Source organism: Neolamprologus multifasciatus, chromosome 5 (assembly GCF_963576455.1).
Source record: "Neolamprologus multifasciatus chromosome 5, fNeoMul1.2, whole genome shotgun sequence".
In the NCBI taxonomy this organism is placed as follows: Eukaryota; Metazoa; Chordata; class Actinopteri; order Cichliformes; family Cichlidae; genus Neolamprologus; species Neolamprologus multifasciatus.
In genome coordinates, this window is record NC_140443.1 from 17286343 (window position 1) to 17420161 (window position 133819).

Below are 133819 nucleotides of genomic sequence, written 5' to 3' on the forward strand. Positions count from 1 at the left end.
CACCTTCAAATCACAAATGAATGGAAAGACACAATGGCTAGAAGGGGTTTTATTATTGTGGGACAGTGGTTCAATCAAATCAAGTGGTGATGATCTTTAGTCATTAACCTGTAACTCACCGATGGTAATCCTAAACGGTCAGAAGGGTCAAAGCTGCATCGCCGATGAGCTTTGTATATGTAAGGTGGCAGAAGCCTGGTGCGAGGGATGCTGACCCTTAGAAATACAAGAGAAAGAAGATGAGTAAGAAATCTGAAGAAATCTATTGTGAGGTGATAATTTTCTCAAACTAATCCTGACAACTTTTTAGTCAATGTCACACAGCAACACTACTGATTATAGCACATTTGAACAAAATGTAAAATGAGAATACAGGCGCCGTTGCTTTTAGTTATTAGGACTTGATCCAGTGGAGGTTTCGGACGCCAAGGTTTCCCTTGCCTTGTTGCAGTGTATCATACTACAGATCAAAGCTACCATAGCTTGCTTTTTGTGTCGCTGCTGTTTTACTGAATTCAGAAACAGCTTTAGCTTTTAACATGTAAAATATGGGAAGGCAGAAAAAAATAACACAAGGTCTAAGTCCCTGCTGCACACAGTAGAGCTGCTGCCTCCTGTATTCAATTGAAAGTGACAGACTAATATCTTTTAGATAAAACTGATGAAGTGCTTTAATGTTCATAAGTGGTTTAACAATGCAGTTCAAGTGCAGGCCATCAGTACCTGATTAGAGCAGGTTCAGCAACAGTGTGAGGGTGGGAGGATTTGGGCTTTTTGCACAAAGGACAGCACTCCTGAGAGTGGAGGGGGACTGGGAACAGTCTGCTGTTAATCCTGTAAGAGAATGTACCTGCACAAAAGGTGAGCAAGCAGAGACAAGTGTTAGATCAGCCTTAATGAGAGGAAATAGAAAGTGGCCTGTTCAGATAAATGCTCCCTCTTACACTGATGAGTGTCCATGTTAGCTTGTGGGCCATCCTTGTCTGTTAGCAGTTGTGTCACTGGATGGTTCTCCTCAGAGAATCTGTGAGGGAAATCTTAATGAACCACAGGAAAACACAGTATGGATATATAATAAAGATATTTAAAGAGCACCACTCACTCAGTTTGTCCACTGTGGACACACTCGTCCTTATTGAGCGATCGAAATACACAGAGATAATTGAAGAACTCGTCTGAGCGCTCTATCAAGGAGTCCTCAGTATCCAGCACTCCTAACAGGGTAAAAACAAACATCAGCTGTTATCGGTACTTCTGCTTCAGAGATAAAAAGTGGAGTCAAGGGGTGGAGATGTCAGAAAGCAGCTAAACAGGACAGTTATAAGCACCTGGGTATCCCATCGGCCAACAGGAACCACAATAACAATACATGAAGGTCAGCTAAAGCCAAATACCTCCACAAGGTAAGACAGGTGCTGAGAAGCCAGCTCAATGGTAGGAAAAAGATCCAAGGCATCAATACAAACACTCTACCAATGACCAGATACCCAGCTGGAATAATAAGCTGGCCACAGAATGAGATAGACACTAATGATGTAAAGACACAAAAACACCTTACAGTGCACGGAGGTGTCTACCTGAAGTCCAGCACCCTGACGCTCTATGAGCAATGGAACGAGAGGCCAGAGCGACAGGATGAAACACAGAGCATATGTGAATATACCATGAGGATCACCCCTTGAGATGAGCTGCTCCAAGAATACCTCAGGCAGCTGAAGACAGACGGTGATGACAAAGAGGAAGAGGAACTATCATTGGACGACCAACCTCCTGCATAGGATGTACGACAGATACAGAGCAAGTGGTTGACGTCAAGAAATCCTACCAGTCGCTAGAAAAGGCCGGCTTAAAGAACAGCACAAAGGTTCAGTCCGAACCTGGGTGGCTGGCTAGGATAATGTTCAGGAATATGTGTGCCCCACATGGACAAGTCTCCAACTCCCGATGGGAAATCTTACCACAGGTAGCTGAGAACAACGGGGCTAAGAAGTTTCTGTCCAGAAGTACAGTCAGTACCTTAAACTCTGGCAGAGGATCAGAGCCTGAGGAACACACATACCACACTCCCAGGGGGCAATGGGGAGAATTTTGATATGATAACAATTTATCATTCATCATTATTAAACAATTTAAATATCAGAAAACAGGTCTATGTAAAGAAAACTTAACATGCAACATTATACTAGAACTATACTCCACCTTAATTCAAAAGAAAAAGCTGTAATAAATGTATTGAGATGTCTGTGGATGTCTCCACAATCAGACTTTTTAAATTGTTTGTTAATCTAGGGCACCACAATAGAAAATGCAAAGGTTATATCTAGGTTATATCTATTTCACTACTGCAAGTTCTATGAGTCAGTACTTTCAAAAGCATATTGTGAAAATGTATTACATGCGGGATAAAAAAAAAAAAAAAAAAGAAATCATGTAACTTGACTTTTCAGCATTATAGATTTCCTATTACTAGGACGATTAAATCAAAGGTCAGAGGAGAGGTCAAAAGGTTAAATAGATCTAATAATAAGATTTGAAATGTATGCAAACTAATATAACCTAAATTAGCAAAGTGTGGCTCCCTATATTCCAGGAGCATTTTGGCTGCAGATCAGTGCGATATGTGACAGACCGATAAAGCTTACCTGCTATCCAGTCATATCCGAGTAAGGGTGGTAGGTGATGCCTCTCTGGGTCAAGGACGTCTTTGAAATCGTCCGACTGAAACGTGACCCTGCTCTGCACACCCCTCTACAAAAAGAAAGCAGGCAGTGCATTAGCAATCAGCATATTCTACTTCCACCTTTTCAGTGGACATAAAGCACACAGCTTGTTGCAGACTTGTAGTTTATAAACTAGTTGTAACGATATAAATACAAAGCTCCCAAATCAATGTAGAAGTGAATTAGCTTTTTTAAAGGGGGATTGTCAGTGAAATACTAGTGAGCGCCTTTTCAGTTTGAGATGAATTATTTATTCCTACTAACTTTATAAGAGTAACACAGGCAGGGTAATGCTGATGCTCCTTTGCTTACCTGTCCTTTGCTCGGATTTACTACACAGGGCTTGGTGCTGAATGGCTCTGGGTCCTGTTTCTTGCTGCCTCTAATGAGATCTGATTTAACTGTTTGTTCAGCAGTTCCTTCTCTGTGTTTGGTGAAAGATGGTGTGAAAACAGTCTTTTTGATGACTGTTCTTTTCTCACAAGTGTCTGATGAAGACAGGAAGAAAAGGATTTCTAAATGATTATTTCACACATTACATGCAGACCACAGGCTCACAGTCAAATGGAAAGTACCAGCAGGATAAAAAGGTTCCGCAACAAAAAAACAAAACAAACAGAAAAAAAAACTGTCAATAGTGTCAATAGTGAAAAGGTGATAAAGACACAATTTTTTATTTTTTTTTTTAGTTACATTTGAACACATATCAGTTAACTGTCATCTCTGATGAATGGTAATAAAGGTGCACTTTGTAGTTTTTCTTCCAGATACTTTCAAATTTTACACATCATTTCATCATGTATATACTAAATCCACTATTAAAAAATAAAACCAAGCATCATCCACTCTCTATAATAAAGCTCACATCTCCAGGGAAAAAATACTTGTAAAATATTTAAAGTACTTTATTAATAATTACTTCAGGCCTCAGTCACACTACACCACAAAAAACCATTTGTCTTGCATTTGATTGCGAGTGTCTGAAGTGGAATATTGAGCATATTAATTTAATCAAACCTATCATACTATCGAGGGGCGTGAAAGAAATGTGAATATGTTGCACTGTGTGAGCGAACTGCTGTTTCACTGTGTCGCAATCTCTATGCAGAAATGTGCCTAAAAAACTGAAACGCCCACTCTGCTTGCTGTAAAAACAAAAAATAAAGTTTCTATCCATTTATCTGTTCAGTTCAGTTCTGCTTTATTTCTGAAGTGTTAGGGAACAGAAATATGCGGGCCTTTGCTCTAAACACTCACAGTTACGGGGCAAAGCCAAAGTTTTGGCACTGCGCTCAGCTTTGAGCAATCCATCCGTAAAAGTTACGCACTCATTCTGATAAACTTGCTCCCCTCTCATTCCAAATAAATGAACACTCCTAAAGACAACTAATGCACATATATCGGGCGCAAAATAAGACATGCTTTTTTGTGCTATTTGCAGCCATTTGCTAAAAACCTTAGCAACTCAGTTGTATGTGATTTATTACATTATATCCTCACTTGGAGAAGTAAATGATGGAGCAGACTAACTCTGACCGATCTTGGCAATTAATTTTCCATTTACAAATAAGACAGCGATTAACTGCAGACGTGATACAGGTTTACTCCCACAGTGTGGCCTATGCAGTCGCTTTGCAACCAAAACTGGTCACTGAGAAGTTGAGGGTGCTGCACACTTAACCTCTAGATGACCATTTGGTTGGTGCAACTATTTGCAATCAGTCCCAGACAGCAAAAAAATTCATTACAATCACTCACCAACCACCACCTCTCGCGATCGCACAGAAGTTACCAGTCTATTTTTCCTCTAGTGTGACTGAGGCCTTAGTGAAATCCTAAACAGACTATCAGAGTTTGAGAGTAAATATGTGAAGTTTGGCTCTGTAATGTCTGTTACAGCATCAGGCACTGCAAGTTCTAACTGGGAATAAAGCAGTAAAGTGACGGTGAGGTTAAGGTCTTTTCACTCAGGAGTGAGGCAGCAATTGCACCTTCTGTTGCAAAACCAACAAACATTGCACATTACATTTCTTCAGAGACGCCCACATAACAAGGCTTTCTGACTGTGAGATGTGAAACAGCAGCCGCGGTGCACAGACCCAGTTCAGTTTCACAGACTGTAGAACAACCCACATGGCACAGTAGCAGTATCTGTATTAACACACAGACTGCTCTGGATATGATAGCAAATTACCTTTTTTGTCTTGTACACAAATATTTTGTTCTTGGTAGAATACTGAAATGAACGAGCTCCGTTTGTGTTTATACATTTATAAATTTGCCCTGTTTCAATCTGGCTGTCTGTGGTCGAGAGAATCAAACCTGATGTGTGGCTTCTTCGTGGTCTGCCAATAGCGAGTCCACCTCTAGATGTTACAGCACCACAGCTCTGATGCAGATAGCAACAGATTAGAGATTTATCACAGCTAATTGGGGGATTATTGCAAATAGATTGCATGTAAGTGGCTCCTTTTCCATCAAAAACTTATTAAACAGGATCAAGACTGAGTCCATCTTATTTTTATTTTATTGCAGTCTTGACACACCAACGTCATTTTGCAGATGGCAACTGTCAATGGAAAATTGTACTTAGTAGTCAGTATAATCTTTAATGATATAAGTTTGAATATGGTAGAATACTGCATGTAATCATTTGTGTTTAAAAGCATATGGTTGGTGGCATATTTGAAAGAATGTCTCATCCTAGGAGGTCTGTAACATTCCAGGGTGTTCTGGCGTTCACCCCCACATCCTAGGAGCATGAGAGAAGTCGTACCTTGTCTTATTGTTTTATGGTAGGATTAACGTAGTTATATCTGTCTTAGTCTAAGTGCTTTTTGGTTTGATGAACTGCTGGACTTCGAGACCAGCAGGTTTAGGGAAGTCATTTATGGGGTCACACTCTGACACCCCCCCCCCCACACACACACACACACACACACACACACACCTCCACATTTCAATGTATGGAACAAACGCTCACTGAAGTGTATAAATAAAAGACCAGGGCAGTCCTCAGGGCTAGTCTCTGAGACTCACTCTTGGGGTGTGAGTTCTGGAGGCTGCCCTTGCTAGCAAGAAATTCTGTGTGTTTCTCTTCTCTGATTCTCTACTGAAGAAGTGTTTTAGAATATATCTCTTAACAGCAACTGACTGGGAGTGGTCTCAGACCTGGTCACCGACTTCAAAATAACATGTTACTATTTCATGAAAAATATAAGTTGACTTTCATTTTGATGGCAGCAAAACATGGGCCAGGGGCAACAAAAGGCCAGAAAAGTAAATGGTACTAAAAGAAACAGCTAGAGGAGCAGGTCAAGATGATTGGATTTTTTAAAAAAAATTTTTTTAAAGCGTTTTAAACAGGTTTCCCAGAATCAAAAATGGGCAGAGGTTCAGAAATCTGTACAGCTTGTGGAACATGTTCAGAATAATGTCTTCAATGTGAAATTAAAAAGATTTTGAATATCTAATCTACAGTACATAATATTATCAAAAGATTCCAAGACTCTTAAGAAATCTCTCTACACAAAACACAACGCTGAGAATCAATATTGGATGTCCATAGTCTTCTGACTATCAGGCAGCAGTACATTTAATGATGATTCTCTCATGGAAATCACTACATGGACTTAGGTAAAGTGAAAAACAGTTTCTTTTTGGAAAACATGGCTGCTATGTCCTCTGGACTAAAGAGGAAAAGGGGCATAGAGCTTGTTAATAATGCTCATGGCATGGGGATACATCAGCATCTATGAAACTGGCATCTGGAAAGGTCTCATGAGTGCTCAAACATATCCTCCCTTCCAGACTTCTTTTTCAGGGAAAGTCTTGGATATTTCAGTTCCTCCATGCTGCATCTATTTCAACAGCATGGCTTCACAGTCTGGGCATTGAACTGGCAAGCGTACAGTTACTTCTAACCAAGTAAAAGCATTAGACACATCATGAAATGAAAAATTTGACGAAGAAGACCATCTGAGCAGCTAGAATCCCCCAAAAGACAAGAATGGGACAACATTCCTGTCCCAAAAATCCACCATGTGGTCTCCTCAGTGTCCAGACGTGTACACAGTGGTAAATATGACCCTGTCCCAAGTTTTTTGAGACGTGTTGCTGCTATCAAATTCAAAATGACATTATCTTCGCCCCTAAAACCGTACATTTTCTAGTTTAAACATTTGTTCTAATGTGAATATGCGCCTACGAGATCTGCAGATCATCGCAGTCTGTCTTTATTTACGTTTTACACGTTCTTGGAGTTGGGGCTGTATATATGAAGGAGTTTAATCTGGCTATCTCGTAAACAAAACGTCGACAGCTTTGGTTTGTTGTGATGTGAGGTCTGGATTGATCAAGAGCAACTCTGCTGCGACCTTAGCTCATTGCTAATTACTTCTCTCGTGCTGCTGGCAGCAAGTAAACAAACAGTTTAATTACCGGCAAACTTCACGGAAGACTTGGCTAGGGCTGCCCTTGCAGGGCCGCGGTCTCCACCGGTCGTCCCGACCGTTTCTTCAAGTGGTCTTCTCTCCTCAGCTCCATCCTCTCTCTCCCTCTTGCGGCTTTCACGGCAGCCGCACAGCCGCTCCAGTTTCTCTCCATGCTTCCTCAACTGGTCCAGTAACTGTTTATTGCGCTCTCGCAACACCTCCAGCCGATCCATGGACATTTAGTTTTAATATAGAGAAAGCAAATAAAATGTAACTTTAATTAAAAGTACATCAAACACACAAAAAAACTTTCGGGGTCTTCTATACTTTCAATTAGGCCGACTCCATAACAACGCATTGACAACAGTGATTTGATTGGCTGTTAACATTTTACCCACAATTCTGAGCATTCTTAAAGTGACAGGCACACGTGTAACTACAAATTTTCACTACAAGGCCAGATGTTGAACAACAGAGGGCGCCACACTTCCATGATGGAAACACTGATGAGACTGATGGGTGACTTTCCCAGAAACAACAGGACCCACGTTTTCTAGGATATTATCGGGCTTTTTCTCCCCCTTTTCACCCCCCCTTTTAAAAAAGAAACACTTATAAGTACATTTTTATGTTTCTGTTTTCAGTAAGTTTCGGCTACTACTTAATCCCCCCCCCTAAGATGCATGAAGGAGTGACCAAAGTCTAAATTTAGCTCAAATTCTACAGTAGCATAATTTTATATTGAACCCGATGACGGTCACAAGTTTATCTCACAATAAAAGTATCCTGTTACCTGTTCTATTTTAATGAATGTATATGTATAATATATGTACTTCGGTAGTTACTTGTTATTTTTTGTTATATTTTTACTTTTGCCTTCCTCTCCACTCAAAGCACTTTGGTCAGTTTCCTCTAACATCTGGCATCAACAAGGCATTTTCTTTCAGAGAACCGCCACTCACTGCATATTTTCTCTTTTATCAGACCATTCTCTGTAAACCCTAGAAATGGTTTTCTGGGCAAATCCCAGCAGATCAGGAGCATCTGAAATACTCAGTTCAAGTCCAAAGTCCCTTAAATTACCCTTATTCCTTCAACAGAACTTCTGTACTGTAAAATGGTTTCAGTTAGTGATTTGCTATTAAATATGATATTTTTTGGATTAACACCACCTTCTGGATACCCATTGCCAAGATAATAGAGGAGTTTTGAAATTATGTATTTATTTTTAAAGTAGGAGATTTTTTTTAAATGCCATAAAGGAGAACATAATCCAAAGTTCATTATAAATATTAAAATTAGCAAGATCATGAACAATGTACCTTAAAAGCAGTTTGTTCCTATGATGTACTAGTTACATTCCAATACATTTTTAATGTTGATATACATAACCATATAATATTTAATCATGCCTCCATAACTGTGCAGCCTTTTGTTTTTTGTAAAAAAAAATTTTTTAGTGTTTCTGTAAAAGTACTTGGTTGCTCTCTACTTATTAATAAGGTCAGTGATGTAAAAAATATGAACGCACAAGGTCAAACATAGTCTTAAAGCCATTCACAAAGCATGTTTTAAAGATTTTACAAAACACGAGCCCAACAACATCCAACTAATAAATGAAAAGAAAAAAATGTTATTTATAGCACAAGAAAAACAAAACAAGATACGATAGACTACAGAGAACACAACAAGCCTTCAGAGGCTGAGTTGAGCCTAAACAGTACCATCGGGGTTTCAAAGAAAACAAGGACAAAATGCTCCCAAGAAACCCATATTAGGTGCAAGCAAGACCAGGCAGCTCAGAGGAAAATCCTCCACAGGCCCCTACAAGAGGTGCCAGAAAATAATAGAACCTTTGGTGAATTTGTAGTTAAAACTACTTGTATTTACAGCCTTTATGTCATACACAGTTTAGGATATTTGGCATGTAGTAATGAACTTGTTTGTAAATTTCCTAAATGAAGACACAGGCTCCCTAATAACTGCAAAACCCACCCATCACTTGTCAGCAAACTATAATTATTCTACTTCAGGGTCTGACATACTTCTTGTTTTCAGTACTCGGACATCTCCATTTTTCATTGATACTGCCAGAGAGGCATTCATTTTTAAGACCACAATTTTTAATGTTACTGTGTTATACTGACTTGTCTTTGTACTATTTGCATGTGCATTTTACTAAAACGAATTGAGATGAACAGCAGAAACAAGTGCATTAACGTCTCTCTGAGCCCTAACTGTAAATTGCAGTAATAAATTATATGAAGACAGTTTAAGTGACTGACCTGTTGCATTTGGACTGGATTTAAGTCTGTGGGTGTATCTAATATTTTTATCGAACATACAAGCAGTTATCGTCATGACTGTATTTGAACATGACCCAGCTGATGTTTTTGCCCAGCTGCTGCTATTTACTCGTAAGATTAAAAATATAGAAGAGCACTGGTTAACATTTGCTTACAGTTGTACTTTATATATTCTGTTTATCTGTCTCAGTGGCAGCCATGTAACTATACTTTGCCCATGAAGTTCAGGATGTGTCTTTATCCTATGATTCTCTTATACATACAAACTTTAGTCTCTATGAATATAAACTGAGAGAAACTACAGCAATGAACATGCACGCTTCAGTTTCCTGTTTTTCTCAGTTTTAAATGTGATGTCGTCATCAGAACTTTTTTTATACCTTAGAGTTCTCGTAATACACCAAGTACTACCGAATCAGCACATTCTTTTCCTGTTGCCACGCTGCCGTTAGCCGATGATATTCTTATCAGATAAGAGCATGCAAAGATCAAACAATAATCAGAATTTCTTGCAAACTTCCTGTAGATCAGCACCCTCATTTTCTTCTCATTGTATGACCTTTCAAGGGCAATCTGTGCTTGTAAAAGTGTAGACAGCAGCATGTGGTCAGTCTTTTTACTGGGTGGCTTGATGACATTGGTTTATTTACATTAAACTGTCCATGCGTGGTAGCACTAATGACATTGTTGCAGGTGTTGCAGGGTCACACCTATAATCATATGCCTGATCCCCTGTGGAGTGAATGGTGTGGAACTGTGTGGGCGAGCACCTGCTCAGTATTCCAGTCACGGCTCGTTTGCACTGAGAGCTGTCCAGGCCGGCCCAGTATGATTAGCTGACCACAGTAGTGTGGCGTTGCACCCCATTATCATTAAACAGTACCAGTCATGAAGTCATATACTCCTCCCTGTCTCTCTAATTACACCCCCACTGTTGGGCTCTGAGCAATTACTGCCCGCCGCCAGAACGTTTCATTGTTCATTAGGCACAGATAACGGACACATCAACAACAAAAACAAAAGAAAATGTGAAAATATTCATATTTCTGATAACAAAATCACCTAAGAAAGACATTTTCTTTTCAAAGAAACCACTGATGTGTTCAGAAGAATGGCTGTGCAATTATTAGAAAATGAGTCCCATGACCCAGAGAAACTGTTATATTTGTCGTGATGTGTTCAGAAGGGCCGTTTCGAGTCTTTGTATCCTTTCCTGTTTGGCTCTGTGTAATGAAGCTCTTACTAAATACTAAATCAGCATAGTGCAATTGGCTCACATATAGAGGGAAAGAACTGTTTACCATTACAGTTGCTTAAAGCTGTTCATGTATAACTTAGCTTATAATAATAAAGAAACAAATAGCATTAGTGACAATTAGTATTAACAAGAATTAACATATAGACTGTATACAAAAGCCTGGAGAGCTGCTGCTATTTTAGTTTTTGGGTTTTTGGAGTGAGAATTGACAATATTTAGATGAAAGGACTGAGTGTTGCCAACTAACAGGCAAGTTTATTTAGAAAATTATTTCTATGTGTAATTTGTGATGAGATACAAGTGAAATAAAACTGGAGCATAGCCTTCTTTGACTTGCTGGGAGTACATTAAATGCACCTTAAGCTGTAGTATTTAGCAGATAATTCAGTAAAAATGCTCCATAAGGCACCAATGCCACAAATATGAGCTGGCGTTATAGCTGCCCAGTCGGACTCACCCTCTCAGTTGGGCATTTTGGATCATTTGGAAGATTTGAACATGAGTTGAAATAGACAAATTTGTTTTTATTGTCTTAACTAATTATTGTAGAAATGAAAAATCACAGCGATTTCTGCAAATTGATGATGATTCATCTCACAAATTATGACACACTGCTCTCCCCTACATAAACCTTCATAGGTTCAAAGTGTCAGTATCGATACTGGTATCATCAATACTGTCCCTGTATTAACTTGGTATTAGATCAATATCATGGCAGAAAGCACTGAGATTTAAACCACACAGAGTGGAGGCTGATTGGCTCAAAGAAAGTGGGGAAGAAGATATTAGACTCGTGTAATGATATCACTAGTAATAATGTCGCTTTGCCGCACTGAGTTTGATAGCATGGGAAAGTGGTAGTGAGGAAAAGAACAGACTAGCAGCCAAACACCCAGGAAAGCAGACAAATGGATGAATACAGATCTTACTTATTTGAAATTATGCATAAGTTCAATAAGGAAGATCTGCATAATAGTAATAGAAATTTGACACTAACTTCAAATGGCCAGTGGAGCACCTAGGGGAGTGCCCACAAGGGGTTGGTAAGCAAGACAATTTTAAATCGCATATGTGATTGTTACCTCTTTCACCAAGAGTAGTCATTGTGACAATTTGGTTGTGTGCACACTGGACGCTTGTCACATATTGCTTTGAAACTGACGGCATTCAAGCCTCTTGTTGCATAGATGCCTAGATGTATTTACTACCGGGTCATATGTCAATCAAAAGTATTCTTCATTGTTATTAGTGGTCACTTCATTACTTGCCTGGAAGTTGAGGAGTCTATCTGATGGTCAAAATTAATTTTTATTTTCACATTCAGCACATTTTGGTGTCAGACCGATCTCCTGAAATGACAAATGCATCATTTTGTATAAACAGTTTTAGTCTTAAATGCAAGAAAAATGTGGTGAAAGAAGACAATTTTGCTTCCTTGTGCTACAGTGCATGAAACAGAAGAAGTAAAACACAGAACTAACAAAAAAATGATCCAACTGATGCTGATAGCTATCAGCTCCTGAGCAGCAATTATTTTTCAGAGCCGATTATCATCCATGGTAAATGGTTTCTACACAGTGTTTTGGACAGTGAAAGTCTTTCACATACAGCTCAGCTCCCTTCACGTTCGCGATGAACAGAAAGATAACGACACAATAAGACAAAGTAGAAGATTTAGGCTGAGCTCAGATTTATTAATATGAATGCTGTTTGAATATTTCAAATATTTTTAAGCATTTCAAGCAAAATCTTTGCATTCACATTGCATATTCGCTAGGACATGCTTTTTCTGAGTTTTAGTGTTTATACAGCACATACAGTTTTGCCTGGGAAACCAGGTATATCTACATTTGTTTTCAGTCGACCTAGGGAAGCTGAACTTTCTTGTTATAAAAGCCAAACTGTGATAAGGCTTTGCAAAGAAAATCTTTTTTTAAAAATCTGAGCTACAAAGCCTCTCTTGACTCCCCTGTTGCAAAGTCCCTATTGCCACAGTGGGAATATGGGGAGGCAAAGAAAATAACCCAGAGCCAAGGTACACATCCAGCCTGTGTGTTCTTTGTATTTGCACATAAATGTGAGTGTTTTGTTTTTTCAGATACGTCAGCCATATGCCTATTTCAACAGCAGCGACGTTTCCTGAGAAGATTTTTTATGTTTTCCTGGAAACATGCATCTGGACATCAACCGAGGCTGGGATTATCAAATTGCACAAGAAGATTTGGTAAGTTCAGAGTGACACAGGCCTACTGATGGCGAGAGAGCAGGGTGACCAACAGGATTGGTGAGGGAAGTGGTTTTTGCTGATAAAGAAAGGCAAAGGGTCGATCTTCCCTACAGCTCCAGCGATAGGGCCAGATGCCATTAAGATAAGGAGGATTAGACCTGCCACGGTGCTGTCCTAGCTGCTAAAACCCGAGGGACAGGTGGATAGTGGGGGGTATTTTGTCACTTCACCTTTCTGTGACCAAAGAAACTCATCCATTCACGTTAACATGTTTTATTTTGTTTAATATTATTGCAACTGACAGCAATCCAGTTATTTTTCACCATCAACAGTTCTACCTGAAGCTTAAAAATCTCTCACCGTCAATATTTCCATAATAATGAAATAATGAAGAGCTGAATGATTCTCACTGTTCTCTTGTGATTAACAGCTGCAGTGAAAGAGCACTAAATGTCCAACAAAAATGAACGGGTTGAAGGTGGTGACAATATGTAAACAAGAAAGGTCTTGCAAGACGCTACTATTTGCAGTAGTACATTAGTTAAATCTGTAATATATTGATTACAGTTTATTAATAAGTAAACTGTGCAGATTAGACGATTGTGCCCCTTCCAGCATGAATTACGACCAGGCTGTTGAGTAGTTCAGCCTATGATAATGAATCATCTCCCTACAGTTCAGCATAAATTATACCTTTACAAATATAACAATGTTCAGTAGTGATTGACACTGTCAAAGAGCTACTGTTATGGTGAACTGGGTTGCGTCATATTCAATGATTTTATACTGATTTTAGTTCAGTACCATATGCAGCACACTGGGTATCTTGTTGTCAGGGGTCACTGGTGATTGTACCTGTTGTAAATGTGTCAGTAAAATAAAAAGTAGGAAACATTTAAGAAATTATTAAGCAATATCATGAATCTTTTAGTGTTGCATTTTATTTACATTTTTACTTATAGAAGTCTTTTGTTTTTATTGGGTCATTTTGTTTTATTTTATTGAGCCACTTTATTTGGGGTGTTTTGTTGTGTTTAATGTGTAGGCTGCGGGTATTCACAACTTTGTGCTAAAAAGTCTTATTTTAAATGCCGTATTGGAAGTATTTGTGGTCCAACTGCAGACAGACTTCAATGAAGCTTTCATAAATGCACCATACAAAGTGTATCGTAGTGTTTCCATATGAAAGCCTAACCTAATTCAAGCTCTTCATGCTGCTGTGACTGTTTCCCCTTTCTTGTAATTACTTTCTAATTAGTTCAGTGCAGGTTTACATCTGCTTGACAAAATAATTCAGGGAAAAACTATTTGTTCTTATTAGTGTCTTTGGCAAGCTAGACAATATTCACAAACTGAGAAGAAACCATGAAAAGCAGAAATTACCCTATGTTCCATCTATAATAGACTTTTTCAGCAGAACACAAACATAAAAAAAGACAATGCTAGTAAAAAATATGTTTTTAAAATCTTTTTGTATGGCAAAATCGTCTAAAGAAGTATACTTTTATACTTTCTTTTCCAAAGAAGTTATCCCCAAAGCAATTATGCTCAGCCATGCTTATGCTGCATTTGAGGAATGAATATACCAGCGGCCACTCGTATTTCAACACATTACACCTGCAAATTGTGATCTAATGAATGCTGATTTGTGAGATGAGGACAGAGAACATGAGGTTTGCTTCCCATTTGGTTCCTCAGAGTTAGTCTGCAGCGGGACCTCATTTTGAAGCTTTTATGTTAGCTCTGTGCTTAATGGCCTGTGTGCCTTCTCCGAGGCCTATTAAACACATGCAGTAAATCAACAGAGGAGGGACATACCAGTTAATCACAGCCTTTCTTTCAGGCTGAGGGAAGACAATGACTCTAACTGAATGCCACCAAGCTGACAAAGAGTGTCAGCACAACATACACTGTCAGACAGACAGCCTCAACATCCACCTGCTTCTAACAAGATTCAATGCCACTGTTTCATGCAATCTCTGCCTCTTTCAGCAAACCACTCTTACATAACCAAGAGACTATAGTGGTTTTTGAAAGAAGAGACAAATATAAGTTCATATCACCTCATCAGAAAGTCCCAGTAAATGAGCTTTTTGTAAAATGGCATGGTTTTAATTGTTGGAGTTGAAATATTCTGAGCTTTTTAAGCTTACGCTGACTGCAGGCCTAATCCAACAACCCACAGGATGTAATTAATAGGGAGATGAGAATGTAAAGCCATGATTGCTGCTATTGTCGTGCACCGAGCTCTAAAATAGGCAAAACCGCAATGAGCAGAAATGAAAAAACTGTTTTTTAAATGTTTATTAATTAAGGCGTCTACAGTTAGAACATGCTGTTTTCTTGTCTACTTAGTCTAATGAAAAAAATTTAATAAAATTTCTATTTTTTCCAAATTGCATAACACATAATCTATTATCATTCTTAGTTATCGGGTTTAAATATACAAACTGTCTTCCCACAACAACAACATCCTTCTAGCCTCACTCTGAGAGTTTCTGAGCACACATTCCATTTTCTGGCAAAAGCTTTTTAGCAAAGTAGATCAGCCTTCTCCATCAAATACGTACAGTAGCATTCATCAACAATAGCCTAATTAAAAAGCTTTCAAGCTTGTTTTTCAGATCCACTAATCACCAAGACAGTCCAGTATTTGTTTATGGCCTGCGCGAGAACAAACGGTCTTACAGCAAATAAATCTCCGATAATCTAATTTCAGGTTGCCTACTTAAACGCTATAAGACTCTTGCAAAACCGCAGGTAAACTCTGCACTTCAGTATATGACATGCAATACGTGGAATTGTAAAAAGTAAGTTGAACAAAGTAAAGACTTGATGCGAGCAGAGCAGCTTGTTTGAATCGTGACAAAATAGAAAAAAGGAAAAAAGAAAAAAGGTCAACCAAATTAACCAAAGCTTTTTGTATGCCTACTCCGAATTAAAGCCTGTATATGTTGAAACACATAAAAACAAAATAGAAGTCCTTTCTTTTAAAGCAGCAATATTTTTATTGTCTAAAAAGTAATTTCACAGCTCTTTGTAACACTTAAATGAGCATCTGTGCAAGTCCTCTGCTTTTGTGTGTATTTAGCTCGGTCCTTGTGGGATGACTTCATAGTTCAGAAGCAGAGAGCGATGACCTAACACTTTTATGCCTCATTGCATGTTCCTGTTTCTGTGAGTAAGAAATACATCTCAGCACTCCCCTGCAGGAATTATACTTGGACCATGCAATAAGACACATCTCTCTGTAGAGCCGACATTAAAGTATTAATAAATAATAATGATGATGTATTGGGAATATGTTTCAAACTGTGTTTAAAATCCACGTGTACAGTTTTTTTTATTGTAACAAGTTATTCTACTTTTTAGTAGTTATTAAAGTTAGTCTGATCATTTCCTATCACTGTAAGCTTTAATTACATGAAATCAGTGAAATCAGTGGACTGATGACCAAATTCAGGATCAACACTGAAATAAACTGATTGCAGTCTTGCAGAAACATTATAGGAGAGGAAACATTCTCCTGCTAAATAAAATCTATGAATAAATTATTAACTCAGTTTCAAATCTTCTCTCCCTGCTGCGTTTCACTCCATCAGTCATGCTAAATGACTGCAGCTTTGCACTTGTAAACATCTCTGCACAATTCCTTTTTCTAAATATAGAAAATATATATATGCTGCATGTGAGTAATAAACACACGAGTGCATCTTCAACAACACGTGCCCTTTATTTTTATATTTTTTAGTTTTGATCAAGAATTTGTTGCTTAAATTTGTTGTCAATTTCTTCGGTAGCAACAACAACTGACTGGGAGTCTATGATCATCAGCCAAACACATTACTTTCTCTTTATTATCAGCTAATTAGTGTGGTTAATCAGGCTGATAATGAGCCCAGGCGCCATGCCATTTAGATTTGATACCAGGCCAGGTATCCCCATCAGGCTCTCCATAGGCATCTAAGAGCTCCCTGGAGTTAAATTTTCCTGGACACTAGGGGAGAGAGGGGTGACAGGAGGATCAGCGGTGAGTGGTGCTTGTACTGATGATGACTGGAGTAGTATAGATCCATATGTTTGTGGCTGCTGGGATGAGAACAAAACAGCTAAAATAAGTTTAAACACACGGTGTGTGCCGGATTATTTGTTAGCAGAGGGCTTTGAAGACGTGTTTGTCTTATCTCTCTGAGAGCTTTCCAGATTTTTCTGGTCTTTCCGCTCAGCAGCTGGGCACACTCCACAGTGAGAAAAAGAAATTGATGCTCACTGTAACACAACCAATATCGTTTTGACCCCTCAGCTACACACCTCAGCTCTTCATAACACACACACTTGTTCCTGATGTGCGTTTTTTTTCTTATCACAGTCATGCAATCAAAAACAATCTAGTACTATCACCTCCCATCTGCCTCCTCTTTCTCCCTCCCTCTATCCTCTCCTTCTTTTATTCTCCCTCCCTCTCGGCTGCCTCACTCATTCCCTGAGCAGCACACTGAACTGGATAACGTCTCCTTCAACCCGCAGCACAGACTCATTTCTCTACACACCAGCTCTGAGTGGATGCTCAGCAGGGGTGTTTGAGATATTAGCACGCTGTGGGGGAACGGCTCAGGGACTTCTGCCATCCACATACAAAGGTAAGCCTCCGGATCCTCTAGATTGCATTCCTGTTTGCTGTCAAGTGCCAAAGTGAAAGTGGTTAAAGTTACCCTGTGAAGCTGCAGCCTTCAGGCATCAGGTCAGCAGCAGAGTGGTCCCAGGACAGATTCAAAACACTAAGCTGTTAAGACATTGCTGTGAGGAAAACGTAGGCAAAGGCACCGTCACAAAGTTTAGGGCAAAATAAGGGAATGAGAATGAACGCCTATGAAAGTGTGCAGATCGCTGGCTGACCTGATAATCCTTGTTTTGTTTGTACAAAACAGTACCAGTCACTGAACAAAGCCGCATATAATCTTAACGTGCCTAAAACAAAGACTCCATAAGACCTTTAGTACAGAGAAAGGCTCTTATTTTGGACTCTCTGACTGTTAGATTGTATTTGATACTTTTGGGTTTTATTGTTTTCTAGCTTTTAATGTCAAAGCTGCCGTGAATACCTTTGGAAATTATTTAAAATCAATCTGAAAGTGTTTAGCAGAATTTTAACTTTTGATCTGCAATGTCACTCAACAAATGAATTGGTTTTCGCTTGAATGCTCATCTCACTGTTGACAGAGTGTACCACTAACTTAAACACATTAATCTCTGTTGGTTCTCCCATATCTTTTTATATGCATGTGTAGAATTAACAAAATAGCCTGTAGAAGTTGTTTGCACTTGTAATTTGTCATTTTAAATATATTTTAAATAAGCTATACCATTTATTCTCTTCGCTCTTGTCTATTCTCCTACCCTCTTTGGCCAAATATCTTCAAATATGATATCGTGATTTCAGCATGGCTTTTAACAAGCCTGCTGCAGTTAGGGAGTTTCAGAGCTGTGAGTCCTTTAAATGGTGCTTATAAAGGCTTAGCGTTATGCTACATTGAGCACAGTAATCTCACAGTGTTATGAGCAGCAATATGATTACCTGCCAGGTAGCCATGTGAGCCTTTGAACTCAGCTAAACAAAGTAATTTGAACCAACAACGAGAGAAGGAAACGATCTCGATCAGTGATCCTGATGATAGAGTTGGAAATATTTACTCTCTTGGCTGATTAAAATTTTTGTCTTTGCTCACTTATGTCTATTTGAGCCCTACTTCAGTAAAAGTTATCAAGGTTATCAACTCAGCAGCCACCTAAATTTCAGCACCCATATTACTTCTGTGTTTTTTTGCCTTTCTTTTAAAAAGCATGTAAAACTCGGTGGATCTCAGCTACAGCTGACACAAATTGTCCTCCACTGCTAAAAGCTCGTGATTGAGTCAGTGACAATGCTGATTCATCTCACTTTGAAAGCATGTGTTTAACATGTTTTTTTTCAATCTGCTGAACATCTGAAAACCTCAAGCATGGTGCCCATGCCGTCTTTTAAAAGTGTTGCCAGCTTTATAGTTGGTAAAATGTAGATAAATCAATATGCTGGACTGACAATGATGAGTGTTTTCAGTCCTCTTTTATCCCGAGTTGTGTCTCTCAGGCTACAAAGAGCCTGTCCTAACCATCTGCTTGGTCATGTTGAGGAATAAAGATGGAAGCCGGGGGTAGGCAATATGTTTTTGGCTTCACTGGACATAAAAATAAACGACAACTTTTTCCCACATGATAAAGAAAGTGGTCTGAGAAGGAATTGGACTCCTGAACCTCCTCTAGGATCTGGTTATAGGATTTAGAAAATCTAATTTATGATAGGAAACGCTTGCCAATTACAGGTGTCTTCAGAAGGCTACATCTTGGCAGAGCACGGTTCAGATGCTCTGTGAATCAACACTGATTTAATTTTAGTGCATGTGAAGCACATGCGTTTGCACACACTCATCTGCTTGTTGTTCATTTCCATCTATAAGATAAAATTTAAAATCTCAAATGCACTAATTCAAACAAATAAGCAGTGAGAAATATCTCAGTTTACGTAATGGCGTGAAATACAAATTAAAAGTGACATCCATGTGTTCAACTTTTAACCAGCTTTTCCTAAAATGACCAGTCAAAAATAATACATGATGGTTTTAAAGGTTTCTTGTCTTATTAGAAAAGGGAGTTCTGTAAAGAATAATGAATTTTGCTTCTTTATTGTCCATTTCTTTATGCCAACTCAGTTTTGCATTAGTTGGAAATGAACATTGGATTTAATATTCAGCGAGACTGTCTGAGAACATTTGAAATATGTAAATAAGTCCCTGTAGTGAGCAGTAAATCTTGTGTCGTCACAACAGACTGAACATTATTCCTGGACAGTTTTCTATAATATGAGTTCGGTCTTTAACGCTTTGCCAGGATTGAGCCTCAGAGGGTGTTTCTATGCGGTCTGATGCTGATACAGTCTGCGGCTGGTAGTGAAGCTTTAACAAGCCCCTGCCTGCTCTTCATCACTATAGAGCCAGATATGTGCCCATGAGTATTCATCAGGAAGGGCTAATGGGCCACAGCAGTGTGAACCTCTGATTTACAGCCCGTCCCTGTCAGGCCTAATGATAGGGCAATGGGAATGGTTATGGAAGAAACAGGTGCTGCAGAGTGAATAGATGCAAAGCAATGCTGCTGAAAGCCACGGGTGATTGTTGTTTTGTCCCTTGCACAAATGCTCATTTGCAATATTGTGCTCACAAATGCATAATTATTGTGCATAGAAATTAGCTCCCTTGAAGTAAAGCATGGCTCAGTGTGCATGTGCATGTGTGTGGGGCTGTAAGGTGGGGCCAAATACTTGTATTAAAAAAAAAAACAATGAACAGAGTAGGAAAGTTTAATGTTCAACTGTTTGTTAAATTGTTTTCAGCTTGAGCGTCGCATTTGATGCACAGTGACTCTTTTCTTGCCAGATTAATAACATATGGACCTTAGCGATAAAGGTGCGCCAGTGAAATGACCTTCTACACAGTACAAAATATACTGAATATAGTAAAAGTATTAAACCATGTAAACCAACCTCTGTAGAATCATCAGGATTATAGAAAAATATTTAACAACCAAACATTCCCGCTGACATATTAAAGCTACAGAAATCCATTTTACAGACAACAACAACACATCCGCACGGTCTTTGACCCTCACACTTGGCCTTAAAATGTGTCGAGGGTGATGGGCCCACAAGTGGACAGCTGAGACACATAATCATTTACACCTGTGTATCTAAGGTGTCCAGGTAAACATTTGGCTCTACTGGAAGGCCAAGATGCCTCGAGCACAGTTATCGTATCTGTCTGTTCATTTTTTGTAGCAACAATGTTTGACCTATGCTTGTGGTTCCTCTCCATTTTGGGACACGGTTGCTTAAACTGAAGCGCCTACTGTTTTGGACTGTGCTGCCGACTTTTTTTTTAAACCACACCAAAACTTTTCATCTCCCCCCATCCGTCTGCATGATGAAAACTCATTACCCACATGGTGACCTTTTCAGTTTAAATATTAACAGCAGAGTAATTTCTCCATATTTATATTTTTCCATATTTATAATTCAGCATTCCTCCTCCTCTAATAAAATAAAAAGATTGAAGGCACTTTAACCTCTCCAGCTACTTGGATTTTATTAAGTTTATAATATATTGTTAAGCTGTGTAAAGAAAATCTCAAAACCTTATTTGTGGATTGAACAGGTTCAGAAGTCTTAATGAAAGACTACAGAATAAAACCTGAGCTAAAACATTTTATGTCACTTTAGAAAAGAAAAATAAATTGCATCGTGCATCAAGACCAACAGTTTCACTGTCAGTGAAACTCATGTCAGTGAAGTTGTTGTAGGTGTTCGGCAGTTGAAGCTCACTCACTGCAGGTCAGCTGGCACAGTTTACCGATGGATCACTGCACAGCCCACACACACATACACACGCAAAAACACACGGCGGTAGCTCTGTGCCTGGACCATCCCACACTCCAACAGTGTCTTTCCTACAGAGCCGGCAGTTAGGAGGAATATGGGAAAATCCGAAAGCCAAATGGATATCATGGAGAAATCAAGTAAACCCGGAAAGCGTCGCTGGACTGTTGCGGAAATCAGTCTGTCTGTGCTGCTCCTGTTAGTCAGCTGTGCCTTGGCCGGACTTGTAGTCCTCTACACGTCAGCTATGAAAGGTAAATGCTCTGCTACGATCACCGTGGAAAAATCCAGATATTACAGCAGTAATGGCATGTGTCTCCCTACTCTGTTTGTTTGTAACATTAAGGCAAAACTGACACATTAAATAATCCTGGAAGTATTTTTCAAAATGGTCATCTTTATGCAATAATGATGTGTGTACGTTTTTAGATATCCTTGGTAGAAAGTTTAATGTTTAATGTCACTCACAAAAATTTAAACATTAAGTTGGAAAATGCAACTGGCTTCTTTCTGATGGCCTTGTGTGTCATATTTTCTTTTGTTTAAAAATATCATTCAACCCACTCAACCCAGTTATTAAAGTCATGATAAATGATTGCAGAGTTTGTCTGATGTTTCAATCGTTTTTCTTGCATCCGACTCAGAACAATCAAACAGGCCGAGCGTGTCCAGGAGCTCAACAGGTGAGGGTAAGTGTAATATTCTAAGCTCAACACAGAATACACTGCGGGATGAGCGGGATGGCATGTGTCATATTTGAGCCTGCACCTCTGAAAGACACTGTAATACTGGAAGTCCCTTTACTGCCTGATCAGCAGAGCCACACAAAAGTGAAAGAAAACAGTCACTGCTGACACAGGCATTTCCTCTCTCGCACAGACTACAGATCTAGGCTACTTAAAATTGGGTCTGAACTTCACACAACAACATCCTCCCTCTCAGCTAGGGCACAGTTTGTCAAAGAGTTCTCTCGTAATTGTTCGCACTGATTTTTCCAGGCCAGCTGTTACTCTCCAACCCCAGCAATGTGTGTACAACTGCAGACTGTGTTACCGCAGGTGAGAAATCTGCTTTTTCTTTTTTCTCTTGCTGTTACAATGTTTAAACTATCATCCTCCCTCAGTTGCCTCGTGAGATTTTCACCGCACTGTTCTTATGTCTCTCTTTTCTCGCCGACATCTTAAAGCTGCCCGGCTCTTGCAAAACATGGATGAGTCCGTGAAGCCTTGTGATAACTTTTACCAGTATGCCTGTGGGGGTTGGCTGGAGCGACATGTTATTCCGGAGACCAGTTCCCGTCACAGCGTCTTTGACATTCTGCGAGACAAGCTGGAGATTGTCCTCAAAGGTCAGCTGGGTGAAATCTTCAGTGTGGGTCAGTGTGGGCTGCAGTATTTTGGTGAGACATTTTCAGACAGGAAATGTTTGTGTGTGTTTGGTTTTTGCAGGTGTTCTCGAGACAGTCAGTGAAGAGGACAGAGATGCCATCAAGAAGGCCAAAATCCTTTACAGCTCCTGCATGAATGAAAGTAAGGCTGTCTACAAAGGGCCAAGAGAGCACAAGATATACTGACAAAAAACTGTTTGCTGTTTATTATATCAGTCAGCCTTCCACAGCCGGGGTATCAGCAGGGTTCCCCAGCTTGAACTGAAGACTTTTTAAGACCTTAATATTTAATACTTACCAGCTGTGCATACCAGTAATTTCTGCTATGCAACCTGGGTCTGGCTAAATTAAATAAAATCGTTTGCTAGAGTAACCTGTTAGAGTCACTGGGCAATTTATTTAAGAAAACTTGCCTTTTGAGTCAGTGAATAAATAGCTTTGTATCGCAGAGCAGTGTAGGTGCCTGCTACTGGTCTAAACTTAACATGGCGTGATTTATTTTAGTAGTGAGACCATAATGTTCCTGTTATGTTCTACAACCTGAGATTGTTCTTTTTTCCCTGCAGGCCTCATAGAGCAGCGTGACTCGCAGCCCCTCCTGAAGCTCATTGAGAGTATCGGTGACTGGCCTGTGGCGTCAGAGGACTGGAGCACCACCACAGGTACAAATCACACTCTGATTAATGCCTCCTGCCTGTTCTATACAAACAAGCACGTGTGCACATGTAACACCGGCACGCAAACAAGTGCTGTTCTTTCTCGAAAACATCACGCAGAGCCTGTGCAGCTATATTTGCTCTCAGTGAATAGCTGCGTATAAGCTTTGTTGGTGGGATCAAGAGGCCGGTCGAGGCGTTTCAGTCGAGCAGTCAGGTGTGGGGTTTGGGAGAGTGATGCGTGGGCAGAAGAGCAAGTCCTCAATCAGGACTGTGAAGGATGCTTTAAATAGTCCTCTCTTCCACGTGCTCTTGGCTCTTGCCACTTTAATTAAATGTAATCATGGATGGTGGCTCAAACAGAATTAGCCACGCATAGCTGCATCCGTGCACACCGATTTACAAAGCGAGCCCAGAAAATGTGCAGCAGAGGCATAGAGATTTCTGCAGCCAGGTATGCTGAATAGCTCCTTACAGCTAGATAAATGTTCTTAAACTGAGTACAATTTTCTCTTTTTTATTTTGCAGAGGAAGCCTGGAGCTTTGAGGACACACTGGCAACACTAACTGCTCATTTCCACAAGAAGGTTGTGCTGGACATGTATGTGTGGACGGACGACCGGGACTCTCAGCGCCATATTATCTATGTGAGAAAACATTTTGTCTGGGCACAATTAGTACATGATAGCTGCTATACAAATACTACATATAAACCTGATATTTGCTGCTGTCAACAAGGTCCGTAAACTAATGAAACGAACAATCTGTCCAACTTCCTTCATTGACTCAATCCTAATCACACGTACTCAGACATTTGTCTGGTTTCTTTTCTTAAGAAGGATGAATAACATTCTGAATTCATTGGCCACTTTTTGGCAAACGGTACTCCAACAGGGGTAGGTTTTCAGCAGGATTTAATGCTCTGCACCGAAGGACAGTGTATCACTCACTCATCGTGATGAAAACACATCTCCCAGTCCAGAAGTGTGTCCCATTAATGTGTTTCAGTGTTGTTTGTTCAGAAGAATGGCAGCACTGTTCCGTCAGTCAGTCCATCCTTTCACTTAAATTAAAACATCTCAACAGCTCATTGCTCATGGATTGCTATGAAATTAATGGTACCCAATAAATTAGACAGACCTCTCTCTTCTTCGTTCAGCTGGTCTTTCTAGGCGTCACCACAGCAGATCACCCTCTCGCTAACATCTTCCTCTGTTACATCAATCCTCTGCATCTCCTACTACATCCACAAATCTTCTTTGTGGTCATTCTCTTATCCTTCTGCCTGGCAGCTTCATATTTGACATCTTTTGTCCAGCATACTTTTGTTTCCAAACCACTCAGCCTGAGCCATCACTTTGATGTACTCATTTCTAATTCTGTGTGCTCTGGTCACTCCCAGTGAGAGACTTAATATCTTGAGCTCTGAAACGTCTTCAGATCTGACAATCAGACAAATAATTGAGTTTAGCATGTGGATTTTTGATTATCATTCTGTTAAAAACACATCTCTGCAAGTATTTTCTGGATTATTGGTATGAAAAAGTGTTTAATTGCTGTCCTTATTCTTGTATTTTGTTTAGATTGACCAGCCCGGGCTTGGGATGCCATCTAGAGACTATTACTTCAATGATGGAAACTACAAAAAGGTGATACGCAACATTTCACTCAAACCCTGATAAAAACCATACTGTTATCTTCATCATGTGGATGTCTTCTCTTGTATTTGATTTTGAAAAATGAATGCATGAGATATCTGCCTCCACCACAGTTCAGTGGAGGTGAAAAGGATTAATATTAAAAGCTAGTATCTGACTAAAGATCTATTAGAACCTGCAGTCCAATGAAAACTGCTCATAGTGAGATCTCATCTTGAATAAGAGCCAGTTTGGTTTGGGAAAAAATGTGCTGTTGAGTTTCACTTTTGCAGTTTTTTACTCATATAATACTTAGAATATTAGTTCTAAGCTTTTGTTAAAATAAAATGAATATATTCAAAATTTTATTTAATCTATACCACAGGTTCGAGAGGCCTACCTACACTTCATGGTTTCCATTGCAAAGATAACCCGAGAGGACAGGAATTTGACTCAAGATGACGACCGAGTGTGGGAGGAAATGATGCAAGTGCTGGAGCTGGAGACAGACATCGCCAATGTGAGTGCCAGCTGCAGCAGGAAATGGAACTGTGAAACGAGGTTCAGGAAAATTAACAATGACAAGATGAAAAATGAGCACCTCCTCTCTGCTTCCAGTAAATGAGAGAATCAGACAAATACATATTGGAACCAGGAGATCAGCCAAGCTCTTAACCATCCTTTCTTTCAAATTCATGCCTCCTAGGAGCATAACAAATGAGACTGATGAAAGGATAGCAAAATGTGACTATATAACAGAAAAAAACAAATCAGTTTAGATTTTTTGTTTTTCCTTCCTGTTGCTTGACAGGCTACATCACCAGCAGAGGAACGCCAAGATGTCACCATTCTTTACAACAAGATGGCACTTGGTGAACTGCAGAGCACATACACCTTTAATGTAAGAATTATTTCACTTCATTATTGTTATTGAGGTGCAGGCAGGTCACTCTGATTGGTTACAAAAAGTCAGATTGCACTGAAGTCTATAAGAAAATGATCATACTGCTCGCATGATGTATAAACTCACTAAAGCCTTTCCTGATGACTCTTTGGTCTCATTCACAATTTTAATGCCTTACTTTATAAAGCCTGACTTTTTGAATATTTTGGGCCTCATTGTAGTTAAAAATGGGATAAAGCAGGGTGTGCTTTAGGGTGAGATTCCACTCAGATTCCCTTCCTCTCTTCGTCTCTCCAATTTACCAAGATGTCGACACCCAAAATGCTCGGTTTAAGGCTTCAGAATAGGACTTCACTAAAAATGGATGACCTCATAATAACTACTAGGACTCAGTTAGCATGTAAAATGTTAAAAATCCGCGATAGCAAGATCAGCAAAACGACTTTGGAAGGGTTGCCAAGAGAAAACCTTTTTCTCTCTAAAAAGAGCATGACAGCACAGCTTAGGTTTGCAAAGCAGCATCTGAACGAACCACAAGACTTCTCGGACAATGTCCAGAATGGACAAAGCCCAATTTCAAGAATGCAACAATGGACAGATGGGATCAAACCACCACATTTGGTAAAAGCCAAACACCTCATACGAACTGTCAGCACAGAGGAGGGGTGATGATTTGGGCTTGTTCTGCAGCCACAGGTCCTGGACACCATGCGGTCACTGAGCTGACTGAACACCAAAGTATTGTAGTGTCAAGTTTTTGAAAGCTAAAGCTTTGTGCCATGAAACAGAACAGTGATCCCAAACACAGCAGCAAATCCCCAGCAAAATAACTGAACATGGAAAAAAAAATCACAGTGTTGCAATGACTCAAAGTACTGTTTATGAGAAAACATCAGTTTCTGAAATGTAAATGCAATTTATATGCCTTGTTTTAAATTTTGCAAAATCACCTCATTCCTTTTATTATTGAGAGTTAGGAAGAAGATCGATGACCCTTTTCCTGTACAGGAAATATGAAGATATAACCGGCAACTAGTTAGGTCAGCTTTGCATAAAAAGTTCCCAAAATGCAAAATATTTCTCCAAAAATCTGCAACAAGAAGCCCATATGACAGTTAACAAGCGCGAGACTGCTGGTTAATAAGGCAGCATTGCTTCAGAGTTATTCAAGTTAATGCTTTTGACTCTTACATGTGATACTTATGTAGCTGCAAAGAAAGTATTTACAGAAAAAGAGACCTTTGGAAACATCTCTTGGTTCCTGTGCACAACAAGCGGCCAGTGTTCGAAATCTGCCGTGTTATTTTTGTGAGTAATGACGCCTTGTACAATGTTTACACCTTGCACATTGTAATTGATGGTACCACTTTAACTTGTTGTGCATGGTGGCTATTTTGGACACAGCGACCGACACGGGGGCCATATTTGATCGCTGAAATTAGAAACGTTACAAAAAAATGGCTGAAAAAAATAATGTTATTCAATTAAAAAGGAACATTTCATAAGCATCCTCCAAATACTCACATAAGAAAAGAGCACACTGACTTATTGGAAAGTCAGTGGTTTGATTCATGGCTGCTCTAATCTGCCTGTCTCTTTAGGCGAGATACTGAATCCCAGGAAAGTTCCTGTTCTTTCCTTCACATTGTGTGTGTGAGTGTGTGTGTGATAGGAAAGAAAAGCTTTGTGTGTATACTTACATGTGGCTCTTTCAGTAAAAAGCGCAATATAAATGCAGTTAATTCACAGTGTTTGTATGGCTTTGGTCAAAAAGCAAAAATCAATAAGTAATTAACACGTTTCTTTAAGAAATACTGTTTATCAGCCATTGTTCAACCTTATTTTAAACAAAGGAGGTGTTGAAAACCATCTTAGTTGAATCCAATGAGATGTAAAATCTTTAAAGATTTAAAGTTTGTACCTGTGAGTGACCCCTCACCCTCTAAACTAACTGAGAGCTGGAAGGCCTACAACATATTAAATTATAACTATACACAAATAAAACAAAATATGTTAAAAATATAATATATTTGTCTTGCAGGGTTTCAACTGGACACGATTTATTCAAGGTGTGCTGTCGAGTGTGTCCATTGATGTCCAGTTGGACGAGGAGGTGGTCGTGTATAGCTCTCCCTATCTTGAGAAGATGAACGATGTTCTCTCCAGACACAGTATCAGGTCAATCCTGGACCATCATCCAAGAAGGAGTCTGTAAAGATTACATTATAACTGAAAATATGCACTGCAACACAGCTTAACAAAAACTATTAATCTTTGCAGAACTATGCAGAACTACCTCACCTGGCAACTCATCATTGACAGAGTTAACAGCTTGAGCCGCCGCTTTAAAGATGCCAGAGCGCGATACAGAAAGGTTTGACATAACAGAACAACATATGCTAATGCGAGCTTATTTGAAGACAAAATAACTGTATTTGTGTGTGTGGTTAGACTCTCTATGGGACCACTGTCGAGGATGCTTGGTGGCGAGAATGTGTCCGTTATGTCCAAAGCAGCATGGAGAATGCAGTGGGAGCTCTGTACGTGCGTGAGACTTTTGCAGGAGAGAGTAAACAAATGGTGAGTGCTTTTGGCCCCGAAACCGCTTTGAACATAGCAGAAAGAAGTTTGAAAATGAATTTAAATTCAAGTGAAACACAAATTCTGCTTTGTTGTTACGTATTTGTAGCATTTTTATCCAAATGCCAAATTGGGAAAAAAAAAGTACATATCATTTATTAGCACTGATGCTTTGGAAGAATTAGACAGTATGGGGATAACTTACCTTCTTTATTTAGAATTTATCGCAGGTTATAATATAAAATATAAAACATAAATATAAAACAGAAAAATAAAAAGGGGGTGCAGGTTACAATTATTAATGCAGGAAAAGATAAAGACATGGATAATTTGCTCTACGGTCTAGGCCTGAACTTTTTTAGCAATATTTTTGAGCTGCATTGCCACAAAATTAGGAAACCAAATAGGATGAGACTTTCCATTATGCCATGCTCAACATTTTTATCACACTAGACAACCTATTTGTAAACTCAAAACATATTTTTTGGCATATTTTTTTCTGAGTTTCTCCTTTAGTACGGGACTCAGATTCTCAGTCTTTGTCATTTGTTCATAGGTGAGTGACCTCATCAGCAAGATCCAAGCAGCATACGTAGAAACACTGGAGGAGTTAAGCTGGATGGACACTCCCTCAAAGGAGAAGGCGAGAGAAAAGGTATAATATAAATAAAAGTTTTTGTTGCTTTTCTCAGAGGGTGATTGGCATTATCATACTGATTGCTCTGCATCACTTCAAGGCCATGGCAATCAAGGAACATATCGGCTATCCAGATCATATCCTGCAGGAGAGCAACCAAAAGCTTGACCAAGAGTATGCCCATGTAAGTAATAGCCTAGTTTCTAGTTTTTCTAAAGATTCTCTCATCATTGATGTGTCACATTTCTCTTTTTTAGCTAAATTTCAGTGAAGAACACTACTTTGAGAACATCCTGGAGAACCTCAAGTCAGAAGCCCACAAGAGTCTGAAGAAGCTCAGAGAGCCCGTGGATCCTGACTTGTAAGTGACTGATACAATTTGTCCTGTTTCAGATGTAGTAAACACAGATGTAGTTCTGTCTATCTAAAAATGTACTGGGTGCACTGAATGTACTGCTGCTGCTCCACGTCCTTATAAAATAACTCAAAGGATACTGAAAGTGAAGGTTAAAATTCATTTTTCATGGTGCAAAATGAGCTCTGCGCATGAGCTGTACAGCTGCTGTATTAAGTATAAATGTGCCTTAATAAAGCCTGTCACTCCTCAGGTGGATCATTGGTGCTGCTGTGGTTAATGCATTCTACTCACCCAACAGAAATCAGATTGGTAAGAGCTTTACAAGAATCACACAAGGCCAACGGCAGCCTCTCTGACACATTAAAGATGATTTTTATAGTAACTCTCGCTCCTAATCACATGCCTGTTCAGCACTGCTAGTACTTGTGATTTCACTCCCTCTTTGCCTGTATCTATCCAGTGTTCCCTGCAGGAATCCTGCAGCCGCCGTTCTTTAGCAAGCATCAGCACCAAGCTCTTAATTTCGGCGGAATAGGGATGGTTATCGGACATGAGATCACGCATGGATTTGATGACAACGGTGAGACGCTGGTGACTGATAAGTCATATTTTTAGGAACCTGAAATGATGAAGGCAGTTTGTTTTTAAGTAACCTTTTATTTTAAATTTGTTATTGCTAGCTAATGACAATGATGAGTTAGAGCAAACAGTACTTGATGCAGTGTCTCCGTGCAGGGCGTAATTTTGACCAAGATGGTAATATGCTGAACTGGTGGAGTAATTACTCTGCCGAGCACTTCAAAGAGCAGTCGCAGTGCATGGTGCAACAATATGGCAACTTCAACTGGAAGCTAGCAGGCGGACAAAATGTAAGCAGTTGCAGCACGCACGAAATAGTATGTTTTATCTTGGCTGTAATACCGTTTATTAAGCGAGCACCACAATGAGTGTTTTCACACTGCTGTGTGTGAATGGTTTTGTCCGTGTGATTGCAGATCAGTGGAATCAGCACTTTGGGGGAGAATATTGCAGACAATGGAGGGGTTCGTCAAGCGTACCAGGTTGGATGTTAGATGCACAAAACCCACATGTTACTATTTCAGCAGCAGTGACAAACTCCAGAAGGCTTATAATAAACTTTCTGTGTGCGGATGTGTGTTTACAGGCTTATCTTAAGTGGGTGGAGATGGAGGGTGAAGAGCCTCGTCTACCTGGTCTAGACATGGATCACAAGCAGCTTTTCTTTCTTAACTTTGCCCAAGTAAGTAATGAGGGAACAGGAGCTAAAACCCGAAGCTCACAAGCAGCATTTCTTTCAGTGGATACTTTGCACTGTGAAGTAAACAGAGCAGCAGAAGGAGAGGTTCAGGGGTTCAGAGGGTGAAGCAATCCCAAAGCAAATCACTGTTGAGCAACACATGCAGGGGATGAGAGCAGCTGCCAAAGTAAAGAGCATCTTGGTGCCACAGAACATAAAGCAAAGGCAGAAAGCTGTCACTGACAATAAAACAGTACAAATAATTTAAAAAAAAAATCTGCTCCTCACTGAGATAAGGAGATAAAAAAATTGGACATATAAAAACTGAGAGTTGATTTATTAGGTGGGATATTAATACTTTAAATACACAAAGTATTCAGAAGTATATTTGGTTGGTTTAATACAAAGAGAAGCCTGTGCAGTAATCAAAGTCTGCAAAAAATCGAGCAAAGCACTAATGCATTATGTTTTTTTTCCAGGTATGGTGTGGTGCTTATCGGCCTGAGTATGCCAGCCAGTCCATTAAGACTGACTCACACAGTCCTTTAGAATACAGGTAAGAAGCTTTAGTGGGGAATAATTTCAGAGGTACACTAATAACATTTTATTTTTGTCAGAACCTCAGACATACCCTTAAGTCCTTCCTCTCCACTCAAATGTGAGATCTGTGCAGTGTCATTTCTCTGCACTGAGAAAAAGGACTTTAGGATCAAATCTTTATAGAAAGCACTGAAGTAAATGTGTATATATGAAAAAAATACACACACACATGTATATATACATAGTGCATGATAATGTAGCTCTGAAAAGCAGAAAGAGGAAAAATGAAACTGAATAAAACAGAATTAATATTACGTGTTTTGTTTTATATAATGACCCAATGAAGAAACCTTCATCAAACAAATCTAATATGTTAATACTTATATAAAGTGTTTTGAGTTTCATCTATTTTTAAAATTCACAATAACTTTAGTATATTCACTTAAGGCATGTACAATTTTACCTTACCATAATAGTATGAATGTGTATGTATGTTCTCAAACGTCCAGATGCTCTCAGTACATAGGGGTGGATCAAAGCTTTTTTTTATTGCACGTCATTCATTCCAATATTTATGAGCCCTCATGACTTCTTAAGTACAGCACATACCCACGTGAAGTTTTCAGACACATTTAAGCTGTTAAAAACCACAACCAAATCATACACCCACTCCAAGTGTCAGCATGATGTTTTTCCATAATCAGCTTTGAGCATGGGCTCCCCCTGATGACGTAGAAGTCTCAAAAATGTATTAAACATGATACACTCGGTGTTAAATGGTTAAAGCTTGCGGGTAAGTGTGGAAGTGGCTCAAAAAATGAGGTACTGTGAGTATAATTATCCCTTATTTACACTTTGTAATTCATAGTTGTGCTTTTATGACTGACCTTTTATGACCTTTCCTCTTGTCTGAGTGCAGCTGCACTCCTCAGCTGAACAGCTCTGCTTTGCCTTATTCAATTTAAAGATTCTCCATACTGAAAATATAAGCCTGATACTCCCACTTGTCATGACAAAGGATATATCCGTGAAGTACTGGTGCAGTGTAGCTACGTTTGTTGATCCAAATGAGTACTTGGAGACTGAACTAACACTCAGCGGTGCTCCTCTAACACCGTCAACATACTTTAGCTTTTATTATCCTTGATGTTCTGCTTTTCTTTTGTCCTCAGGGTCCTTGGATCGCTCCAGAATTTTGAAGCTTTCTCAGAAGCCTTTCAGTGCCAAAAAGGCAGTCCAATGAACCCTGAGCTGAAGTGTCGGGTCTGGTAGAACTCCTGAGATTTGTTGGTTTTCTTAGCATGGGCAAGTCAAATCAAAAGAATAAGTTGTACTTTAAAACCCACAGAGATATCCTGCTCATGACTTATTCCAGTATGTTAGGGGCCGAGTGATGATGCAGACACGTGCATATATGGTACCGTAGGTGTTTTTTAAATGGCTGGCATCCTCAGTACTCCATAGGTTCTTAAATTTAAAGCACGCAGATTGTAAAAGAGAAACTTGCTTGAGTATCTTATCAAGTTTGAATTATTGTCAGTGGATGAGGAGGTCAGTTGTTCCCTTTTGTTTTGTTTTTATTTGTATTTTTTTAATGTCCCACATCGGGGCACATGAATGGAAAGGCTACATGGAAAAGATGAGACTTTTTGAAAGGCTTAATAAGGTTGACTTTAAATGCCCAGCGAGCATTTGTTGAACAAATTCTTCTTATAAATCTTAAGTGGATTTTTGTAATTTAATGTGTAGCCTTTCATCTGATGTACTGTTTTTAAGACATCGTGCCACTTCAGAAGGAATAATGGTGAGCAAATCTGACTCTGGCTGAGGAGCATGAAATAAATGAGAACTTACAGCTTTGCTGATGCAAAGCTACAAAAGAATTAGTCACACTCTGAGAGTTTGGTCATTCACTGTTACATGAAAACAAATTGCTTAAAGACTTTAAGACTGTTAAATCTTTGCAGCTTTAACCTTAAATTAACACTCTGAGGGAGCTGCTGCGTTTAGCATTTTTACACTTACGGCATGGATACATATTTAACATTTTCAAAGCTGGCTAAGCAGTTTTCTAAGTTTCTTTGCCACATTTTGCAAATGATTGTTACTCAATACTCTACCACGGAAATGTACTATATACATGTACTGTATGTCATGACACTTTGCTGTGGCCTGCTCCTTTTTAGATCGTGAGAAAAAAAACAGGATTTGTTGGAGGTCAAGTGATGTGACATTGGTATTAGTTGCATTATTGGTTACTCCCACTTTTGACTGTAATCTGTTTTAGACCCCAGTTGTTATGTGTTTCTGAAGCTGAGAGGTTAAAGAGCTGAGCTCAAAATTCTTAACATGACGTGAACCTACATTCATTTTATAAAATAATGTTACTCATGTGAGATCTGTAAGTTCACATTTAACCCAAAATAGTGCTTGGGTTTTTAGTTTTGTAGTCATGAGTAAAAACTCACACAGACATTTAGCCTCTGGGGCGTAGCCAATTACATGCTGTGCTGAAATGAGGAGAAAACCCCCTCAGATACACTTGGACAGGCAGCAGATGAAGTGGTTTTCTTCTGATCTTGCATTGATCAGTGTCATATGAGATGAAAGGATGGAGCGCGGTGACTGCTGTAGCTGATCCACAAGCTCGCACTGAAGAATGGGGCTTGTCATTAACAAGATGGCCAGGGCCAGGACTGTTATTTTCTACCTTTATTAACAAGTAATGACAAGAGAATCAAAGAGGATGGAGACACTGGCTGCAGTAAGCCGACATTTTTGTGCTGGAGAGAGCTTTCAAACACAAACAACACACACACACAGACGGTTTTGAATGTTTGCTGTCACTGGTCACATTTAGGGTGGCCTTGGTTAACTGAACACGACTGTTAGGGCTCAACAGAGGCTGCTAAATTGAATGTGCATATTGAAGCTTTATACTCTCAGTCTCAGTCTTCACGTACTGGCAAGAACTGTTGTTTCACGCAGGGGGGGAGGAAATATTACTGAGATTTGAGATTTTCCCCCAGAATCTAAGTGATGACAGTGTGCTGCCATCTCAAAGACAAATGTTTGACATTTTGGGAAATGCATTTAAAAAATATATACATGTAGGTATTCATTTTCACATTTTCACATTTAATAACAAAGAGGAAACAGTTACATCTGACTAATGGTAACAAAATTCACCTTTCAGCACCTTTGTTGTTTATTAATCACAAGGATGTCTACTAGAAATTACAGCTACTGTATATGTTTAAAGATTTTCCCAGAGAACAACAATCACTTGGCTACAGTTAATAACCCTGGCTGTATCTAAAATTATTATGTATTATATTTTAATTAAGCCAGACCCAACTTTATCACAGCTGGGTAAAAAAAAGCAAAGGACAAAATAGTTAAAATCTCTTAACCCCATAAACAACAGCTATACCCCATAAACACGAAATAGTTACCAGTATTTTTTTTTTTAAATCTTCTGACAAAAATTTCTAAACAACATAAAATTAGGATGCAAACCTCTAAGTCAAGTTTAGCAAAAGTTAATTAAAAACCAAAACCTGCCATAGAATCAAAAAAAGGCACAACTGGGGGTAAAACAAAATGTTTGAAAATCAGCTAGCAATGTGGCTCAAAATCAACTATAATCGCAATAGTTGCTACTATATATATGCGCTGAGAAAGATGCAAATAACTTTGTTGAGTGAACTGGTAACTGCAAGGGCGGGAAAGGCAGGGGTTATCCTAGGGCAGGTGGTAATAGCATGATCTGAAATGACAGAAGGGTTAGAGTTTGAATAAGCTGTGACAGAATCTTCTCCCAACGGAGGCCAGAAACTAACACAGCCAACCCATAGTGGACCACCAGGAGCAGTCATGTAGAAGATAAAGGGTGCAGGCGGACAGGCAGGAGGGACGAATGGTCCTGCTGGAGAAGTTGAAAGCAGAGCTGGGACAAAGAGACAGGACAGTTGCTCAGAGCAGGATACCTACTCGCCACTGTGCAGCTATTTTAGCTTGAACCTGATGTCACCTGATGTGAGGATAATGTCTTTATCATTCCTCAGTTCTCAGTGTTTTTTTGAACCAGAGAGATAAAATACTGATAGTTCAATTCAATTAAGTTTTATTTATACAGCACCAAATCACAACAACAGTTGCCTGAAGGCGCTTTATATTGTAAGGTAGACCCTACAATAACCAGTGTTGGGCAAGTTACTTTGAAAAAGTAATTAATTATAGTTACTAGTTACTTCTTCAAAAAAGTAACTGAGTTAGTAACTGAGTTACAAGAGTCTAAAAGTAATTAATTACTTGAAAAGTAACTATTGCGTTGCTTTAAAAATAATGTTTAACCCTCTGGGGTCCAGGGTATAATTGGCCATTTTTAACCACTTTTGATTTTCCCTCCACATTTCACCTTTCAAAAACTATTTACTTTGCCTTGTTTGGCATCATTGTTTTCAGCACAACCTCATGTGTTTGAATTTACAGTTATGTTTTCATTTTGATATACTGTATTAACAGTATTGATCTAAAATCAGAGGAAAAAACATAAAGTCTGAGTAGAAAAAGTTATATTTTTTACTGTAACAACCACAAACATATTTAATGAATCATATTTCAGAACTTTAAATGCAAATATAAATTGTCAATTTTAAAATCCTATGTACAAGTTTTGCAAACAACAAAGTTATTAGCAGCCATTTACCTTTTACCCCCTTTTTTAATAACCATTCAAACTATTTACAGAACAATCAGCTGTTCTGCATTCAATAAGATGCCACACAAATTATTTGTGCCACTCCAAATATTTCTGTCCACTATAAAGAAGAACATCACAGCCTGATACCTGCAGGTCTGACAGCAGCAGGTGTAACACTCCTGTTTTATACTTGGAGACACCTCATTGTTCTGACACACAACACAAAACTATCCACAACACTACACACTCACTACACAAGACAACACATTAACTACACACCCCAAACACGCTAAACCTCACAAATCTCTCACATCTCAAACCTCGCTCTTTCTCTTTTTCTGCTGTCTCTCTTTCTCGCCATCACTCCTAAAACTTCCCCCTCTTCCTAAACAACCAAATGATGTTGCCATATCATTTTTGTTTGGTCGACATGGTGCATTTTTCCACCAACACGAACGGGCTGTTTTTTGTTTTGTTTTTTTATTTTTTGGTCATAAGCAGAGAGTGCTTGCCACCTTAGACAGTAAACGTGAGGAAACTATTCAGGAAAAACACAAGTATATATTGTTTATCATGACTCTGGTTTTACGTGGCCTATCAACACAATTTAAAAACTGGTATATATCACCTTGTTGCTTTGTCTTTATGTGGTCATGTGATTGGCTTACCACAACTACTTTATTCTTTCTCAGTCAGACAGCAGCACTCATGGGATTGTTTCCCCCTTAGCTCCAGGTGTTGTGCTAGAAAGTGATCACTTACTAGACAGCTACTTCCGTGCAACTGATATAAGATGCAGTAAGCTGAACACAGCTTCAGCCATCTGTTGAAAAATAGTAATGCGACCGCATTTTCTTGTTAGTAATGGTAACGGCGTTGTAACAATAGAAACAGTAATTAGTTAGATAACCTGTTACTGAAAAAAGTAACGCCGTTACTCCCATCACTGACAATAACACATACAGAGAAAAACCCAACAATCTCTCGCATGGCAGGCGAGACCCCCTATGAGCGAGCACTTTGGCGACATTAGGAAGAAACCTCCGGCAGAACCAGGCTCAGGGAGGGGCGGCCATCTGCCGACCGGTTGGGGTGAGAGAAGGAAGACAGGACAAAAGATAGAGGAGAACGTCAACTATACTGGCAGGAGTTCAGGTATTTGGTGAAGACCATGCACTCCAGGTTCCCGTGGCCAGTCAAAAATCAAAAAACTCTACTCTCAACCAATCTCTGTGCTCCTCCAGAGCAAGCTCGACAGCTGTCAGTTCACAGTTGTTAGCATCTTCTGTTCTTTCTTTACCAGAAAGATTCCAGCAGAAAATCAAAGGTACATGGATGGACATACGGTGAACGGTCACTCCCAAAGTTTGTTAAAGTCCTGGAAGTGCGAGCTGATGAGCTTCTGTATGTCACCAACAAATATGAGTACAAATGAAACTGTGAATCAACATGGATTGCGAAGTAGGAAAGAATCATGACAGATTCTGGTCAATTTTAATTTTAATTACGTTTTATTTATATAGCATCAAAGGTAAAGAGCCTACAATAATACAGAGTAGCAGAGTGATACTGTGTGATAGCATTTGAACATGTCAAACTGTAAGCATAATTTAAACCAAGAGCAGTAGAGGGTCACAAAACCAGAGTGACCGACAGCTGCATTTTTAACTACGAGAGAGGGCGTTTTCTTTCTATAGCTTTAGGCAATTTTAGTTCCCTTTGGACTGATTAGTGATTTCCTTCTGTTTCAAGTTTTTTTTTATGCCGAGCCCAGTGAGGTATCAGCCCTCTGCTAACTTTCTCAAAATGTCAGATGTTTTCTTTGAACAACATCGCACATTTTAAAGCAATGCTGGAAGATGGTTAGAAGACAAACAGTTTAAACTTCATGTTTTGTGCAACAAGTTGTTAACTGAACAAGGGTACATCAAATAAAACGTGTTATTGCAGATGCTTGACGTTCTCCACGGAGGAAAATCAGGTACAGAAGAAAGTGTGTCTTCACTCAGTTTTAGCACCACATTTACCTAAATTGTGAAATTGTGTCGTTTTGAAATTACCAACTAGAAACGCATTTTTTGCTATATATGAACATGTTTCAACCTGTATACCCATTTAGAGTTTATTTAGCTAAATGAATATTTATGAAATATTATTGCTTTGCAAGATTCCAGATGTTTAAGATGTTTTATGAATGTTCCTGCTGCTATGTAATTATCTAGACTGCTATTTTTGTGACTCAGATATGTTATTATTGCCATTAAAGTGACTGTCTCAACTGGCGCAATCTCAAGTCTCTCCTTTAAAAGTGCAATTTATTTATTTTTAACATAAAACATGACTAAATCTTTTAGAAACCATTCTTGAACTGCAAAAGACTGTAAAAGATGGACACAGCCACAACTGCATCACCCATCGGTTTGTGCACTGCCTTTATAAACCTCATGGCTAGCTTAAGGCCGTCCCTATCTCTCTTTCTGAAGCCGGGAAAGGCCATTTGTTCACAGGAAGGTAGAGCGCTAAATTATCAGTGAGCAGACTTGGTTAGGAAGGTCCACAATTTCTGTCAGACAGCTGCAATAAAAATGCTCCAAATGGCACCAAGACTACAAAATCTGGACAAGAAGTGCAGTTCAGTTTGTAACTATTTTTTAAAGCCAGTAATTATAATCACTCACCACCAAGTTACTCTTGAACAGTAAGACCCTGCATAAATAAAACACATAAACAGACTTGGCCTGCAGACCATCACCTGAGTCCTGGTGATCCACTCGTTCCTCTAAACGTTTCAACTTTAAATAAACTCTTAATAAAATAGATTTGTTTACTGTTTACTCTTACTTGTGTCACAGCCCGGCTCAAGGAACAGACAGAGGAGAGGAAGACTTGAACTTTTAACTAAATATTATTTTCATAAAATGCAAGATAACCATAATATGAGGAGAGTAACTCAGTAACATCAGTGGAGTGCACGCATGAGGAAATAGACCAGTGTTAGGTATCATGACAGAGTGCCTTTAAAGGCAAAGGACTGGGCCAGGACAGCACATACAGGGTAAGGGAACAGGGAACAGTAAATAAATATCTCTGAAAGTATGAAAAAGGGAAGTCAGAGTCTGGAATAAAATATCATCTGAATCCAAGTTTATGTTACAGGTTTGTGAACTTGTCCAAAAATTATATATAGTAAATGTAATATATGAGCATAAAATGACTCAGAAGTGAAATTTTTCTATAAAGTGAAGCTACAAAATGAGCCAATTTCAGCTTTAAATTATAAACAAAAAGAGCTGTAGGTGTTAATATTTGAGCCCTGTGAGTGTAGAGTTTGTTTTTAAAGTAAATTTTTGTGGATTTTTATCTTTTCTCCTGAGACGACAGTGAAGAAAAGGCAGAAGAGAGGAGACAGACATGCAGTGAACAGTGTCAGAGCAGAGTCAAACCCAGACCTCTGCATTAGCTTTATGACATATGGGTCACCTGCTGTACCCAGTGAGCTAAAACAGCCTGTAGAGTGTTGAATTATTAATGAAAACAATTCTTCTCTCATTTCAAGAAGTCAAATACCTCCTGACCCATTTTGAAAGTCTTTAAATGAAGTCAAAGGATTTTTAATGAGCAGATATTGTTAGACACATACAAAGGATAGCATGTTCTTTATAAACTGGATATTAAAAAAAAAGACAATCACAGTGATGTAAACACAATTTAAATTTAAAATACCAGCTGTTGTAAAAACAAAGATTAGAGCACTCTATTTGCACCATAAACCATTACAGTTTATTAAAAAAACCAAACAAACAATAGATTAAAAACTGTGGCACTGGAATAGTAGTAGTGATTTAATACTTCATTGTAAATCATTTTAAATGGTATCCCACTTCATGAATCTTCCAAAGAGGCGAGACGTGCAGTTCAGGTACGAAGAGCAGCTCCGTCATCATCGTGTACAAACATCATCGTTGCACTGCAACAGATGACAAAGTTGCATTAAACAATGAGAACAATAAATAATGAGCCTCAGCCATGTATTTAGGAGAAGCAGCAGCTCATAGATAAAGATGCCGCTCACTGATCACCTTTTGTGGATAAAGCTCCATCAATAGGAAGCCTTGTTTGTCTAAACACCGCGTCTTGTTTGCGGTCCCTCAGAGTGATTGCTCAAGTTAGAACACGAGTCATTCTTGTGGGAAATCTAGTTTGAGAGTTCCCAAACCTGGGCACAGATAGAAAAACCTCCAAAGTAAACAGAAAGGTTTGAGGAGAGACATTACTTCTAAACCCATGAGTGGTCTTAGTGGTTTTATCGGGACCGGCCTGTGACCTCTCTCTGTTAACAAAACATTGCCCGGGCCTTTCCAAACCAGACATTCAGCTTGTGACTTTTACTCGTTCCTGACACATTTTGACCCCTCAGAGATAACAAGGTCTATTCTGTTGTGGGTTGCAGAGATGACATCGGCTGGTCGTCAGAGATCATGGGGACATGTTGCAATAGTTTTGACATGGTGGATTCTGTGGGAAGCGAGCAATAGCGCTCAGAGGCAAAGGGGTTGAAGAGCATGTGCTGGATGTGATGGGCATGTCGAAAGCCCTGATGATCACAGGACAAACCCTGCAGAACTTAAAGTGTTAGGCCCATGATCTGTGAGCAGTTTGTTTTGTGAATACACTAACATAAACCTAGGCCACTTTTTTTGTTTGAAATCTTATAAATCAAACTGATTTATAAGATTTCTGTGTTGGTAAATCTTATACCAACACAGCAATCAATGTGGCTCATTCTCTGACGCAGAGTTTCTCAAAGTATATCAAAATATATCTAAGGTTCTCAGAGCTACAGCGATCAGGATGTGGATGACCGGAGCGGGCGGGGGGAATCTAAGTTGAATGAAAATGGCTGTACAGGAGATAAACAACAGTTTGCTGATCTGACCTTTACTTCATTAAAGTTCAGATTTATTGTTGTCAATGACTGATACAAACTGACAGGTGTGGGGCTTTTTATTTTTAGTTTGGGAAGAGAGAAGGAAAGAAAAATAAAACACTGCACTTTCTGTCGGAGACCTGTGCAATGCCTGCACTTACAAACTGATAACATATAAACTGCTGTGTTTAACTGATGGATGTAGCCTGAATAGGAGAAATGGGATGCATAAGTGTTACCATTTTCATTAAACACAACAAATGCTCTGACTTTGCGAAACAAATTTGTAAGTGTAACAATATGAACACTTAATCCTGAGATTATTCTTTCTTATCAAGAACACAAAGCCAGCGCAACTCACCCTGCAGAGTGAAGCAATACTGAAGCTTTGATGTTTTATGATGTTTTTATTACGACATGCTGATGTCAGCCTGTTATGGCGTCATATATATTACTCGATATGGCTTCTTGAAACTTTTTTAGAGGTCATCCTTGACCTTGGGTGCTGACTGTGAAAGTCAAGGTCAAATGCTTAGCCAACCTAGGTACTCCTGTCACCCAGGTTGAAAGACAATCCAAAAACAAAACACATGTGAGTAATATAAAGTTTTTACTGATTTTGGCCTGACCTTGATCCCATTTTCACCAAAATAAAATCAACTCATTATTGTTATCTGCCATGACACAAACTGTGAATATGTCTTGAAACCTCTGAATGCTAGACTGCTAACAAACAGACAAACAGAAAATATTACATACTCCATAGTGTTACTCTTGTGGATGTTTTTATTATATACACAAGACCACAATCAGCAGCTGGTTAGCTTATCTAACAAGTGACTAGCCTGGCTCTGTGGGAACATAATAAATATCACCTCAGAATAAGACGTACAAAACCTTTTTTTAAGTTTGGATACAGCAAGCCATTTCCATTCTTTCTGTTGTATTAAGCTAATTTTAGCCTGGCTGCAGCTTTTTATTACAGTCCTGTTTCAATATTCTTGCGATGCCCCCAGCCAGAAAGCATCTCTCAAAAGATTTAAGAGTAAATAGTGTTGTTGGGTCTTGTACGTTAACATTAACTAGTGCTTTTGTAATAGATACTAAATTCCTGTTTGCAGTAAGCAAACAGTTAAAAAGCAGGCACAATCTGTCACTAAAAATTTGTTAAGTGCTGAGACTTTGCATATAAACATAATGATGGTAGTGCAGTAAGCAAACAGGAACTTATGTTATTGTTGAGAAAAAATCCCTATGCAAGCAGACTACATAATACTACATAGCCTCCAAAAAAAGATACATCCCATGATTTAAAAGGTTCATGATTACGGAGGAATTTTGATCCTCTCTCTCTTTGCAACAGTCATTGTTGTAGATTTACTGCTGACTGGAATCATAGGCCTTGTCCTCTTGTTACATTTCTAGGAAAATCCAAGTCAGGTTATGCTGTAATTTACGATGTAGGGTTTCAGAAGGGTTTGAAGTTACTGCTGAAGCATAATTCCCAAGTAAGTGCTCAACTTCAAATTTGAAGTATCTGAAATCTAAGCAGCGCTTCATCACAGTGGTCGTAATCAATGAGGAGAATCACATGGATGCTACAGCGAGCCTCTAGTGAGCCTATTGCTGGTCGCATGGTGGAGGAGAAGCGACGATTATGAGCTCGCTACACAATAAGGTTGAGTCAGGACATTTTATAGAAAACAAATCCTCAGTATAACCATTTTTGGCAATAGTGCTCTAATAAGATACTTTTCTCAGTTTTACACTTTAAATCTGTTGTAGTTTTAATATTAAATATCTGTAGTTTCTGTTTTTCATTCACAACATGTTTGCCTGCCACAGGCTGTTTATCATTTGTCTCTCAGTGGTAACCAATTTATGACACTGTCATGACAACACTGACCTTCCAGCTTCTTAAAATCCCACTGTGCACATTAGGTAAGAAAATTCTGAGTCGCCTCTGCCAGAGGGTTTAAAAAAAAGAAAAAGGATGTAAACAGGGCAAAATGATTAGGGTGGAAACCACATGAGGTAACAATGACCTCAACAGAAATGGTCACCGCAGCCAGTACTGCCAGTCATTCCCATGTCCTCTTACTAGACATGTCCCATTTCTGCTGTGCTGTACGAGTAATCTACCACACACACACACACACACACACACACACACACAATGATGATGGTAGTGATCAAGGACTTGCTAAAAAAATATTAATTCCTCCATAATATAGTGATAATTTCAATCTGCAGAGCACTTGTGCTTTTCAGCTTGCGCTACAGCACCGCTATTATATGGCTCTGTAAAATAACTGCTGTGTTTTCAAGTACGGAGAACATCTTCAGTCAAGTTTAAAAGGTTTCGGGGCCTTTGACACAGACACTGACAGACCATGAAGATGCTGTAATAAGTGTGAAATTGTCTGTGAAGAGGATACTCTGATGCATTTGTCTCTACTGACGTAAAACAGACTCTGTTGAAAGAAACTGATGATTAGATCCGTCCAGTGTTTTCACACACACAATGACACCAGTTTGCTCTATCCCATTTAACCCTTTGCTTTACAGCTCAGTTCATAGCATCAATTATAACATGGACATGCATGGTATGCCTTACCACTGGCCTCTGTCCTTCTTTTACTGTGGCTGAGATACCCAGAGCCTTGGTAATCTCCTCCAAAGGCAGGTAATCTCCCGGTGAATCTTGAATAAAGTGTAGTAGGACCTTTTCTCCACCTTTGCAGTGCAAAAATAAATCACTTAGATACTTTCATCATATAAACAACTTGCTGGCCCTGTTTATTACAATATAATAATGGAACTTTGCTTTGGTTGCCTCACTAGGGATCCTTTTTTAAAAGCAAAATACATGAAAATAAAAAAATGCTACGGCACACACAGAACAGTATTTCAAACTTGTATGTATAGTGCAGTTTGGTTTAACACAAAGCTTCTGTTTGATAAACTACTTCCAAACACAGAAAAATGTTAAAATAATATTATAGAAATAGAACTTCACATGGTTTACTGTGTCGGTGTTGAAGTACTTTTGGTGGAGCCAAGGCTTTAACACTGGGAGACACACCAGACAAAGTGACCAACTACCTAATCTACCAGATGCCTTTTTCCATAAGGACAAACTGTTCTACCGCACCGTAAAAAGACTTTGGCACACTAAGAGGGAGAATTAGAGTGACCAACCATTTTATTTGTATTGTAAAATCAATTGAATAATGTCAAAAAACCCTTTTAATATAGTCTTAGTTTTCCTAATGTTGTGCTATAATGTATATATGTAATGTAAATAGGACTGTGCCTTTTCATTTGGTGAGCATATTTGCTTTTATATGTTTAAATATAGCTAAGAATCTAACCTTAATATATTCTAACAAGTGAAAAATAATCCTATACTTCATGTAAATAAGCAAGAATAGTCAGCAGACCTGTGGAAAACTGGATTTAGAAGTAAATGCTGCTCCTGACTGCGTCACCATAATGTGATGCTGCACTGCCCTCTAGAGGACACACCACAAAAATGCAACTTAAAATGACAGAACACCTTTTCTGTACTCAGTGCCATACCAGAAGGTGAATTATGAGGAAAATCCTCTAATTTGTCATGTGTTTTAACTCCTTATCTCCTGAATGGGTACTAGGGGTAACCTCTGAACTGAACTGAACTGAGCCATTTCTGTCATACTTCAGGCCTGCTTCCAGAACAAAATACCTGGGTTTTCATCAGAAGTTAGCGAGGGTGATCCCTGCCTATACAGCTTACCATGGATGCCCTTAAAACCTGAAACCTGTGCTAATAGTTGTCAAACCACATCTTTATTGATATAGACTGAGGTAACAAAACTTGTCATTAGGGGTACAGGGGAGGTGGTCATATGTCATCTTTATTTGGTAAAAGTTTAAACAATCAGCGCCTTTCCACTTACTTTTACATAATCTTAAAATGGACCGTTGCACCCCTCCACCCCACTGGTGTCCACCCAGTTTACCTTTGGCCACAATGACCATGCCTCCGCTCTGGAGCAGATCTCCTGAGAAGTTTCCCTGGATTCCTTCAGCGCTGGCCTGAAAAAAGCAAAAATTTTTAGCTTGAAAAAGTCACCGTGTACCACTGCTCTTTTGTTTTTAATTCATTTTCGAAAGTGACAAATATGTCTACCTTTGCTGCTACATCTCGTACTTTTTTCCCCAATGCTGCAGGAACCACACTTAAAGCGTTGTACCTGAATGGGACAAGAATACAGCTTTTCCATTACAGAACATTAAATATTTGTGCATTTGATTTGATGAATGTTTTCTTGATTCCTGTTATGACATCCCAAGATGATGTTTTAAAATGATTGGGTTGGTGAAATTTGTTTACTATAATGAATTAATTGAGTCAAGATCAATACTGTTTAAGTTACTCCTTTTTTAGTTAGTTTGACAATTTAAAGCAAATCACATCTTGGTCAAAGCATTGGTCTTATGAGCTTATCCATTTTAGGTTTGCAAGAGGTAGTGCTGAAAACTCCCCCAGCTGTCATAGGGCAAGAAGCACTGTACACCCTGGGTAACAAATACGAAGACAACAGCTCATGCAGACAATCGCCTGCCGGGGTGCATGGCTAATTTACAACAGCTAGTTAATTTAACACTGATTGTAGTAAAACCCATGCAAAACAAGGAATAGCATGTAAACCCTACACATAAAGGCCCCAGCAGGTTAAAACCCAGAACAGGGTTGTCACTTTAATCCTAAGTGGGCCAGAATGGGTGAAACTCTTCTTTCTGTTAGTGTAAAGAGATTTAACTATACATTTAATTCCCAAGATCTTTTAATGTAAGAAGTGTAATTTAAACATTACATCTCTGTTTTTCTACATGATTAAAAATGCTTCTTTGGGCTTGAATTGAAATAAATAAATGTGTAATATTGCAGAAGAAAATTTTGTTAGCTCATTGCACAGACTGCCCATTTTGTTGATTCTTTTTGCTTTTCTTTTTTTACTGTGAACCCACTATAAAAATCACAAGTTTCTATTAATTATTTATTCGTTTAAGTATTACATATTTACTTTGGTGTTGTCTCTTCGGGGGTCTTTATCAGTAGAAAAACATACAAAACTTATGAAAATACCATTAAAATTCATAAATTACATTTACTGCACTCACCGTTTGAAGCCCAGATCCTTGTAACATTTCTTTTGTTCATCCACATAAAGGGCTAAAAAAAAAAAAAAAAAAAGGGAAGCTGATTAATGATTATTCACAATCACACAGAAGGAGTGGCTGCTGACAATTTTGAATGCTCTCAGCAGGGAAATTCTAGTCAGTTACAGAAGGCCACTAGTCTGGTGTAACCTAATTTTTCGACAGCTTTTATAAGAACTTACCAAAAGATAAATTAATATGCACTGCACTGAATGATTAAGGATGCTTACGTCCTTTTAAAAAGCCTCCTTGCTTGAACTCCTGGAGCCCAAATTCTTCTGGTCCGACTCCCACTAGCGCTACCCCGTTGGCCCTCAGGTCTGGCTCCAGTTTGCTGATCTCTGATGCCGTCCACCGACATACCTGACAGCCAAACCTGCGCAGGAAGAAGAGGACCACCGGCTGGTCCTTCCACAGAGACTGGAGCTCTACTTTCTGAAAGACAAGCCGAAAGCAAAACACACACACACACAGTAAACATATGAGGAGCTGGCCCTGTGTGTTATATGTGCAAATGAAACGTTATGTCACTCTAGAGGCCTCGTTACTCAGCGGTTGTTTCAGTGCTGGGGGGGGGGGGGGGGGGGACAGGTTTAATTTAGCTGCCTCGGCGGGGTAACAAGTCTGCTACTTCATATCACAGCTTAATTTTAAAAAAAAATTAAAAAAAGGGGGTGAGGGGGGGCACAAAAAAGCGAAGCAAGTATATCCGAAACGATAAATAAAGCCCACAGCTGTAACCCTCAGCAGCCGCCCATCTACGTAACTCACCTCCTCGCTTTCATCGCTCTTCAGTAAGTTTTTTCCAACTTTAGCAAGGTCGACTGACGCCATTTTCTCCGAACCGGGTAAAAGACTCCAAAACACCACGAATTAAGTTCACAGATCAAGGTGACAAACTTCGGGAGTGAGTGACTGTACAGTAAAGACGTCTGTTACACCCGCATAAATTGTTGCAAAACATCTACATCCGTATACGCCCACTCAACACGAACCTCCAATCATATTCAACTGGAACTGAAAACACAACCAATCAAGGGGCGTGCTACGAGTCGCTTTCAGCACGTGCAGAGAGTACTACAAACAGCTTTTTTTCTTTCTTTCTTTTGTAACACGGTGTAGTAGTTGTTGTTTTAAGATATCTGTTGATGCACATGTGACGCATGTGCGGAACAATTTTAAGCTGAACCCATGCTCTGTGCCTACAGTCGTGGTAATATCTATATGTTGTGCAAGGTTCAGCACAGGTGAGCTCAAAGGTGGGATTTTATTGCATGGTCTCTGTTTACTCTCTTCGCTGGAGTCCATTTTATAGCTCTTTAAGTTCATCCCATGTCCCAGCCTTCTGTTTTCTATTAACTCCACAGCAAGTTGTGCCACTCCATCTGAAATCACCTCAGGCCCTGTGGGTAGTCTTTATCTGTCCTCTACTCTTGTGAACTGAGATCTCCGTTGTCGTTCCTGGGATCTGCTGGAGCCACCCGCCCAGTTTGGGGGTTCCTGTCTGAGTGCTCAGATTACCACCGGGACCACTGTTGCCTTCACCCTCCACATCTTTTCAAACTCTTCTCTCATCTCTGGTATTTCTCGAGCTTCTCATGTTTCTTCTTCCTGATGTTGCTATCACTTGGTATAGCTACATCTAGCACTATAGCCCTCTTCCTCTGCCACGTCTGATTAGATACCCATCACCAGTTTGTGCCTTTGTATCTGGAAGTCCCACAGGATCTTAACTCGTGCTAGATTGTCCAAAGGACATCTTTGCAGAGCCTGCACCTGGGGTCTTGGCTGGTGTGGTCGACCCCACTGCAGAGATACTTTTGACAAAGGTGGGGGAAAAAATCTGAAATGATTAAATTCCTATGTACACATTTAAGATGCTATTGTCTTCACTTTCTGCTGCTTATTTTATTGATTTTTTAAAAGAAAATAGTTTCTCTACTTACTGTAGAGAAACTATTCTTTCTACTTCATTGTGTTATGAGACATCACTGACTATGTGCACTTACTTGCTACCTTAAACAAAAAAAATGTTTCTATATTGATGGGATGTGTGTAAGATGTATAATATTTGCGGTCTCTTTCTGCTCACTGCTCAGGCTGGTCAACGCAGATGGCTGCCCCTGCCTAAGTCTGTTCTGCTGAAGGTCTTCCTGTTAAAAAAAAGTTCTTCCTTCCTGCTGTTGCCAATTATTTGCTCATTGGGTCATTGGGGGTTCTTTCTCTCTTTTAAGATCTTTAGCTTACAATATAAACCAACTTCAAACAACTGTTGCTGGGAAATGATTATATAAATAAATCAGCCTTCAATCTAACCATTTCCCCAAATAGAAACCATTTCATTAAAAAGATATCAACCTCAGTAACAATAAATTTAATACACTATACCTACGGGGGTGTTTCCATCTCTCATGTACCAAGGTGAACATCCTGCAGGCCAGATTAACCTGCTACAAGTCAATTAGACATAATGAGCCTGTTATCAGAGGTGGCCCTAAAACCACTTTAGTATTTCTGCAGGGACCAGAGCTATCTTTCGTGCTGCCATTTTAAATAAAGGGCGGTCGACTCCTTAAATCTTGAAGGAGCTGTTAAAGAAAGCAGCCTTACATCCACCTGCTGATCTGGGAGCGGCCTCAACGACACACCAAACTGAAACCCCCATCTGCTGTTATTTCCCTCTGTCAGTGCCAAACATCTAATCCAGGTGGGACTGCTCATGCAGAACAAGTACTGTTTTACAAAACAGGCATTTTCAAATGTCATAATGCAAAAAAGTGTGAATTTGCATGAGACTTTAGGCCAGCTACAGTTTACCTGAGTTTTCTTGATATGACAGCTCTACGTGTATCCTAGCAAAAGGTTCTGCAGCCATTTGACCTTTCCTTTAACACAGTCCTCTCACTCACTGCTAATGAGGGGTCTAACTGTGCCAGCAGCACCTTGGGGGTGGGGGTGGGGTTGCATATTTTCTAGACTGAAAGACATGTTTTATAGACACAGTGTGAAAGGGCATGCAACACTCTTTGATGTAGCCTAGGATTTCACTCTAGCTCTGGTGGGTGTGTCACATGTATTACCCAACCGGCGGCAATGTGAAGCCTTCATAAACATGTCATACTAAAAAGGCAGTGCACACAATGGGCCACACCCTGATGTGCTGTGGATACATGCTATAGGGACAGGAAGCAATGCAACACCATTTGACTATCTGACTGAAAAAAAAGCGAAAGATCTGCACAAACATCGTGGACAGGAAAATAGTATACAAGCACATTCACGATGCACACAGAAAACTGAAAAACGCTGAGCTGTCTGCATTTATATGTGTGGGTTATTTCGAATTTCCTGCTGCTTTCTTATCGGAAAAGTCACAGTTGAATAAAATAAAAACTACTTAGCAAGTCAATTAAAAAGCAGGAAAGACAAAAAAGTAGTTCAAGGATGCATAATTAAACAAAGATTAACCAATATGATAAAATAAAGGTGTGAATTTCTTTTCCTATAAAAGAAAAAGGAGTGCAATTTATTTAACCCGTTTACCTGAATTTGGAATATAATTATTACATTAATATTGCTGCTAAGTACTAGGCTCATACTGGAGTAGTGCCGTATGCAGATAGATGGGTCCTCTGTGCTGATGTTGCAGGGAGGGGCGTGACGTCACGGGAGAGACCGGGAGGAAGACGCGAAGGGAGGGGGACAGATAGGGAGGGGGGGATGAGGAGAGGGGAAAGGAGAAGGGACGAAGGAGAGAGCGGGGGGATGACTGCATCAAAGGAAAACAAAAAAACAATCATGACTCCTGTAATTCATACTACGGTTTCTATACATCACAAAGGGTGCTGTGGTTATCTACACAGTATGCCGCAATAAATGACGAGCCGCCCCGAAAAGGTAATTATCCTCTTTCACGTCGTAATTTGCACGCTTTTTATTTATTTATTTATATTTCTGTGCATCATCTTACACAGTAGATCGATTGCCTAATCGTCACCTTAAGAGTCTATTGCAAACAGAAGAAAAAATCGAGGATCATGTCTCTTAAAAAAAACCAAAAAATGGCTCTGGGTCGGCAGGCTATCAGTCAAGTATTTCTATTAAATGTGAGCGATAATGATGTTATCCTTGTGACTGTCCTGAAAGCCGTCATTGACATCCACACCGCTTACATTGTGTCCTGTTTGAGCTTCCTACATGAAAAATTAAAATGGAAACAGGCGTCATGAGCGCTGCCGCATAGTACACTGCTGTAGTCAGCCACGCAGAGCACATGGGCTTTGCGCACAGCATGCGCACTGGTTGCAGTGCGTCGTGCCCACCGACGGTGTCTGCACATGACTGCAGTGTCCTTTTGGTTGCACTACATAACCATTAGCAGCACCAAGTTAATGCTGTGGTAGACCGTGCTGATCTTGAATCAAGTCCAAACAAACTTTTGCGCACGTCTGACTTGTAATTCATCATTGGTATCACCCTTTAATATGTTCCAGTTGCTGCTGGCTTGAGAGAGATGTCATCTCCAGGAATGGGCACCCCCAGTGACCCCCTCTTGGCCAGTCCAGGAGGGAGGTTTTCCACAGCTCAGGAAGGTATCTGGAGGAGCTCACTTCCCAAAACTGCCAGCTTTCCAACTTCCACCACTCGGCACCTCAGTCACAGAGCCAACAACTTCCAAAGACAGCCAAAGCGGAGGAAGCTGATAAGACCTTCGCCTCCTCCGCCACCCAACACACCTTGTCCCCTGGACCAGCTGGACCTCAGTGAGCTTCCCCCGAGACGTACCTTCCAGGAGCTGCTCTTCAATGGCTGCATCTTGTTTGGGATTGAATTCAGCTACGCCATGGAAACAGCTTATGTGACTCCAGTGCTTTTACAGATGGGCCTGCCTGATCAATTCTACAGCTTGGTGTGGTTTATTAGCCCCATTCTCGGTAAGTAAGCAGCAGAGGTAGAAGACTAGCTGCTGTACAGGCATATGTAATGTATAATAAGAATCCTAGTTGTATAACTTTGTATTTCGTTTTGACTTGAAGGATTCCTCGTTCAGCCTCTCATAGGAGCATGGAGTGATCGTTGCACATCCCGGTTTGGGCGAAGACGACCTTTTATTTTTGCCTTGGCAATAGGTAACACGAGTTAAAGCAGTACCAGTGTTTTTGAAATGCAATTATGTGAAGCTGCGTAGCTTGCAAGTGACAGTGTTGATCAAATGGTAAATAATCTGCAATTATATGGTATCGTTACCTCAAATGTTAGCACTTTTGTGAAGTGCATTACAACATGTTTCTTGTTGCTGTTATTTAGAAGAATGGTCAAAATCATAGATGTGGCCTCAAAGCAAATCCTGCATTTCCTCTGATGCAGCTCAATCAATAAGCAGTTTATTCCTGTAAAATGCTCAAATAAAACCATGGTTGGATAATCATAACTAAAGACCATAGATAGGAACTTGGCCACAGGTTCACCAAAATGCATGTGCTCCACCTAAGCACCTAAGTGTGGTTGCATAACACAGGGGAACTTATACACATACCTACTCAGTCTACTGCTTTTCTGTTACACTCTATACATGCCATGCTAGTACAGTGTGACATACAACATCTCAGATACATTTTAAATAAAACCACTGTGAAAAACATCCCACCATAAGGATGACTGAGAACCTTCACAGACATCCCACAATAAGGCACAACTCTTCATCTGGTTTTCAGTAAAGAGCTCAAGTAAACTCCCAGACAGTTCAGATTCAATGGTTATAACTGGCTGTGTCTCTGTGTTGAATGTAATTCAGAATCAATCTACCTGGGAACTTGTACTGTTTCTCCATATTGACTGCAAGATCACATCATTTTGATGGCCAAAGATTATACACAGCCAGTAAAAACATGTAACCATTTGTTATGCTCTACATCAAAAAATTGGAAAACCCAGAGTTCAGGAGACATTTAGGTCTTCCACCTTCATCTAGCTCATCTAGCTTTGGTGCTCATGTTAATTTTTTGTCACTTCTTCTGCTCTGCATTGTAGGAGCACTGATTGGTCTTACTCTGGTTCTCAATGGACGGGATATTGGGAGCGTCCTGGCTGACACAGCATCAAATCACAAGTGGGGAATAGTCCTGACAGTGTGTGGTGTGGTTCTAATGGACTTCAGTGCTGATTCAGCTGACAACCCAAGCCATGCTTATATGATGGATGTGTGCAGCCCAGAGGACCAAGATCGGGGACTGAACATCCACGCGTTACTGGCAGGTAGGAAAATAGTTCTGTAGCAGGGAAAGCCGAAGCTGTAACATATGTCCTTTTGAGATAATTTTGCAGAAAACAGTTGAAATTTAGCTTTACAAGTATTTTGTGGTTTCATTTCTCTACTCAGGACTAGGAGGTGGATTTGGCTACATTGTAGGTGGCATCAACTGGGATCAGACACAGTTTGGAAGGTCAATGGGAGGTCAACTCCGGGTCATATACCTGTTTACGAGCATCACTTTGGTGATCGCCACAACCATGACTCTAATGAGCATCCCTGAACGGCCCTTACCGAAGAGCCAGCCGAACAAGAACTCAAGCAAAAACAGCCTGAAAAGCCCTAGCCTCCCTCTTCCCCCCTCCCCACCCGTCCACCCTGGACCAGATTTGGGACTAGATGAGGAAGACGAGGACGGTCTCTACAGCTACAATTTCTCAAAGTCTCACCCATGTAATCCTGACCCCTTGGCCCATTCTTGCAGTGCAAGTGCACGCCTTTGTGCGGGCCTCAATAGCCCCATATCGCCCCTAAGCCCCCTCACTCCAAAGTATGGCAGCTTTATTAGTAGGGACAGCTCTCTCACTGGCATTAATGAGTTTGCCTCTTCATTAGGAACCTCATATATTGACAGTGTGCTCATAGACTGCTACACAGGTCAGCAGACACCACAAGCTCTGCCCCCCAGCTCCACCACTGTGCCACTGCCTCCAGGGGACTCCCCTCCCCCAGACGGGCTCATGCAGGGGCCAGGGAACCACCCTGCAGGTGCAGGACAGACCCAGGCCAATGTGGTGTCTCATCCAGTTGGGGACGCACAAGATGCAGAAGGGCCTCAGCCTGCTGGAGATGCACAATCTCACGGAGCATCTCAGGTCACAGCTGGGGCTCAGACTGCTGCGGGGTCACACCGGGGCTCCACGGCTGGCATCCTGAAGCGACCTCAGAGTCTCGCACTGATGGAAGAGCCCATGGCGACACAGATTGTTGGGCTGGAGAATGGACGTAGGAGGACAGTGACTTTCAGCCAGCAGGTCAGACACATGTTTTGAATCTGACAGAAGGTCTTTTGTGAGAAGCCAGAACAGAGCTTTTTAAACATGATGTTATGTGTCTTTTTTTCTCCTCCAATGAAGGTTGCAAACATTTTGCTCAATGGAGTTCGCTATGAGAGTGATCTAAGTGAGAATGTGGAGAGTGGAGAATCCCAAATGTCAATGAAGCTGCTGTGTATAGCCATCTACAGGATGCCTCCCTCTTTGCGGAGTTTATGCACTAATCATTTTTTAGGTGAGTAAAAAAAAAACTTCATTGAAATGTATCTCTTTTTCTACACTGCCGAACCTTAAAATCAACCTGTTTTGCATTTAATTTCACAAAAGCGTGATTTTCTTTTTCAATCCGTGCTTTAGGCTGGCTGTCCTTTGAAGGGATGCTGCTCTTCTACACTGACTTCATGGGGGAGGTTGTGTTTGAAGGAGATCCCAAAGCACCCCACGACTCCGAGGCTTACCAACGCTACAATGCTGGTGTCAGCATGGGCTGCTGGGGCATGTGCATCTATGCATTCAGTGCTGCTTTCTACTCAGGTAAGTACTCACACATCACATCACATCACATCACATCTGGCAGGTGTGATTCCTTACCCTGGTTGGATTTGTGCACTGCTTCGTCATTCGCTGAACCTCTCTCTGCTTTCCCTTCTTCAACTTTCAGCCATATTGGAGAAACTAGAGGAGCGTTTCTCTCTTCGCACGCTATATTTTTTCGCCTACTTGGCATTTGGTTTGGGCACCGGCCTTGCAACACTATCCACCAACCTCTACGTGGTACTTTCTCTCTGTGTCACCTACGGGGTGCTCTTCTCCTCTTTATGTACGCTGCCTTACTCTCTGCTGTGTGAATACTACCAGAGCCCTCAGGTCAGTATCGATATATATAAGTGCAGCAATTACCTAACTATAGTTGCTGGATGATATTTTACCTGTGTGAACATAAAAGAATAGATCAAAATTTATATGATCACCTTACCATTATTGTGTTTGTTTGATGGCTATGAAGCCACAGCCATCAGCCAGTTAATTTAGCTTAATGTTAAATAATGGGGGTAATAAAATCTGCCTCTGAGCTGAATAACTAGAGGTTTTATTCCAAATCATACAAAAATGAAATATAAAAATAAAACTTTATTGTAGTGAAGCAGCTTTTTTTAAGCTTTAGAGTTGCAGGAAGTCCTATTATGTTAGCTTTGCATAGCGCCAGATTTGCTGTCTCACTGTTTCTTGGACGTTCTACAGTAGAGTGCTTTTCTGGGTGCTTTTTGCCAGACATTAGCATCACCCTGGTTCATTCATCAAAGAGGCAATTTAATTTGTAGGCCTTTTGAATTACTGCAGAAAATAACCTTTCTGGGAAATGAACATGAGTTTTGTTCAGCGAGATCATTTTTCCCAATTAACTCAAAGTTTATGATTTTTTAAAAGCTGTAAAATGCGTAGATTTTACTATAAACTCGTTATGCCACAAACCTCTCATATTTTGCTGTGATTAAGTTAAGTTCTGGAGTTTCATTTAGCTATTTCTTTTGGGGAAACGCCTTCTCTGAGACAGATAAAAGAAGAAGAAGTTGAGTATTTAGGTATGTATTTTATGTTGTAGAATAAAAGCCTGTGTAAGCATCTAGAATCTAACTTCCAGTTAAGGGACCCAAAAGTGCTCAAGGTCCATTTTCAGATTTTAGGACCTTTTCCCACAGCACTATCCAAAGCAAAGCTTTGTATAACTTGTATTGGCTGAAGCTTCATATTTAGTTTAGTGATGTCAGAAGAAAACAAATGAGCACACTGTCAAAGTCTTTCACAACTTTACCCAGCAAATGTTTCAATGGGAAGAAGACTTGAAAAATAGTAATCACTCTCACTTTCCTTCCTAGATGCTTCTTGAATATCATTGTTGGAGAGAAATTTTGTTTTCAGTGATTGTTTTGTATTATCTGTTTACTAATTAGATCAAAAATCAAAACAAAGAAATCTTTATTTATTAAGAGTTAAAAAATACATACAACACAAGAATAAGTTTATTTCCTAACTCTTACTCTGGATGCTTTTCTTCAGGGAGCAAAGAGGCAGTGGTTGTGACAGTCCAAGTTCATCATGGCACAAATGAGGCAGAATTTACATGTAGATAACCATAAATGACTTAAAAAGGTTCATATTTAAAAAACAAACAAACAAACTTTTTTCTACTTGATTTACATGGAGTTGACATCATGCAGCTGTCTTCATAGTTACATAGTATCATTACAAAAAAAAGACAAGAGTGTTTGATTTCTCCACTCCTGTAAAATGACTTGTTTTCTTGCTTTGTCCACTGATAGAACATCACCTTCCAGCTAGCATGTTTGCTGAGTACTTGCTTGCAGTGCTTGGACTGTTCCCACACTGTAATTAAACCAATTGTGTCTTTCAGTTTTGCGGCTCATCGGAGGAAGGGACCAGACGAGGGATGGGGGTGGACATCTCTCTGCTCAGCTGCCAGTACTTCCTGGCTCAGATCCTGGTCTCTGTGGCGATGGGACCTCTGACCTCCCTGGTGGGTGGGGCCCAGGGAGTGATGTACTTTGCAAGCCTGATGTCATTCGTGGGCTGCCTGTACTCCTCTCTCTGCGTGGTGTACCAGCTGCCCCCCCCTGAGGGTGAGCCCCCCGAAAGCGAGACCCAGCCACTATTGGTGCACATTTAGAAAAGCCTCTTACAAATTTATTTTTACCTCACATACAACTGCACGCACACACATACTCACTTCACAGCACTGTTGCTTTAGTGTCTGCTGTGTTGACCTTCACAGTGCGACAGACGCACTGTAAATCCTGCCGCACACTGTACAGCACAGATTCATATATTGTTTTACACCAATTTAGCACTGCTCCTCTCAGAGCTAGACAGACAGACAGACATTGGCCACCTTTCCAGTCTTTGTTTATACATGACCAGCGTGTTCATACAGTGTGTGTGCCCATGCATTTTTTCCTAACTTTTGCAAATGAATGTGTGACCCCTCTGAATGTGTGTGTGACTCTGACTCCTGTGAGTATAGATAAGACGTTCTTGTGTCTGATTCTTTGCTGTCAAACTCTTGCATCATTTTTCTTGCTCATTTGTTGGTGTTTTTAGGATAGAAGTGTTTACCAGTATGCGCAAGCTAACCACTGCTTTCCCTCTCTTTTTCTTCCTTTTATCAGTTGCCTAACGTCTGCATGAGCTGCAGTGTAATCTCTTAAAGCCCTGTGTTAACGTTTTGTTTTGGTCATATGGCCAAGGGAATGTCTACCTGCCTGTTTCTCTGAGTTAGCATACTACACCATAGGCAGGATTTTCTGACTAATTGAATGTGCTGCCAGTAGCCATTCAGGCTCACCGTTCATTCCTCTTTATTAATTCAAGAGCTCTCATTGCATAATTTAGCAAACACATACTTAATATTCACGTGAAGGCGAACTATGCCTAATCACAGTCTGGAAGGCTTTCACATTCTCCACATTTTAACAGCAAATACAAACAACACTTTCCACACTATCCAGTCATTATGAGACTTAACCAGTGTGCTATCCCCAAAATTTCACAGTTTGGTGCTGGGTGACTCTTAATCAAGAGTCTAAATAGGAGTACAATGTCAACTACTTAATCATCATAGAGCAGTGTCTAATAGGATGACACGCGTACTCGTACAAAAAACACAGAGAAATGTGTACTGGTGGCTAATTCTTGTCTGGGCCCTCACTAAGCCATGGACAGCCCTGTGAGCTGTTACCCTACTCCTGGCCATACCATTGTAATAATGACAGTGATTCTTGTCATTATCAGGAAGAGGAGAAGTTGAAACTGGGGTCTGAATCAGCAATCAGTCGGAAACCGAACAAAACAGAAGAAGAGAAAACAGAGAGAAGACTCATGTGAATGATGGGTAACCCTGAAGGTGGACAGCATTTAAAAAAAAAAAAAAAAAGACTGTGGGGGTTCACAGCCAGCGGCGGCGAATGCTTATCGTCATCATTAGGGCGCATGCTTAAGGTAGTAGGCTTCCGCTCCACTATGCTCAGTCCATCAGTGACATATAGTGATGACTTTTCGTTTGTTAGCTGGACGTTTTAAACCTCATTCCTTTTTCCATCATCGAGAAGCCATCTACATCACTAAACTGGTACATGCAGTTTATTTTTTCATGGCAAAACGGTACGCTTTGTCTGTTCAGCCAAACACAGACACCAAGCCTGATTTCAGGGCTTCAAACAAGCTTTTCGTTGTGTTGGTTCCACTGACTGAGCACCTCAACATGCAGGTGCCCCAGAAGAATGTCTGTAATTGCCTACTATCAAAGCCTGCTGGACTGACCAGATGCACGCCACGCTAACGTTTCTGAGGAAACAGTAAATGTGCGGATCATGCTGTTGTAGCTTGCTTGGGAAAGAAATAAAACACAGTTTTTGTGTTACATGGTACCACCTATTGCTCAGTATTAGCAGTGCTACTGTAAAAGCTACTTTTATTCAGGGTTAAGTTAAAACTAAAATGATCATTTTTTGCCACGCTTGACTCCTGTGTCAATTATTTTGTTGCATGCCATGTCAGTTGTAGCTTCCCTTAATGATGGGGTGAACTTCCCAACTACACCACATGGGGGAGCAAGTGCACACAAGAAAGTAATCCATTGATTCTGTTCACCCTTTTCCATTACCAAGTGAAATTATTCCTTTCCTGCATCTAAGCCAGCCATTTTCCATGTTAAGAAAAAAATAGGTCAAGTGACATCATCCACTTATAAAACCATGTTTTGTTTTTTAAAAAGAGCACAGATGATGAGCTATTAACAGATAATAAACACGCACGAAAGACATTCTTAAGTAAAAAGACAATTTATTTGTTAATCAGAATATACAAAGCAGTGGCTGAAGTAACCGAATGTCATTCTGGTTCTGAAAAAGGCAGTCTTGTACACAAAACTGAGCTACCCAACCATAACATAACACTCATTGAAAATGTAAGAGAAACAAAGTATAAATGGTACAAACTTGCGTGGAATGCATACAGAACAAATGACCAAAGCTTTAAGATTTAAGAGGGGTTAATTAACATTGCAAAATCCTGCCTCCACTGAACTGGGAAGTTTGGGGGGAATCAGGGGGGTCAAACTATCTAATCATGGAGGTGCAAGACAGAGCCCCTCTAATTCATTTGCACCATCTGCTATGTTAACAGGGCAGCCAAAGATTAAGTAGCAGCTCAAACACAAAATAGTATGCCTTTTAACTAATAATGCTAACAACTGTCCATTATCCCCTGCTTAAAACTTATCTTTGGTCCTTTAAGTGTATCTGAGAGGTCAACATGAGCCTTGGAGGTGAGCAGCTGCCTGTATGTATGAATCATCTGGTCAGCACTGACATAATAGAGATTGTGCTTCTAACATACTGATATCAAACCTCAGGAAATTTAAAAAAAACAAAAACTGATCTCATGGCATGGCCCAATTTGTACAAGTAGGAAAAAAAAAGAGCTCATTTTAAAGACCAATAAATAACATTTCATTTAAAAAAAAAAAAAAAAAGAAAAAAAAAAAAAAAGGATGCAGGGCCACTATGTTTCAAGACTCCAGTGCAATGTGATAACATGGGAGCAAACAAAAAGAAATTTCTCTCCAAAGATACAAAAAAGCACAAGCTCTACAACACGATGTTGACCAGGCTGGTAAGACAGTGCTGCAAACAAGTAGCAGGACAGAGACCTAAGCCTCCACTTCTGCCTCTTTCGAATCCCCATTTTCCTCTGTCTTCTGCTTTTTTGTCTCCACCTTTTCCTAATGGAAAAAAGAAGAAGAGTCACATTAGCAAAGGCCAAAACCAAGACTAAAACTTGCATACTTAAGGCCCGAAGACAACCCACCTCCTCCTCCTCAGCTGCACGCTTCACAGGCTGTGCATCAGTCTCCTCAGCAGGGGGCGCCTCCTCTGCATTCCCTATAAGGACAGTTTGTCACTTCAGAAATTACAGCCCTCACTTCCAGCGCATTTTCTTTTTTAAACATATCAAGATTCACTTGTATTAAAAAGGGAAAATTTTGAGGTCAGTATCACACAAGAGAAACAATTATAGGGCAAATCAGTAAAATCTGAATACAGTACACATATAGGTGCAATTCCAATCTTTCAGAAAACACTAGTAGCACTTAAAATTAACTTACCTTCCCCATTCTTGTGCTCCTCCTCTGTGGTTTCTTCCACTTTGTCGCTGTGTTCAGCACCGTTCTGGATGAAGCAGAGGAAACATCAGTCTGGTAAGGGTATGCAATGACTGGCCTTCAATTATGTAAACAAATTATTTGCAGAATAACAAGGCATCCCGAGCATATTTTAAATAATGCTCCCACAGACTTGCATGTACAGGCTCCTTTGGGGATTCTTTAAAAGGCAATGTGTAGTGAGCTGTTATTACACTCCCAGAGGATTAGATACCAAGCTCTGGGAAACCTCAGAGTAGAGAAAAACCAATGGAGACGTCCAGAGGGTTGCTAGCGAACATCTGCCATTTCACAACCCAAACAAAGCACAGTGTGGAGAGCAGCTGAACAGGAGGGGGAGGCGGGTGCAGCGACACCTGCATGATGAGGGGCGCTAAGACAAAAGGCCATGAGGCTGCTTCTCTCGGCTCCAACTTACTGTGCCATTGGCAGGTGCGTCCCCGTTATCGGTCTTTTCTTCCACTTCTGCCTCTTTCTTCTCTTTCAGCTCCTACAAAATAAAAGTCCCTTTGATCAATGTTCAGTTAAGAAAAAGAGTTAAGTGCCAAATGTTACTCCCACGTCCGAGTTTGATTACGAGCTGGGATTGAGAAAAAAACACGATGAAAACTGTATTAATTTTGTGTTCTTTTATTAAAACTAAGCGGGAATGCTGGTCGTTTTCACCCCCATGCCGCGCAGTTACACAGCAGTGTAAACCGTGCTGTGGCTTCCCGCCCACAGCGGCAGCTCCGCTCCACCAGCTGTACCGTTTGTGCCGCTTTGTCTGCTTAACAAGACATTTTTAAGCCAAACCACATCACACACATTTCAGTTTCCAGTCACAGCAATTAGTCGTCGATGCTGAAAACTGCTAAATGAATCGCCTCCACGAAGTATGGCTTTCGGCATGTGATATTTAAGACAAGTTACTGGTTTAACTTACATGAACTAACGTTAATTACAAGCTTTGTTACTGCCGTCAAATAACTCACTTGTTCAGCCGTAGTTAGCTAAAGAAACATAAACACTGTAACAACTTGTACAAGTTTTCTAAATCTTTCAACACGACGGTTCAGCCGAGAAGAAAAAACAGAAAGGGGAAAAAAGGTGAATGAAACGCACCTTGGCTGTAACCTCTGCAGTGGCGGTTGTGTCAACAGCTGTGTCGGCCATGGTTAATTTTGTGTATTAATTTAGCTAATTATATTTCCGATCTAAGGAATAATTATTTCTCGTCTCTTCGCCTCCGTGTGAACAGTCCAAAGACGCTGAGAGAGAAACGACGTCTGCCTGTCTCCGCTTTTCTCTCGAGCTCGTTGAAAATCCACTCTCGTTGGATACAGCGGCTCCATCCCACACCTGATTGGACAATATCGACCACCGGGATGTTTGATTGGATGAGTATCTTTTCAATCTTGAAAACGAATCCCACCTCTGGTCTATCTCACCGTTGATTGGTCAATTTTTTTAAAGCGCTGCACTACACCACAATTCTCCCCCCCCCCACTGCCCTTCACTTTGCGTTTGGTTTTTTCACTTAAATATGAACAATGAATACTGTGAAAGTTATAATAATCAATAAAGATGTATTATTTATTAATATTGTTTCAAGTTGATGGATTGTAAAAGTTTATTCATACACAGAAAGACCCCAGGGCAATATCTTTTGTCTCAGCGCTCTTTCTCCGCAGAGATGTGGTGTCAAATTACATGCAAAAAGGAATAATGTGACAGACTTGAAAGCAGACGGCCACTCCTCCTTTCTATATTTAACATTTTTAGCGAAATGTGCTCACGCCTGAGTGTTCTTACACATTCATTTTTTCCTTTACAAGACCCGATCAAAGTCACTTCTGTTTCAATAACTTCAACACACATCTTAATTAATTAAGACCACAACTATAATCTAAACAGCAACACTATGCCCCGCAACCCTAGAGCCTAACATACATCTTAAAATGAAAGTTTAATTGTTTCCACAGATGCTGTGCATTTGGACTGTATCTATTTATAATTGAATGTCTCGTCAAACTATTGAATGAATAGTGACATTTTTATTTGTTTTGTTTTTTTTATTTGTTTTTCTTACTGAAAACAGTGAAGGTGATCAATTAGTACTTTAAAAAATGTACAAACTGCTATCTGCCTCAGTATGTATTTATTGCAAAGCTAGGAGGGGAGATCAGTTAAGCATTGTATGTGGTATGTGATTTGTGAGCTTATAAAAGATAGTAATAGGGTGTGGTGTGCCTACAGTTGTGTGAAAGCCTTTATAGCTGTCACATGAAGTTGTAACCTTTATTACACTGTCAAAAAATAAAAATACAGACTTCCTTTTTAGTGGGAAAATATAGAGCGAGCATGAGCTCATATTTAAAATAAAATTGGCAAAAACTGAGTTTGTACAACTGTAGCAAGCTTGAAAGTCAAGCTTGGTAATGACCACCTTTATTCTTCAACAGGGGCTGAGCTGTCTTGGGCAAGCTTTCTTCTAATTTCTTTAAGTAGTCTTCAGGAGTAGTTCTTCAGACTTCTGGCAGAACATTCAAAGCTCTTCGTTGGATGCTGGCTGCCTTTTATTAAGTTTTCTGTCAACATGATCCCACACTGCTTCAACAACGTTGAGGTCCATGCTCTGGGGAGGCTAATTCATGACTGATAGTGTTCCATTGTGTGTTTTATATCCAGGTATGCGTTTACTGCATTGGCAGCATGCTTGGGAATATTGTTATGCTGAAAACGGAAGCCATTTCCAATCAGAGGTTTTCCACTGCCTGAAATGCAGCCCCAAACCAAATTTGGATGCATCACTCCATGAGACGTGTTGTGACTGATTTTCAGTCCAGTTATTGTGTAATTTGACATACCTCATCTTTTTGTCACATTGAAAGAATGAAGCAATTTTTTAATGAGGCTTTAGCGAACAGTAGATGGATCAACTGAAGCTCCAGAGGTATCTCTCAGGTCCCACGTCAGATCTTTGCTGGTCTTTTTTGACGTTCAGATGCTGTTTGTCACCTCCAGATAACTTTTTAGGCCTGCTGCTTCTTCGTCTTCTGTCCTCAACTTGTTCAGTTTCTCCAGTATGTTTTGGCACAGACATGCATACCATGCCAAGATATGTCAAGCCTTCCACTAACAGCTCTTTGGGGATCAGCTGGGTGCGAAAATACTATTATATGTCTGTCAAACTGTGTTTTGTGACAGCTTGCTAGTAACAAAGTGCCTAACATTCAATTTATAATGGGTTCTTTGCTAAGTTGTCTGTCATGTCTACACATCCCTTTAGTTAGAAGTCATTTTTTTTTATGTTGAAATAATTCATAGGTCAGTGTTAACAGACAAAAAACATTCCTTTGAAAATGGTGACGGTAGAAGGACTGGACTGAAAATAAGTGGAAAAGCAGCCAATGTCCAAAGAAAAACTTCAGAAAGACATATGTGGAGGGATTTTGGTGTCATTATTGCCATAGTACTGTCTGCAGTTTGATATGAGGTGCTATATTTTAATTTCTAATTATATTTCCTCTTGACTAAGAGAAAAAAAAATTGGTACTGCCGCGTGATGTCTCCAACCAAACTATACGCGCTCTACTTCAGAATATTTCTGAGATGAACTTACTTTGCCATCACTGCAGTTGCTCATCGAGCAGTTAAACCAAAGGAAGTGGTAGCAAACCACGTTGTGGGCCTCGAAGTCTGTAATTTAAGCCTACATCTGGTCACTGCTTCACTGTCAGTTGAATACAAAGGAAAATATTTTTATCTCAGGTAAAATCTCCACATTTGTGCCATTACACTCGCAGCTAAAAATCCTCCTCTTTGGGGCTGTTTAACCTTCACCGGCCTTCACCACCTCGCACAGAATTCATTTTTAAATTATGTTTAATGTGGTGTCATTTCCACTCGTTTGCGCCGTTTCACAAGCCATATTTGCATGTATTTCACATAATGTATAATTTTCATTTGAATTTCAAACATTTCTAGAAAGTCTTACTAATGTTTGTGTCTTGTGCTTGTCTCAACACACCCCAGCAGAATTTCTCAAGACAACTATATGTTCACCCTCTAATTTTAAGACCTCTAAAATCTAATCCCATGCTGCCTCGGTTATCGTCTCTGTGCATGCCAACATTCAAGCCACTGATTCTAAAGAAGCCTCCAGGCTTTATGTTGTCATTCACCTCACATTCGGCTGAAACACAATTATGAAGAGTGTAATTACGCTGCGAAAGATCAAAGGGTTGTGCTTCGGTCTACAGGCTTGCTACTTAAAAATGCATTTTCCGTCTCATGTAAGTTAGATTTTTTTTTAAATTATGTTAAGTTTATTGTTCTATAACATTACCTGGTAACTGTACAGGTCTTGCCAATTTAATGTGTGAAAGATGCACGTTTAGATGGTATAAATATTAAACAAGGTATCGGATGATTGTATTGATAGAGCATTAGTTTTTACAACGAGGTTGAAAATTCATGCACAAAGCTGCAAAAAAAAAAAAAAAAAAAAGGCATTCATCACACCAGTGTCCTTGGATTTGGGAAATGAATGACCACGGAGAAGAGAATCCAGCGCACTGAAGCAGGAATCCACAATGTAATGAGCTCAGTGTGTGCAAAAGCTAGTGTGAATCCATGGCAGGAACAGTGGAGCAGACTGAAAAGCAGCAGAAGGCATTACTCACTCTGTTTCTGCAACTGGAAAATGGGAGCAATCAGAGAGAGGGGAGGTGTTTGTGAGATCATTTCCTGTCTTTTTTTTTCTCATTTGCCTACCTCGACATGTTTCCACGTGCCAACAATATGCTAGAGAGAGAAAAAAAATCTATCTATGGGTAGCTTGTGCTGCTTTCTGCAGGTAAAAGAAAAGACCAGCCTGGAGCTCAAAGAGGACAGTCAAGCATAAAACTAAAACAGAGATGCAGTGATTTTCATAAACCTCTTATTTGCCATGAACGGTGTTTACCATACTTTCCACAGGCGCAGGAAAACTTTTTATGGCACTGAAAATTATTGAGACCACAGAAAGTAATACTGCATAAGAGCTTCTTTGTGTTCACTGTGACTCATGTTTGAAAATAAATTAAATATTTTGTACCCGTTCAGCCTTGCCTGGGGAAACATTTGTTTGAGTGCTAAGATGTTACCTGCTGGGGTTGGAGGTTGTAAGATAAAAGATGGGAAGTCGCCCAGGTTAGTTCAGCCCGGTAATTTCGTGTGGACAAAGGACAGACCTGACTTGTGGAATGTCAGCACTTTAGAGAAGAACAAAGTGGGGTTCATCATGGAGCAGAGCTCAGGATCAGGCGGGGGGAAGGGTCCTGATAATTGGAGAAATTGGTGGGGGCAAACTGAGCTCTTTTGTTTTGTGTCCAGCATGGGCTGGCTGCCGATTATATAGAATATAGAGACAACACAAAGTTGACTTCTCACTGGGAGTCAAGTGCCCAGTCATGGAACAAGTGTGAGAAAATGTGGTCTTTAATTAACAGCATATATACTGACATTTGACAAAAATAACAACCTGTACACTTGTAGTTTTGCCAAAAGATTTCTGGAAACCATCTCTCATCAGTGGTGCATAGGCCACTGACAACACTCCTCCAGCACACTCATCTCTGATCTTTTCCTAAAATCCACACAGGGGCGTCTGCTCTGGATTTTGGTCTTAGCACCTTACACCATATATTCTCTTGTGCATTCCAGGTTAAAGCCCGCCTAGTGATGTTATTGATAGGCTTCCTCAAGGTGTGGCGAAACCAGCTCCACATTCTTCTCAGGATATGTGTGGCTGTTTGTTCCTGCTTTGTTCTCATCCAGTTTGTCATTGGTAATCCTCGCTGGTCACTGGATAAGACGGTACAAGCTGTAGTTGTCTTGGATGTCAGAAAGCGGGTCAGCTTTGTAACTTCCAACGCTGCAACATGTCATACTCATTTACAGGAAAAATCCTTCCACGCCCAAATCTATTTGTTTTGATTTTGCGATCAGTGTTCCTGAAACAGTTGTGCTTTTCCAGTATAATATGTTCTCTTTACCCGTTCACCTGTGAGCATGGGCGTCCCTAAGAGAAGCTAATGTTCCCTGTAGTATAGGTCTCTGAGTTATTGAAGCACCAGCCAGCACACCGTGATTAGAGATGGACCAAGTGGTGGAAAAACTCATACTGTGTTTTGTAATAATAACTGCAGGCATCCTTCTTAAGTAGCTACTGTCTAAGCCACAGCCGAGGACTGTAACCTGTATGATAACATCTGTCAAGTAGTCTTACCCAAAGATACTTGACATACAGGTTAGAGGAGCCAGGAATTAAACCACCGCCCCACTACAATAATGTTTTTTTTTTATTGTGGCAATACCTTAACATCCAGTGCAGTGTGTATTAATAAATGTCTAAAAAACAGGGCTTACGATCAGTTTGCTCAAAGTACTGAATAATTATATGAAAGCTTGGGCACAGAAAAGCCAGAGCTTCAGCTGGATATTCTCAGGGTTCTTGCAGTTCTCTTTATTTATTTATTTATTTTTGCATTAGTCTGTGGAGACTTCAAACATTTGGAAAAAGGCAGATGTAGAGTTTTTTTTCTCTCTTTTGGTCTGTGTGCTTTCATGTGAAGCAGTGTTTGTCATTAATTCAACATAACTCAGATAATGAATGTCTCCATCCCTTTGTGTGATGATTATGATGCAATGATGTTCTGCTATTAAAGAAAAAACCCACTACATGTTACAAACACTGTTGCTATTGAAATAATATCTAATGAAAAACTGTGCAGTAAATGAAATAAGAATTTGATTCTCCCAAACTGAGGCACACATTTTTATTGTTCAGTAAAAGGTGTCTTATCCCATTCAGGTGAGGGGAAAACAGCTACCACAGAGAGGATTAAATGGTTTAGAGCCTCATTATTAATGAATGAGATTAGGAAATACTGCAGTCAGACATTTGGGCAAAATAAGCCCTCAAAGAGGTGGTAACTACTGTTAAAAGAGTGTGCTGTAAACAGAACCATGATTGTTTCTTTAAACCTAATCAGCTAGTTTTGTTGTTGCATGGCCTGAAAGTAAAACCAGAGAACTACATCTCCCAGCTAGCACGGCTGGTGAACGTGCTTTAGAAAACTGATGGGCAAAAAGAGATCACCTGGGGTACGCTAATGGTTATGGTGTGCATCTGACGCCTAAAAGCACTCAAAAAAATCAATTGTGAACAAATGTACGACTAATATGATGTGCAGATGTACTGTAATAATGGTACAGAGGCAAGGACACTGTGCTCTGTTTATCAGGAACTCTTCATGTAAGTCATCTGTCTGCAAACATGTCTCTGTTTGCTGTGTAATCCTCCACAGTTTCCTGTTGCTTTCTTTTCCAAATAATTATCAGAAACTGAACATAGGAGCCATTTTTGAGAAATTATTATTCCAGTGAAGAAGCAGCAGGACATGCTGGCATTTTTCTGTCAGTGCAGTACTAAACAAAAAGAATGAAAGAATGCAAACATCTGTTTACATCTGTTATGAGATCGCACACATAAAACAGGAAACCGTGCTGCAGGTAAAGTTAAAACAACTGAGAGCACTGGTATACTATGAAGATCTACAAAAATGCATATTGGGCTTCCTAAACCTAACATCTAACAGTGGAAGGTGGAGGACATACTTTCCTCCACCCTCACCACTTGAGTTTAACTCATACTCGTCTACCTTATTTATTTCACCTCTGTAGCTCCACCCATGTAACTGTCGCCAGAGAAAAGTGGAAATTTCCAGTAATTCCTGCTGCTTTGCAAGTAATGCTCCTCCTCCTTCTAGTTTCCCGCCTTTCACTCTACCTGCTCTTTACTGCTTCACGCTGGCCTCGAGACCTCATGGCTCTGTTGCTCAACCTTGTGGTGCCTGGCAGTTTAAATTTATTTTTTCTTTGCACACTAAACAATTTGGCGATTTCTTGCACAGATTTTGTTTTATACTTCTGGTGTAACCTGCATCCAATACAATGCTTTACATTATCATTATAGATGCCTCATGTTTCTCTAAAGATGTCAAAGATTAGAATGGTTAATCTCCTTTTTATTCTGAGGGATTAGCAGATTAGCAGTTGAAAAATCCCTTTTCAAAGGTGCTGTTTGCACTTATCTTTCTGTGAGAGCTTGCCTCACAGTTTCTTGGTTTACTCTTCTGAAAACAAAGTATCTTATTGTCTCTATATTACTGGTAAAAACCGTCTGTAACTATTACATTGGCTCTTGAGTGATGAACACGGGGTAGTTTGGGATCACAGAGCAGATGGTAGATTTGCATTTCTATTTCTTTGGCTGATCTGATATTGTGGTGTCTGGTTTGTCTCAGAGATCCTACAAAAACAAGCACGACTAAAACTGACACGTCATTTAGGATTCATCAAATGTGAGGAGCACTATGGTGATTACATAGAGGACCTCGGTGTAGTGCAGTTACGGCAAACGAGATCATAACGGCTCACGTGTTCGCAGACTGGGATGTCCATGCTATCTCTAAGCTACATGTGTGGTTTTATGACTTCCTCTTTATTAAAGAACACAATATAACAGTTTACATGATGATGTGTGCTAGAAAATCAGCTTGGACGAACTGCAAATAAAGCCACGAGACAGCTGGAGGGAAGAAGTTTTGAGTATGTGGATGGCAAGAGGCACACTGACCTTAGACCCATTGTGAAGCACCAACAAAGAGCCATCTGCACGGCAACCAAAGCTGAGATGAGGGACTTGCACACAGGGGGACAGGAAGGGGAGGGGGGGGGGGGCTGGAGAGTAATAAAAGGCAAAACAAATCAGTGATAACGAGAAAAAAAATTAGACTTGATCAGTTGAATGATGTGTAAAACATCAAAACAGAAAGAGGTCTGCACACATGGGGAACAAGAAACACAGATCTCTCCACTGCTGGTAAAGTGGAAGACGAGAGCTGCAGGCCTAATCACTCAAGAGCACATTTCCTGCCTTCTGCATGATGAGATGAAGCCAACTGAAACTGTCAAAGGCTAATATTTAACCCGAAGCTCATTCATTTTCATCAGAAAACACGCAGGGTTTATCTGCACACATATCCGAACTGCAACAATATCCCAGCCTGGCGGGTTAAAATCTCGGATGTTGAGCAGCTCTTTATTGTGCGGCAATAGGTGTGCTTTGCAAAATGGTGATAACAAAGACAAAATGGTGTCAGGGACATCTGTAAAAAAAAAGAAAAAAAAGAAATCACAAATGTTTCACAGGTAAGGTATGAGAATCAGGATTGCTTAGCAACAGCAGTACAAAAAAAAAAAAAGACTCGCTCATGTGTGGTAAGCAGAGAACCGACCGTGCTGCCACCTAGCGGTGGCCTGACGGCACTTGCAGGAGGGACACCGGCACTTGAAAGCTCAGTCCTCAGAGGCATACATGCGCAGTAAGAAGAAGCTGCAGCTATCGTGCAACGTGTGAACCACGCGAATGAAGAAGGGCTTTATTTTAAAAGGTGATCTTCGTTTCCTCGACGCTTTGAAATATAGGCTCAAGTGATTTGATTGGCTAGAAAATGCACCGGCTCTCATGGTGGCTGGTTGCTTAGCAACGTCACTGGTGGGGAGGGTGAGTGAGAGGGGTGCTTCGATGGGGGAGGGAGCATTGTGGGTGCAGACAGACTGACTGACTGGGGAAATACCTGGCAAAGTTCCCAAATAAACAAATAAGAGCGAAAAGGCGAAGGAGGTGGAGGGCAGAGCGCAGACAGAGTACAGGGGTATTTTCTGGTCCAGATAACAGTCCCGTAATAGTCGGCGGGAACAAGGCATTGTACTTCCACTGCCCCCAGAGCAAGAGTGAGGTCAGCGAGACAGAAAAGATTTTTTTAAGAAAAGTTAGTCTTTTGTGATATGAAAGTTGACCAGAATTAAAATCCTGGTTTCTTTAAACAGTGTTTTTTGTTTTATTATGAAGAGGAACTGAGAGGAACACAATTACTGCGATAAGAGGACATCGGCTGCTGTAGACGAGGAACAGATAAAGATGGGGCCCTGGGCACATACTGAAGACCGAGAAGCACGTAGCTGCCAGATGCAACTTTGGATAAATAGCACATGTATCTGCATGTTCTCGTTTGCATGACTGTGGGTGTTGTAGGTGTTTCTAGGAACAGATCTTTGAATCCAACTGAAGTTGAGTTGAATTGAATAAAATAGCCTCAACCAAAGAGTGCAAAAAAAAAGGGGAAATGGAGTAAAAGAAAAGGAGAGATGAAGAAAAATGTAAAGACCTATAAAATGGCAGTTGAGCTAAAGGAGAAGAAAAGGTGGAAAATGTGCTTATAAAGAGAGGAGGAGTAAAAAAAGAAAAAAAAGGAGGGCTGCTGCTGGTAGGTTGAGATCTGAAGAAGGAGGTGGGCTTTGGAAATGGCTGATGCAGGGCGGTCTCTACAGGCAATGAGGAGTCTTTGTCAGGAGCAGGAAATGAGGTTTCTGTTGTGATTAAAAGGAAGGTTTCTATGGCAATGCAGAGAGCCGTGTGCACAGAGAATTTCTTGGCAGCGGAGGGGGCTAAGTGAGAGTCGAATGTCAAAGAAAGCAGCCTTCCTCCATCTCATCTACCACCACCCCTCTGCTTTGCCACAGCACCACTTTTTATCTCTCATAATCTGTTTTCATAGACACAGTTAAGACTGCACCAGGGGGATTATCTTGAGCAAACCGAGTCACTGGTTGATCAGTCATTTATGTTCACGGAGTAGCAGTTTCACTTCACCAAATCGCTACTGTCAAATTAAATAAGGAAAGAAAGGTTTAGCTGAGAGGCTAATTAAAGCAAACAAAGAAAACAAACCCCACAAAACTGAAGATGATTAGCATAATGACCTGATTGTGTCTTTTCTTGTTTGTACAGACAGGTACACTTTTCTTCACTTACCCCCCTTTGCCTTGTTCAGCCCACGAAGTAAAAAAAAAAAAAAAGCACAGTGGCATCAGTGTGACCTTTAAAATCTAAATATAGTAAAAATCTTTGTTTATTGTTTCACTGAGTTCAAATATATTTCTTTAAATAAATCCCACATCCTGATTTTCTATGTTCTTCGCTGGAGGAAGTTGCTTTCTGCAGTACGTGCCATATTTGCCCCGAACACAGATTTGATGCAGGATGTTTGGATAAGGAGACATTTCAAACTGGGGATCAAAGAGATTTTTTTAAATGCTGTTGATATTACCGACTCACGTGAAAATAATATGTTAATGTACTTGGTCTCCCTTCACTTCCAAACAGACCGAGTGGAAAAAGGGACTGATGTTAAATGGTTGATATGTGCGACAACAGAAAAAAAGCTAAAGGAGAAGTCAGAGCTCAGAGTTTATTTGATGCTCTTCTGACTAATGATATCTATCTAATTTGCGCCCCCCCCCCCTTCCCCTGGTTAGCAAAAACATCCAGTTAGCTGCATATTCTTCTCAATGATCATCATTTGTAAAAAAAACCCCAAAATAATATCTGAAAATAAACATTGTTATTCTGTTCAAAAGAATGTATTCAAAATCCCAAAGTACATAGAGCCTTAAAAGGTCCTAAAAAATCACCTTTTTTATTCTCAGCATGTCAATTAGAATTACAAAAGGTTCTGCTGCCCCCAACCTTTTTGTCTGAGCATGGCAGCAAGTATCATGTAATAAAGCGCTGCCAGGGAGGGAGGGCTGTGCTGGAACTGGATTGTATAGTCAGAGCCAGATGGCAAGTAACACATCAAAAGGACAGCTGGTTACTAGAGACTTTATAGCTCCTAAGCTAATTAGTCCCGACTAAGCAAATCAGAGCTACGTACAATACAGCAGACCATGCCAATGATTCATCATAAAAGATGGCAAACATATAACATAATTAGGCTTTAAAATGTTACATGTGGTAGCTGGTTCCATCAGCTATCACGGCCTTTGCTGATCTGTATTACAGTAAATGACAATGATCCTTTTTTTAAAATGTGCATCTTTACTGGACTGGTGGGGTCAGTGTTTCAGATTACTGCCTCTTCCGGTGGGTGTGATCTGACTCTGAACTGCAGACTGATCTTTGATGGTCTTGTTGCTGCCTGTTGTGCAGAACTCTTTCTCCAGAACCTGGAAATCAAAAAATCCCCCCCCCCCCCCCAAAAAACCCCAGATGAGCTTCAAAAACTGACCAGTGCATATATCCCAAATTATCATGTTGGGGTACATCTGGGACTTATTACTGCACTCACTCCCTTCATTATCCTTTGGCGAAGTTCCCCTTGTGAGAGTGGCCGTTCTTCTTCATCAGTAACAGGAGACTTTTCTGCATCATATGCCACACTAATGGATCTAAGTTAGATGCACACATTCATCAACCCAATGCGTTGCATTTATTTATTTGCAAATACACAGTTCTGACTCAAGGACTACAGCAAAAGTAAAAGGAAAGATTTACAAGACAGCAGAGAGATCTGCTTTGATGTATGGTTTGGAGATGGTTGCACTGATAAAAAGATAGGAGGCGGAAGAGCCGAAGATGTCAAGGTCTTCAATGGGAGTGACCAGGATGGACATGAAGAAATGAATAAGGGACAGCTCAGGGTGAGCGGTTTGGAGACAGAGTTAAAGAGGCATGGCTTAGATCAGGGGTCTCAAACTCCAGTCCTCGAGTTCCGGTGTCCTGAAACTTTTCCATGTGTTCCTGTTGCAACACACCTGAATAAAATTACTAGGTCATTAGCAAGATCATAGAATTTGACTGCACGCTAAAGTGGCAATCCCTAACCCTACTCAAGTAAATTTAAGTAAATGTAAATGTTTGGAAAATATACTTCTAAAAGTACTTTTATTGCACCATGTTCATTCATTCATGAGCTGCTGTAACATGAATCAAATGGCTGAATTGCCACCTCAGTGTTCAGTCAAGTGCTATAGTCTTGCTAATGACCTACTAATTATATTCAGGTGTGTTGCAACAGGGTAACATGGAAAAGTTTCAGGACACCAGCCAGTTTGAGACCCCTGGCTTAGATGATTTGAGCATGTGCAGAGGAGGGATAGTGAATATACTGGAAAAAGGGTACTGAACATGGATCTGCCAGGGAGGAGGAAGACCACAGAGAGGATTTGTGGATGTTGAGGTGGGTTGGTGTGACCAAGGAGGATGCTAGGGATAGAGTGAGAAGGAAGCAGATGATCTGCTTCTCCTAAATGGAGAAAGAGAGAAGGAGGAGGAGGAGGAAGTAGAAATACACAGTTTTCAAAATGAACAGATAAACAGCTGACCTGTTGACTGCAGGTTGGATGCTGATATTCTGCTGAAGTAGTTTTGGATTCTGACCCAAAGGAAAGCTCGCCGGGTCTTCTAGATCCTGTAAGAGTTTTAAATGCAGAATCTTTGTATCACAGGAAAGAAAACAATATATACATATGTTAAAAGGCCAGCCTGATTACTTTAGTACTGAGGAAAGCCTGCACAGTGAGCAGTTCGTTGGTCTTCTGCTCCACTAAGCTGAGGTAGGACATTATGTTGTTCTCAGTGATCCCACTGGAGGAGCCCAGCATATCTTCTATCGCTGAGCGGTCGCACTCTACTTTAGTGAAGATGTTGTTTACACCTGTGATAAGGAAGAGAAACCATGAACTGTTTAATTCGTTTTTTAAATAAATATCCAGGTGACAGCAGTAGCATGTTTTAGCTTTTTGTTTTTTGAAAAAAAAATTAAATACATGTATTACTACGTTATTCATTCGAACAGTCTTCATAATAGTCACTGAATTATGTGATTGCTTGTAGAGCTTTGATAATTTGCATGATTATTGGGACCTTCACTGCAAAAAAAGCCTTAAAGATGTATGGAGTTATGAGAAATTACTAGTTGTAATGATAACAAAATATGCAAAATAAATCAAACCCGTTTTAGTCTTGTCCAGGATCTCGCTTATGATACTGGCTCGGTTCTCGTTGGCCTTTCTTTGAGATAAAACTCCCTCTAGTTGCTTATCAATATCTTGCAACAAAGATCGGTGCTGTCGTTCCTGCTGTAAACCTTTAACCCGAAACTGCTCCATGTCCTGTTTGATCTGCCGAGAGGCAAATTCCAGCACAAACAGACATATATACAGTGCACGTTAAAAACATAAATGAACAAACCTCCCCACCCAGCACACCCTGACACTTCCTAAACTTCATCATTAGCTTTGATCTAATTTCCTAATATTTCTTCTTCTTCCAGAGTTTTTTGTTGTTGTTGTTGTTTTTGGCTTATTAGTAAATTGTATAACAAAAGTGTGTGCATACTGCATAACTGCACTGGGAAACAATATGTAATTTTTGTGATTTAAAGGGGGAAAAACACACTTACCTTGCTAATTTCTTCCTTCAGTGCCTCAGCCTCATTGGTTTGCTCATTAACAAAATTGAAAAGTGCAAAGTTCCGGTCTTCAACTGAAGAGCAAAAGAGCAACACAGCAGTGAGACACAGAGTCCAATTATCCCTGTTTTCCAAGTGGGATCTTACATATATTGAATTTTACTGTATGTAGACAACGTAAGCTAAAGTAAAAACAAAAAACACAGAGCTAAAAAGCTGGTTTGTTAACTTACCCTGAATGTACCTGGTGACCAGCTGGTCCAGGTTCTCCTCCCCTGTAGCAATCCGAATCCTTTCAAACGCCTCCTCTAGAGCATCCAGTGACTCTTCTCCAGAGTCCATCTTGGACTGCTTTTTCGGCTCCAAAGCTATGAAACACAAAGCCCATCCCCCACCTTGTCAGTCTGGACCAAACGTGTTCCTCATTTATTTAACAAAAATTAATCAACAGTGACAATCTGTACTTAACAGTGTTACACCATAAATGTCCCCAAGAAATTTGCACACAGTTTTCTTTTCCTTTTGAACAGTTAAGTCACTAACCAGAAATGCAACAGCGATCCTTTTGAGATCTATATTAAAGCAGCCAGGGACACACTGGCAAGACTGACTGTTCCTTCCCTTTTTTACTGGTTTCTAAGCCAACAGCAAACATGTTTTACTGAATTTTCTGCTTTGTTGCTGCATCTATATTAACATTTAACAATTTGTTAATAGTTTTGCTGCAGGAAAATTTTAATTGGCATCCTTCCCAGTGTTTGTGGGACCAAAAGAAACACTGAAAAGGATTTGCCAATTTAATATTGCCATAGAAATGGAGAAGACCACATAAACATACACCATTTGGACAAAAGCAATAGGCCACACTGATTCATCTTTGAATTTAGGTGTTCTATATAAAATATACCTGGGGAAATTACTGTATAAAAGTCATTAATCCTCAGTAATGCTCAGGAAGCTTCAACCCTTCTCTTAACATCAGCACAAAAACTGTGCACCGGGAGTTTCATGGCATGTGTTTCCATTGCTAAGCAGCTCCTATAGATGTAATGTGTAGGTGTCCCAGTACTTAAGCCTGTATAGTGTACTTTATCATTTGAAACATTCTTAATATTCATATCATATATTCTGTCCATCTACACCAAGCGGTGCAAGTCCAAAGCTAGGAAGATTATGATGGACCCCTCCCATCCCAACAATGGACTCTTCTCACTGTTGAGGTCTGGGAAGCGCTCCCTTAAGGCCAAAACAGAGAGAATGAGAAGGAGCTTCTTCCCCCAGGCTATTCGGGCCCTGAACCAGGTGTAGGACTGGACTCTCCCACACACATCACTATAAGACTGGACTCTCACACACATAACATCACCACACGCACCACCACACATTTCCTGTAATCCTATAATTCCTATAATTTATAATCTTGATAATCTCTTTCTGCTATTTGCACATTTTTTACTGTAAATTCCTAAGTTAATTTGTAAATTTTGTAGTAAATTGTAAATACTGTAAAACTTTTTTTTTTCTGTCATTTAATGGTCAGGCATTGTACAGCTACAAGCATTTCACCCCCATGTCATACTGTGTATGGTTGTGTGTGTGTGACAAATAAAATTTGAATTTGAATTTGAATTTGAATTTAAGTACCATCTGTAATGTTGCTAGAGCACAGATTCCAACTTAATAGTAAAAAAAAAAGGCAGCGTAAATGTATATCTCAGTTGGCTTCTCATGGTTTTTTTTTTTGGTGTGTTTATGGTTCAAGCCAATTCCTGTGTTGTTTTGTAATTTCTGATCACTTCTGGTTACATTCCTGTGAGTTTATTTCCCCTCTACCCTTCTGTTTCCCAGATTACTTCAGTACAAACTACCATAAAGCTTTCTTGTATCCTTTGTGAGAATGACGTTGTGTTTCGCTTACATTTTAGCTACATGTAGACTGGGTTACATACAGCACTGTACTGTACATTACTAATCTTTGTCTGAAAACTTGTTAAGCATAAGTTTAAAGTGGTCTAGTTCTATTATTATCATCAACTCTGTCACAACATACATAACATGTATTATTGATAGTTCTTTAACTTACAATAATAAGAGCCTTGAGGTAACTGCTTTTGTGGTTTGGCAATATATAAATAAAACTGAATTTCATTGAATAACTTGATTAATATCATTAATATAAACAGACATAGCAGCTACAACACACTGGTTGCCTCTTACATTGTCCAGGTCCCATTTCATGCTCGTCGTCCTGCCTGCCTGCATCACTGCACTTGACGATCATGAATGTTTTCAGGGTGGACTCATGCGCAATAACCCTCTCCAGCTCCTTCAACTCAGTGCTGTACTGGTCACGGTCCTTCAGTGCCTTCTCTTTTATCAATGTCGCCTTGGAGTGAGCCTCCACCCTAAGGTGCAGATAACAATTAGTGTTTGAACTGAATAACATGAGGACATTTTTTTGCCCTTCATAGAAACTGAATCTCACCTTGTGTCATAAGCAGCAGAGGACTGGTTGATTACTTCTCCAATTTTCTTGCGTACTTCCTGCAGTTCCTATAACACAAATGTTCATGTGGAGACATGTTTTCAGTTTGCACCTGCTATTTAAGTGTAAAGAAACCAGAGTAAATAAATGCCAAATAACAAAAATATTTGCCTCCAGATCATATTAAATGTTATGTGACCTCTGACCTTGCTTAGCCTGTTGTGTAGTTGCTGAAAACGAACACGCTCAATATAAAGAGTATGCAGCTCCTCTCTCACTTGGCTGTTTTTGGTCAACTGCTCATTTAAGCGAGTCAAGGCCTTGATAAAGAACACATGCAAACATTAATAAAATTTTGTTTAACACACACCATGATATTTAACATTTAGTTCATTTTCCTGGGTATTTGGCTGTAACGTGCTTCGTGACTCACTCTGTTCAGTTTGTATTCCATAGTGCGTATGGACTTTTGGATTCGCTGTTCTGGGGAACTTTGAGCGTTACTATTACTAATGGCTCCATTTCTCAACTCTGCTAGCTTCAACTCCATGCTGGAGATCTAAAAACAGCACATAAAAATCATGGTAAGCATGAAACAATACGAGGAAGTGTCAAATAATATGAAAGCTCATAATTAACCTCCTTCTGCAGCTCTTGCTGGCATTTTTTGCCTTTCTGCAACTCCTCTTCCAGCATTTCTCTCTGCTCAAGCAGGACCTGAATAGTCTGGATGTCCTTGTTTTCCTGCTGTTGACGGGCCAAGCTGTTACAGGCACCGAGGTTTCGTTGCAGTTCCTCCTGCTCCTTCTGCAGCACCTCTATCTCCTGCCTTTATCCACATAACACAAGAGACTGAAGAGAAAAAAAATACACAGACTCCTATCTATGTTGTATAGGTGTAGCTTTTACTCACTGTTGTTTGCGGATCTGTTTCCGGGTCTGCATGTTGTAGGCCTGCAGATCTCCTTCCATGATCCTGAACTGTCTCTGCAATTTGGCGATCTCTTCTACTTAAGAACGATATCATGTGCACATGATGTTACAGCTGTTTCATTCATCGATATAAGAACAGTTAATAATACCAACACAGAAAACCTTACCTGCTCCATCAACATCAACCTCACTGTAATCTGAGCGTGCGCTTGCGGCTGATCTTCCTCGAGGCATGGCTGCAATAAACTTTAGAACATCCCTGACTAATTATTTGAGGAAAAAGCATTACATTTATTATTATATTACATCTTCTCCCCATGCTGTTTAGTTTCATATTCTGCTTTTAAACTGCTTTTTAAACTCAAATAAGTCAAAACTTTAAGCAGCTTTAGCCTAAATCTTAGAGACATATCAGTCATTTTTTCCCTAATTATTTATTTACTGTTTTTTTTATATCATGTGGTTTGTGCACTTTGAATGACACAGTTACAGTTTACAATAAACAATAAATATATCTTCATAACTCTTGCTGTAGTTTTCTGTAACCGCAGGCTAAGTTAACAGGTTACCAAAAACACCTGCGTGTTTCATGCCAGCTGTTGTGTAATATATATAATCTGTTGAGTTTAGATATTGTTAGCTTGCCCCCGAATGCTACGCGAGAAGAGTGTTATGTTATTAATGACAAATACCATCTTATCTTACCTGTTGTAACGATGAGGGCCACCGAGCCCTTCACCACCTTCCGTAACAGAGGCCTGAGTTGTTAGCAACCGTTACTAGGTGTTTTGGGACAAACAGTCCCTGGGCTTAGTCTTTCAGACAACAGGCTCTCGCCAATGAGTTGTATATAACGAGTTTTTCATTTATTAAAAATGTAAAAAAATTAAACACATGATTAAACAATTCTTTCATTCTTATTCAACAGTGGTTGTGGGTTTTATGAAATCTACAAATTTAGAGAAATGTATTCATATATTTTGTTTTTCCATCTTGTGTAGAAAAGAAACACTCTTGAAAGCATCTGTGATTAAATTATTTAAACAATATATAATTGTGGATTTTCTTCACACACAAAAAAAGTATATACGTTTTTAAAATTATTAACATACTTTGTATTTGTGTATTATGGTGCTTACTCTGTCCCCCAGCCAAGAACTTCCCTATAACAACTATTGCCCTGATCACCAAGTACACAGAAAAACTCCTAGAATTTGCATTTTGCATAGATTTACCCCTCTGGTTTCCGTAATATATTTTTAATATACAATACTTAAGTTTTATGATCTTGTACTGCATTTTCAGTTCTATTCTTGACCCCAACATAAGTATTATTTAAAAGTTGAATATTGTAGTTCACACTCTAGTCATTAATCTGACAGCTTGCAGGTTCTGGTACAAGCAAGAAAAACAGAATACAAAAAAGCAAGGTTATAACTCCATGTTTACCAGTTTAAAAAATTAAACTCATAAAAACAATAATAAGATTTCAATAATGTCGCGTGTATTGAGGCATAACCTTATAACATAAAACACAAGTCATACCTTAAATTAACAAAACATTACACAGAATACTTTTTAATTGTATTTTTATTCACTTAATGCTGTGACTCTCAAAATGATAAGTGAAACAACAATCCTGAAAGATAATTCTTTTTTAAAAAATTCACGTTTTAAATCAAGAACTAATATATTTTTGTAACAAGTAGTAACATATTGCATGCTACTACTACTGTATCTATGCACACTGTACTCTTGTGTTATATGATGTATTTGTTACATTGAGAAAAAATGCTAATATGCTTATACTTATCCCAATCTAATCTAGTGCATTTTATAGTCTATTGAACTACGGTATATATTACACAGTTGTTCCTATTCTTGTAGGAAGTAAAAAAAAAATGTACGTTTTTCAGAATGAATGATTCTTTGATTTGCTTATTAACCAGTTTAATTGTTTATTGTCTTTCCTGTGCTTTTGGCTGTGGCTCCTCTTCTGTTTGAGTTGGTGGGACGCCCTCTAAGAAGGTACAGAAGTACTTTGGTGTGTTTAAGTCAGGTTTCTTTAACAAGAAGTAGCATTTTGGAAAGTAGTAGGCTGCCAGCAGTCCAAAGTTGCTTGCCAGGCTGAAATAAACATGGACAATTGACCGAATCTTGTTATTATCTCTGTTGTTTTCTGTGTAGATTGGAATAAAGATCACCCAAATGACACAGTAGATCAGGGTGGAAAAGGTGATGTCCCTGGCTAGATTATACTGATGAAGAGGCTTCACTGCCATGAAGGTGCATATGAATGATCCAAGTGCCATTGCATAATTGAAACCTTGCATTAAGGCAAATACAATCAAAGGTGAAACAGGACACGAGAGGAAGAATTCTACAAAGTCTATTGTCATATTTGCCACATATCTAGACAATGAACGTCCTTCTTGAACAAACCAGCCACAGAGACCAGCCTGCACAACGCAGCAGATCAGCACAAACAGCCAGCTCACAGGGCCTCTTAACAAATGCAGGTGAGAGGCAGCCATCTCTGGGAACTCTGTCACATAGAGTATCTGTTCGAAAAGAAAGGTTGGTTTCTAAGCATGCGTAAGATCTTATGGAAAGGCCTAAAATAATGTAATAAAGTTAGACATATTTAACCAACAAATGACATTCTTATAGATCAATAGTTCATTCATGTCAGCTGTTTGTTTCAAAGTTGAATACTGCTGCAATTAAGGTACAAAATTTAAAGAACAATAGAAACTGTCTACATACGATGTCTCTAATTGGATGTGCCATAAGCAATAATTTTTTAAAACGAACTTAAAAAAGGCGGAGAGAGAAGAATTAAAGCACTGCATGCTTTCTATCTGTGTTTTCTTTAACTGATTCTGCAGTTTCTGCACACTGCCATTGTGAGGCAGTGTTTCACCATTCTTAACTCACCTGTAGTGAGATGGACAGGATAATGGAGAGGGTGACAGTCTGGAAAATGGAAGTGAAGGGCAGCTGAAGACGACACACCACATCCCCTGGCTCCCCCAGGAAAAACAGTAGACTAAGATTGGCTCCCATCAGGCCGAGCACAGCCACAAAACTCAAGGGTCCCCCTGAGGCCGTTACCAGGGGGGTTCCTCGGTGCATCAGGAACACGATACCCACTGACCCCTGACATACCAAAAGCACGGTACCAACCAGCATCATTATCACAGTATCCTGGCTGTCCCAGGTGAAAAACTTAAAGATGGGGTCAGTGCAGTTCGTGCTGCGATGTTGGGACCACTGGCGGTAAGGACAGTTAGTACACTGGGTGTCGTCTATGACCGAGAAAGCACAAAAAATTTGGTTCCATTAAAAACGAAAAATCAACCAACCAAACAAACAACATACACACACCTTTAGGGATCCTATCACACATCAGTGACATGTTATGGATTATGCTGATTGGCAGATAAAGACAAGAAAATGATACAACTTTCTCATTTGTGTTTTACAGGTTTACTAGTATTACAGGTCATTGATTTAGCTAAATACTGCAAAGAAGATGCATTAATTGCCTGAATACAGTGAGTCTTGAAAGTCTCCTTTCAGCACAAAAAAGGTTCAAATATAATGCCTGTACATCTACTAAATACTTTTTTAACTCTGTGATCATCACAGATTAAAACTAGTTACCGCATTTTAATTGTGAATTTTTACAGATGTGACAGGTAGATTTGTATTGACAGTGAAAGGCTCTTTATGTTTACCTGTTTTTATTCTATTTTAAATGAATCTGTTGACATTTATATGCTTAGATATGAGCAAGAATCTTGAATTTTGAAATGAAAATGAATTTAATCCATTCTGGAATAAGGCTGTCACATAGCAACATATTAAAGAAGCGTACCGTTGTGGATTCTTACTAGATGCACTGAATATCTTGACAAGGAAGCAAATAAGCAACATCAGATATCTGAGACTACCACATTACCCTCATTTGCCTGGTAGGTGCCTGCCAAACAGTCAATACAGTCGAAACAGCAGGAGTAGAAGCCTTTGACTCTGTAGACCTGGCCTTTGCCACACATTGCTGAACAGGTGGAGTCAGGAACCTGCAAAGTTTGTGGTAAAAAAAAATCCAAGATCTCAAACTGGATCGTGACCTGGATATTAAAGTTTTTACATAAGTTGTACATATTTTTCTGAGTTACAAAGGTTACCTGATTAGTGTCCCACTGAAAGAGGGACTTATTGAAGAACAGCTTTTGTTCAGTAAATTCTCCCACATTTCTAAAGTCCACTTGAGATGAGTTTGTCCAGATCCACTGAATCACACCATATCCTATGTTCGGGTCACCATATTGGTCAAACTCTATACGTGTGCCATTTATGTTAACAGAAGTGTTCCTTAAAGCCTCAGACAGCTGTAAAAAATGTAATTTAACTCATTTTGTTATTGTTGATAAGCTTGATTTTAAATACAATGGTCTATAAATTAGAAAAAATAAATCACCTTCCAGGGATAAATTTTGCGTCCAGATCCCCACTTACAGGCAGTTGAATTGCATTCTAGCAGGTTATGCAGTGCCTGTGCTACACTGTAAACAGCAGCATACACACTGAAACTTAATGTCTGCACGTCTGGTGCTTCCACTATGCTAATGTTGTCTGGTGACAAATTCCAACATTGTGGGCAGCGATCATTTGGATTCTCAGGATTTATAGTTGGAGTGGATGTCTTTGCCCGCTCTTCACTGACTTTCTTGAAGAGCTCCATTGCATAATCGGTGAACAGGCCGAGGGTGTCTGTTTTGTCAACAAATCCAATGATTGTGCCAACTGTTTCAATGTCAGGCAGAGAAGTCACTCGAGCATCATTGGCCCAGCTTGTGCTGGCAATCCATACAGCTGTTAAATTACTCCTGATAACCTGGAAAAAATTAAACGATTGACTGGTACTGAACAAACTCCATGCACTAATAGAAATTAATACAGTTCTTAGCTGCTTTAAATCTCTGATTCACCAACCTCTTTAAAAAAGATTTCACTTTGCTCTGAAAGAGAAAACACCACTACCACTCCAACATTGGTCATTTGGATATTGTTTATGATGGTTTTGATTGTTGGTTTGGGGTCAGTGTACATTGGAATCAGGCCCTGATAGGCCACACAGACAGATGTGTTTTCTACCAATTTGGTGAACATCTGCACACCTCGTCGCCCATATGCCTCATCACTGCCCACAATTGCCACCCAGTTCCAGCCAAATTCCTCTATTAGCTGTATCATGACATCCACTTGCCATTTATCACTGGCCACAGTACGAAAGAATGACGGGTAGAGAAGTTTATTACTGAATTTGTCACTGGTGGCCCCATAGCTAATCTGGTGTGAAAATTAAAAACAGAAAATCAGAGATAACTCTAATCACTATTGACACGTAAGACCTAATATATCATTTTCAAGGTAAAAACAAAACAAAAAATCAATTATCTAAAGATCGGGCAATAAAAGAACAAGTTAATTTTTCTGTGATATAACCTAGCACAAATCCTTAGATCTACCTGTAAGAGTTACTTTTACATTTGAAATATTCATTGTCAAATCTTTGCATTAATAGAAACTATGCTGCAAATCTTAAGATGTATGTGTATTCAAACCTGTGGCATCAAAAAGAATCCCAGGAGTTTTCCAATGAGTGACACCATTTCTGAGGTATAAGGACCAATCACTGCAACTGTACTGGTCTCATAGTCGGTGTAATTACACTGCACAGGTAGTTCTTGGTTGGATTTTTCATTGAGGAAAGACAGAGTAGGGTTTATAATAATTAAAGATTTTGTGCAAGTGTCATAGATTTCATAACCTAACTTGATGCCTGGGAGGAGAGTCTGGTTTCCATTGATTTCATCCACTGTGTATTTCATTGCTATAGCAAGTCCCAGTCCAAAGTTATTTACACTGTTTACCCACAAGCAGAAAACAGTAAATATTGTGGTAAGTCAGGGTTAGCATACACAATTATCTAGAGCAGCGGTCCCCAACCCCCGGGCCTCGGACCGGTACCGGTCCGTGAGTTGTTTGGTACCGGGCCGCGAGAGTTGAGGCTCAGGTGTGAAATGTATAGTTTTCAGGGTTTTTATCGGTTTTCAGCGTTATTTTGTTATCGTTTTTATTGTTTACTCGGTTTTCCTTGGTCTTTTTACGTGTGTTATGAATAAATTTTCTTTTTTTCGGTACCGGTACTAGTTTTATTTTGTTGTATTTATCCGCGACACCTTAAAGGCCGGTCCATGAAAATATTGTCGGACATAAACCAATCCATGGCGCAAAAAAGGTTGGGGACCGCTGATCTAGAGTCTCATATTATTATTATTATTAAGGGTTGTTCACAACCATCCTTACCGTTCACATCTTATCTGGTTGGGCTCTGTTATGTCACTGAGGCTGCTGGTGACATCGTTAATGGGAAAGAGCCCTCCGAGCATAATGTCCCCAGACAAACTGAAGAGGTTGGTAGAAATGTTGCTGACCCATTCAGGCAAACTCTCACTGCAGCTCAGTGTAAAGAAACAGCACAAAACCAGCAGAGTGAAACGTGAAGCCATGACACTGATAAGCAAGCGAATGAAGCCACAGCAATGACAGCAGTGTATTTTTATGTCAGTGCATCATGTAGGTGGTTTTATGCAAATTCACCTGTGTTCTCCCACTTCTGGCCATCACACCGACATATTTAAAACCTCGATGGTCTTCTGAGAAAAAAGATTCACTTTGCACTTTTGTGTGTTTGTGTGTATGTCTGCAGTGTTCATCTTTCCGGAGTATTTTCATAGAATTTGTTTGTGGTTTGAAATTTGTTTTTCTTTGGAATAACTATCTATCATGAGTATCATGATTCCTGGTTTGGATCTTTGAGTTTTGAGTTGCTTTGGACTTTTAGGGCTCCCATGAAGAGATTTCTATTCTCTCTGCTGTTCTAGTGCTTTTTAATTTAATTCTTTTTTTTTTTTTTAGATTTCATAATCATTCTGGTATTCTAGAGTTCTTGTGGTATTTGAGTTTGGGTAGTATTTATTAAATTTAGGATTCTTATTTGAATTTCTGTAATATTCTAAAAGTGAGACTTATTTCTTGTGCTATTGCTGAACTCTGTTTTTATGTCAAGCTTTTCTGTTACGCTTTTTTACTGTTGTATTGTGTGAGTTCTGGTTTTTATGGATCTCTTGATGCATGCTCAATCATCCAGGTAAGTAAATCTCCAAAAGTTTGATTCTGTTCATCTGGATGTAGCGTTTTCAGTGGGAGAAATGTTTCGTCACTCATCCAAGTGACTTCTTCAGTCTCAGCTTACTGTAGGTTTCCCCAATCTTATACATTTGCATAATGACTGAAACCAGCCCACTGTTCCTTCGGTGGGCTGGTCAGTTCCTTCATCATAATTATGCAAATACTCATGTGTATTTCCCACAGTGTTTGACTGCCTCTTCTTTCCTCTTTCAATGTTTATGTCTTCCTTATCTCCGTCTTCGTTTTCATGTAAGACTTCTTACAGTCATATTTCCTGTTTTACTTTAATGGTAGGTAGTTGGTAGGTGGTTGCTTTTATGTTGAGTTTACCTTCCTTTCAGTTTCCTCTTTGTCTGCACCTGTGGTTCATTCTCCCAGCTATCCTTTATCCTTAATTGGCCTTGTTTGTGTACATACTGCAGTCATCCTTGTGTCCAGTGCCATGTTGTCTGTTATGCTCCCCTTTCATTTGAAAAGGTCTGGGAAATTTGGTTAAGTATTCTGCCTGCAGTGTTCAGAATTTTGGTTTTCCCCTCTTCAATCCACATACAAACAATGACATTATGCCTCCTTGCTAAGACGCTATTAAACCTAAACCTTGTATCTTGAGTGTTTTTGATTAACTTTTCAGTTTTTTCAACCCCTGAAAACGTGACTATCCAGAGTTGGGTCCAGTAAGCCCATTGTTTTGAAATATCATGTCATATATTTCCCTCACTGTTGGCTTGGGATGTTTATTTGCATGCTATGTTGCTCATCCACAAAGCAAATTAAATATTTCCTCCCAAGATATTTGCATAAACCTTCAGCAGACTTACAAAGTAAGCTCCTTTTAAATGTCAATTTAAACACATTTTAAATCAGCTTTGAAGTTTTTTTTTTTCTTTTTTTGCCTTCTTTTACTATTACAGGAAATCTTTGGTAACAGGGGTTTGAAAAAACACAAGCCATTGTTTTTTATCATAAGGTATCTCATAAAAAATTTATAACTACTTACAAGTATGAAATTAAAAGGTGTAAATCAGAAAAGCAATATTCGGTAATTAAACGCATTGAACACCACAGACATAATTTTAGTTGTTAAGCTGATATCTATTACTACATCATTCAAGAATTCAAATTACACTATGGGCCTACAGAAAGATGGGCATTGCGTGACTACCAAAACTAGCAATTAGGACATGGAATGTTACCTCTCTTGTGGGGAAGGAGGCTGAGTTAGTGCTTAAGGTTGAGAGTTAACAGCTAGATATAGTTGGGCTCACCTCAAAGCACAGCTTGGGCACTGGAATCAGAGTGTTTGTTCCCAGCACCTTTGGATCAGGGAACGTGCCCTGTCTGTCATCTGCGCTTATGCACTGAACAACGTTCAGAGTACCCAGCCTTCTTGGAGTCCATAGACTCCAAGAAGGCTTGGTGGTTGAGGCTGCTCTGGGAACATCTTCCACTCACACCTCTGGCAGAGCTTCAAGAGCATTCCAAGGGAGACTGGGAACACTGAGTCCGAATGGTACCTGTCCTGGTGGTAACCCCCAAACCAAATGGTGGACACCAGGGGAGAAGAGAGCCATCAGGGTGAAGAAGGAGTCCTATCAGGCTTGGTTAGCCTGTGGTACTCCTTGGTGGTAGGGCCCCTTGGGTGGATGCGGTTCGCCCTGAGTTCCTTAAGGAGGCTTTCTTGGTTGACACGCCTCTACAATGTTGTGTAGAGATCAGGGGCAGTACCTCTGGATTGGCAAAATGTAGTATAATACACAAATATATGTTTCTAATAAATATATTGAGAATATTAATATAGATAATGACAATTATCTATATTAATAGCAGCACGGTGGCATGGTGGTTAGCACTGTTGCCGCACAGCAAGAAGGTCCTGAGTTCAATTCCAACATCAGGCCGGGGTCTTTCTGTGTGGAGTTTGCATGTTCTCCCCGTGTTTGCGTGGGTTCTCTCCGGATACTCTGGCTTCCTCCCACCGTCCAAAGACATGCAGCTTGTGGGGATAGGTTAATTGGATAATCCAAATTGTCACTAGGTGTGAATGTGCAAATGGTTGTCTGTCCCTGTGTGTTGGCCCTGCGACAGACTGGCGACCTGACCAGGGATGTACCCCGCCTCTTGCCCTATGACAGCTGGGATAGGCTCCAGCGCCCCCTGCGACCCTGAAAAAGGATAAGCGAATGGATGGATGGATAATGACAATTAGTTTTCCTTGGTCAGTGATACAGATGGAAGCTTGAGAGTGAGAAGTGTTTAGGCTAAGTACAACTCAGCATTGCAAATCTTGTGGATATATGTTTGAAAGTTATGGCCTCAAAGCTTTTCTTGCCTGTGGCACCTGGAAGCGGTTGGATACAGACTTACCTGTGTGCACTCTGATGTCTATTCAGCCATGATATGACACTGCAGAGTTCCTCAGTTTCTCCCTCTGTGGTCTTAAAGATTTGCTTCTCATGCATGCACACACACACACACACACACACACACGCACACGCACACATACACACACACACACACACACACACACACACACACACACACACACACACACACACACACACACAATATGGCAGCTACATTTAGTCATAAATAGCTCTCAGGTTTTGTTGTACTGAGCATGTCAGTCTAGTATTTTAATGTATTTAAGATGAAAATACACTGCAAGTACAATAGTGTACAACACATTCTATATTATTTATGAAGTTCACACCACAACTATTAATGCAAAAAAGAAAAAAAAAAAGACGGAACCAGTTTCACAACAATAAATTTACAATCTGTCTTTACCAGTGAAAAGATTAAACCCAAACTCAGTGTATCGAGATTTTGATAATTTAATGTATATTACTCTGAGGCAGAATTGTGTGCATAACAATTTTACTTTTAGATAACTTGAGAGTATTTTAAAGAGAAAAGCATTTATTATATTTTTGAACGACAAACATTGTAGGTTAAAAATCCAGTGTTAGAGATAAAAATGTCTGTATGTATGTCTAATTGCTTCATTATTTTCATTCAGTTCATGAAACTGCAGTAACACAAACAAAAGAAATATTAAAAACATTTCTTGAATAAAATAGTTTACAGGTACAAATCTATTTTAAACTCTTTTGCAGACTACACGTTATTATATAAATGCAATGCACTTTGTCTGTTATTTGCTGTATGTATTACGTGATTGTAGAGTAATTCAGAAACAACGATTTTTATAATATTATCTAGTTTCTTTTGTGGTGTACTGAACTATGCTGCAAATTACTCAATCATTCCTATCCTTGTAGAAAGCAAAAGCTATGGAATTTTGAGATTCTTTGATTTTCTTAATAAGAAGCTCAGTTGTTTTATTGCCCTTCCTCTGCTTTTGGCTGTTGCTCTTCCTGAGTTTGAGTTGGTGGGACGCCCTCTAAGAAGGTACAGAAGTACTTTGCTGTGTTTAAGTCAGGTTTCTTTAACAAGAAGTAACATTTTGGAAAATAGTAGCCTGCCAGCAGTCCAAAGTTGCTTGCCAGGCTGAAATAAACATGGACAATTGACCGGATCTTGTTATTATCACTGTTGTTGCCTACGTAGATTGGAATAAAGATCACCCAAATGACACAGTAGATCAGGGTAGAAAAGGTGATGTCCCTGGCTAGATTATACTGATGAAGAGGCTCCACTGCCATGAAGGTGCATATGAATGATGCAAGGGCCATTGCACCATTGAAAACTTGCATTAAAGCAAATCCAGTCAAAGGTGAAACAGGACACGAGAGGAAGAATTCTACAAAGTCTATTGTCATATTTGCCACATATTCAGACAATGAAGGTCCTTCTTGAACAAACCAGCCACAGAGACCAGCCTGCACAGCGCAGCAGATCAGCACAAACAGCCAGCTCACAGGGCTTCTTAACAAATGCAGGTGAGAGGCAGCCATTTCTAGGAACTCTGTCACGCAAATTATCTGTTAAAAAAAAAAAAAGTTAGCATCCTGATTATATGTTTATTTTTTATTTTTCTTATATTACATTATGTGTTTTGTCCAAAAGCGCTTGTGCTTTTATGCGTTTTCACTAAAAACAACTTCTGATTTTTTTTGAGAAATCTAAAGTAGATTACACTTGTATGCCTCCACAAACCTGTCAAGTTACAGTTTACGCTGAAAATAAGGTAAAAATTCTAAAATGTAGAAACACTGCAATGAAGATGAAGCTGAGCATCGAGCCAAATCATTACAACTGCCTCATAGACATTAGACAGAAAAATGTTTTTGCAAAATACTGAGCCGTAGCAGTTAAGTTGACCTTTGACCTTTTATATGTAAAATGCCACCTTTTTACAATTTATGATCATTTTTTGCTGTTGGTGTATTATTTGTAAAGTTCTTACTGAAATCCCTTTTCTTGACACCACAGTGATCATGATTAATGTTTTCACTATGTTTTACACAATTTGGTGGGGTTTTATTTAAACTGCATGTATTGAATTGAAAATGTAGATTATCTTTTATTGATAGGAGCATATACATATTAATAGCTCTTGAACAGTTTTGTTTCTGTGCCATGCTAAATATCTGGTCTGTCTTGCAAAAGTAAACATTCCTTGAAAACTGGCCAATAAATACATGTGATATCTCTAATTTGTGTAAGTATGTGTCAGTAGCAATTATCAAATTAAAGTTAAAAAAACAACTTATTGAAGACTGGAAAGCTTAGGGAAGACAGAAAAATTAACACACTGCATACCTTCTATCTGTATTTTATCGAGCCTCCTAGGTGGGAAAGCTCGAGCCTGTTCTTTAATTGATTCTGCCGTTTCTGCACACTGCCATTGTGGGGCAGTATTTTACCAGTATTAACTCACCTGTAGTGACATGGACAGGATAACGGAGAGGGTGACAGTCTGAAAAATGGAGGTGAAGGGCAGCTGAAGACGGCAGACCACATCCCTGGGCTCCCCCAGGAAGAGCAGCAGACTGAGACATGCTCCCATCAGGCCGAGCACAGCCACAAAACTCAAGGGTCCCCCAGAAGCCTTTACTAGGGGGGTTCCTCGGTGCATCAGGAACATGACACCCACCGACCCCTGACATATCAGCAGCAGCACACCAACCAGCATCATTATCACAGCATCCTGGCTGTGCCAGGTGAAAAACTTAAAGATGGGGTCAGTGCAGTTCGTGCTGCGATGCTGGGACCACTGACGGTTGGGACATTTAGTACACTGGGTATCGTCTATGATTGGGAAAGCACAAAAATATGGCTTAATTAAAAAGCAAAATAAAACATCACAACAGTACACACATGCACCATTTAGAGATCCTATCTTGCACGGGCTACATGTGTGACTTACTTCATTTTTATGCCTTCTCACACAGAAAGAGATAAGAAAATCATTCCCCTGATTTGAAGAGGAGACATTTATTGCCCTAATTAACAAAACTTAATGCAGCTCAAGTTTTTCCAATTATAAAATGAAAAATAAAATAAAAATATTATACACAACACTTTTTGCCATAGCACTCAAATTTGAGCTCAGGTACATCCTGTTTCAACTGATCACCTGTCAGATGTTTCTACAGCTTGATTTGAGTCTACCTGTGGTAAATTCAGTTGATTGGACATGATTTGGAAAGGCACACATCTGTCTATATAAGGTTCTATAGTTGCAGTGTATGTGAGAGCAACAACCATGCCTACAACACTTCACTGATCAGGCCTGAAGGGTAGACTCGCTAGAGAGAAGCCACTCCACAAGAATAGACACATAGCAGCCTGCCTGGAGTTTCTCAAAAAGGTACTTGAAGGACTACGAGAAACAAAATTCTCTGGTCTGATAAAACAAAGATTGAACTGTTTGACATTAATTCCAAGTGTCATGTCTGGATGCAACCAGTGCTCTGGACCTCTGATTCATCAGGTTCAGGTTCATCTTCCAAAAGAACAACAACCCTAACCCCGGGACCGCTCTGAATATCCTTAATTGGCCTAGCCAAAGGCCGCACTTGAATCAAATTGAATATTTCTGGAGAGGTCTGAAAATGGCTGTGCAATTACACTCCATCAAACCCGATGGAGTTTCAGAGGTTCTGCAAGGAAGAATGGGAGAAACTGCCCAAAACCAGGAATGTCAAGAATGTAGCATCCATTCGTCCATCCATCCATCCACTTCCGCTTCTCCTTTTCAGGGTCGCGGGGCTGGAGCCTATCCCAGCTGTCATAGGGCGAGAGGTGGGGTACACCCTGGACAGGTCGCCAGTCTGTCACAGGGCCAACACACAGGGACACACAACCATTTGCGCTCACATTCACACCTAATGGCAATTTGGATTTTTCAATTAACCTATCGCCACAAACTGCATGTCTTTGAACGGTGGGAGGAAGCCACAGTACCCGGACAGAACCCACACAAACTCCACACAGAAAGACCCCGGCCTGATGTTGGAATTGAACTCAGGACCTTCTTGCTGTGCGGAAACAGTGCTAACCACCGTGCCACCGTGAAGAAGAATGTAGCATCATACTCAAAAAGACTTGAGGCTGTAATTGCTACCAAAGGTGCTTTAACAAAATATTGAGCAAAGACTGTGAACACTTATGTACATTTTATATGTTTTATTTTTAGAAAAACTTATATTTATTACATAGATTTTTTTTCACTTTGCCAACATGAAGTATTATGTGTAAAATCTTGAGGTGAAAATGAATTTAATCCATTCTGGAATAAGGCTGTCACATAACACTGTGGATTCTTACTGGTTGCTCTGTATGAGCATGAATCTCAAAAGTTTCTTGACAAGAATGCAAATAAGCAACATCACATATCTGAGACAACATCACCTTCATTTGCCTGGTAGGTGCCTGCCAAACAGTCGATGCAGTCAAAACAGCAGGAATAGAAACCTTTGACTCTGAGGACCTGGCCTTTGTCACATTTTGCTGAACAGGTGGACACAGGAATCTGTGAAGGTTGCGGTACAAAATTTAAGATCTTAAAATAGATCATGAACTGGACATGAAAGCTTTTACATGGTAGAAGTTGTAAAGATTTTTCTGAGTTACAAGCGTTACCTGTTTAGTGTACCACTGAAAGAGGGACGTGTTGAGGAACAGCTTTTGTTCAGTATATTCTCCCACATTTCTAAAGTCCACTTGAGATGAGTTTGTCCAGATCCACTGAATCATATCGTATCCTATGTTCGGATTGCCATCATTGTCAAAGTCTAGACGTGTGCCATTTATGTTAACAGAAGTGTTCTTTAAAACCTGCAAGAGCTGCAAAATGCAATTATTGTTGTTACTGATAAGCTCGATTCCAAACTTTGTATAGTGTCTCATATAGTAGAAAAATTAAATAAATCACCTTCCAGGGATAGATTTTGCTTCCAGATCCCCACTTACAGGCAGTTGAATTGCACTCCAGCAGGTTATGCAGTGCCTGTGCTACACTGTAAACAGCAGCATACACACTGAAAGCTGATTTCTGGACTGCAGGTGCTTCCACTATGCTAATGTTGTCTAGTGACAAATTCCAGCATTGTGGGCAGCGATAGTTTGGATTGTTTTGACTGTCAGGATTTGTGGTTGGAGTGGATGTCTTTGTCCGCTCTTCACTGACTTTCTTGAAAAGCTCCATTGCATAATCTTTGAACAGGCCAAGGGTTTCTGTTTTGTCAACAAATCCAATGATTGTGCCAACTGTTTCAATGTTAGGCAGAGAAGTCACTCGAGTATGTATTGCCCAACTTGTGCTGCCAATCCACACAGCTGTTAAATTACTCCTGATAACCTGGAATAAATTGCATTGGTTGACTGGTACTGAACAAACTGTCCATTAGCAGAAAATAATACATTTTTGAATCACTTTAAATCTCTGTTTCACTAACCTCTCTAAAAAAGTATTCAGCCCGCTCTGCGAGAGAAAACACCACTACCACTCTGACATTGGTCGTTTGGATATAGTTTATGATGGTTTTGATCGCTGGTTTAGGGTCAGTGTACACTGGAATCAGGCCTTGATAGGCCACACAGACAGATGTGTTTAATGTCATTTTAGTGAACAGCTGCACACCTCGTTGCCCGTACTCCTCGTCGCTGCCCACAATTGCAACCCAGTTCCAGCCAAACTCCTGTATTAGCTTTATCATGACATCCACTTGCCATTTATCACTTGGCACAGTACGAAAGAATGACGGGTAGAGAAGTTTATCACTGAATTTGTCGCTGGTGGCCCCATAGCTAATCTGGTGTGAAAATTTAAAACAGAAATGATTTACTTTTACATTTAAAATATTTTTACAAGTCTCAAATTTGTAAATCAAGAGAAAAAAAATTGATAACTACAAAATGTATGTGTATTCAAACCTGTGGTAGCATAAAAAATCCCAGGAGTTTTCCAATAACTGACACCATTTCTGATTCAAAAGGACCAATCACTGCAACTGTACTGGGCTCATGGTCAGTGTAATTACACTGAACAGGTAGTTCTTGGCTGGATTTTTCAGTTAGGAGAGACAGAGTAGGGTTTATAATTACTGAAGATTGTCTGCATGTGTCATAGATTTCATAACCTAACTTGATGCCAGGGAGGAGAGTCTGGTTTCCATTGATTTCATCCACTGTGTATTTCATTGCTATAGCAAGTCCCAGTACACGTTTGTTTGCACTGTTCAGCAGCAAGCAGAAAACAGTAGAAGTCATGGTAAGTCAGTGTTAGTTATTTTGAATCTCATGTTGTTAAGAAAGCGTTGTTCATAACCATCCTTACCGTTCACATCTTATCTGGTTGGGCTCCGTTATGTCACTGAGGCTGCTGGTGACATCATTAATGGGAAAGAGCCCTCCGAGCATAATGTCCCCAGACAAACTGAAGAGGTTGGTAGAAATGTTGCTGACCCATTCAGGCAAACTCTCACTGCAGCTCAGTGTAAAGAAACAGCACAAAACCAGCAGAGCTAGACGTGAAAACATAACGCCAATAAGAGGGAGACTGAAGCCACAGCAATAAGAGCAGAGTGCTTATGTCAGTGTTTCGGAAATTATTGTTTTATACAAATTCACCTGGAAGTCCTCATCATGCCTTCCCTCACTTGGCCAACCAAACCTGACACATTAGCAAAAGCAAATGCAAATCATACACATAACAAATCAAATTTGAATACAAGTGAACCTTTTGACATGATTAATCTATTTTTTCCAATTATACCAAAACGATTTTTTAATTTGAAATATCGTGGGAGCAAGAAATGATGCAGTCTCCTATACCTTAATGTTTTTCACATGGTTAGGATAATGTATTTATAACATTTTGCTCAAGCAATGACTCGTTTTGCACAATGTGTAGAGATATGTTTGCTTATGCTGTTCCAGTGGTGTTATCTAACCAGGGTAATTTCCTGAAATTTGTTGATATTTGTTTGTGGTGTGAAATTTGTTTCTCTTTCGTCTTACTATATCTCATAAGTGTCATGATTTGTGGTTTCTCGTGTTTGATTTGTTTTGGAGTATGTGGGTTCTCATTATGTGTTTTCTGTTTATTCTCCCTTTTATTCTACTAAATTGAGGACAGATCATACTGTGGTGGAGTTTGGTCTATGGCTCTTCTGCAGAGGAAGGGTGGTGCAATAGGTTCAAAAGCTCAAGAGTGGAAATCACTGTTGTAAATAATAGATCACTTGCCTGCAATGCTGTCTGTGTGTCTTGGTGGGGTCCCAGAACTTGTGTGTTTTACAGTTGGGCAGAAATCCAGCCAAGGAATGTTGGAGACATAGCCTGACTTATTGCTGGTGCATATGGTGGTGAAAGTTGTAGCACTGTCAGCAAGAGCAGGCAGCAATATGGCAAGTGCAACTGGAGAAGCTGTAGTACCAGGCTGGGCGCCTGAGGCAGGTTATGTAGAGACTGGTTTCTCACTGGTGCCTCTGCTACACTCTCCGTGACTGATGCTGAGGCTGGACTGGATGGGGGTGGAGACCATCCTCAGGCCATCATAGAGATGTTCAAAGTGAAAGCAAAGGAATGCCACGGCATATTCAGGAGTGGGCAGTGTTGCTACAGGGGGAAGGCCCAGATGGCGGCACTGAGCCTGCTGCCAGTGTTGCGAGGGCACTTTGCCGAAGTCTCCAAGGTAAGTGAAATTCAATACATCCTGGACCCGAGACCAAAGCTACACACATTGGGGAGTTTATCAAGGGATAATGTTCTCTATTGCTCTATATACAGATAATTTACTATATTTCTTTATTGTTGTCTTTTTTTGTCCTTAACCCTGTCCTCCCAGGTCTTTCTCATTACACCTAGTGGACCTCTGATTGATGGACAAATAGCAAGTCAGAAGATCAAACGTTTTCAAACACTCTTCAATCATATAATAAATGACAGCAAAATAAGAATCAACAGCCATGGCCACAACCCATACACTCAGTTCTGCTGCTCAACCCACAAAAGCATTTCCTTGTGGCAGCAGTTAAGGAGAAATAAACAGGCTTTCCAAGAGTATAACATTTATTGGCACAGATCATTATTACAACAAAAAAAATAATCAACCAAAAACAAATGTACTTTTTGTGCCAAGTTTATATGAAACCATACCGTAGTGGTTCACAGCCAAGAATGAAAGATGGGGATGAAAATTAGCACCTCCAAGTCTGAGGCCATGGTTCTCAGCCAGAAAAGGGTGGAGTGCCCACTCCAGGTCACGGACAAGTTGCTAAGTTAGTGATATTGTTACACTACTGATAGTATTACTCCGGCTCTGTTACTCCTAATTCTTCAAATGAAGGTTGTGAAAAATTTTTTCTTTCTTTCTAGAAAAAATTAGTAATGTAAGAAAAAAAGTTTCCCCATCAGCATCTGCATTGTCAGTTCCTACTTCAGCTCAGCCTGTTATTTTAGATAGATTTTCACCAGTTTCACTACCCGAGCTGGTAAAATTAGTTAATTCAAAAATGTCTTCCAGTCTATTGGTCCCTGTGTGCTCACCATAATTAACACTCCACTGGTGTCTGGTAAAGTCCCTGCTTATTATATTTTGAAAATGCTGCTATACACCCCCCTTTAAACCCCCCCCCCCCCCCCCCCAAAGTTAGACCCTTCTCTTACTAGCAGTTACAGGCCAATCTCAACAAAATTACCATTAATTTCAAAGATTTTAGTAAAGGTTGTGGCTAAGCAGCTTACAGCAGTTTTGGACAAACACAGCATTCGTGGCAATTTTCAGACTGGCTTTCGTAGAGCTCATTCTACTGAAACAGCCCTTCTCAGAGTATCCAGTGACATTCTGATGCACAACAATGCAGGAAAATGTTCTGTTCTGCTAGTGTTGGACCTCACGTCAGCCTTTGATACAGTTGACCACATTCTGCTTAAAAGGCTGAAATATTGGGTTGGTGTATCTGGATCTGCCTTGGAGTAGTTCTCCTCATATTTGTATGAACAATGTTTTTGTAACAGTTTCTAAGAACAAGGCTCTGTATTGGGGCCATTATTGTTTTTAATATATCTACTTCCTCTCCAGCATATTTTGAGCTCCTTTGAGGACATTTGCTATCACTGCTATGTAGATGACATCCAGTTATACATTTTTTTAAGCCCCAAGATATTTCTAAGCTGCAAATTCTGAATGAGTTCTTAGAATCCGTTAAAGGTTGGATGGCTGACAACTTCCTCCAACTTAATGAAGGAAAAACTGAAGTCCTTTTCAGTGGGTAACTTTTCACTCGGCTGTCACATTGAATGCTCATGTCAAATCTCTGGTTTGGTCTTGCTTTTATCACTTAAGAAACATCGCTAAATCAAGCCCTATTGTATCTCGCACTGAACTGGAGATTGTTATACATGCATTCATTTCATCACGTTTGGATGATTGTAATTCACTATTTTACATGTCTAAACAAATACTCCTTGGGACTTCTGGAGGCTGTTCAAGTACTCACATGTGACAGCGTTGCTAATACAGTTGCATGGGCTCCTAACTGAATTTAGAGTCCATTTTAAGATTCTGGTTCTGACTTATAATCCGGTTTGCCTTACGGTATGAAAAATATGGTACACTGATTTCCTTGCTATTGCTATTTCCTACATTTACAATTCTAGGACCAGAAGAAAATATTTGTATTTGTTGAATTCATTTATCAAGTATGAGTGTTACATCTATTTTATATTACACCACCATGAAGTAAACAGTTTATATGTAACTATCAAGGTTATTATCGTTAACGAAAACTAACGAAATAACGAAAACTAGAAGTGAAAAAACATTTTCGTTAACGGAAATAAAAATAAAAACAAAAAAAGGAAAACTAACTAAAACTATAATGAGTGTTCACAAAACTAACTAAAATTAACTGAATTTATAGCAAAAATGTGTTTAGTTTTCGTTGATGTGTGCGTGTCATACAGTAGTCAAGGGTGAAAATGAAGTTTAGTTTCCAGATTTTTTTTCTTGCTGTGTCTCATTATGCCAGCAGGTGGCAAGTACGTTAATCGAGTTGTCTGTGTTGCTGCTCCGTCCACGCGCAGAATTATGTCAGGAAAAGTCGGGAGCCAGAGTCCAATTTGGGATTACTTTGAATATGACTGTGTTTTGGATAAAGCAAGTGTCTTGTAGTAGAAAGAGACAAATTATGAGGGACATTTCTAAAGGGAAAAAAATCTCACAAACCTTAAAGTGCACTTGAAAAGCTCACACAAGAAGGCTAACCTAGCTTACCTTGAGAAGGTAAGGGAGCACACTCAACCCTCATCCCCAGAAAACAGAAGCTAACCCCAGGCAAGGCAGCGTGATGCATCCCGAGACAACAGGACGGGGATATCTACACAACTGTGTGAGTCAATTACCTTCAAAAAGTTTATCAATTCACTTGAACCACAATTACGAACACCCGGTGCTGCAAGAGTTAATAGTCTCATTGGGGCCAAGATATACGTTTTATAGTTGCCTGGTATCAATGGTTGTTCATCTGCCTTTATTTATTTATTTAAAGAACCCATAGGTGGGAATGTGAGTTGTCTGTCTCTGCGTGTTAGCCCTGCGACAGACAGGCGACCTGTCCAGGGTGCAGTATGGTAGCTGGAATAGCAACATACCCAAGGATAAGCAGAAGAGAATGACTGATATGATGAAACTGGGATTTTGTTACACTTAATTATTGCAAACACAACTAAAACTATAACTGAAACTAATCAAAACTAAACTGAAACTAAGGATTTTCAAAAAATAAAAACTAAACTAAACTAGCAAACAATTGGTAAAAACTAATTAAAACTGATATAAAATTGAAAATCTGAAGTCAAAACTAAATAAAAATAAAAACTAATGAAAATTGCAAAACTATTAAAACCCTGGTAACTATATAATTATAAACAGACTGAATTTGTAATAACATCTAAACAGTCTATAAGTATCTTTTTCACCTTGTTTTTTTTATTCATTTCTTCTACTCCAGTTTCTTTTTCTTCGTCCACTGGGCCCAACCAAATGCACCCCAAAGTAGCAATATGAACTCGGCCTTACTCAGCTATTACTTTGATAGTTAATGTGTAAATACTTACTTTTTCATTATTTCTATCTTCTTTATCCTCTCTATTATTATCTAATCATTGTCAAGCTGTAATGCAACCAATATTTTGCTTCATTACAAAAGTTACCTCTGCGGTATGCCATACAAAGACATTCATGCAGATGTGCAGTTCTTGGTCAGAATATTCTCCCACATTTCTGAAGTCCACTTGAGATGAGTTTGTCCAGACCCACTGAATCACATCATATCCTATGTTTGGGTTGCTTTGTTAATCAAACTCTATACGTGTGCCATTGATGTTAACAGAAGTGTTCCTTAAAGCCTCAGACAGCTGGAAATATGTAAATTATTTTTATTATTATTTATAACCTTGATTCTGAATTGTGTACTATGGTCTATAAATTAGAAAAAAATAAATCACCTTCCAGGGATAGATTTTGCTTCCAGATCCCCACTTAAAGGCAGTTGAACTGCATTCCAGCAGGTTTAAAGAAACAGCACAAAGCCAGCAGAATAAAATGTGAAGCCATGATGCCGATAAGCAGGAGACAGAACCCAGAACGCGTCAATGTGCTTATATGTCAGCGCATCATGGGCGATGGTTTTATGAAAATTCACCTGTAAATCATATGTCCTCCTTCTCCTGACCGCCCACCCTGACACATTAGGAAGAGCAAGTCATAAACAAGACCAAAAATGTACATATAGATACGGATATGAACGTTTTAAAATTATTAAATGAAACATTTTCAATCATCTTGGAACATTTTAAAATTCAGACTTTTATATGTGAAAATTCCATAACGCACTTTTATTTAATGACCTCAACAGTTTTCATATAGTTAAACTATTGCATTTTATCAACATGTAACTAGAAGTAAAGGTGGACTTTGCATACTTCGTGTGTGTGTGTGTGGTTGTGTGTGTGTGTGTGTGTGTGCGCGCGCCGTGTTGGTGGTATTCATCTTTCCGGAGAATTTTCCAGACATTTGTTTGTGGTTTAAAATTTGTTTCTCTTTGGCATCCATCATCAGATAAGCACTTATGCCTTCCCACCTGCTTACTGAGTTCAAAACCTTACCTGTTGATGTTGTTTTTGCTTTTGCTAACTTTAGCCATTTTTGTGGAAATTTATACTTATTTTTTTTCTGTTGCTGATGCCATTTTTAACCAAAGAAATGCATTAATAACTGGTCGCGCTAATATGGGTGATGTTGATAATAACCATTATATTAAGATCTTTTTTCATACATATCACTTTACCTCCCTATTGGCTTCAGATGTTGTTTTGTTTTGTTTTTTGTTTTGCATGCAATGTTGCTCATCCACAAAAGGCAACCGACATAATAGCCCCCACTATAGCTGCAGAATCCTGCAGTGGACATACAACTCAGCCTTCAGTTTAAGAAGTTTTAGCTCATTTTTTTAGGTTTAGAAAAAAATGTATATAATATATTTGAATTATAAACTCACAGCATGATTTCATTTTTGACATGCCATGATTTCCCAGACTACCTCAGTACAAATTAATGCGAACCACTAGTGTGTTCTTGTTTAAATGACACATTGTGCTGTACTTACATTTGTTCTGAATGTAGACTGTTTTTTTCTTCTATATTTCAAAGTCAAATATCGCACAATGTAGTTCATACTCCAATATTTAATTTCACAACTTGCAAGTACAAATACGACAAAGAAAAAAAACAGTCAGTTATACAACATGAAATCTGCTGTCAAAAGATTAAAAGCAAATTATAGTCAGTGACTCAATAAGGCTCCAATAAGGCGGATGGGATTATAAGGCGCACTGTTGATGAACGGGTCTGTTTTCATACATAAGGCGCACGGGATTATAAGGCACATTAAGCGAAACAAAACAGTCAGATAAGTCAAACTTCACTCAACTCATTCTTCTTGCTTCCTCCACTTCCGTACCATTGTTTGATTAATAATGAATGCGCCTTATAGTGCGGAAAATACGGTATATTAAAATAACACAGCTCACAGTTACCTACTTTTAGCTACAGTTTTGTGACTAACATTAATCCAAGCAAAACAATAATCCTGAAAAATAATAAAATTTCAACTACAAGACTGTATGTTCATAAATAAGCACAAAGCACTCTTTCTGTGTTATGTATATACCTCACATTTTCGAGTAACTCAGAAACAATGCATCATATAATCTAATGTGATGGTACAATTTATAGTATGCTAAGATATGGTATATATAACAACCATTGTCTGTGATGAAAGAATTAAATGTAAGTTTTTCAGATTCTTTGATTTACTTTATAAACAATTTAACTGTCTATTGTTCTTCCTGTGCTTTTGGATGTGGCTCCTCTTCTGTTTGAGTTGGTGGGACGCCCTCTAAGAAGGTACAGAAGTACTTTGGTGTGTTTAAGTCAGGCTTCCTTAACAACAAATAGCATTTTGGAAAGTAGTAGGCTGCCAACAGTCCAAAGTTGCTTGCCAGGCTGAAATAAACATGGACAATTGACCTGTTCTTGTTAGCTGGACTATTGTTTCCTATGTAGATTGGAATAAAGATCACCCAAATGACACAGTAGATCAGGGTGGAAAAGGTGATGTCCCTGGCTAGATTATACTGATGAAGAGGCTTCACTGCCATGAAGGTGCACATGAAGGATGCAAGGGCCATTGCACCATTGAAACCCTGCATTAAGGCAAATCCAATCAAAGGTGAAACGGGACACAAGAGGAATGATTCTACAAAGTCTATTGTCATATTTGCCACATATCCAGACAATGAAGGTCCTTTTTGAACAAACCAGCCACAGAGACCAGCCTGCACAGCGCAGCAGATCAGCACAAACAGCCAGCTCACAGGGCCTCTTAACAAATGCACGTGAGAGGCAGCCATCTCTGGGAACTCTGTCACGTAGAGTATCTGTTTAAAAGGTAAGGTTACCATCTTGATTATAATGAATACTGTTTATTTTATCCTACAATAAAGGATTTATTCTGTCCTAAAATTCTTAAGTTTGGCATCAATACATAGAATTCCCATTTAAAAAGCTTCTGAAATTTCTAAAGAAATTGAAACTAGAAAACCTGTCAAGCTGCAATTTACATTTATCTGTCCAAGCAGGTATGTGATCTGATAGAGAGACTATGACAAAACAAATTGAAATCTGAAATACAGACATATTACACAAAAAAGTTGAATATATTATAACAGAGGTTCTGGGCCAGCATCCAAAATCAAATGTTGCAAATAAGGTACAATTTTTTTAAGTGTGGATCCTTCATTTAGAAACAAAGAGAAAATTTGAAGTGATTTTGGGGTACATTTCTTGAAATTGTATATATAGAAAGACAATTCACGTTTTTTTTATTAATGTCAGTGTATTATAAATATTAATAGTAGCTGGACAGACACAAACTCAGCTCAAGTATGATTTTGCTGTAATACCAATCTGACCCATCAAGTAGGAGTTTATGAGGCCTCATATTTTCACCACCTTCACTACCTCTATGTCTTGCATCTTCACTTTTTTACCCACCTGCATCTAATTCACACACATATATTCTGATTGTTCCTGTAGACATTTACTTAAAAAACATTGTAAAACCTCTTGTAGACAAACAAATAAAAAAAGCTTTCTGGACTCCATGGATAATTTTAGATCAATCTCCAGACTTTCTTTTCTTTAATTTTTTCTTTAATTTTTTTTTTTTTTTTTTAGAAAAGCTTAATCCTAAACAAACCTAATTACATTCACATGCTCAACACACTCTATGACTGTATCCAATATATTAAATCATGGATGTCCCACAACTTCCTTAAGCAAAGTGTAAAAAGGGTCATGCCTGTCTGAGAAAAGTGTATTAGGTGTGTAGTGAGGGGTTTAACGGCCTTAAAACATCTATAATAATTGTAAAAAATAAAGCTGGCTATTTTCATTTCACCTATCGCGGATTATTTGTAGAACGTAACACCCACAATAAACGAGGGACCACTGTAAAAGGAGGACCATCATGATAGTGGGCAGGTGTCCATATTGTTATGTCTGATCATTGTATAATGTCTATAAGTGATATTTGTGTAGGTTCTAAGTAATTATTAGAATAACACAATTTCTTAATACAAACAGAAACATTACACACTTTTAATCTGCTTTACAATCCCAGCTTGGAAATTTCAATTTTTTTTCTCTCACTAAAGCTGATTCTGTAGTTTCTCTACACTGCCATCGGGAGGCGGCATTTCACCAGTCTTAACTCACCTGTAGTGAGAATAAAAGGATAATGGAGAGGGTGAGCGTCTGGAAAATGGAGGTGAAAGGCAGCTGAAGACGACACACCACATCCCCTGGCACCCCCAGGAAAAGCAGCAGACTGAGGCATGCTCCCATCAGGCCGAACACAGCCACAAAACTGAAGGGACCCCCCGAGGCCATTACCAGGGGGGTTCCTCGGTGCATCAGGAACATGACACCCACTGACCCCTGACATATCAGCAGGAGCGTACCAACCAGCATCATTATCACAGCATCCTGGCTGTGCCACTCAAAAAACCTAAAGATGGGGTCAGTGCAGTTTGTGCTGCGATGCCGGGACCACTGACGTTTGGGACACTTAGTACACTGGGTGTCGTCTGTGAGTGAGAAAACACAAAAATATGGCTTGATTAAAAAATATGCTATTTCATGATAATCAGATTAACTCAATACTGTATTTTATGTATGATTTACTGAATCAGTAAACCTCAAATGTATGGTGTATTGCAAAGAAGCAGTTAAAAAGATCAATATGCCTTTCTCATCTGTGTTTTAAATCTACAGTTATCATTAGTTAATGTTTTAGATTAGGTTTTTACAGGGGCTTTGTGTGGGATTATTTCTTGGTTGCATATTGTGACTCTTTGAAGCTACAACTACCACAATATATTAAAAATAGCTGTATGTTATTCTATGAACTAGAGATGCTAGACTATAGAATTTTATTAAGGCAGGGAAAGGCTCTTTTTACATTGCCTGGTTTTATGTCATATAAAATTGCCTGCTAGCTTAAAAAAATAAAAAATATACATATAGAAAATTCCCCTCTCGCCCTTACGAGCGGTCTGTATTCTTCAAGCTCATCTACCAGAGGCCTGGGAGCTTGAGGGTCCTGTGCAGCATGTTAGCTGTCCCTAGGACTGTGCTCTTCTAGGCAGAGATCTTGGATGTTGTTCCTGGGATCTGCTGGAGCCACTCGCCTAGCTTGTGGGTCACTGCACCGAGTAGACCAATTACCACTGGGAACACTGTTACCTTAACCCTACCTAACCCCATTTTCTTCAGCTCTTCTCTGAGCCATTGGTACTTCTCCAGCTTCTTGTGTTCCTTCTTCCTGATGTTGCTGTCATTTGGTATCGCTACGTTGATCACTAGGGCCATCTTCTTCCGCTTGTCTACCACCACTATATCTGGTTGGTTAGCCACCTCCATTTTGTCCGTCTGTATCTGTAAGTCCTACAGCATCTTAGCTCGGTCATTCTTCACCACCCTTGGGGGCGTCTCCCATTTTGACCTTGAGACTTCCAGGCCGTACTCGGCACAGATGTTCCTGTACACTATGCCAGCCACTTGGTTATGATGTTTCATGTATGCCCTGCCCACTAGCATCTTTCACCCTGCTGTTATTTGCTGGATTGTCTCAAGGGCATCTTTACACAGCCTTCACCTGGGCAGCCCATATCACGATAAGTCAGCTTTTACTTTTGATCTTGTACTTAGAGATTGCTCCTAGGCTCCCATGATTACATCATGAATGCCTCTGTGCTGTCTTTCAGTCCAGCTTTGTCAAGCCACTGGTAGAATACACACACACACACACACACACACACACACACACACATATATATATATATATATATATATATATATATATATATATATATATATATATATATAACACATAAATCCTTTTTTAATCTCTTGACAAGGATGCAAATAAGCAAATAAGGTCACATATCTCAAATAAGAGTAGACGAACACTTTACCTTTATTTGCCTCGTAGGTGCCTGCCAAACAGTCAATACAGTCAAAGCAGCAGGAATGGAAGCCTTTGACTCTGTGGACCTGGCCTTTACCACAATTTGCTGAACAAGTGGATGTAGGAACCTGCAAAAGTTGTTTTAAAAAAAAGGGAAAGGAAAAAGAGAGAACAAAAAAACACAGTATCTCAAATTCCATGATGATTGGGATAAACTGGACGACAAATCTTTTACATCATATAACTTACTATAAAAGACTTTGACAGACTGGGTCAGCTAAACCCCAGAACCCTGAATTAAATATCAGAAGAAATTGAGTGGACGCAGATGTAAATATTTAAGTTCCCATTCTATTATAGCTTGCTAATAAGGATGTAATAATAAATAACAGAGATAATAATAAGATGGGAAAAGGAAGGTAATAATATAGAAATAGGAAGTTATTTAATTAGCATAATATACAATTACCAAATAATATGGATTCTCACTATTACAATGACATGTAATACTACACTGAAATATATGGAATAATACATTGATTAAAAAAAATACTACAACCTGCTAGCAATAAAATACTAACACTTGTGCATTAGAATTTATTTTATTTTATTTTTTTACATATGTGTAATAATGAAAACTCAGGGCTGCAAAATAAAAATGGCTTCTTTCTTTATAATTCTGTCGTATAATCTATTAAAGCAAACTTCACCATGATAATTACCTTGAAGACTTGTTCATTATTGTGGATGATTTTAACATCCATGTTGGTGCAAAAAATGACAGCCTCAACATGGCCTTTGATCTGTTATTGGATCAAATGGACTGGCTTCTCTCAAAATATTTATAAGATAAAATCCATAAAACTAGAACATCTTACTCTTCAGCCCTGTAGCCAAGCTGACAAAAATTCAGAGCTCTGTTGATTCAGCCAGTCCGCATCACCGCAGGCGCAGCACCAATTCACCTGTTGATCTCCCACTTCATTCTCCCTTAACTCTTAAACAAGGCCCCAAGATACTTAAAGTCTTCCACTTGGGGTATGAACTCTTCCCTGAGCCGGAGTGGGTATGCCACCTTTTTCTGGCTTCACACTCCACTGCAAACTGCTCCAGAGTGAGCTAGAGGCAGTCACCTGATGAAGCCAACAGAGTCAGAACACTTGTAAAAAGCAGACATGAGATTCTAACACCATCCAAGTGGAAGTCTTCCGCCACTTGGCTACGCCTGGAAATTCTATCCATAAAAATTATGAACAGAATCGGTAATAAAGGGCAGCCCTGAATTCCGCCAGGGCTGCCCCCTGGAAATGAGTCTGACTTATTCCCAGCTATGTGAACCAAGTTCTTGCAATGGTTGTATAAAGATTAAAGCACTCGTAGCAGTGGGCCAGACACCCCTTACTCCTGAACCACCTCCCACAGGACACTGCAAGGGACAGGGTTGAATGCCTATTCCAAGTCCACAAAACACACTGGTTGGGCAAACTCACATGATCCCATAAGTATCTTCAAAAGACTAAAGAGCCGGTCGAGTGTTCCACAACCGGGATGAAAACCACATTGTTCCTCCTGTATCTGAGCTTGAACTAACAGATGGCAGCACCCTGGCATAGATTTGGCCAGGGAGGCTGAGGAGTGTGATCCCCCTATAGTTGAAGCACGGCCCCCCCGGTCCCCTTTATCAAAAATGGGAACCACCACCCCAGTCTGCCAATCCAAAGGTACCACCCCTGATCTCAATGCAACATTGTATTTCACAATTACATTGACAGCTGCTCTTTGCTAATTCTCTTGAACAGGGGGATCAGGTGTGGAAGAGGAACGCTTTCTTAGTTCATGACACATATGGTTCTCCTACATTTGATATTTGCATCTCTATTTGATACATGTGCTCTTGTTTGACTATAGTTTTCGTTCATGTTTGAGGAGAAACATATTAGGACAACTGTAAATCTGACTTAGTTCTTTGGTTAATCATATATTTTCATTATGGAAAAAATAACAGTTGTGGTGTGAAGGTGTGAAAACCGAGATAGACCTACAACATCCAGAGCGTAGAGGAACTTAGGGCAAAACTCGTCCACCAGGTCTGCCCAGCATCCTCCCTTGCCACCTGATCAAACTCACCACATTGAAAATTAATGGGTAATAACTTGCTATTTCCAGATTGTTCCCTTCTGTTTCCACTGCAATATTACTGAGCTGTGATATAATGTGCAACCAATATTTTACCTAATTACAAATGTTACCTCTGCTGTATGCCATTCAAAGTGGTTCTTGGAGATGTGCAGTTCTTGCTCAGAATATTCTCCCACAGTTCTGATATCCACTTGAGATGAGTTTGTCCAGACCCACTGAATGACATCGTATCCTATGTTCGGGTTGCCATATTGGTCGAACTTCAGATGTGTGCTATTTATGTTAATAGAAGTCTTCCTTAAAGCTTCCAACAGCTGCAAAATGTAATGATTGTTGGTATTATTGATAAGTTTGATTCTAAATTGTGTACAGTGGTCTTTATAATAGAAAAAAATTTAATCACCTTCCAGGGATAGATTTTGCTTCCAGATCCCCACTGACAGGCAGTTAAATTGCACTCCAGCAGGTTATGCAGTGCCTGTGCTACACTATAGACAGCGGCATACACACTGAAAGCTGATGTCTGCACTGCAGGTGCTTCTACCAGGGTAATATTATCTGGTGACAAGTTCCAGCATTGTGGGCAGGGATTGTTAGTATTGTAAAGATTTGTGGCTGGAGTGGATGTCTTTATCCGCTCTTCACTGACTTTCTTGAAAAGCTCCATTGCATAATCGGTGAACAGGCCGAGGGTGTCTGTTTTGTCAACGAATGCAATGATTGTACCAACTGTTTCAATGTCAGGCAGAGAAGTCACTTGAGCATCGATGGCCCAGCTTGTGGTGCCAATCCATACAGCTGTTAAATTACTCCTGATAACCTGGAATAAATTGGATTTGTTTACTGAACAAACGCTAATAGAAATGAATAGAAAGGAATACATTTCTGACTTACTTTAAATCTCTGTTTCACCAACCTGTTTAAAAAAGATTTCACTTTGCTCTGGGAGAGAAAACACCACTACCACTCTGACATTGGTCATTTGGATATTGTGAATGATGGTTTTGACGGTTGGCACAGGGTCAGTGTACACTGGAATCAGGCCCTGATAGGCCACACAGATAGATGTGTTGTCTGCCAATTTGGTGAACATCTGTACACCTTGTTGCCCGTACTCCTCGTCACTGCCCACAATTGCCACCCAGTTCCAGCCAAATTCCTCTATTAGCTTTATTATGACATCCACTTGCAATTTGTCACTGGGCACCGTGCGAAAGAATGACGGGTAGGAAACATCATCACTGAATGTGTCACTGGTGGCCCCATAGCTAATCTGGTGTGACAATTAAAAACAGAAAATAAGTGTTAGTTACCTTTGCTTATTGTTGACATATAAGACTTGATATATTTTTATAAATTAAAAAAATGACAATAATATTAATTAAAGACTGATTTTGTTTTTTATGACACATGTGACATAACCATACGGATCAAGATTTCGATTACTGCACATTATTTAATGCATGCATTGCATGCATTCTCAAATATGTGCAGCAAGAGAAAATATCCTGCAAATTATAAGAAATATGTGTATTCAAACCTGTGGCATCAGAAAGAATCCCAGGAGTTTTCCAATGAATGACACCATTTTTGAGGTATAAGGACCAATCACTGCAGCTACGCTGGTCTCATAGGTGGTGTAATTACACCGCACAGATAGTTCTTTGCTGGATTTTTCAGTGAGGAAAGACAGAGTGGGCTTTACAATAATGGCCGACTGGCTGCATGTGTCATAGATTTCATAACCTAACTTGATGCCAGGGAGGAGAGTCTGGTTTCCGTTGATTTCCTCCACTGCATATTTCATGCCTATTGCAAGTCCCAGTCCAAGATCATTTACTCTGTTGAGTCCCAAGTAGAAAAATATAAAAAAAACTTTTTAGTCAGGGTCAGTATACACAATGATTTAGAATCTGAAATGTTAGATATAAAAATATATATTAGATTTAAAAAAAACTTGATATAATGAGTATAAGGAAATGTGAAATTTATGCAATAGAGGTGGGAGATCATGTTATAAGAACAATAACAGTAGAATTGTGATCTTTGGAACAATTAAAATGAAGAAAAAATATCTATTATAGGAGGCAGCAAATGCATTGATGAGACGTAATATTATATCCAGTCGGAAGTAACTAAATAAAGTACAGAAGGAAATAAATGCAAAACATTAGTTATACAATACAACAATTTTTACATTGATTAAAACATAGTCAAAAAGAGTGTGCTGTTATCTGTAACGTACGAGGGGAAATTATTACACTGAAAAAACATACGTTGGAGATAATATCAAATACTTGAATGAAAAGAAAATATTTTGGATTTAAAAAGTATATAAATACAATTAATCTATTGCATATAATGCACAACTAACAAAACTCATAACTGAGAAAGCAATTAAATTAGATGTACAAAAGAGTAACAATGATTGTGGGAAATGATGGATACGGTAATGAATGTCTTTACAACACCTTTAAGGATATCTTAAGTTAACTTATGTCCAGAGTTTTGAGTTGATTTTTTGGAAAGAAGAATGCTTGACATGAAATTATTATTATGTTTGTCATACCAAAGCAAGACAAAGACCATATTGAGTGCAGTACTTATTTCTATTTCTTATTTACTTAACACAAATAATGAACAGCAATCATAGAAGACATTTTTTAAAAATAACCTCACATTTATAAAATTATATACCGTGATACTAGTTTTGATCATTAAGTACCTGTACTGTTTATAAGTCTGGGGAAACCTGTAGTCAGATAAGGAAACATTTCTCCCATGCAAAATATTTTGAACTGAATGTATCATCACCCAATGTAATGCATCCAGGTATTTCCTTACTTGGATTATTGAGCATACATAAAGACAAAACTTCACCAGTATTAATGAATAAGTTGAAAAACATAGCACTTTGCTACTGTTTTTTAAATAATTAATTTATAACAATGACAATTTAAGAAGAGAAAATATATTTCAATGGAAATGCATTCAAAAGTAATACATAAATAAAGCTGAGAAGATAATTCCATTTAAGTGAAAAACATTTGCTGACTTAAAACATGAAGAAGGATTTGTACATTTTATAACATAATGAATAAAGAAGCAAATCCACCCAGATTTATAACCAGATATCTTAGATATTGTCTTCTGATACTTTAATTCTTTAGCTATAACAGGACTTGTAAGATTTTGGAAGATCTTCACTGAAATGCATTCCTTTGAAAATACTTCTACTTTTCCCCTCCTGTTAAAAAATAAAGATAGAATCTCAGTTTTTTAAAGAGTCCTTCATAACCATCCTTACCTGTCACAGGTTATCTGGTTTGGCTCTGTTATGTCACTGACGTTGCTGTTGAGGTCGTTAATGGGAAAGAGCCCGCCAAGCATAATGTCCCCAGATAAACTGAAGAGGTTGGCAGAAATGTTGCTGAACCATTCAGGAATACTCTCACTAAAGCTCACTCTAAAGAAACAGCACAAAGCCAGTAGAGGTAAACATAAAGCCATGATGCCAATAAGCAGGAGACTGAACCCAGAAAGTTTCAGTGTGCTTTTATGTCAGTGCATCATGTTTTTATGCAGATGGTTTTATGCAAATTCAGTCCTCATGTCCACCTTCTCCTGACCACCCAACCTGACACTTTAGAGCAAATGGTAAACAAAACAGAAAATTTACATGTGTGGTATGAACAGATATAAAGTTTTTAAAATTATTGAATAAAACCTTTTTCATCATAATGAAAAGACAAAAAGAAAAAATACAAACTCTGGTGTATGAAGATTGAATGGCACAGTCTCATTTAATGACCTTAATGGTTTTCACATAATTAGGACACTGCATTTAATTAACATGATGTTAATACTTTGCACATGTTATGCATGTTTGTGTGTATGCTGTGTCAGTTGTGTTCATCTTTCCGGAGAATTTTCCTAACATTTGTTTGTGGCTTGACATTTGCTTCTCTTTGGTGTTTGCCATGAGATGAGCAATTCCTTTCCGCCTACTTACCCAGAGTAATCCTTGCATATCGAATGTTAGTTTTTGGAAGGTTTTCACTTCACTGACTTTACAACACGACTTTTGTGATAAATTATACTTATTTTACCCTATTATTGATGCAATTCTGAGCCACTGAAGAGCATTAATAGGTGTTTGTCCTGAAATTGGTTGATAATAACCTTTATATTGAGATGTGTTTTCATGGAGCTTTGTACTCACCACACTATTGGCTTTGCATGTTTTTGCATCCAATGTTGCTAAAACCAACTGAAATATTAGCTCTCGTGACATCTACATAACTCTGAAGTGCACATGTATTCTCTACAGTTGGGTGAAAAGTTTAATACCCATGATTAGTATATGTAATGTCATGGTAATTTAATGTGTTGGAGCCATTTCTAAACAAATGCAGATTTCAAAATTTATCAGTTCCACTTTGCCAAAGTCAGAAAGAAGGCTCAAACTGTCAGCCACAGATGGGAAGAAATTGGTTAGGGTATTAAGGAACAACCCAGGAACCACCAAGACTCAAGCCTGCCATGAACTAGAAATTGTTGGAACAGCAGCTTAACTGTCCACAGTGAAATGGGTTTTACAACACCATGGATGGTAAGGGTGCCAACCAAGAAGGGAACCTTTGCTCCAAAACTCACATCTTCATTCTCAAATGAAGTGTATACACATAGAAGCCAAATGCCTTCTGGAGAAAAGGTTTTTGGTCAGATGAGACAAAGATTAAGTTATTTAGTCACAATGTCAAGTTGTATTCTTGGAGGAGTAAAGGTGATACTTTCTAACCTAAGAATACTCTGGCAGCTGCTGGTGGTAATTCAATTCAATTCAATTCAATTTTATTTATATAGCGCCAAATCACAACAAATGTCGCCTCAAGGCGCTTCATAGATACAGAGAAAAACCCAACAATCATATGACCCCCTATGAGCAAGCACTTTGGTGACAGTGGGAAGGAAAAACTCCCTTTTAACAGGAAGAAACCTCCGGCAGAACCAGGCTCAGGGAGGGGCGGCCATCTGCTGCGACCGGTTGGGGTGAGAGAAGGAAGACAGGATAAAAGACATGCTGTGGAAGAAAGACAGAGATTAATAACAGATATGACTCAATACAGAGAGGTCTATTAACACATAGTGAGTGAGAAAGGTGACTGGAAAGGAAAAACTCAATGCATCATGGGAATCCCCCGGCAGCCTACATCTATTGCAGCATAACTAAGGGAGGATTCAGGGTCACCTGGTCCAGCCCTAACTATATGCTTTAGAAAAAAGGAAAGTTTTAAGCCTAATCTTAAAAGTAGAGATAGTGTCTGTCTCCCGAATCCAAACTGGAAGCTGGTTCCACAGAAGAGGGGCCTGAAAACTGAAGGCTCTCCCTCCCATTCTACTTTTAAATACTCTAGGAACAACAAGTAGGCCTGCAGAGCGAGAGCGAAGTGCTCTAATAGGGTGATATGGTACTACAAGGTCATTAAGATAAGATGGGGCCTGATTATTTAAGACCTTGTATGTGAGGAGCAGGATTTTGAATTCAATTCTGGATTTAACAGGAAGCCAATGAAGGGAAGCCAAAACAGGAGAAATATGCTCTCTCTTTCTAGTCCCTGTCAGTACTCTTGCTGCAGCATTTTGGATTAACTGAAGGCTTTTCAGTGAGTTTTTTGGACATCCTGATAATAATGAATTGCAGTAGTCCAGCCTGGAAGTAATAAATGCATGAACTAGTTTTTCAGCGTCACTCTGAGACAGGATATTTCTAATTTTAGAGATGTTGCGCAAATGGAAGAACGCAGTCTTACATATTTGTTTAATATGTGCGTTGAAGGACATATCCTGGTCAAAAACGACTCCAAGGTTCCTCACAGTGTTACTGGAGGCCAAGGTAATGCCATCCAGAGTAAGAATCTGGTTAGATACCATATTTCTAAGCTTTTCAGCGCCGAGTACAATGACCTCAGTTTTATCTGAGTTAAGAAGCAGAAAGTTAGTGGCCATCCAAGTCTTTATGTCTTTAAGACATTCCTGCAGTTTAACTAATTGGTGTGTGTTATCTGGCTTCATGGACAGATAGAGCTGGGTGTCATCTGCATAGCAGTGAAAATGTATGCTATGTCTTCTAATGATGCTTCCTAGGGGAAGCATGTATAATGTAAACAGAATTGGTCCTAGCACTGAACCCTGTGGAACTCCATAATTAACCTCAGTGTGTGAAGAGGACTCTCCATTTACATGCACAAATTGGAGTCTATTAGATAGATATGATACAAACCACTGCAGTGCAATACCTGTAATACCTACAGCATGTTCTAATCGCTCTAATAGGATATTATGGTCAACAGTATCGAATGCTGCACTAAGGTCAAGAAGGACAAGCACAGAGATGAGTCCACTGTCAGAGGCCATAAGAAGATCATTTGTAACCTTCACTAAAGCTGTTTCTGTGCTGTGATGAGCTCTGAAACCTGACTGAAACTCTTCAAATAAACCATTCCTCTGCAGATGATCTGTTAGCTGTTTGACAACTACTCTTTCAAGGATTTTTGATATGAAAGGAAGGTTGGAGATTGGCCTATAATTAGCTAAGACTGCTGGGTCTAGAGATGGCTTTTTGAGTAAAGGTTTAACTGCAGCCACCTTGAAGGCCTGTGGTACATAGCCGATTATTAGAGATAGGTTGATCATATATAAGATCGAAGAATTAATCAATGGCAGGACTTCTTTGAGCAGTTTCGTAGGAATGGGGTCTAAAAGACACGTTGATGGTTTGGAGGAAGTAATTATTGAAGTTAACTCAGAAAGATCAATTGGAGAAAAAGAGTCTAACTTAACATCAATGGTACTAAGAGTAGCTGTAGATAATATTACATCTGTGGGATGATTATTGGTAATTTTTTCTCTAATGATAAAAATTTTATTTGTGAAGAAGTTCATGAAGTCATCACTAGTTAACGTTAAAGGGATGGTTGGCTCAAAAGAGCTCTGACTTTTTGTCAGCCTGGCTACAGTGCTGAAGAGAAACCTGGGGTTGTTCTTATTTTCTTCAATCAGTGATGAGTAGTAAGCTGTTCTGGCTTTGCGGAGGGCTTTCTTATAAAGCAACAAACTATTTCTCCAAGCTAAATGATGATCCTCTAAATTTGTGACACGCCATTTCCTCTCCTGATTACGAGTCATCTGCTTTAGGGTACGTGTTTGAGAATTATACCACGGGGTCAGGTACTTCTGATTAGGGACCTTAGTTTTCACTGGAGCTACAGTATCCAGAGTCGTACGTAGTGAGGAGGTGAAATTATTAACAAGATAATCGACCTCTGTTGGGGTAGCGTTCAGATAGCTGCTCTGCTCTGTGTTGGTACAGGGCATTGACGATGATAACAGTGGCTGGATTATATTCTTAAACTTAGTTACAGCGCTTTCAGAAAGACATCTACTTTGATAAAGTCCACTCTCCACTGCTGCGTAATCAATTATTGTAAATGTAAATGTTATCAAGAAATGATCAGACAGGAGAGGGTTTTCAGGAAACACTGTTAAATGTTCAGTTTCTATGCCATATGTTAAAACAAGATCTAGAGTGTGATTAAAGTGGTGGGTGGGTTCTTTTACATTTTGAGAGAAACCAATTGAGTCTAACAACAGATTAAATGCCATGTTGAGGCTGTCATTTTTAGCATCAACATGGATGTTAAAATCACCCACAATAATTATTTTATCTGAGCTCAGAACTAAATCAGATATAAAGTCTGAGAAATCAGACAGAAACTCTGTGTAAGGCCCAGGTGGACGATAGATGATAACAAGTAAGACTGGTTTCTGAGTTTCACAGCTGGGGTGGACAATGTTAAGCATCAGGCTTTCAAATGAATTAAAAGTCTGTCTTGGTCTTTCATTAATTAATAGACTGGTGTGAAAAATTGCTGCCACACCGCCCCCTCGACCTGTGCTTCGAGATTTCTGGTAGTTAGAATGACTCGGGGGTGTTGATTCATTTAAACTAACATAATCATCCTGCTGCAACCAGGTTTCTGTAAGGCAGAGTAAATCAATTTGTTGATCAATTATTAAGTCATGTACTAACAGAGACTTGGAGGAGAGAGACCTAATATTTAATAATCCACATTTCACTGTTTTACTCTTTGGTTCAGATGTGGATACTGTATTATCCTTTCTTTGTAAATGTTTAAGTTGTTTGTTGCTGGTTTTTAGTTTGTTTTTTGTCTTTTTGGAAGCAGACACAGTCTCTATGGAGATGGGTTTTTGGGGGGGTAGCAGGAGGAGAGAAGCTGCAGAGAGGCGTGTAAGACTGCAACTCTGCTTCCTGGTCCCAACTCTGGATAGTCATATTTTGAGGGGTTTAATAAATTTGTCGATATTTCTAGAAATGAGAGCTGCTCCATCCAAAGTGGGATGGATGCCATCTCTCCTAACAAGACCAGGTTTCCTCCAGAAGGTTTGCCAATTATCTATGAAGCCCACATCGTTTCTGGGACACCACTCAGACAGCCAGCAATTTAAGGAGAACATGCGGCTAAACATGTCACTCCTGGTCTGATTGGGGAGGGGACCAGAGAAAACTACAGAGTCCGACATTGTTTTGGCAAAGTTGCACACCGATTCAATATTGATTTTAGTGACCTCCGATTGGCGTAACCGGGTGTCATTACTGCCGACGTGAATTATGATTTTACTAAATTTACGTTTACCCTTAGCCAGCAGTTTTAAATTTCCTTCAATGTCGCCTGCTCTGGCCCCTGGAAGACAATTGACTATGGTTGCCGGTGTCTCTAGCTTCACATGTCTGAGAACAGAATCACCAATTACCAGAGTTAGCATCATACTCTTGGGCTGCTTTGCTGACATTTGTATTGGTGCATTGCAGAACATGTATGGAACAATGAAGAAGGAGGACCTCCTCAAATCAATAGCTAAATTGCTGAAACTTGGACACAGTTTAATGTTCCAACAGGAAAATGATCCCAAGCACACATCAAAACTGGTTTTGGAAAATATAAAGCCCATGCCAGGAAACCAAGCATTTTAAATGAACTCAACTAATTCTGCCAAGGAGAGTGGTCAAATATCCAGGGAGATACAACAGCATCATCATGTATTGCCAAACAAACAAAAAAACAAAACAAAAAATGAATCAAAAGAGAGCAAAAACACTTGGCTTGCTACAGGTTTATCTTTTCTTGAACTATTCTCAAATGTTAAGCCAGGAGTGTTTGATTTTACTTCATGTACTCAGTTTCATCTGAAATGTTATAGAAAGCAGTTTTTTCTCTTTCTTTTGGTGTCAAGAAGTGCATGCATATTGTAAAACACTCATGATGATGAACAGCCAGTTTTCCACAATATGCCAGGGTCTTTCCATATTTAATAAGTCTGTTATCTTTATTTGTGCTTACAGTTCAGAATCACAAAATCTTAACATGGTGATAAGTTTGTCTTGGTAATAAAAAAAAACCCACAAGAAGTTTTTTTTTTTTATGATTTGAGCAAGTGGTTAAATCGTTTTCTTATTTAAAATTAGAATTGCCAGTGATTCTACTAAGTTTTATATTTGCAAAGTCAATCATCTGGCCTGTAGTGTATCTGGATCCTGTAAGCCTTGTATTTGCCCTTTCAAATATTTTTACATTCATGAATTTATTTATTTATTTATTTTAAATACCACCACCCACCAACAAATAGCTTTAAATACACATCATTGGGTCAATAATTATGATCCAGTAATTCCAGCAAATCCAGTTCTCCATAGTATTCTGAAAAGTGGGATTCTACATAATGTGTTTACTTTAGGTACTTTGATTATACAACTAAAACAATATCAAGTTACTGTAGTATGGTTAAACATTTTACATCCGTAAAAAGCCCAGTGTGCAGCTTCACTTTTTGTGTACCAAATCTGTAACAGATCACAGGTACAGACTCACCATCATGTCCAATTTTTTGTATACAAATTGTAAATTAAAACCATTAAAATGTGATGGCCTACAAACATAAGAGGAGAAACATGAGTAAAAGAAAACTATATTAATCATTTCTAGGGTTTAAGTTGGAAACATTCAATATGCATCACTGTAAAACACATTAACCGACATACTATAGAGGAAGATCCTAAAGACAGAAATGAAATGGAGAGCGATTCATAGTAATGTTACTATAAGGAAGAGCTGCATTTTTTAGTCCTGATTCTCTAGTTGACATTTGGAGCATGCAAGGAGGAAGTGGTTTCCAGTATGCTCCACATAACTAAAGGCATTCTTACGAATCACATTTCACTGAGAAATACTCACAGCAACAGCAGAGAAAGTCAAGGTGCAAAGCAGCTGCTACAAACAGATTATGAAAATGTGTAATTTTAACAGTCATCTCAATTTATTTCCATTGAATTAAATTTTATTTATACAGCACCAAATCCCAACAATCACCTCAAGGTGTTTTATATTACAATATATATTTTGAGAGCATCTTGCGTCTGGCTGCTCTCTTTCCTTCCTGTAGGGACAACCCACAGGAGTATACCCTCACCTGTTCCTGCTGAATCACATGTTGGCACACCTGCATTTTATCAGATCATTTCCTGCACATGAAAGAACTGCTTCTCATTCGTTCTTGATTCATCACCAGATTGTTATAGTTATCAAAGCGGTAAGAGACTTTGAATGCTCAGATATGCCCCCCACTGATCCAGTCTGCTTTTGCTCAACCACAAAAACATGCACTGCCTGTTGGAAATACTTCTCAGGTAATAATCTTCTGAAAAGATGTTTACCTGTGACTGATCGGAAACTACAGTATAGAAATTTGCAAAATTCACTTTTGTTTAGCATTAAAAACATGTTGAGCACACTTCTGCAAGTTCTTGCATTATATGTGAATAAAACTTCATCAATCGTTTTTTCAATGTATCTTTTGACATAAGTAAGCTTGACTTTAGGACAAAGGGTTTGCCGTGGGAATAAAGGAAGTCTGCTGCTATCTTGTCATCTTGACGTAAGAAGGTCGGTGTTAGTTTGCTTTAATACAGCTTGTCTGCTCCTGTCTACTTACCCTCACCCTTTGAACACAAGCTGGCATGCAAGGTTTTATCCTCTCTGTGAATGGTCAGGATCTCTTTATTTGCAGAAACATTTAAAGATGCTTACATGTCTCTGACTGGATCTTGTGTGCGGGCGGGTTCAGTATTTGTGCATACAGTGCATGCAAGACATCTTGTTTATGTCAGAGCAGCTTTCTTCCTCAAGCATGAAATCACCTCCTACCTTTTTGTGTTTTGTAGCTAAGGAGACCATTCATGGAGACCATGAATCTACCAGTGCACATGGATGTTACATGAGGATAAGATTTGTGGGTCTGTCAGTAAATCTACAAGATTATATTTGAAGAATATATTAGCAGCTCCCAGCCAGCTTTGACCTACGATGCATGTAATTGAAGCAGCTCTTTTGGTAGAACAGTGTCACATGTTGGTAAACTGAAAATGCTGAGAACAGCACCCTGATCCATCTTTCTTCAAAATCTTTCTGCTTGGCTGGATGCCATTAGAGGTTAGGATGGGAATTGTTTTACACTCTGTGCAACTATGAAAAAGGAGTGGATCCCTACTGTAGTGGTTCAAAAATGTTCTTGACACAAGAAATTTTAAAGGTTTCAAGACCAGGAGAAGACACAAATTAGGAAAGGTATCTGGTGTAAAATTGGTGGCAAAGGTAACATCTGTCTGTTGTGGTGACCCCTTGGGAAGTAAGGGAGCAGCTGAAAGCACCTACAGTTTATGCACTTTAATTTTTGAATCCAACCAAGTGGCCACTTCAGGAAGTGCAGGTTTTCTGCACTTCCTGAATGGAATAGGAAAGGATAGCTTTTACTCAAAAAAGCTCACTAACCATTGATATGTTGTCTTTTTTTCTGCTTTCTTTACAACTGTATGCTGGATATGAATTTATATATCTCAGCCACTAGATGTCAGATTTGTATATATTATTGACGTCACCTCAGAAACACTCACACAGTCTGTTTTTTGTCAGTTGGACTTTCAGTAGAAACTTACCAGTATTTATGGCTATCTGCCATAAATACAGTAGTAGCCTGAATTGCAAAAACATGATATGACATGCATTGCTTTGCTGGAAGTCTAGAAGATCTAAGCAGTTGTGTAGGCAGCAGGTACATTGTGTGTCTTTCCTCTGCATCCATGATTTTTCCCACATAGGCAATAATTACACAAACGTTTGGGGTTGTATCAAGTCACAGTTAGGTGGTTAGAAATTCATATTCTACAAAACTAAATAAGAAAGCAACTATATCAGTCATTACAAGGCAAGTTTTGTAGACCTCAGAAGCTGCCATTTCGTGTTTTTACTTAAGTGCATTTGAAGTGATTTGTTGGCAGTACTTTTGAATACACTGAAGTTGTTAATTATATATTTTTTAATGATGTTAATATAAATGTAATTTGTACTTTGACAATTTTCATTTCTATACTATGTTGATCTTTTGAAAGTTCAAACCATTATCTTTATGTCTAACCAATTCTGTAGTTTCTGCACACTGCCAATGTGTGGCAGTGTTTCACAACTCTTTCCTCACCTGTAGTGAGACGGAAACTATAATGGAGAGGGTGACAGTCTGGAAAAAGGAGGTGAAGGGCAGCTGAAGAAGACACACCACATCCCCTGGCGCCCCCAGGAAAAGCAGCAGACTGAGACAGGCTCCCATCAGGCCAAGCACAGCCACAAAACTCAAGGGACCCCCCGAGGCTGTTACCAGGGGGGTTCCTCAGTGCATCAGGAACATGACACCCACTGACCCCTGACATATCAGCAGGAGCGTACCAACCAGCATCATTATCACAGCATCCTGGCTGTGTCACTCAAAAAACTTAAAGATGGGGTCAGTGCAGTTCGTGCTGCGATGTTGGGACCACTGACGGTTGGGACATTTAGTACACTGGGTGTCGTCTGTGAGTGAGAAAGCACAAAAAACACACACAGCTCCTCTGTTAATCAAGAGCATAGATAGGACTCATAGGAATGTAACTTGATGTGTTTAGTTGAATACTTTATTATCACTTCATTTAATTACTTAATTTGAAGTACTTGTACTTTATTTAAGCCTTTTTATGTTATGCTACTTCTGCTTCTACTCCACTATTATTTACAAATATTGCACTTTCTACTTTCTACTAGGTCATTTATTTTATTTTAACATATTATTTTACAGATAAATTACATTATTGAAGATCTGCCAGTTATTGAATCTATCAGTAATATTTAGGTAAATAAAATAATCAACAGCTTCAGTGACCAAGTATCACAATCTATATGATTTCACATAACATGTATATAAAAATAACAGAAAATTGCTCACTCAACACAGCTTTGTGTTGGATAATATTACACAGCACAATTTATCATTTGATGGGAGACAGGCCTGAACATCAGCCTGAAAACTGTGCCCAGTGGCATTTTATACTGAGTTTAATTTATGATTAAATATTCTGAGTTCCCAAGCTTTTGCCTTTGCCTGTTTTCCTGGCTATTCAATTATTCAATTATAATAGCATTACGCTGAAAACTTTAGCAGTGCTGGCAGGTAGAGGAACTCTCATTATGGTTATTTTTTAGGTTATACTAAATTAACCTGCAGGTTTATTTTATGAGAAATGCGTGAGAGTATCTATCTCTGACAAGAATTCAAATAAGCAAGGTCCGATATGTGAGACAAGAATGAACAAATACACTACCATTTTTTGCCTGGTAAGTGCCAGCAAGACAGTCAATGCAGTCAAAACAGCAGGAATGGAAGCCTTTGACTCTGTGGACCTGACCTGTGTCACATTTTGCGGAACAGTTTGATGTAGGAACCTGCAAAAGTTTGGTAAATAATTCAGGAATTCAAACTGGGTCATGATTTGACTAAATTGGTTGAAATACCTTTTACACGATTTTTTTTTTCAAAGTTACCTTGTTAGCTGACCAATTAAAGAGGGCCTCATTGAGGAACAGCTTCTCTTCTGTATAATTTCCCACAGTTTTAAAATTCACTTTCGATGGGTCTTTCCAGTCCCACTGGATGACATTGTAACCCATGTTTGGGTTGCTATTATCGTCAAACTCTATACGTGTGCCATTTATGTTAACAGAAGTGTTCCTTAAAGTCTCCAACAGCTGCAAAATGATGATTTTTTTGTTAAATGATTTGATTATTGTTGTTATTGATAAACTTGATTGCAAATTTTGGGCAGTCACCCATATACTAGAAAAAATAAAATAAATCACCTTCCAGGGATAGATTTTGCTTCCAGATCCCCACTTACAGGCAGTTGAATTGCACTCCAGCAGGTTATGCAGTGCTTGTGCTACACTGTAAACAGCAGCATACACACTGAAAGCTGATGTCTGCACTGCAGGTGCTTCCACTATGCTTGTTAGGAGTTGGTGGGGTTCCTCTGGTGTGGTGTCACGGTCTGCTTCTGTTTTCAGCTCAGGTAGGCGGGGTGGTGTGTCACGGGATGCTGACACACCGGCGGTGCATCAGACGTCGTTTGATGGAGCGTTACTTAGGAGCAGCGCGACTGACGTCTGGTGTCGGAGTATTGCCGGCATCTCCCCCTAAAGTTTCGTTTTTCTTTTTCTTATAGATCCACCCTGCGTGTGCGGGTAACCCCTTTCCCTCCGAATGCGTGTCAGCCTCCTCCCCTGGTTTCCCTCTGTTTAATCCTCAGTATAATCTCATCCCGTGTAAATAAGTGTGACACAGCAATTAAAGAGCACTCCCTGCATTTTCTGCGCTTCTGTGTATTCTGCCATAGAGTCCGTTCACTCAGCATAACAATGCTAATATTGTCTGGTGACAATTTCCAGCATTGTGGGCAGCGATAGTTTGGATGATCAAGATTTGTAGTTGGAGTGGATGTCTTTGCCCGCTCTGCACTGAGTTTCTTGAAGAGCTCCAATTCATAATCACTGAACAAGCTGAGCATGCCTATTTTGTCAAGGAATCCGATGACTGTTCCGATTGTTTCAATGTTGGGCAGAGAAGTCACTTGAGCATCGATGGTCCAACTTGTGCTGGCAATCCCTACAGCTGTTAAATTACTCCTGATAATCTGGAATAAATTAAATGATTGACTGGTACTGAACAAATTCTGACCACTAATAGAAAATAATAAATTTCTTAGTTGCTTTAGATATCTGCTTCACCAACCTCTTTAAAAAAGATTTCACTTTGCTCTGGAACACTGAACACCACCACAACACCACCACATCTTTTTTAGTCTCTTTTATATTGCCTATAATGGTTTCGATCGCTTGTTTGGGGTCAGTGTACACTGGAATCAGGCCCTGATAGGCCACACAGATAGATGTGTTGTCTGCCAATTTGGTGAATATCTTCATGCCTTGTTGTCTGTACTCCTCGTCACTGCCCACAATTGCCACCCAGTTCCAGCCAAATTCCTCTATTAGCTTTATTATGACATCCACTTGCAATTTGTCACTGGGAACCGTACGAAAGAATGATGGGTAGGAAACATTATCACTGAATTTGTCACTGGTGGCTCCATAGCTAATCTGGTGCAAGTATAAGGGCTCAGGGGGTTGGGAAGCGTATCTGTAACCGGAAGGTTGCCGGTTCGATTCCCGGGCTCTCTGTCCTGGTCGTTGTGTCCTTGGGCAAGACACTTTTCCCTACCGCCTATTGGTGTTGTAGCCAACCGTAGGCAACCTAGGCAACCGTAGCTTGCCTCCACCAGTGTGAGAATGCGAGAGTGAATGAATAATGGCATTGTAAAGCGTTTTGGGTGCCTTGAAAAGCGCTATATAAATCCAATCCATTATTATTATAAAAAACTAAAAATTAGCATTGTTTACCTGTACTCACTGTTGACATACTGGATAATACTTAATATATCATGGTAAAAAATGTTAAATTAACTAAACAGGAAAGAATTAATTTTTCTGTGATATAACCTGGTACAAATCCTTAGATCTACCTGTAAGAGTTACTTTTACATTTGAAATATTCATTGTCAAATCTTTACATTAATACAAACTATGCTGCAAATCTTAAGATGTATGTGTATTCAAACCTGTGGCATCAAAAAGAATCCCAGGAGTTTTCCAATGACTGACACCATTTCTGAGACATAAAGACCAATCACTGCAGCTACGCTGGTCTCATAGTCGGTGTAATTACACTGCACAGGTAGTTCTTGGTTGGATTTTGCAGTGAGAAAGGACAGAGTAGGGTTTATAATGACTGATGCTTGTGTGCATGTGTCATAGATTTCATAACCTAACTTGATGCCAGGGAGGAGAGTCTGATTTCCGTTGATTTCATCCACTTTGTATTTCATGGCTATAGCAAGTCCCAGTCCAAGATCATTCAAACTGTTCAGCCGCAAGGAGAAAACGGTAGAAGTCATGGTAAGTTAGGGTTAGCGTACACTGTCATTTATATATGTGATGAATTTTTCTTAACCATCCTTACCTTTCAAAGCTTATCTGGTTGGGCTCTGTTATGTCACTGAGGCTGCAGGTTCATGCAAAGGTTATTTGAATAAACCTACAGCAGACATATAAGTAAGCTCTTTTAAATGTTCATTTACAAATATCCTGTACAAACTTTGAAGGTTTTGTTCATAATTCAAAAAAAAAATATTACAGGTCCAGATTATCTGTATTTTAAAAATATTTGGTAACATATTTTTAAAAAACATGGCCATTCCTGTTTTAACGTGCATGTATCCCATAAAAGATCTGCACTTTCTACAAACTACAGTCTGAAATGGTGCAAATGTGTAAAGAGACATCTTGCAAGCCTGAGTAAAAGTTTTACACACCACAGACATATTTTCAGTTGATAATTGGCTGACTGGTATTTGTACCAACAAACAGCATAACAACTTACCATGCACTTGATTTGCATCCTTGAGTTTCTACAGAAAGGAGGTGTGGATTCACATGAAGCCAAAGTGAACTGACAGGCTAAGTGTTGTTTTTTTAGTGTGCATGTTATTTGGTAAAACTGGAATCAATATTAAGACACCGAGCTGAAAACAAGCCCAACTAAGTCATTATATTATTAACTAATCAACATTAATAAATAAATAAATAAATAAATAAACTTGGCTTGCTTCAAATTTATTTTCTTTCCTGGAGTTATTAACACAAGGCCTTGAATTGTTCTCAAATGTGTTCATAGACCACAAACAGTTCAGATTAGGCTAAAGTAAGCCAGACCTGTTAAACCCTTCCATAATAATCAGCAGAAAGCATTTCCTATCCTTTCTCTTTCTTGTAGTGTAAACGAGTAGAAGTACAGTACTGTGAAAAAGCCATCCCTCTTTTCATTATGTTGAAATAGGTGCAGTGACTTATTAAAAATTTGCAAACATAAAGAGAAATACAGGATATAAGGCAAAAGCACAGTTTGTATTCTTCATAGAGGATGAGTTATTCAAAGCTCTTCTTTGAATATTGGCATTGCATTTTTTCCATCCTCTGTAAAGATACCACACTCCTTCAATAATGTTGAGGTCCAGGATATTGGGAGGTCAATCTATGACTGATATTGTGCATTTTCCATCCAGTGTTTGGGATCATTGTCATGCTGAAAAGTGAAGCTGTTGGCAATGGAATGATTTCCTAATGAACAGACACTGTTCATCTACTATAGATACTTTTTTTTTCTTGCCACGTATTAACAGAAGTAGCCAAGGACCTGAAGATACAATTTAAAATTGGCTGTTTTCTAGCTTATCTTTGACTTGTGGACACAACCGGTTAAAAAAATGATCCCTCTGAAAATGGTCAGGTTCAAGGACCGGACTGAAAACGAGTGAGGCAGCAAATTTCCAAAGAAAAATTTTGAAAGGCCTTCAGAAAACCTGGAGAACTATTGTTTAAGACCATTTAAAACATTATGAGAAACTCTGGCTTCCTGGAAGCAAAATATAAAGCAATGAGTTGTGCTTGAGACTTTTGGACAGCTCTGTATTTTGTAAAATGATTACTTTTAATGAACCATCTATTTAAGTTTACTGGCAGATAATGAAAAGTCTGTTTTAATATTTCTGCGGTATTCCACAATCAACAAATCTGCTGTTGTTCTGGGTGCGTTTATATTGCACACATCAAAGCCCAAAACCTTCACATATAGTTAGTTTGAATTCTATCTGATTTGAGCAATTTGTTTTGAAAATCTTAATAAAAACTTTGAGTTTCTCTTCTATTTTTACACCTTGTGAAGTGATCATTGTGTCAGATTTAACCCTGTGGTTGTCTGATTCAGGCCTGTAGAGTGTGTGTTTGCTGTTAGCCTTTTTTTCTCTTCTATATACCAAACAAATATTTACTCATGTAATCATTTGCCCTTTCAAATATCTTAAAATAACCAATTGTTCAATTGCTGTTTGTTATGGGTTTGGTCACAAAAGTCCTGAAGTATTTTTAACAGGAAAATATTCCAACATCCTTTTTATCTTATTTTAATGTTAATCCCCTCGTGTCTTCTCAACTGTCATTTTTACATTGCTGTAAAGTCTGTACTATAAACAAGGAAGCATTTGAGAATGTGACAGAAGGCAAAAATGAAAGGGACACAGATTTGTAGTATAATACTATAAGGAAGAGTTTAGTTTTTTTCTCTTTGATGTCTGCATATTCACTTTATGAAAAAATCCTGAAGAGAAGCAGTGGAGGAAGTGGTTTCCAATTTGCCCTACTACTAAAACCATTTTTCAAAATCACATTCCCATTTGATTAGTCACTAAACAGGGCAGAGAAAGCCACATAGAGACACTGCAATAATATTTCAAATTGAATAAGGTGAAATTTGTTTTTTGGCCACTTATAGAAAACTGTAGTAATTTTGCTCTGCAGGATAACACATTAAGCATTTCTTCAGCATTACAAACTGAAACATTTACAGCACACTGCTTAGGTTCTTGCATTATATGCAGATCAAACGTCACCATTTTTTGTTGTGTACACTTATCTTTTGACCTGAACAGGCCTGATTTGAAGACGTTTCAGTTACAGGAAGTCATTGTTCAAGAACATAAAGGAGGAGTTTTGCTGCCTATCTTGTTTGTCATCTTGACGTAAGAAGAGCAATGATGAAATGTTTTCTTTAGTGCAGCCTGTCTGCGCCTGTCTGCTAACCTTCACTCTTTTAACACAAGCTGGCATTCAAACTTTTATCCTTCCTGCGAATCGTCAGGATCACTTTATTTGCAGAAACATTTAAAGATGCTTACATGTCTCTGACTGGATCTTGTGTGAGGGCGGGTTTAGTGTTTCTGCAAGAAGCGCATGCAGATTAACATCTTGTTTATGTTTGAGCAGCTTTCTTCCTCAAGCATAAATTCGTTGTGTTTTGCAGCTAAGGAAAACCTTTACTGATGATGTGGGCCAACATCACACGTATGCAAACTGTTCCCTGTTTTATGTCAAGCACAGTACTAAGTGAGTGGGGAAGAGGAAAAAGAATACATAAAAAGTCTAACAGCAACAAGGCTTCAGAAGCAGTGCCTCAATCTCACGACTTTCAGTTGTTTATACTTGCTAATGGTTCTTCTGTGTTTATAAGACACAATGTTCTTGTGACAAAGTAGGAACAAACTTTCTGTATGGCCAGATGCCACTAGAGGTCCGCACTGTCTCTCTAAAGATCTGCGTGACGCTAAACACTCTATACAAATATATATATGTAAATATAAAAACTATAAAGTGTGTATTCTTGTATGCATCTTGTTTTGTGTATGCTACACCCGAATTTACATAGCTCAGCCACTAGATGTCAGATGTGTGTATTCTACTGGATTTACCACACACACTCACAAAGTCTGCCTTGTCAGGTGGACAGAGATCTGACACTGTCTAATAAATAGAGGACAGTTATGCATTTAAAAAAAAAAAGAAAAAAAGAAAAGTCTAAGTTGAACAAATTCAGATTAAGATGCATCGCTTTGTTGGCCATGAAGTCTAGAAAGTGTCAGCACCTGTGTGGGCAGCAGGTACACTGTGTAACAAGCTGCTGTTTGAACAACTGATAACAGATGGGAGTCAACCTGTTTAAATGTTGAACCTGAGAAGAAAAGTGTTTTGTCCTGGAAGTCTGACGCTACATTTCCTGTTTGTCTGTACATTTCAACGGGTGCACTGCAAAGAAGGGAACATTCTTGCACAACACTTCTGAGAAACAATCTATAAGGTGTTCTTTGCATCAGGGGAACACCATGTACATGCTGATGTGTAGAAATAGATACTTCTGAACACATTTTCTGCCCTTGTGCCAGCATTAATGCACTGTGGCTGGCAGTGATAATATGCCAATAGTGCCATTGTGTCTGTCCCAAGTGACTGTGACTGTTGCAAAACACTGTCTGAGCTGCACTCCCTCTCTTAGTGAAAGTCAGGAAAACGACTTGCTCTCCCTCGCTTCCTTTGTCCCTCCTTCCCTCGCTGTTCCCCCTCCTCTTTGCCTGCAGAGTGGCCGGATCAGCCTCACTCTCTAATCTTCATTGCTGGCTTGAGAAACACTGGGCCCGTTGTTGACACGTTGGCTTCATACCCCACAGGGGCTGACAAATTATTAGCCAGCCTCTCTGTGCAGAGTGAGGACAACCAGCTAGCCAGGGAGTCTGTGCAGCCAGGCAGCTGAATACTAAACTGTACCAGTGGACATGAGAGCTGTCCTGATCACTGATAGTAGAAGAAACCTGGGGCAACGATGAGCCACCGCCTATTGTATGATTGCAGGGGCAATTGGTCAGAACTGAACCATATGTGGTGTCGCAATCCAAACACGCACATGCAGTGCTTTTACCTCACCTTGAAGAGTTAAATAAAGGATTCATCCTCCCCTGTGTCAGCAGTAAAACTTGTTCTTCTTCGTGTCTTTAGGCTGTGTGTAAGTGTCTGCGTGCGTGTATACCTTGTTGTGTTGCAACCTCTATTTGTACATAGATCCACATGTGCAGTGATACAGTATATAAACAAAGAAACATATTCGTGTGTATTGTTTTATTACATTTACAACCAGTTGACGGCAAGATTTGCCTAGTTAAGTATTATGCAAATACTTAATACTTAAAAAGCTACCACACTGTTCTGTGGAGGTTTATCATCTAGGTACAGCCTACAGGAGTAGCTAGATAAAAATCAAGAAAAACTACACACAGTTTAACTCAGTTCTTAGAATTGGGTTAGCCCTGTCCAAATTCAGAGTGCAAACAGCGGAACAACAGCGTTTGCACTCTAAACTTACTTACCTTCAGGTCAAGGCAAAAAGGTCTTTTCATGCTTGGTGCGGAAAACTATTTCCAATAAGGCACAACAGCGTTTGGGTGCATTTCTGGATCATGACTGATTTACGACAGCCTGTGGGGCTGAAGCAGTTTATGAGTTTGTTGAATTATAAGAGTACACAGAAAAAGTGTTACATCACATGTTAGGAGCTTGTAGTGAGTTATGAAATGAAAAAAGGCATTGCCAAAGAGCTGATTTGAATATCCCCCATGCAAAAAAATGCGTTTCTATTTTATATGTTGGGAATATTGTGAAGGGCAGAAAGTCAAAGAGACATCACCTGAACAACTGTTCGGTTATCTATCTGTTTGTCCACATGTACGATGTTGTCACAGCTGTGCAAACTCTGGTGACATTATGGACCAAAGCAATGAAGAACAGTACAGCTTGTCTGACCTGTGCTGTACAAACAATTCCAGATCTGAACACAGCTACAGCTAGCCATGTGGGCATATTGCATTTGCAGAAAAAATAAAAACAACTTTAAAAACGGACATTTTTTCTCTGTGTGCTGTGTTTGGTTGAGAAATATCATTCTTTTTTCTCCTTCACACATCACACTCTGTTGTACATCATAATGTTTCACTTTACGAATTTCAAATAAACATTCAAAATCAGAAGGCGCTTCTTTATCTGATTTGATGTTTGTCGCGTTTCACTGTGTGTGCCTAAGTTTATGCGTGTGTGTGTGTGTGTCACTGTCACTGTGTGTTTGTGTCTCTGCGGTGTCACGTTACACCCCAAAGCTAACTGATAGGTCTAATCTGTCATCCTACAGTCTGACTCATCTGACGAATTATCTGCAATCTTTCTGTTCCCCTCCTGTGGTTTTAACCTGCTGGAACTGGTGATATGAGCTATTTCCTCCAGTAAAATAAAAGCAGAAGGACATTCAAAGAGCAAAGGAACATCAAGGCCCTATGTTGCAATGTCAAGGAAAGTGGTCTAGATCTGTCCCAGAATGTAATGTTTTTTTTTTACTGCCCATATCCCATAGCTCCAATAAAATTTGCTTTGCTAGTTTTTATATCATGCTGACAAATGGGCAGCCTGCCTCATGTCACTCTCGGGACAGCTGTTCAATACTGAAAATGGTTTGTGGTGGAATGGTTTTTGGAGTGGGGATAGGGTCCAAATATATTAAAGTGATCTTTTTTATCAATGCCATGACAATTTGAAAACAATATGAAAACATGAAAGGATGAATTACCACATAAATGTAAATACCTCTTCCTTTATAGAGCATTATAGCAAGCTTTCAGCTCTTTGTCAGCTCTTTGTCTAGCTGTGTCGCTGTTTTGAAAGGCACATGTATTCCTAGAAAAAACCAGTAACCCCTGTGTTCACTACCTGCTTGACAACAAATCGCAACCAGGATTGGTTCTAGCTGGTGAACATAATGGCACAATCACTTGCTAAAATTGCAGATATGCTGCAGAAATTGGTTGATTCTGAGAATGGGTGTTATATAGATTGAACTTTAGTCCATCAGGAGGGCAGCTTTTTGTTCATTGCTGCTCCACAAATTTAAAAAACAAGATAAAAGGTGTAGCCTCCATGACGTAAAACTGATTATTGTTGAGCAAATTAAACTAGAGTACATCTGCGATAATCAAATACAGGTTCTAATCTTTCCTAAGAGGAATCAGTGGCAGGAATCAAGAGACGGTCCATGCAGAAGGCACGGCCATGCACAACAATGACAGTGTTTTCATATGATGGAATCTCATAAAGGTTTAGACTCCCCTTCATTCATTCAAGCCTCATTTCAAGTGAGGTAGCCTGTTTGTGAGCAGCTGGAAAAACATCCGACGAGTAGGCGGCTGTTTCAGTACACTAAGAAATTGGGATGAAACACTCGGAAGTTAGAATCAGAGCGTATGCAGGTACTATGGAATTTTACCAGATCAAACTTATGTAAGAGGCTGATCTGACAGAGGATACCAGTCATTCACTGAGTCAGACAGACAACGAAAAAGAAAGGAGAGCGGTAGCCGAGGCATTAACAGGAGGTAATGGTGTCAGACAGCAGTACTCAAATGCAGAAGGCAAAGGGTGTTTATGGGAAGATAAATGAGGGGGAATGAAAGCTCGGGATGTCTGGTGCCTGAGGCTCTGTCTTGACTGCATGAGTCCTGTTGCTCTTAAGTCCTCTAATTCAGTTCTCTCCCTATCATTGTTGAACCTTTTCACTCTGCATTTCCATCCGACGTGTGAGTCACGCACCAAGGTTGTCAGTCATCAGATGATTTGATGTGGCTTTATTAAAAAGAGGTGCGTCTGTCCCTCTGACTCAATAATTGCTTCCTTCTGAAGACAGACAGAGATCAGCATCTGCTGCGAGGAAGGCAGAGGAGGAGGAGGCGGAAGGGGTGAGAAGGGAGGCTGCTTGTTTTAGAAACATACCAGCTGCCACAGTCTGACCCTCTGGGTGTCTGTCTTCCTCAGCACAGGTTAGGGGCTGCCTTATGCAGCCACACCACATGCCCACTCATGTCCAGGGACTCCTGCTCTGTCTCAACTCATGCTTCTCAACACACTGAGGCATGATGACATGAGTCATTGAGCTTGTGCTTTTTATTGTAGTTTGCTGCTTAAAAAAACCTCAGTTTTCATTCTTAAAACAGTGAAATAAAGTGATAATGCTATACACCTGAAGGAATTAGAGTGGGAAAATGTATGTTCTTCCACTGATTTCAGTGGTTTTCTGAGAATACCGCAAGATAAATTAAATTCAAAAAACGATATCTGGGTTTTGTCATTTCTTTACTGGACATGAAAGAACAGCATCTGTATTTGAACTGAAATGTGGGCTGCAAGTTAGGTGCTGACTAGTAGGTAGTGTTAACCTGGGAAACTGTTTAGCAAGAGCAACCTCCACCATCACTCCAAATTTTTCCAGCCATCACTGATGAGCATGAAGACTTTAATTCAGTAGTTTCAGCTGCTCATTAAGGCAGCCTGACATTGTATCAATATTTATATTCCTTTTAGCGCAGAGAGAGCAAGGGAGGGCATGTGTATGAGAGGAAAGAATGAGAAATAACAGATTAAGAAGAATAAGAATCTAGAAATGGGTCAGATTGGGGATAAAGTTCAGGTGGTAGATTTACTCTGTCAGAGAGATCAGTCTGTTATGAGGGCCAGTTGTATTACTTTGACCACTAAACTAAGTTTTTTCCACACTCTGGGACCAGGCTGCAAATAGCACCCTGACATGAAGTCACATTTATGTTGGCAAATCTCAGGAAATTGTATAGCAAACAGAACTCATTCAGTGAAAACAGAGTTTGGATTCAGAATAGGTGTGTCCACCTTTAAGCACTGCTGTAACAATATTAATTACTGTCACTTTATTGGATCTGTTCCCTGTTCTGTCTAAAAATAATACTCGCCTTCTTCTTTAAAATATACACAATGAAAAAATAATGCCACTGTAATTGTTCCTGCTCACTGGCCATGCAAAGGGATGTCTTCACTAGAAGTGACATTGGAGTTTTAAATGTAATGTCCCTCATTGAAAGAGACAGGGTACCATAGCTCAGCTCTTGTTTTGTGCAAAAATGCATTCTGCTGTTTTGCTAAAGCTAAAATCAGCTCCCGGATGTCTGAGTTAGTCTAAATAAGTTAATATCTTAAAAGACGTAGAGTCATTTGAGTCTGAAATTGTGCTACCAAAAAAAAAAACACTGTAAGATACCCATGAGGATCCTTTTGTGCTGCACAGAATGAGGACAATAGAGCTTTTAGAGTGGCATTAATAAGGAGGGAGGTTTTGTTATTCCTGTTAGAGTAGAAATAATGACAATAAGTTTTTTTTTTTTTTTTTTGTTTTTTTTTTAACCCTCTCAAGTCCCAGTGCTATCTCCATTGAATGAGGGTGAATACCAGGTTGTCTCTAATTTAACTTTCAGTTTCTGTTGCTCATCCTTTTCAAAGCTTTTTGGTTTCTCTGACAAGTCGACTCCTTTTCTTTGCCAGGTAGAGTTTACATAGTTACTCTGGCTTGTTTTTGTCTATTTCTGCTTTGGCAGAAAGCGCTAGATACTGGGTAAATTGGTGCACAGAAGTACATAATGAAGGTAAAGTTATACAGGCAACCAGTCCAGACGCAACTGATGTCGCTATTTCTGAGCCACTACATTATTAACATTTCATATTGATATTTAAAGGAAAAATCTTGTTCTGTTAAGATGAGAGGAAGGCGTTTTATGTTTGTGTTGTTTAAGACTGAGCTGTAAGACTGAACCTTCTTCTTAAAGCTACCCTTGCCTTGCCCTCCTCTCTCAAATACAAACTTGGCATATTGTTAAATAATCGGTATCACTTCATCTGTGTCGTGGGAGTAAAATTGGAAACACGTATGGTGAGGTCTTGGAAACTCCTCTTAGAAATGACAAACTAGTTTGTGTTTGAAGGACCTCTTTGCTACAGGTTACAGCCCAGGCTGCTGCACAAAATTCTTGCACGACAAACTACAAACCAAAAAAAGTACGACGGTTTGCAAACCATGAGAAAGAGTGCTGCCGTGCTATGCTCAGTGAACAACACTATTGATGCAAATCTGTTTCAAAATCATGGTTTAAAAAAAACACACACGCCTGACATGTGTTACTTACTCTGTGTAGCCTGTATTTTATTTGGATAGATGACTTAGTTTGTGCTTTTAAGACACGGCTTTTACGTCACTCTGGTGAACTTACAGGAAAATCCACATTGCATTACTCCAGGCAAGTGACAATACCAGTCATCACCATTATCATGCACTGGCAATAGCTGTCTAAATGAGAAACTAGCACTGTGATACAGAGATGGGCTCCGGGTTGTACTGAAGCCCCTGGACTCTGTTTAAACTCTCCCAGCCTAAAGTAGGTATAATGTACTGTAGGTCTTCAGAGAGACCTTTATGTCTTCTGTTTATCTTATCTGAAGACCTGATTTAACCTCTCTGACTCTCTAATTGGATTCAACTTTAATCTGTGGCTGTTATCCACAACCATAGTAAGTGCAAACCCCCACGAGAGAGATCACTCACATCCCTAGCCTGGTCTAAATCTGTCAGCGTGTAAACACAGACGCTCCAGCTGCAGACCCTCCGACTGTCTCCAGTGTGATGAATGATAACCTGTGCGCTGTGGCTCCTCCTGACTGACAGTAGGCTTGCGTGTGAAGATGTATACATAAAAAAAAGAAAAAAAGTGGCATTAGAGGCCTTCCTTAAATTGCAAAACACCTGCATCTGACTCACAGAGTTAATCACACACCTTTACAGCACTGTTCCCCATCGAGACAAGAGAAAGAGAAATCAGTATGAAGGATATTAAGTGATTTCTTTTGCTCATTGAAGACTGATTTAAAGACATATATGAGAGGCGTTTTAATGAATCTCTGTACACAAAGTTTATTAACACCCAACTTTTTAACTTTTACTGACTTGTGCTGACAGCATTTTCATCTCACATTTTTATGATATATTGGCCATGAGCTAACATCAGTGCTTGGCAGACATGAAAAATTGTCTTGTGACTGAACAAATCCCCACAGCTGAGCTCTAAAATCCTGTGAAAAGCCTTCCCGGAAGAGTGAAGACTGCTACAGCTGCGCATTAATTGGCCAGGACTCTGAAACAAAATGTCATGCACATATATGTGCAAGAATCCCATACAGTATATTATGGTGATGTTAGTACTTTTTTTGTCATCATAAGCTTTACTTAAAAAAACAAAACCCCCAAAAAACCTCACTCTGATGGACAAAACTGTATTTACTGGCAAGCTGTCGTGATAAAGCAGGCTGACAGCTTGAGCATGTGAGCAGATGACTCAGGTCAGCCCAGGATTCATACAGCTATTAGCAGCAACACAGAGCCTGCTGTACTTTCAATGTGCACAGAGAGATGCACAGTCCTGGGTGGCCGCCAGAAGTGATCAGCGGGCCTCTCCTGACTACCACTGCAGGATCGGTGTTGGTCAGGGTGTGAGGGTGCAGGGGCACAACAGGGTGAGCCACCCAGCTATTTACCATCAGATAGCTTTCTTGGTAACTGGATAAAGCAGAGAGAAACAG

The 133819-nt window shown here is 39.4% G+C and overlaps 10 protein-coding genes and 1 long non-coding RNA gene across 13 annotated transcripts in view; 3 read left to right on the forward strand and 8 right to left on the reverse strand.

Moving 5' to 3' along the window:
• The window catches only part of miip (migration and invasion inhibitory protein), a 9381-nt gene extending 1858 nt beyond the window's left edge, over window positions 1-7523 (reverse strand). Inside the window, exons 1-7 of the mRNA XM_085159825.1 lie at window positions 7161-7523; window positions 3033-3208; window positions 2643-2748; window positions 1103-1214; window positions 945-1024; window positions 724-850; window positions 120-216 (exon numbers count right to left, since the gene is read on the reverse strand). Of these exons, the coding sequence (XP_085015951.1) occupies window positions 120-216; window positions 724-850; window positions 945-1024; window positions 1103-1214; window positions 2643-2748; window positions 3033-3208; window positions 7161-7392 (930 nt within the window). The 5' untranslated portion in view covers window positions 7393-7523. The remainder of the gene's footprint in view (window positions 1-119; window positions 217-723; window positions 851-944; window positions 1025-1102; window positions 1215-2642; window positions 2749-3032; window positions 3209-7160) is intronic.
• A 9367-nt stretch (window positions 7524-16890) lies between these two features.
• Window positions 16891-33659, forward strand: mmel1 (membrane metalloendopeptidase like 1). The gene is made up of 24 exons (XM_085159823.1): window positions 16891-17584; window positions 21486-21662; window positions 22053-22097; window positions 22407-22466; window positions 22595-22756; window positions 22857-22937; window positions 23362-23457; window positions 23980-24098; window positions 25035-25100; window positions 25474-25608; window positions 25900-25989; window positions 28034-28170; window positions 28273-28366; window positions 28444-28572; window positions 29129-29227; window positions 29310-29393; window positions 29467-29570; window positions 29818-29876; window positions 30028-30147; window positions 30303-30436; window positions 30563-30628; window positions 30733-30828; window positions 31305-31381; window positions 32538-33659. Exons 2-24 carry the CDS (start codon window positions 21506-21508, stop codon window positions 32635-32637), a joined length of 2310 nt encoding a protein of 769 aa, XP_085015949.1. The 5' UTR covers window positions 16891-17584; window positions 21486-21505; the 3' UTR covers window positions 32638-33659.
• Window positions 33660-34661: 1002 nt separating this feature from the next.
• On the reverse strand, window positions 34662-47191 carry prxl2b (peroxiredoxin like 2B). The gene is made up of 7 exons (XM_085159826.1): window positions 46977-47191; window positions 46436-46640; window positions 46167-46218; window positions 45172-45235; window positions 45002-45077; window positions 43615-43733; window positions 34662-40037 (listed from the first exon to the last, which is right to left on the reverse strand). Exons 1-7 carry the CDS (start codon window positions 47037-47039, stop codon window positions 40011-40013), a joined length of 606 nt encoding a protein of 201 aa, XP_085015952.1. The 5' UTR covers window positions 47040-47191; the 3' UTR covers window positions 34662-40010.
• A 2723-nt stretch (window positions 47192-49914) lies between these two features.
• On the forward strand, window positions 49915-58959 carry slc45a1 (solute carrier family 45 member 1). 2 transcript variants are annotated; one of them, XM_085160066.1, is made up of 10 exons: window positions 49915-50102; window positions 50699-51139; window positions 51242-51334; window positions 52236-52460; window positions 52585-53489; window positions 53592-53745; window positions 53868-54044; window positions 54172-54377; window positions 55924-56149; window positions 57318-58959. In XM_085160066.1, the coding sequence occupies exons 2-10, from the start codon at window positions 50719-50721 to the stop codon at window positions 57344-57346; spliced, it is 2436 nt and encodes an 811-aa protein (XP_085016192.1). In that variant the 5' UTR covers window positions 49915-50102; window positions 50699-50718; the 3' UTR covers window positions 57347-58959. The 2 variants fall into 2 exon arrangements, with proteins under 2 accessions (XP_085016192.1, XP_085016194.1); XM_085160068.1 differs by having other exon boundaries at window positions 49921-50102; window positions 55924-58959.
• An 84-nt stretch (window positions 58960-59043) lies between these two features.
• On the reverse strand, window positions 59044-61052 carry LOC146518360 (uncharacterized). Its single transcript, XM_085160071.1, has 5 exons — window positions 60853-61052; window positions 60167-60238; window positions 59692-59755; window positions 59394-59467; window positions 59044-59307 (listed from the first exon to the last, which is right to left on the reverse strand). The coding sequence occupies exons 1-5, from the start codon at window positions 60901-60903 to the stop codon at window positions 59236-59238; spliced, it is 333 nt and encodes a 110-aa protein (XP_085016197.1). The 5' UTR covers window positions 60904-61052; the 3' UTR covers window positions 59044-59235.
• Window positions 61053-69242: 8190 nt separating this feature from the next.
• Window positions 69243-69959, forward strand: LOC146518361 (uncharacterized). The gene is made up of 2 exons (XR_014874159.1): window positions 69243-69578; window positions 69670-69959. It is a non-coding gene; the product is annotated as an uncharacterized LOC146518361 (long non-coding RNA).
• A 1387-nt stretch (window positions 69960-71346) lies between these two features.
• On the reverse strand, window positions 71347-78309 carry odad1 (outer dynein arm docking complex subunit 1). 2 transcript variants are annotated; one of them, XM_085160070.1, is made up of 15 exons: window positions 78217-78309; window positions 77679-77757; window positions 77492-77585; window positions 77218-77407; window positions 77012-77137; window positions 76785-76898; window positions 76579-76646; window positions 76311-76498; window positions 74327-74461; window positions 74085-74167; window positions 73635-73803; window positions 73174-73337; window positions 73006-73091; window positions 71970-72069; window positions 71347-71847 (listed from the first exon to the last, which is right to left on the reverse strand). In XM_085160070.1, exons 2-15 carry the CDS (start codon window positions 77743-77745, stop codon window positions 71737-71739), a joined length of 1695 nt encoding a protein of 564 aa, XP_085016196.1. In that variant the 5' UTR covers window positions 77746-77757; window positions 78217-78309; the 3' UTR covers window positions 71347-71736. The 2 variants fall into 2 exon arrangements, with proteins under 2 accessions (XP_085016196.1, XP_085016195.1); XM_085160069.1 differs by having other exon boundaries at window positions 77492-77588.
• A 716-nt stretch (window positions 78310-79025) lies between these two features.
• LOC146518363 (taste receptor type 1 member 3-like) lies at window positions 79026-86158 on the reverse strand. Its single transcript, XM_085160072.1, has 8 exons — window positions 83890-86158; window positions 83145-83445; window positions 82513-82869; window positions 81998-82414; window positions 81705-81908; window positions 81476-81596; window positions 80449-80819; window positions 79026-80072 (listed from the first exon to the last, which is right to left on the reverse strand). Exons 1-8 carry the CDS (start codon window positions 84090-84092, stop codon window positions 79470-79472), a joined length of 2577 nt encoding a protein of 858 aa, XP_085016198.1. The 5' UTR covers window positions 84093-86158; the 3' UTR covers window positions 79026-79469.
• An 813-nt stretch (window positions 86159-86971) lies between these two features.
• On the reverse strand, window positions 86972-93911 carry LOC146518364 (taste receptor type 1 member 3-like). Its single transcript, XM_085161036.1, has 8 exons — window positions 93521-93911; window positions 93118-93418; window positions 92640-92996; window positions 92117-92542; window positions 91825-92028; window positions 91594-91714; window positions 89618-89988; window positions 86972-88718 (listed from the first exon to the last, which is right to left on the reverse strand). Exons 1-8 carry the CDS (start codon window positions 93721-93723, stop codon window positions 88116-88118), a joined length of 2586 nt encoding a protein of 861 aa, XP_085017162.1. The 5' UTR covers window positions 93724-93911; the 3' UTR covers window positions 86972-88115.
• Window positions 93912-99087: 5176 nt separating this feature from the next.
• Window positions 99088-110634, reverse strand: LOC146518365 (taste receptor type 1 member 3-like). Its single transcript, XM_085161035.1, has 8 exons — window positions 109726-110634; window positions 107959-108259; window positions 107335-107691; window positions 106822-107238; window positions 106529-106732; window positions 104287-104407; window positions 102527-102897; window positions 99088-101187 (listed from the first exon to the last, which is right to left on the reverse strand). The coding sequence occupies exons 1-8, from the start codon at window positions 109926-109928 to the stop codon at window positions 100585-100587; spliced, it is 2577 nt and encodes an 858-aa protein (XP_085017161.1). The 5' UTR covers window positions 109929-110634; the 3' UTR covers window positions 99088-100584.
• An 8265-nt stretch (window positions 110635-118899) lies between these two features.
• Window positions 118900-123544, reverse strand: LOC146518366 (taste receptor type 1 member 3-like). Its single transcript, XM_085159336.1, is given in 8 exon segments — window positions 118900-119398; window positions 120184-120304; window positions 120404-120607; window positions 120719-120954; window positions 121374-121548; window positions 121647-121700; window positions 121703-122011; window positions 122530-123544. Coding segments are annotated over 8 exon segments (1824 nt in total). The 5' UTR covers window positions 122866-123544; the 3' UTR covers window positions 118900-119009.
• Between the last annotated feature and the right edge of the window lie 10275 nt (window positions 123545-133819).

Bases quoted from the DNA above. Each gene is read 5' to 3' on its own strand.
- odad1 (XM_085160069.1), bottom strand. From the start codon at position 77,745: ATGCCTCGAGGAAGATCAGCCGCAAGCGCACGCTCAGATTACAGTGAG. The intron at 73,804-74,084 runs GTAAGTGTGTTT...GCCTCTCGGCAG, and splicing joins TGAAGGAAGAAATTAGCAAG to ATCAAACAGGACATGGAGCA. The intron at 71,848-71,969 runs GTGAGTGCAGTA...TTTGATTTCCAG, and splicing joins GCCAAAGGATAATGAAGGGA to GTTCTGGAGAAAGAGTTCTG.
- prxl2b (XM_085159826.1), bottom strand. From the start codon at position 47,039: ATGGCGTCAGTCGACCTTGCTAAAGTTGGAAAAAACTTACTGAAGAGC. The intron at 46,219-46,435 runs GTAAGCATCCTT...TTTTTTTTTTAG, and splicing joins AGGAGGCTTTTTAAAAGGAC to CCCTTTATGTGGATGAACAA. The intron at 43,734-45,001 runs GTAAACTGGGTG...TGCACTGCAAAG, and splicing joins CATGGTCATTGTGGCCAAAG to GTGGAGAAAAGGTCCTACTA.
- LOC146518363 (XM_085160072.1), bottom strand. From the start codon at position 84,092: ATGGCTTCACGTTTCACTCTGCTGGTTTTGTGCTGTTTCTTTACACTG. The intron at 82,870-83,144 runs GTTTGAATACAC...TTTTCACACCAG, and splicing joins GATTCTTTTTGATGCCACAG to ATTAGCTATGGGGCCACCAG. The intron at 80,820-81,475 runs GTAATGTGGTAG...TCTCGGTCATAG, and splicing joins CACCTACCAGGCAAATGAGG to ACGACACCCAGTGTACTAAC.
- slc45a1 (XM_085160068.1), top strand. From the start codon at position 50,719: ATGTCATCTCCAGGAATGGGCACCCCCAGTGACCCCCTCTTGGCCAGT. The intron at 51,140-51,241 runs GTAAGTAAGCAG...TTTGACTTGAAG, and splicing joins GTTTATTAGCCCCATTCTCG to GATTCCTCGTTCAGCCTCTC. The intron at 53,490-53,591 runs GTCAGACACATG...CCTCCAATGAAG, and splicing joins CAGTGACTTTCAGCCAGCAG to GTTGCAAACATTTTGCTCAA.
- LOC146518360 (XM_085160071.1), bottom strand. From the start codon at position 60,903: ATGGCCGACACAGCTGTTGACACAACCGCCACTGCAGAGGTTACAGCC. The intron at 60,239-60,852 runs GTGCGTTTCATT...TTTATTTTGTAG, and splicing joins CTGCAGAGGTTACAGCCAAG to GAGCTGAAAGAGAAGAAAGA. The intron at 59,468-59,691 runs GTAAGTTAATTT...CTGTCCTTATAG, and splicing joins GGAGCACAAGAATGGGGAAG to GGAATGCAGAGGAGGCGCCC.
- LOC146518365 (XM_085161035.1), bottom strand. From the start codon at position 109,928: ATGGCTTTATGTTTACCTCTACTGGCTTTGTGCTGTTTCTTTAGAGTG. The intron at 108,260-109,725 runs GTAAGGATGGTT...GGGACTCAACAG, and splicing joins AACCAGATAACCTGTGACAG to AGTAAATGATCTTGGACTGG. The intron at 106,733-106,821 runs GTGATTAAATTT...TACATTTTGCAG, and splicing joins GCAAAATCTATCCCTGGAAG to CTGTTGGAAGCTTTAAGGAA.
- mmel1 (XM_085159823.1), top strand. From the start codon at position 21,506: ATGGGAAAATCCGAAAGCCAAATGGATATCATGGAGAAATCAAGTAAA. The intron at 28,367-28,443 runs GTTTGACATAAC...GTGTGTGGTTAG, and splicing joins CCAGAGCGCGATACAGAAAG to ACTCTCTATGGGACCACTGT. The intron at 29,394-29,466 runs GTAAGTAATAGC...TCTCTTTTTTAG, and splicing joins TTGACCAAGAGTATGCCCAT to CTAAATTTCAGTGAAGAACA.
- LOC146518364 (XM_085161036.1), bottom strand. From the start codon at position 93,723: ATGTTTTCACGTCTAGCTCTGCTGGTTTTGTGCTGTTTCTTTACACTG. The intron at 89,989-91,593 runs GTGATGTTGTCT...TCCCAATCATAG, and splicing joins CACCTACCAGGCAAATGAAG to ACGATACCCAGTGTACTAAA. The intron at 88,719-89,617 runs GTGAGTTAATAC...TTTTTTTAACAG, and splicing joins TCCTGTCCATGTCACTACAG to ATAATTTGCGTGACAGAGTT.